Source organism: Leucoraja erinacea, chromosome 2, assembly GCF_028641065.1.
Source record: "Leucoraja erinacea ecotype New England chromosome 2, Leri_hhj_1, whole genome shotgun sequence".
Taxonomy (NCBI): Eukaryota; Metazoa; Chordata; class Chondrichthyes; order Rajiformes; family Rajidae; genus Leucoraja; species Leucoraja erinaceus.
Genome location: NC_073378.1, coordinates 45,862,673 through 46,006,851, shown reverse-complemented (window position 1 = coordinate 46,006,851; position 144,179 = coordinate 45,862,673). Strand labels below are relative to the sequence as shown.

The 144,179-nt window shown below is 43.3% G+C and overlaps 2 protein-coding genes across 2 annotated transcripts; both read right to left on the bottom strand.

Annotated features, from left to right (window-relative positions):
- Nucleotides 1–33,683: 33,683 nt before the first annotated feature.
- Nucleotides 33,684–60,055, bottom strand: cmtm7 (CKLF-like MARVEL transmembrane domain containing 7). The gene is made up of 5 exons (XM_055656209.1): nt 59,803–60,055; nt 46,645–46,818; nt 42,603–42,701; nt 39,122–39,203; nt 33,684–34,853 (listed from the first exon to the last, which is right to left on the bottom strand). The coding sequence occupies exons 1-5, from the start codon at nt 59,899–59,901 to the stop codon at nt 34,840–34,842; spliced, it is 468 nt and encodes a 155-aa protein (XP_055512184.1). The 5' UTR covers nt 59,902–60,055; the 3' UTR covers nt 33,684–34,839.
- An 11,461-nt stretch (nt 60,056–71,516) lies between these two features.
- LOC129709684 (CKLF-like MARVEL transmembrane domain-containing protein 8) lies at nt 71,517–138,481 on the bottom strand. The gene is made up of 4 exons (XM_055656204.1): nt 138,165–138,481; nt 82,577–82,750; nt 73,904–74,020; nt 71,517–72,874 (listed from the first exon to the last, which is right to left on the bottom strand). The coding sequence occupies exons 1-4, from the start codon at nt 138,291–138,293 to the stop codon at nt 72,788–72,790; spliced, it is 507 nt and encodes a 168-aa protein (XP_055512179.1). The 5' UTR covers nt 138,294–138,481; the 3' UTR covers nt 71,517–72,787.
- Nucleotides 138,482–144,179: the final 5,698 nt, after the last annotated feature.

Here is a 144,179-nt window from a genome sequence, read left to right as displayed (position 1 = left end):
TCCTAGACTCTCCCACCAATGGAAACATCCTTTCCACATCAACTCTATGCCTTTTATTATTCTGTAAGTTTCAATGAGGTCTCCCCTCAACCTTCTACACTCCAGTGAGTAGAGGCCCAGTGCTGTCAAACTCTCATCATATGCTAACCCGCTCATTCCTCGAATCATTCTTGTAAACCTCCTCTGGACCCTCTCCATAGCCAGCACATCCTTCCTCGGGTATACGGCCCAAAGTTGCTCACAGTACTCCAAATGTGGCCTGACCAGCGCCTTAAGAGCCTCACCATTACATCTCTGTTTTTGTATTCCAGTCCTCTTGATATAAATGCTAGCATTGAATTTGCCTTCCCTTCTACTGATTTGACTTGAAAATTAACTTTTCGGGAGTCCTGCACCAGCATTCCCAAGACCCTTTGTACCTCCGATTTCTGGATTCTCTCTCCATTTAGAAAATAATCTACGGCTTTCTTCTTATTACCAAAATGCATGACTAAGCATTGTGCTATACTAAATTTTATCTGCCACTTATCTACCTATTTTCCTAACCTGTCCAAATTCTTCTGCAGAGTCCCCATTTCCTCCACACTGCCTGCCCCTCCACCTATCCTAGCATCATCTGCAGACTTGGCCACTATGCCTTCAATCCCCTTATCTAGATCATTAATATACAACGTGAAGAGGAGCGGCCGCAGCTCTCTTCATGAATTTCAGCCTGTCAGAACACATGGACAATTCCTTGCTTCCCCCCCACCACCTCGCTGATTATTCTGGTTGAAACACTGGGTCCACGAACAGTTTGTTTTTTGCTCTAGACTACAGCATCTGCTGTCTCTCGTGTCGCCAGTTAATTTTGTGCTGTTCGTGCATTTAAAGTGTGGGCTTGGCTGCATGAGCATCAACATTGTTTGTCTGCTGCATACTGGAGTTTCCTGTATATGTCACTGACATTATGTGTGGTATTTCCCATCTCTTCTTCCTGGACTACACTCATCAAAAGTGGTCATGACTCATTTTTCACTTCGAGTGGAATTATTTAATCATGCCTCTAAAAGTTAAAATAAACCATGAGTTGAAATTACCATGCGGCAGTGCCAGCCTTTGGAAGGGCAGTAACAATGTGTCCTCATTATGCATCTCTGATCCACCTCATTCAATAATTGGTTCTGTTCAACAAAACCACTTTCGTTATTTGGTACCATACCATGACATCTCACAATTAAGTCAATTCTGAATGTTCTGATAGAGAATAGGGTGGCACAGTGGTGCAGCTCTAGAGTTAGTGCCTTAGCATCAGCCTGGTTAGATCCTGGCTACGGGTGCTGTCTGTACAGAGTTTGTACGTTTCCCCTGTGACCCGTGTGGGTTTTCTCCGGGATCTCATGTTTATTCCCACTCTCCAAATGTGTACAGGTTTGTAGGTTAATTGGCGTGGTATATTTATAAATTGTCCCTAGTGTGTGTAGGATAGTGTTAGTGTGCGGGGATCACTGTGAGCGAGGACTTGGTGGACCAAAGGGCCTGCTTCAACGCTGTATCTCTAAATTAAACTAAACTAAAGAAGTCAAGAATTTCTTCACAGATGGTGCTATCCAAATCCTTGGACACCGTGCCTTCTGTTGTTTAGGTGTGGCTGACGTCAACACATTGTAGTCAGTGGCAATATGTAAGCTTTGTCCTGCCCTTGCCTCTCTTCCGTTTTTTTTTCCCTTCACCAGCCCCCCCCCCCCCACCCCCTTCCCCCCCCCCCCCCCCCCCCCCCCCCCCCCCCCCCCCCCCCCCCCCCCCCCCCCCCATTCAGTCTCAAGAAGGGTCCTGACCCAAACTGTCACACATCCATGTTCTCCAGAGATGCTGCCTGACCTGCTGAGATACTCAAGCACTTTGTGTCCTTAGATAGTAGTCTCTAAGTGCTCAGTCAAGCAATGCTTTGATGCATTTAGTTACAACTATGGCCACCTTTAAGTCCATGGTGGCTAACCTAATGTTATGCTTATGCAAACAACGTTTAGATTTTTGACCTGATGGTCCAGTAAAGAGGTAAAAAAAATGAACATGGAACAGTACAGCACCGGAAAAGGCCCTTCGGCCCCACAATATTTAATGCCTACTTAAACTAATCCTACCTGCCCATATATGATCCATTTCCCTTCATTCACTGCATATTCATATGTCTATCTTAGTTTTCATTTTTTTGTTTAGTTTTAGACATACAGTGTGAAAACAGGCTCTTCAACTCACCACGTTCACGCCAACCAGCAATCCCTGTGCACTAGTTCTATCCGACACTTTGGGGTCAATTTACAAAACCCAATTAACCTACAAACCTGCATGTGTTTGGATTGTGAAAGGAAATCCACGCAGTCACATGGAGAATGTGCAAACTCCATACAGACAGCACCCATAGTCAGGATCAACCCGGGTCTCTGGCGCTGTAATAGAGCAACTCTCCCGATATGCCATTGTGCCGTTCTATCTAAATGCCTCTTAAACACTATTCATATTTCTGCTTCCACCATCCTAGCTGACAGCACATTCAAGGCATCCAAAGCTATTACGTTGACGACTTGAAGTTGAAGTTGTCAATAATCTATGTAAATGCACTAGGTGGTGCTGTGTGCCATAAAGTATCATGATTGCTTTCTTTAAGTAAAATTACCATAACGTGCACAAAATAACTTCCATAAATAAGTGCATGCCCTGTTTTTTTGTACTTTCCCTCAAACATACTTGTTTTATGATTAATGTTTTGTTTTGCAGCTGTTGGTTCACCTATTCTAGTTTTCTCCAACTTTAAAAGCTTGTATCAAGTTATACACCTGCCACAACATTGAAATTGCACTAACCGTATCACAAACACCATTCACTGAGATTATGTTCTATTGTCTTTTTCCACCCCTCTATAGCCTTTCACATGATATGAGCACACCAATGTATTTCTTTTGTACCCACACGGGTGCCCATGTGCCCAGAACCAGGGGCCACAGTTTAAGAATAGGGGGTAAGCCATTTAGAACGGAGACGAAGAAACACTTTTTACTCACAGAGAGTTGTGAGTCTGTGGAATTCTCTGCCTCGGAGGGCGGTGGAGGCCGGTTCTCTGGATGCTTTCAGGAGAGAGCTAGATAGGGCTCTTAAAGATAGCAGAGTCGGGGGATATGGGGAGAAGGCAGGAATGGGGTACTGATTGGGGATGATCAGCCATGATCACATTGAATGGCGGTGCTGGCTCGAAGGGCCGAGTGGCCTACTCCTGCACCTATTGTCTATTGTCATATGACTGATTGATGCCATATGCCCACATGCCACCTTAACCACTGATTGTACTGCTAATTTCATAAATCCTTGGACTGCTACACTAAGTCCTTTAATATTCCCTCAGTCATTGTGCATGTCCTACACTTTTTAGTCCTCCCAAGGTCCATCTTTCACGTCCTACTTATCAGGATGAAATTCAATTTACCAATGTTCAGTTAATTCTATCAATTGATCCAGATCATTCTGCATTCTACCAATATTCTCCTCACTAAAAAAACAATATTCTGCTGTTGCAGACTAAATAATCTTATTTTCTGCATCCATTCCCAAATCATTAATGTATATAACACACAGCAAGGATCCAAGTATGGAACCTTGTACACCAAGAGCCTCAGACTTTTCATCTCAAAAGCTACCCTCCTCAACTATTGCCTTTTGTTTCCTATTATCAAGCCTATTTTAGACCTAATTTGCTATCTTAGCTTGCAAGAATTGACCTTAATTCCTCAGCGCTTCACTAGGGAGCCATGAACTCACTAACAGTGCTTCACACCATTTTGAGTAACTGATCACTTGAGTAACTGGACATTTGAATTGGATAATGCTTTAATCCCAAGTTGAAAAAGGTAGACGTGCCCTCTCTGGCAACATCCAATCTGACCATTCCATGATAAATCAAGCATGCTTTGACCAGAGCCTCTCTATTGTGGTCAAAACCCTTTGAAAGCATCAGAAACTACAGCGTCAATGTGGGCCGTGCCTTAGTGATGAGCACAAATAGTCTGGATATCCCATTGCAATGTTCATATTCAGTAATAACCGCCAAATGGTCGTTCTTAAAACAGTCCTGGCTTGTGGGTTAGTTTGCGCTAATAACTTGTCAAAAAAACGCATTTCCCTGCTGATGACCACTTCCCCATCAACCCAACTGATCACTAGGTGTGGTTACCGACTTAAATACATCAGGTCATTGGGTGGCTCTGGCAATCTTTACAGATGGAGCAGAAAAATCATCAGCGTTATGAATATTTATCAATCCAGATTTCCTTGCATGGCTACTATGATAGAGATTAGGAATTGCATGCTGATGATCAACAGCAGTAATAAACGGGTTCTATTTTCAAACACGTCCATGTTAACGTTGTGCATAAGTCAGAAAATGCACATAATCTGGTAACCACAAAAGTGCAAAACTAATAAAGGAACAATTACTAAAGATAGCGATAGAAAGAAACTAGGTCTGCCATTTGTAGACACAAACTTGTATAAATACATTAGATTCTTGCATCTAATGTGGGGGCTCACTCATTTGCAGGGGCGTCATTAAGTTGGATCTTTGTAACCTGTGGGTGGCCTGTATTTACATCACAGCATAACTTGCAGGTTGTATATTTGTCTTAATTTCTCTTTTGCTTTGTGCCCTGAATAGGTCTTTTCGTTTTTGGCCTTTGTTTTGGAGGAGGTGGTGGCATCCTGCGAGAACTGTCATGCACTTTACTTCTTCGAGTTTGTCAGCTGCAGTGCCTTCTTCCTGACTTTGCTCTTGTTAATTATATTGACCACGTCTCTGAGAGAAAAAGTGAGCAGAGTCAACTGGCCAAAAGTGGTAAGTATAACGATTGAACAAAGTTTTTGTTTAGCGTGGTAAAGTTGTGGTGATGGTGATGTGATTCTCTTACTCTTTCTATCTATGATGCTGCTTTAACGTACTTGCTCAGTCCTAATCAAATGAACATGGATCACAATCACACGCATAAGCAAACTTCAGACTACATCATGAAATTTGTTTCAAGAAGCAATTGAGTGCATGGGATATATAAGGGGACGGGCCCCAGTAACATCCCAAGAGTGGCATTAATCATAAGGTTATAAAGAATAGGAGTGGAATTAGGCCATTCGGCCCATCAAGTCTACTCCGCCATTCGATCACGACTGATCTACAGTGCATTCAGAAAGTATTCAGACACCTTCACTTTTACCACATTACGTTACTGCCTTATTCTAAAATGAATTAAAATATTTTTTTACCCCATAATAAAAAATCGAAAAAAGGTGTTTAGAAATTTTTGCAAAGTAACAAAAATAAATAACTGAAATATCACATTTACATAAGTATTCAGACCCTTTATTCAGTACTTTGTTGAGGCATCTCTGGCAGTGATTACAGCCTCAAGTCTTCTTGGGTATGATGCTACAAACTTGGCACACCTGTATTTGGGTAATTTCTCTAATTCTTCTCTGCAGATGCTCTCAAGCTCTGTCAGGTTGGATGGGGAGCGTCGATGCACAGCTATTTTCAGATCCCTCCAGAGATGTTCAATTGAATTCAAGTCTGGGCTCTGGCTGGGCAACTCAAGGACATTCACAGACTTGTCACAAAGCCACTTCTGCATTGTCTTGGCTGTGCGCTTAGGATTGTTGTTCTGTTGGAAGGTGATCCTCCACCCCAGTCTGAGGTCCTGAACGCTCTGGAGCAGGTTTTCATCAAGGATCTCTCTGTACTTTGCTCTGTTCATCTTTCCCTCGATCCTGGCTAGTCTCCCAGTTCCTGCCGCTGAAAACATCCCCACAGCATGATGCTGCCACCACCATGCTTCACCATAGGAATGGTATTGGCCAGATGATGAGCGATATCTGGTTTCCTCCAGATGTGATGCTTGGCATCAGGCCAAAGAGTTCAATCTTGGTTTCATCAGACCAGAGAATCTTGTTTCTCGTGGTCTGAAAGCTCTTTAGGTGCCTTTGGCAAACTCCAAGCGGGCTGTCATGTGCCTTTTACTGAGGAGTGGCTTCTGTCTGGCCACTCTACCATAAAGGCCTAATTGGTGGAGTGCTGCAGATATAGTTGTCCTTCTGGAAGGTACTCCCATCTCCACAGAGGAACTCTGGAGCTGTGTCAGAGTGACCATTGGGTTCTTGGTCACCTCCCTGACCGTCTCTTCTCCCCCGATTGCTCAGTTTGGCCAGGCGGCCAGCTCTATGAAGAGTCCTGGTGGTTCCAAAGTTCTTCCATTTAAGAATGCAATGCTGCAGAAATTGTTTTATACCCTTCCCCAGATCTGTGTCTCGACACAATCCTCAGAGGTCTACGGACAATTTTGAGTGTCATAGCAAAGGGTCTGAATACTTATGTAAATGTGATATTTCAGTTATTTCATTAATTACTTTGCAAAATTTCTAAACACCTGTTTTCGCTTCATTCTGGTGTATTGTGTGTAGATTGATGATAAAAAAAAAAGAATTTAATCCATTTTAAAATAAGGCTGTAACGTAACGTACATGTAGATAAAGTGAAGTGGTCTGAATACTTTCTGAATGCACTGTATCTCTCCTTCCTAACCCCACTCTCCTGCCTTTTCCCCATAACCTCTGACACCTGTACTAATCAAGAATCTATCTATCTCAACCTTAAAAATATCCACTGACGGCCTCCACAGCCTTCTGTGGCAGAGAATTCCACAGATTCACCACTCTCTGAATAAAGATATTTCTCATCATCTCTTTCCTAGTCCTTTAATACTGAGGCAATGACCTCTAGTCCTAGACTCTCCCACTAGTGGAAACTAATATTAGGCACTGTCCACAAATGTTTCAATGCATCTACATTTATTCAATTAGAGATGGTGAAGAATATTTCTTAAACATATTGATTAGGAGCAGAACAAATCCACGATATTTATTGCTGTGTCAGCCTACTTTTTCAAATGTCATGAAAATGTTGAAAGATGATCTGTCTTTTTCACCAGTAAGCTACAGTATGTTTTCCCCAGTCTTGGACCACTTACTTGTGGGCCAAATCTGACAACAGTTTTCTTTAGGCTTTGGTCAATAGTGGTGCCATCAAGCTACTCTGTATAATAGCTATTTAATTCTCTCAACTATATTACATACTCCTCTCTTGCTGTACTTAATATTTCACATATTTGTTGTTCACCATGGAGGAATATAATACATCTGAGGGAGAATAGTACTAATCTGTCAGAAGCCAAAGGTTTCATTGACCACGTTGTAGCGGCACAAAACATGGTGAATAAGGCCAGACGTCAGGCAGGTTCAAACAGTAGTTTTATTCAGGTGTTACATGTTAAGTTAGTCCGCTAACGTAATTGTCATTGCTGCTGTAGCTGAGCGAGGTTGTTCTCTCGGGCTCAGCTACCTGTTGACTCCCTCGGTCTCAAGGTGAGATAAGCTTAAGTAACATAGAAACATAGAAATTAGGTGCAGGAGTAGGCCATTCGGCCCTTCGAGCCTGCACCGCCATTCAATATGATCATGGCTGATCATCCAACTCAGTATCCCGTACCTGCCTTCTCTCCATACCCCCTGATCCCCTTAGCCACAAGGGCCACATCTAACTCCCTCTTAAATATAGCCAATGAACTGGTCTCAACTACCCTCTGTGGCAGAGAGTTCCAGAGATTCACCACTCTCTGTGTGAAAAAAGTCCTTCTCATCTCGGTTTTAAAGGATTTCCCCCTTATCCTTAAGCTGTGACCCCTTGTCCTGGACTTCCCCAACATCGGGAACAATCTTCCTGCATCTAGCCTGTCCAACCCCTTAAGAATTTTGTAAGTTTCTATAAGATCCCCTCTCAATCTTCTAAATTCTAGAGAGTCCCCCTAGGTTGTGACGTCACGTGCCAGCCCTCGTAGCTACTAACGAGGGTTCGACCACAAGTGGTCTGTGTATCAGCTGACGCCACAACATTATATATGCTATAAGACCTAAGGGGCTGTCCCACTGCGGTGACCTAATCTGCAAGTTCAGAAGAGTTTGCCCTCGACTCAAACTCGCAGCATGGTCGACACGAGGTCCTATGAGGTCACTGGAACTCTCCTTCATGTTCGAGGGAAGTTCCTGAATACTTGTGGCCTCAGCTAGGTCGTGGAAAATTTTTCAGCATGTTGAAAAATTTTCCGTGAGTAAAATTTGGTTCTTTTTAGCTCGTAGTGCAGTGGAGTGGGGTCGCTATTTAGTTACAGGCAGTCGATATTTAGTTACAGGCAGTCGAGGGCAGCCGTAGGCAATCTCCTTCGCTGACCAGGCATTTTAATTGGCTCATTGGCGTTTCAGGACCAAGTAAAACCTACCAGTAGGCAAAATGCCCGCTAAACTTTATTAAACTTCTTAAAAGTGTCTCCCCTTCTTCCCACCCCCTCTCCCCCCTGCGCTCTCTAAAGGACTTACCGTTACTGTGCAGCCGTTTTATCTTCCTCTTCATCGCGGGTGTGAATTTCAGACAGCGCTCCCCCACTTTCCCTGGCCCCCGCCTTTGTGATGTGTTTGTGTGTGTTTGTGGTCGGTTGATCCAGCTCGCAGTTTCAACATGGATGGTCGATCCAGCTCGAGGTTTTCCAGGCGAGTGCCCTCGAGCTTGAAGGTCTTAACTCGCAGATTAGGTCGCCGCAGTGGGACAGCACCTTCAGTGCAACCCAGAGTCACCAAAGCTCCCAAGGCCCACTAAAGTCATGCTTCTCTGCTCTCACCTTTGGGTCTGAACTCTCATTGGATCAAATAAACTCAAGATGCTAGTTTTGTGTATAGGATGTTGGCTGAACAGCATGTTTCTAGAATAGCATGCTGCTTTGCTCATTGTGGGCAGCCCTACCAATTTTGTTATATCTTTGTCATGTCAGGTGCCATACAGTTGATGCCTGGCAGTTTATCTGATATTGAATATAGCACCTTCATAAAAATAAAAAAATCACTCATTACTGTTGGAATAAGACATTGGTCAAGAAAAATACCCAGCATCATTGGATATTTGTTTCTTTGTGAAGATTTGCCATAAACTCATTTGCTGACGTGTGCCCACTGGAGGATTTACAATATCATGTATTGTACACATCTCAACATGTGCACAAGCTCGCTTTGCTATCTGGTAACCATTCTATCTGGTTCAGCTACATTTGTGCAGTGGTAGAGGTGTCAGAGTTCCTCTGAAGTAGGGTAAAATGCTAAATCATCAATCTTAAGCCCCCTTGAGTACATTAATCACTAGCCCAAATCCCAAGAATAAAATTTGTTGAAAATTGTCAAGATTGGCTTCACCATGTCTCCTCTTGAAGATGAGTAGAATTTACTGATTGAAAGCATTCTTCTGCATTCTTTATAGTTTGCTCTTTGAATGTTTAGGCACAGTTCAATGTTCTAACGTCTTGTTTAAAAAAACAAAACAAATTGCCAGAAGTGGAGCAGATAATAGAGAAAGTTAACAAATTTCTAGAAATCCTGACAAGAGTGGGTTGCAGCTCCGGACCTCTTCTAAGGAAACGAGGTAGAACAAGTGACTGAAGTGTCAGTGATGGAGTACTTTAGGAAAATACCCCATGGATCGTCCAATGAAATAATATATTTCCTACATCGGAAACTCATAATTATTCACAGTACAATTGGTCATAGTTATACCACACAAAAATAGGATCATTATTCCAACATGTCCATGCCTACAAAATGCAGGTCTCATTTGGCTACACTTGGCCCTAGCCCTCTAACCCTTTCCTATCCATGTATCTTCCTAAATGCTTTTTAAAACTTAATAATTGCACTGGCTTCTACCACCACCTCTGGCAGCATGTTTCATGCACCTACCATCCTCTATGTTGGAAAAACCTGCCCCCTCGAGTCCCCTTTTAAGTCTTCTCCCTCTCACTTTCAAGCTATGCCCTTAGTTTTAGACTCCCCTACCCTGGGGAAAAAGACCAACTATCCACTTTATCTTCACACCTCAGGTTTTATAAACCTCCATATGGATGCCCTTCAGTCTCCTTCAATGCAGGGCAAGCAGTCCCAGCCTATCCAGTCTCTTTGACCGCAATTATTTGTATACTACATTATTAAACTTGGAGAATGTGACGATGTGTGTGGTATAAGGTTTGCCGATGTCATGAAAATAGATGGGAGGACAGAATGCAATGAGCCCATGTGGACTCTGCAACAGGATGTAGACAGTTGAGTGTTTGGTTGAGACTGAGCCCATGCAGTTTGAGGTAAGAAAGTGTGAGGTCATACACTTTGGTACGATTAATCAAATGCAGACTATTGTCTAAATGGAGAAGCAGTGCATTTAAGTGGAGTACAAGGCGTTTGGGGTGTTCTTGTGCTGTAGTAAGTCTTCCCCAATTTTATACTCCATTCCCAATGAAATAAGAGCCAGCCTTTTGTTAGTCCTCCCTATTACCTCCTCCACTTCTATGCCAGCTGTCTACGTTTTATGCACAAATATTTCCTAATTCTCATTGTGCTGCAGGTTTTCTCCAATTAAACAATATTTTTCTCTTGTTGTTCTCAAAATGAGCAACCTCACATTTTTCCTGACCATGGTCCATTTGCTGATTTATTGCAATATCTTATTTTAAAACATTATATATTACTTGCATTCGCCTTTCCACCTATTTTTAACATCCACAAATTTGACTATCATATATTTGTTCTCTCCCTCCATCTTTTACACATCTCGTAAACTGTTGTCTTCAATAACTCATCCTTCTCCAATGCTATTAGTATTATTAAGGAGAAAGGTTAATTTTACAAATACTTACTGGCTCAAGAGCTAAGAGCCCATAGAATCCAGGATAGTTTCATAATTACGTTGGCAATAGGAGGCCCAAGATGATGGTTCAGAGGTTTTTAGGATTATAAGCTCCCAATCAGTGGTGTATTGCAGGTATTGGTAATGAACCAAGTGTAAACCATCTTTTTAAAAAGGCACAGGTTAATACATTAAGGATTGATTTGTTCAGATAAATCATGTTTGACTAATCATTGAGTTTTTCCCAAGGAGAGAGATCGTCAATGAGTGCAGCATATTTGACACAACGCAAAGAAGAAGTTGACAGGAAACATAATTGATGTGTATAATGCCCTAGATAAGTTCCAAATAGGGAAAACTTATTTTCTATAGCAGGAGAGCCAGAGCAATGGGGCATAGATTTAAAGTTAATTGGTATAAATATGAGAGGTGAGATTGTGGATTGTATTATTTTCCTAGAGTGCAGTAGAGGTCATGCAGAGGTAGGCAAAGTCATAGTCATAGAATCATACAGCATAGAACCAGGCCCTTTGGCTCAACTTGCTAACACCAGCCAACGTGTCCCATCTACACGTGTCACACCTTCCCCCATAGTTTGGCCCATATCCCTTTAAACCTGCCTTATCCATGAACCTGTCTAAATGTTTCTTAAATGGTGTGATAGTACTTGTCTCAACCACGTCCTCCGGCAGCTCGTTCCATACACCCACCACCCTTTGAGTGAAAAAGTTACCCCTCAGGTTCCCATTAAATCTGATTTATTCCTCTCATGATTTTGCACACCTCAATAAGATCACCCCTCATCCTCCTGTGCTACAATGAATAGAGTCCTAGCCTGCTCAACCTTTCCCGATAGCTCAGAGTCTCGAGTCCTAGCAACATCCTCATAAATCTTCTCTGCACCTTTTCCAGCTTGACAACATCTTTCCTATAACATGGTGAACACGATACTCTAAATGCGGCTTCACCAACGTCTTATGCAATTGCACATGACCTCCCAACCTCTAGACCGATGAAGGTCAATGTGCAAAAACCCTTTTTGACCACCCTATCGACCTGAGATGTCACTTTCAATGAACTATGTGCCAATACTCCTAGATCCCTCTGTTCTACAACTCTCCCCAGAGCCCTACTGTTCACTGTGTAGGTCCTGTCCATGTTAGACTTCCCAAAATTCCACAGCTCGCATTTCTCTGTATTAAATTCCATCACCCATTCCTCAGCCCACCTGCCCAACCGATCAAGATTAAGATGTTATGCCATTTTCTTTTGCCTGTCCAGTAGCTGAATACTTTGGGCTTTGTAAAGGCATAAGATGCTGTTGAAGCTGGAATCTGGAGTTTAAAAAAAAAAGAAAGTGGAGGAACTCAGTTGGTCAAGCAGCATCTATGAAGGCAAAGGAATGGTCAACGTTTCAAGCCGAGACCATGCATTAGGACTGGGAGTGCAGTGGAAAGATAGCTAGATGAAACTGGACATAGGGTGGTGGCGGAGGGGCCGAAGGAATGATAGAACTGAGTGGCGGAGAGGAAGGAAACATGAACCAAGAGATATCACCTTGGCTTTACTGCCAATTACAATACTAACAGGGGATGTGTATAACTTAAGGGCAGAAAACTTGTGGTTTTTGATAAAGGTTTTGGTTCTCAGGAAGCTGTAGCAGGAAGTGCACCTGTTCATTTGAGCATGTGGGTTGCTTACAAAAAAAAATAAAGAGGAACTATGCTTTGAACTGGTCTATTTTTGAAATGATTATTTCCTGGGGGCGTGTGTTTCGTATTTTTATCCTCCTACTGTCATAATGCCTTTTTGCTCTTTCTGAGTGATTCTGAGGGGATGTGCAACAAGACCAGGGTGTGCTTATACATCAGTCACTGAAAGTAAGCATGCAGGTACAGCAGGCAGTGAAGAAAGCTAGTGGCATGTTGGCCTTCATTGGAGATGATTTGAGTTTAGGAGCAAGGACTGTACCTACAAGGACCTACAAGTACAGGGCCCTGGTGAGACCGCACCTGGAGTATTGTGTGCAGTTTTGGTCTCCTAGTTTGAGGAAGGATATTCGTGCTATTGAGGGAGTGCAGCGTAGGTTCACCAGGTTAATTCCCGGGATGTTGAGACTGACATATGAGGAAAGAGTGGGTTGACTGGACTTGTATTCACTGGAATTTAGAAGGATGAGAGGGTATCTTATAGAAACATATAACATTCTTATGGGATTGGACAGGCTAGATGCAGGAAAAATGTTTGCCCTGTTGGGGGAGTCCAGAACCAGGGATCACCGTTTAAGAATATGGGGTAGGTCATTTAGGACCGAGATGAGGAAACACTTTTTTACCCAGAGAGTTGTGAATCTGTGGAATTCTCTGCCACAGAAGGTAGTGGAGGCCAATACACTGGGCGTTTTCAAGAGAAAGTTAGATTTAGCTCTTGGGACTAAAGGAATCAAGAAATACGGGGGAAAAGCAGGAATGGGATACTGACTTTAGATGATCAGCCATGGTGCTGTTTCTATTGTATACTACCACTTGCAATGGCAGTAACTAATTTCTTTGAACTATCACCTTCAACAACATTTATGTATTTTTAAATTCATTTATTTTTGTAAATCAGAACTATCTAATGGTCATGACCCTTCATTCTCTAGTAATTGGCAAAGTTCAGTTTCATACTGAATACAATGAAATAATCACAATTTTTTAAAAATCAATTCAGATCCTACCTTTTTTAAAATTACCCTATTTCTTTTTCTCCTGCTTAGTATAAATTCATAGTGTGGCCATTCAATTTCCTGTTTGATCATATCTATTGATTTTAATGTATAGGACGGAACTGCAGGTGCTGGTTTACACTGAAGATAGGCACACAGTACTTAGCAATGTTACAAAATTTTGAGATTTAAAAAATCAAGTCTGCAATTTATCCCATCAGATAAAGCATAACAATAAGTTTAATTTGACACCAAATTCACTTTCATATCTCAAGTATAAAAAAAGCTATGACCATTTTCATACTCGGAAATTAGCATCTTGTTCCCTATTGATTTTCAATGGACATTACAAAAAAGCTGTGATCTTGGATAGTCAAACGCCCATTTCTTAAGGAAAGATTAACATTTTTAAATAGCCTAAGTGTCCAAAGATTATTCACAAATAATTCACAATATAACATGATTTTTATATCTAATTTACATTAATTTATAGGCCAAATGGAAGGAATTTGGTGTTCAATTGCTGTAAATAAATGCCCATTTAAATCGGCTTTCTAGTGGGTTCATGTGGAACGTGCTGGTTTAGAACGTTGACATAGTGCTGGATTCGTGCCCTCAAATGCCGAGAAAAATACTGCGGGATATAAAAAGCCCAAAATGAACCACTCGCTATAGATAACTTGATATATAGGGTTATATATATGCCCCATTTAATGTAAAAATAAGGTACATACCTTTAATTGTTTGCTTTATAAAACCCTGGGGCTGCGAGAGGTTGCGGAATCAGAGAGTAATTTAAAAACTATTAGAACTATATTATCGAGGCCTATAAAACTAATAATACCTTTTGCGACCGGGTCTTGCAGCGATTTTTCGTTAATGATTTACTAGGCTGAACATGTGCGATTAGTACAGCCTAGTAAAAATCGCGTTTTAAACCCGCCCCCTCCAAACAGCGCCAAAATCGCCGACATGGCTGAGGGCAGATTCCTAATGACGATTCAGGTAGGTTTTGTAACATACCTACAGTACTGTAGTAACTCAGCGGGAAAGGCAGTATCTCTGGAGAGAAGGCATGGATGGTGTTTGGGGGGGGGGGGGGGCGAATATATGTCCAGAGAGTTACAGAAGTCGCACTATAATGTAATGGTAGCTATGGTCTGCAGGACAGCATCACAACATTTTGAGGATTTTTCACTTTGAAGGTTTAAAGGTGCAAAATGCTTCCTTTGAATTCCATGTTTTTCCCTCCCCCACCTGTCCCCTCTCTCGCCTGGTTATAATGCTTATTGAGCTTATTAAACTGAGTGGATCTGAATGGTTAGTCATTTCATGATGGATTGCTCTGAACATTGATCATCGTGCAGCGTTTTCTCCCATATTATTTCAGAAGCAAGCCTCCAGAAATCTTAGTGTTAAAGAGGGAACTGCAGATGCTGGAGAATCGAAGGTTACACAGAAAAGCTGGAGAAACTCAGCGGATGCAGCAGCATCTATGGAGCGAAGGAAATAGGCAACGTTTCGGGCCGAAACCCTTCTTCAGACTGATCAGGGGTGGGGGCCGAAACCCTTCTTCAGACTGATCAGGGGTGGGGGCCGAAACCCTTCTTCAGACTGATCAGGGGTGGGGGCCGAAACCCTTCTTCAGACTGATCAGGGGTGGGACCCACCCCTGATCAGTCTAAAGAAGGGTTTCGGCCCGAAACGTTGCCTATTTCCTTCGCTCCATAGATGCTGCTGCACCCGCTGAGTTTCTCCAGCTTTTCTGTGTAACCTCCAGAAATCTTAGTTATTTTGAAGAAAGGAAAATGAAAGAAAACATTTCCTTTAGTCAATTAGTTTAATGGTTTTTCTTCTTGCCAAAAGAATGAAAGGCGAATAGATGCTTTTTTTAAAAAGATGGAATATTGGATGTGATATGGTTCTCAAAACTGCATGTTGAAGTAAAATATACTTGAGAGAATGAATATAATATTTGAAAAAATTAAGTTATGAGAATAAGTAGGAAAATCTGACGAAAAACATAAAGATGTTTAACTGATGATTAAATACTACTTAATAAGGAAAAACACGTGAAATAATTGGTTCAGCTTTTTAGCATAACTTGATGTGAAAATAGCTATTTTTAAAATGGGAAATTATTAAATTGTCTGCTTCTAAAGGTGGTTTCTAATTTGGATATTTAGTTAAACCAACCATGGCCAATAGGACCATGCAAGCTGACAAACTGATAGTTGCATTGAGCTATTTCATGGATAGCCTCTTAAAATAATGGGTTTCTTGGATTATAGATCATCATTGGTTATTGGAACAGAATTAGGCCATTCAGCCCATCACATGTACTCTGCCATTCAATCATGGCTGATCTATCTTTCCCTCTCAATCCAATTCTCCTGCCTTCTCCCAGTAACCTTTGACGCATTTATTAACCAAGACCGTATCAATCTCTGCTTTAAAAATACCCAAAGACTTGTCCTTCACAGCCTTCAGTGCAATGAATTCCACAGATTCACCACCCTCTGGCTAAAGAAATTCCTCCTCATCACCTTTCTAAGGTACATCCTTTTATTCTGAGGCTGTGCCCGCTGGTTCTAGGCTCTACCACTAGTGGAAACATCCTCGCCACATTCATTCTATCCAGGCCTTTCATTATTTGGTAAGGTCCAATGTGATCTTCGCATATCTTTCTAAACTCCAATGAGTACAGTCCGAGAGCCATCAAACAGTCATCATACATTAACCCAATGATCCCCAGGATCATTCTTCCCCATCAGCGGGGAAGCATATAATCCTCCAACATTTTTACTACCTCCAATGGGATCCCACACCTAGCCACATCTTCCCATCCCCACCCCTTTCTGTTTTCCGCAGAGACTATTCCCATCGCAACTCCCTGGTTAACTCATCTCTTCCCACCCAAGCCACACCCTCCCCAGGTACCTTCCCCTGCAAACGCAGAAGATGCAACGCTTGTCCCGATACCTCCACTCTCGACTCTGTCCAGAGGCCCCAACACTCCTTTCAGGTGAGACAGAGGTTCACCACCTCCTCCAACCTCATCTTCTGTATCTGCTGTTCCAGATGTGGACTCCTATATATCGGCGAGGTGAAGCACGGACTCGGCAATCGTTTCGCTGATCACCTTTCCTCAGTCTACGTGATCTCCCAGTTGCCAAACTCCCATTTTAACTCCCATTCCCATACTGACCTTTCTGTCCTGGGCCTCCTCCATTGTCAGCGAGGTCAAACATAAATGGGAGGAACAGCACCTCATATTTCTCTTGGGCAGCTTACAACCCAGCAGAATGAATATTGATTTCTCTGGCTTTAAGTAATCCTTGCATCCCCTCTATGAGTAATCCTTGCATCCCCTCCCCATCCACCTCTCCCAAACCCTAGTTGTTGTGCAAGTTTGACTGTCATCCCGTTGAGTTCCACTCTCTGTATAAACCATTATCACCTATCCCTCAGCCAACAGTGGACCATTGTGGACTGCACATTTACTTGATTATCGTTGCTTTTTGCATATCTTCCATTCATTTCTCCTAAGTACCGTCTATATATTACAAGTTCCCCTTTCCCATGACTCTCAGTGAAGAAGGCTCGAAACATCACCTATTCCTTTTCTCCAGAGATGCTGCCTGACCCGCTGAGTTGCTCCAGTTTTCTGTGTCTGTCTTCAGTGTAAATCAGCATTTGTAGTTCCTCCCTACACATCATTCTTGTAAACCTCCTCTGGACCCTCTCCAACGCCAGCACATCCCTCCTAGGATTAGAGGTCCAAAACTGCTCACAATACCAAATGTGATCTGACGAGTGCCTTATAAAGCCTCAGCATTACATCCCTGCTTTTATATTCTAGTCCTCTCAAAATGAATGCCAACATTGTATTTGCCTTCCTTATTCAACCTGCAAGTTACCTTTCCGCAAACTTTGCTTCGCTGTATTTCACCTGCCACTTCTTTGCCCGCTCTCCCAACCTGACTATGTCTTTCTGCAAATTTCTTGCTTTCTCTACACTACCTGCCCCTCCACCTATCTTCGTATCATCTGCAAACTTGGCTGCAAAGCCATGGATTCCATCATCCAAATCATTGATGTACAACATGAAGAGTTGTGGACACAGTACAGACCCCTGCGGAACACCAGTGACCTCCAGCAGCCAACCAGAAAAAGCCCCCTTTATTTCCACTCTTTGCCTTCAGACATGCAGTCTATCATGTCCATGCTAGTATCTCCCCTCTAATACCATGGGCACTAATCTTGTTTAGCAGCTTCATGTGCTGCACTTTAATAAAGGCCTTCTGAAAATCCAAGTATAAAATAAGGCACCCTGCTTGTTGTTTGAGTACCTGATTCATCTGACTCGAGAAGTCTCTAAAGAAGGGTTCTGATCTGAAATATCCTCCTTCCATTCCCTCCACATCTGCTACCTGACCTATTGAGTTACTCAAGTACTGTGTGAGATACTCAGGAGCTAGACTTGCATTGTTTGGGATTATTTGATGCTGTAATTTCCTAATGAGCCAGAAGGAACTGGAGGGCACCTCAACTCCATAAATCCTGGAACATAGACAAGTACAGCACAGGAACAGGCCCTTCAGACCACAATTTCCCCGCCGAACAAGATGCCAAGCTAAACTAATCTCTTCTGCCTGCACATACCCATATCTCTCCATTGCCTGCATATCCATATACTTATCCAAAAGTCTCTTAAATGCCACTATTGTATCTTCCTCCGCCACCACCCCTGGGAGCGAGTTTCAGGCACCCACCACTCTGCAAAAACCTTGTTGCTGTTCCAAAACTTAACTTTGATGTGCTACATATGAAGAGAACACATATAAGCTAACTGTTCTGTCCAGAAGAACAAAGTTGGAGATGAGGGAGAGGAATGAGATTCTTGGCAGCACAGCAGGCAGAAACTGTGGTCATTCTGACTTTAGTTGAAGGGAATTTCTCTTCCTTCATTACAGGATATTAAATATATAGTCTGATAATGTGGAAACTGTGCAGTTCTGGCTTGGTATGGATGATGGAGGTGTAATTGTGTTGATATGCATGTGAAAACTACCTGAGTATTTTCTGATGATTTTAGCTGAGAGTCAAAATGCTGGTAAGGAAGAGGAGGATGCTAAGTATGGCCATTGTAGGGATCCAAAAGATAAAATGTGTTAGCAAAAAAGTGGTTTGTTATAAGTGGGTGGAAAATTTTGGAAACTTCTAAACCTGAATATTCTTTCAAAGTTTTACAGAATAGCATAACATGATTCATATATGTTTTTTACTCATAGTTCCTTCAATTTACAATAGTAAGCATAATTGTAAAGAAACACAATTGAAAGAATTGTTACAATGCAGGTAGTTCTGCTATAATGGATTTCTATAAAGCAAATTGACTATAATGAGGTTGGATTTTGGACACTGCACGCATTTGCATAGGTTGCATTTGTTATAACAAGGTCAAGACCAGGAAAACCTGTTTACATCTGTGTTTTGAAGGTAACTATAGCCTGCTCTACCAAAATTTGATTTTTATATAATGCATGCTTTCTCAGGAGTATACCAATCTCGTTATAGCAGAACTAACCTGTAGCTAATTATTTTTCTTTAAAAAAATAGCAGCAGGTAAGTGGACATTGAAGGATTAGATGTAGAAGAGGTTAAGAAAAACCTATTATAATATTTGTAATAATTACCAAATATTGTAATGAGATTGTCAGTGTTGTATCGTCCAAAGATTTGTATGATTGGACTTGCAGCAAACAATTTATTTACAGAGATGATGGGCACTAAGGCATTTTCTTTAGAAAATACAATAAGGTTTTACAGTAAGAGGGTAGTTGCATATAAATTATATGCATAAACTCAATCTTGGTTGCCTCAATTGGTGCAATCCCAAATTGAGTGATTGTGAATCACTTTCACTCCAGCTTGGAATAATGCTTACTTATTTAAATAGCCCAAATAAAACTGATGATGAGCAGGACAGTAGTGAGAGGGAAGAGGTTTATAATGCATAAGCTTTGATTTACAGTCTTGTCTAATTTTCACCGTCCCTTGATAGAACACTAGTTGATTAAGACACCTGAAATTCACGTGATGTCATTTTTTTTCATGCCACAGGACTTTTGTTACACTGCTGTGATAGCATCATTTTTCCTCATTGCCTCTTCGGTATTTGCAGCCAAGAATGAGAGATCTCATGTCGAGAAAGCAGCTGTTGTAAGTTTTGCCATTATTTTCAATTCTCCTTGTGTTGTCATGAACACCACTGAATGGTAATTGGGAAACAAACACATGAGAATCAGTGGTCCTCAACTGATTAGTCTCCACATTAGACAAAAAATGCTGGAGTAACTCAGTGGGATAGGCAGCATCTCTGGAGAGAAGGAATGGGTGATATTTCGGGTCGAGACCCTTCTTCAGTCTAGTCAGGGGAAAGGGAAATGAGAGATATAGACAGTGATGTAGAGAGATATAGACAGTGATGTAGAGAGATATAGAACAAATGAATGAAAGATATGCAAAAAAATAACGATGATAAAGGAAACAGGCCATTTATTAGCTGTTTGCTAGGTGAGAACGGGAACCAGATGCGACTTGGGCGGGGGTCGGGTTGGAGGGAGTGGGAGTGCAGGGGTTACTTGAAGTTGGGTAAATCAATATTCATACCACTGGGTTGTAAATGCCCAAGCGAAATATGAGATGCTGTTACTCCAATTTGCGATTAGCCTCACTCTGACAATGGAGGAGGGCAGAAAGGTCAGCGTGGGAATGGGAAGGGAAATTTAAAGTGTTTAGTAACCGGGAGATCTGGTAGGTTCAGGCTGACTGAGCGAAGGTGACATTAGTTCAGTTCGCAAATGTGTCTCCCAGGAAGTTGTTGGTCCAAGACCCACTCCAGATTCTTGAGCTCAAAAATCTAGGCACCACTGCAGCCATTAAAATATAGCACTGTCTGCCATCTTTAATAGATGTAAACACAGCTCTATTTTGAAAAGTTAATGTTGTGCTTTGTTTCCCTGCCGATATTTATTCCTTAATCAGCATCAAAAAATCTAATTAGTTACTTATTACATTTTTATTAAGGAGAATTTGCTGTGCAAATTGGCTGTGGTGTTTTCTACTGTACCAAAGGGAGTTTAAAGCCAATTAAATGTTTCTTGAAGTGATGCATGTTGGAATATCTAGTCTGTAAAAGACTGATTCCCCAAATTACTATCTGCTAAATTAAATTCAAGAAAGAGATAAATGAGCCTCACTGTGAGGATCAGTTTCCGGAGTTGACTGTGTCAAGGTTTTTTTATTTGGTCGGGCCCTGCAACCCCAAAAGGCCAAGGATAGACTGTGATTGGTGCTCAGTCAGCCTCTGAACAATTAGATCAAGTTGCTTCCACTGTTCATTTCACCACAGGTAGCTTATTATATTTCAAATTGGCTAGTTTATGGATTGGCAGAAAGAGGTTTGAGGTGAGATTCCCATTTTGTTTGTTTTTACTTTTCTAGGTATTTGGATTCCTGGCTACTCTTGCCTTCGTGATGGATATTCTGCTGTGTTGGAAAGAAAAGGAATGGCCCTTTAGCAAAAATGAAACGGTACAAGCTGAGACCCCAAGAGACCCCAAAACTGTGAAAGGAGAGACAGAACCACTGAATGAGCCCGGAACTATACCTGTCTGAGCTACAAAGGCAAAAATCTTTTTTTTTACAACTTTACCTATTTTGTGTACATTTGTATTTTGAATACTCAGACTTGATCCAACAGAGTAGCAAACAAACTGTTCAGAGATGTATTATTCTCTTTGGCCTTATTGGCAAATGTTTCTTTTACTAGTTGGGGGACTCCGTGACATGATCCAAAGTCCTTTCCCTCATTTACCCATGTTTCCTTTATATACATGTTTTAATAGGCTGCACTGTATGCAGATGGGATAAAATTAATGATCTTTGTTTTCTGTGGTAATATGTGTTGATGGCCCCTTGGACTGAAGCTTCTTCCTATTGTGAAGCATACCTTTTTTTGGGGGAGCTCAAATTTAAGCTACTTCTTAAATCATATCTTTGCGCCTTTTTAAATCAAACGTTATATAAAATACACAATCCAATTTGTTTTTACATGATCTTTAAAGTACATGACAGAGCTAGTATACTAATTTTCACTGTATTCATGCCCAAATTATTCAGTTTGCTTGAAGCAATAATATTTAAGTATCAATAATTAAGTATTGTCTTCCAGATCAGAAATAGACAGTGCTTATTATTCAGCTGAAGTGTATGAAAGGACATTTGATAATTTGTAAGATTCATAGAGCATTGCAGCAATATGAAGAACCAAACTTTTTGAACTTAAGAATATGGCTGTCCTGGTTAATGGCTGAATTGATTAGTTGCCATTCAGCAAGATTTTAATCATTCGGTAAAATAAACTTTAATATTTTGATATATTTTACCCTCTGCAAAACACACTCAGGAATGTTATCCTACTAAAGTATCACAATTAATCTAATGGTCAAACCTTTTGGTTCTGATTACCTAACTAGAGAATTGAGGTGTCATTTAGGGCTGACCCTATATCTGAATTGGTTTTGTTAGCTTCATTTTATTGAGCACATCAGCCAGCTTGGTTTAACATATATAACTTTAAAATTCCATCATTTACTGGGTGTAATGCTGCTGTGCATTCAAATTTCATGCAGCAAAAAACTACATTGAAATTCTTTAAGTGGAAAGATCGTTGGCAGTTAGACACTAATTTTTATGAAGTAACCTGAGCCAATAGTAAAAGTTGTCTTTATTCAAGAACTACCACAATTAAACATATTGCAGAATATTTGGCCGCCTCACTGGCGGGTGAATATATTTCTTGTAATGTCCTCATGGGCTGATCTAGACAGAATTGAGATGGACCAACCAACATAACAATACTCCATAGCTAATGTATAACTTTTTTAACTAATATATTTACTCGTATGTTACTGAGAGTTTGTGGGTGCAGAGGTACCCTGCTACTGGCTAATATAGGGAATGTAGTTTGTAAAAGCAGTGGACCGGCATAAAAATCATGGATACCAGGTATGCTTTAAAATATGTTCAAAAGCAACAAGTCCACATGTGTCAATATGTTCTTCAATACATCAACACTGCATAAGACTTGATTAGAAAGTGTGATGTGTAAAAGCAGAAATGCAATGAAATGAGCAGCTCTTTATACGATGTGTGTTAACAAAGAGACTTCAGGATTTGATTATTTACAGGTAAATTAGTTTATAATCTGACTGATAATTAAATATTTACCATGTATTTTTAAATCTAATAAATTGTTGCTTTGAAAACCGACTTTGTAGATTTGCACTGGGGAAAGGCAGAAAATCCTGTTCACAAATATAGGTGTTCCTCTGTGTTTCTAATTATTCTACATCAAACAAAATTTGTTTTTCCATAGAGTAACCTGCTTTCAGCATTCCAAAAGGAATTGAATACATTGCCATTTTTTTCTGATATTTTAGAAAACTAAATGCTGTTCTTTTCTGTAGGTAAACCTCCACCATAAAAGTCTATTGCAGTATAATATTCTCAGACCTGCAGTGTAATAGAAAAACGACCAATTATTTTAAATATAATTCCCCCCCTCCCCATTCTCCTGTTGTTGTAATTAACAACCAATCAGCTGTCCTGGGTTAAATATAAAGAAAAACAATGTGGGTGCCCCCTACTTGTCTATCCGCTTGTTATTGAGCGATGCTTTAAACCGAGGTAGGATAAACATGGTTATTGAATGTTGTTGGATTTAACATATTCTCAATCTGGCATAACAGATTCTGATGTGGCTTTATACATTGTATGCACGTGTATGCATTTTGTATGTTACATGTCTCAAAGCAATCTGAAGAAACACTATTGAATATTCTATATGATTAACAATGTTTTGTTAGAATTTTCACGGATATGGTGAAAGCAAATTTCTAGTGAAGGGGCTTTCTTTGTCTTTTAGCAAAATATAACTTGTAACAAATGTGCATGTTCCAAAATTCATGAGGATTAGTTTGCAGCATTGTGGTGTAGCAGTTAGTGCTGTTGCCTCAATTCCAGAGACCCAAGCTTAACCTTAACATCAGGTGTTGTCTGTGCAGAATTTGTGCATTTAGTGACAATGTGGGTTTCCTCTGGTTGCTTCAGTTTCCTTTCGCATTGCACGATCAAGTGGCCTCTGTTAATTATCCCTTGGTGTACATCAACAGCAAAAACAATCAAAAGGGGGTTGGGGTGAGAAATGTGATGGAAGGGTATGGGGCATGTTGGTTTTCTTCCCCAGATGCCAGCACAAACTAAATGGCTACATTTTCACTATTGGTAAAAATAAGTTTTTTGTCATGTCTATGACTAATCTCATGACACTGATGTTGATCATATTGATTTATTAATTAGTTTAATGTTGTTGTAACTAGTAATTGGTTGTTGAAGGACCATAATGTTTCTGTGAGTGAGGATTGGTGCTGTTGTCTATCAAATCACTTTGCAAGTATCACTGTTCAGTCATAAAAAAATATTTTGTGGGACCTGAGGAAGGAATCTGACTGCTATTGGGGCGAGATGATCGGTAGCCCGGTGTAGATTGTCTCTGGTTTGAGGTCTCAGTCAGCTTCAGTCTAAATTGAGCTCCAAGGAGCGGGGATAAAGTGCCTTTAAAAACATGTCATTAGCAGGAAGAGCAACCAGTCTTTGGCTTCATGGTGAATATCAATGGATTATAATGCTGCTATGTTGCAGGTGGGAAAAGTCAAGTGTTGTTATTTCATGTTGGCTGTCAAGGTTATGCTGTGACTGTTAATTGCACTGTTGCATTGCTAGTTTTTATTGTGAATCGCAGTTTCTTCCAACTTTAAGATTAAATACAGAATTGGTACATAGCTTTGGTTGGTCAACAGGTAAATCAGGAAATAAAGATTTTGATAATAATGGAGAATGATTGGAAGCTATATCTAATATTAATTAATTTTAGATTTTGATGAATTTCTATCGTAAGTAGCTGTAGAACTAAATGGCAATGATATTTAGATCCACATCTGGATAATTGATCTTGGATTTGGTTAATTTGATTTTTGGATTGAATATGAAGAATTGCTGTTGAAATGATAATTGGCTAAATCATTTGCTATTAGAAAATACTACGTGCCAATTGTTTTTAACAAAAAATTGTTGCTTATATATCAAACAAGATTAAATAATATTGCAATGGAAAATATTTAGTGAAGCATTTTGGTTCCATGAAGGTTCTAAGATTTACATGGCTCTCATTGCCAATAATGTACATCTATTGATGAATCAAAGGTTTACTGTATTCCCGTGTTATCCTTCAGTTTATAATTGTATATTCATAATTTTTTTTTTAATTGTGTTGGGGGAAAATTAGTTTTTAGATGTCAATACTTTTATTTGCTCACTTTGTACTGAAGCAATTTTATTGATATTAATTCCTTTAAATCACACTACTATGTTATCAGAAAATATGTTTGCAATGGTAACACATTCAGTACGTGGACATACAAGCGCATTGTAAAATGTAGTAGGCACATTGCCGGGCAGGCAGATGCAAAGGTTTATTGGGTCCTTATAAATTCCAATAATACATATTTGGGATCATTTACTAAGATTGTGCTTCAACTATGATTATGTATAATTTGTTTTACATGCTCGTGTTTCTTTGTACCTCTGTAATTCAAATGAATAAAACCCCTTAAAATCATGTGACTTCTGTGTGCTGTTTGTCAGGTCACTGGGAAACAAGGCAGATAGCTCATAAAAAAGAACCGTATTTTTTAATCCATCTCTGAAATCAGTACAGAAATTCATCCAGGAAATATAGCTGGTACCAGTTTGATTCTGTGTTAGTAAGAGCAACAGAATAGTCACTTGCATCCCCAAGAAGGAAGTGCCACTCCTCAGGAATCTGTAGACTGCAAAGTGAAACAGACCAGCCTTGATAGAGATTATGTTTGGCCAGCTGCCAACCAGACTCCAGAGGTGTATCTGAGGGCAATAAAAGCCCAGTAGACTTGACGGGCAGAGATCCTAAATTGTGAAACGGCAATTCTGCCATTCAGCCCATCATGTTTGTACCACCATGATGCCAAACTAAGGTAATCCCATCTTCCTGCATGCCGTTCGTATCCCTCCAATTATGTCCTCTACTAATTGACATTTCCACTCTGGGATAAAGACTCTGACTGTCGATCATATCCATGCCTCTCATTTTATATATTTCAGCTTACCCCTTGACACCCCTCCCCCAAAAACATGTGGCATATCTAAAGTTGTGTGCAGCTGCAACACGTCCTGAATATCATGTCTGAAGGAAGGTCTCAACCCGAAACGTCACCCGTTCCTTCTGTCCAGAGATGCTGCCTGCCCCGCTGAGATACTCCAGCTTTTTGTGTTCATCTTTGGTTTAAACCAACATCTGTATTTCCTTCTTACAAATTTTGCCTGCAACATGACCTGCTAACTTTTATTTACCCAATGCCCTGACCATTGAAATCAAGCATGCTGTATGCCATTTTTACCACCCTATTCAAGAGATTCCTCTACATCAGTGTTCCTCAGGGTCCTGCAATGTTCCACATTACCTAGTGCCCCGAGTGCTTTTCTATGTGAAGGATAGATAAAGGAAATCCAGTTCATGTGGACTTTCAGAAGTTGCCACAAAAAAAATCAAATTAGAGTTTTATACAGCAAGTAATGTACTGCCATGGATTGATTAAGGGGCAGTAAACAACATGAATAAATGGATATTTTTGTGCTGGGGAGGCTGTTACTATTATCATATCTTGAATAAGTGTTGACGTCCATGCTAATCTCAATGAAAAGACGAGTGATGTATTGAAGTTTATCCTATGCTTCGATATACAACTTTATTCCCAGGAGGGAAATTGGTCTGCCAACAGTCATAAAACTGAACAAGATCCATGAAACATGAAATTATAGTGACGAGTGGAAGGTCCAGGATTCCAGGGGGGGGGGGGGGGGGGGTGATTTTTTAAAAATAGAAATGCAAGGTTGTGAACTTTGTAGAAAGAAAGTGCAAAATTTTGCAAATGGCGAGAGATTGAAAGATGTTTATATTTAGAGGCACCATGGAATTTTGGACACATTCTAATTTAAGGCAGTGAAATTAAATGCACTGGAATTTGAGTTCAAGAGTAAAGATGTCTTGTTAATTGTACAGGGCTGCCCACTCTCGCGGTTTGAGCGTGAGAATCACGCATTTGGCCAAATTTTCACACTCTCATGCTGATCTCAAATTTCTCACACTCTGCCGTGAGAAATTCTGTGATCAACGAAATTTTCAAACTGCATGGACCGAGGGTGTTGGAGAGGCGGGGCTGAGGGAGGGATGGAAGCAGAAGCAGCGGCGGGGACAGATGCGGACGGGGAGCCGGAGCTGGCGAGTGTTTGCCGGACTGGCGAGTCGCTCGCTGCAGCTCTGGCCATGGAGCAGCCTCTGTTCAAGAGTTCCGGGCCGTCGGAAGCGTTGCGCCACTGCCGTGAGAATCTCTGTATCGAATTCGCCCAAGTGACCGGCATGGATCAGGCTGAGGCTCGGTGCATCCTGGAGGACAACCAGAAGTAAGTACCAAGCACTGGGTAGACACAGTGGAAGATAGTGGCCTTCAAATGGGGGTGGTTGGAGAAAGCATCCTGCTTGCCTGCTAGATTTTCACTTAATGGAACTGCAGGAAAAATGTTCCCGATGTTGGGGGAGTTCAGAACCAGGGGTCAGTTTAAGAATAAAGGGTAGGCCAGTTAGGACTGAGATGAGGCCAACTTTTTTCATACAGAAAGTTGTGAATCTGTGGAATTCTCTGCCACAGAAGGCAGTGGAGGCCAATTCACTGGATGTTTTCAAGAGAGTTACATTTAGTTCTTGGGGCTAACGAAATCAAGGGATATGGGGAAGAAACAGGAAAGAGGTGTTTAAGAGGGAACTGCAGATGCTGGAGAATCGAAGGTTACACAGAAAAGCTGGAGAAACTCAGCGGGTGCAGCAGCATCTATGGAGCGAAGGAAATAGGCAACGTTTCGGGCCGAAACCCTTCTTCAGACTGATCAGGGGTGGGGGTGGGTGGGGACAAGAAAGGGAAAAGGAGGAGTAGCCGGAAGGCTGGAGGGTGGGAGGAGACAGCAGGGGAGCTGAGGAAGGGGAGGAGACAGCAAGGACTAACAGAATTGGGAGAAGTCGATGTTCATGCCCCCGGGGGGTGCAGACTCCCCAAACGGAATATGAGGTGCTGTTCCTCCAATTTCCGGTGCTGCTCGCTGTGGCCATGGAGGAGACCCAGGACAGAGAGGTCGGAGGCGGAGTGGGAGGGGGAGTTGAAGTGCTGAGCCACCGGGAGGTCAGCTTGGTTATTGCGGACCGAGCGGAGGTGTTCGGCGAAACGATCGCCCAACCTCCGCTTGGTCTCACCGATATAGATCTGCTGACATCTAGAGCAGCGGACGCAATAGATGAGGTTGGAAGAGATGCAGGGTAAACCTCTGTCGCACCTGGAACGATTGCTTGGGTCCTTGAACGGAGTCGAGGGGGGAGGTAAAGGGACAAGTGTTGCATCTCTTGCGGGTGCAAGGGAAAGTGCCCGGGGAGGGGGTGGACCGAGAGGGAAGGGAAGAATTGACAAGGGAGTTATGGAGGGAGCGGTCTTTGCGGAAGGCAGATATGGGGGGAGATGGGAAGATGTGGCGAGTGGTGGGGTCACGTTGGAGGTGGCGAAACTGACGGAGGATTATTTTTTGTATGTGATGGCTGGTGGGGTGAAAGGTGAGGACTAGGGGGACTCGGCCCTTGTTGCGAGTGCGGGGATGGGGAGAGAGAGCAGTGTTGCGGGGTATGGAAGAGACCCTGGTGCGAGCCTCATTTATGGTGGAGGAGGGGAACCCCCGTTCCCTGAATAGTGAGGACATTTCAGATGTCCTGGTGTGGAACGCCTCATCCGTGGAGCAGATGCGGCGTAGACGGAGGAATTGGGAGTAGGGGATGGAGTCCTTACAGGAAGCAGGGTGGGAAGAAGTGTAGTCCAGATAGCCATGGGAGTCAGTGGGTTTATAGTGTATGTCGGTTAGAAGTCTATCACCTGCAATGGAGATAGTGAGGTCAAGGAATGGTAGGGAAGTGTCGGAAATGGTCCAGGTGTATTTCAGTGCCGGGTGGAAATTAGTGGTGAAGTGGATGAAGTCAGTCAGTTGTGTGCGGGTGCAGGAGGTGGCACCAAAGCAGTCGTCGATGTAGCGGAGGTAGAGGTTGGGGATGGGGCCCTGGTATGTATTGAACAAGGATTGCTCGACGTAACCTACAAATAGGCAGACATAGCTGGGGCCCATGCGTGTGCCCATAGCTACGCCTTGTATTTGGAGGAAGTGGGAGGAGTCGAACGCAAAGTTATTGAGGGTGAGGACCAGCTCCGCTAGGCGGAGGAGAGTGTCAGTGGCTGGGTATGGGTTGCTTCTCTGGTCGAAGAAGAACCGGAGGGCTGTGAGACCATCGTGGTGGGGGATGGAGGTGTATAGTGATTGGACGTCCATGGTGAAGATGAGGGGGTGAGGGCCTAGAGGTACTGATTTTAGATGAACAGCCATGATCATATTGAATGGCAGTGCTGGCTCAAAGGGCCGAATGGCCTATACCTGCACCTATTTTCAATGTTTCTATGTTTAAGTATATGGCAATAAAACTCGACCTCTTGATTTTGAAGCATTCATGCATGGTGGAGGTATAATGTAGTCACAGAGTGATACAGTGTGAAAACAGGCCCTTCAGCGCAACTTGCCCACACCCGCCAACATGTCCCAGCTCCACTACCTGCTTTTGGTCCATATCCCTCCAAACCTGTCCTATCCATGTATCAGTCTAACTGTTACTTAAATGTTGGGATGGTCCCCGCCTCAACTACCTCCTCTGGCAGCTTGTTCCATATACCCACCATCCTTTGTGTGAAAAAAGTTACCCCTTAAAAAGTTACCTCTTAAAAATACTTGAAACAAAATTAATTGAAATCATACTTCTACAATGCACTAAAACATGATTTTAATACATTGTTTCAAAAAGTCTGTACCGTGGGAGGGGGGTGGGGCCTCCCTCCCACACCCTCCCCCCACTCAGTTGCTACACTACCTCGCCCCCAAGGTCAGTGATCGCTCAGCCTCCCCGCTTTCAAAACACACTCTCTGGCCCCTCTAGTTCAGACAGAGATCACAGTCAGGTGTGTGCAGGGATCTTCAATGTAAATGTAATTGGGAGTGGGGAGCATTGGAACAAAAATTTGCCCTCTGTACATATTAACTGTAATATAATGTATGCATGTTGGTAGGTGCAATCAAAACAACGTTTTTTGTGATTATTGTTGTGTTATGAATACCATAGAAAATATTATGTACTCTCAAGATCACATAAAATAGAATAATATTGCTTAAATATATAGTTATTGGGCTTTGCATTTCGGAAAAGTCCCAGCTGAGAGGAAGACGGCAAAATACTGAAAATATTTGGAGTGAAAATGGCTTCAGGACAGTTCGCTAGGAAAATGAAGGAAATGGTAACTGAATACATACATCTGAGTGAGTATAATTTTATGGATGAGAAATTATGTTCAACCAATTGATGACTTCTTTGACAAAGTAACTAGCATGTTAGATAACAAGGAAGCCAATGGATGTGGCAGATTTTGTTATACAAAATTTAGTGAAGTGCCCCATAAAAGATTACCGCATTAGATAGGCACCTGCGGACTTGAACATAATAGGTTAAGTCCCGGGGGTCAGATATGGGGTTTTATGTGTGGGCCAGATATATTGTCAGTGCAGAGGGGCAAGTCCAAGTGTGCATCCAGAGTCATGGTCTGGAATAGTACAAGGTGTGCCGTCAAAGCTGAGACAATGGTAGTGTTCAGCACTAGGAACCTAAGCAGGTAAGCAGCTATGATCAGGGTAGTATAGGGGGCCAGGTGTAAGGCTGGACTCAGGGTCAGGGATGCCGGGGTCAGGAGTAGTACCCGGTGTGCCGTGAGACCCAGGTTGGTCAACATGGGCCAAGTGTTTGAATATAATCTGATTTTCATACATGGATATATTAAGATCATTCATGTGCTGCACCTGTTGATCAGAGCCTGGCTCTACTGTGGAATGTAATTAGTAATGTAATTTAGCCAAACCTTATTCATAGATAATCCAATTTAAAGCATAAATATTGCATTCAAGTGTAAGTTAAAATACTTGCTTCAGTATGCACCAGATTGCACAATTTCAAGCTGAAAAATGCAAAAGCTCTGTACCAATGGGAGGAGATCCCCCCCTCCCCCCTCCTCGGTTGCTACACTCCCTCAGGCTTGGTCTCTTGCAATTTCTCACTCCCAACTCTCACCCAATGTTGGCAGCTCTGATTATATATGGTCCTGGTGAAACATCATCTGAAATAATATGTACAATTCTGGGGGCTGCTCCTGGAAAAAAAAGATACTGCAGTAGAGGTTCTCTAAATTCCTGGAATCGTGACTTCATCGGGTCAAGAGAAATTGAGTGGACTCGATCTTTGCTCTCTACATGTCTCAGTGAACCCATTTTTAAAAAATTGGGCTCATCACAGTAGATGCGATGTTGATGTTTTTGAATTCCCTACCACAAATGGCTGAAAGCATGGTCAGCAATCGCTTTGGTTACCTTAATATCCAAGACAGTGGTAGAATTTGGTATATGAAGGTGTGTGGCATGTATATCTTACCAAGATGAAAGCCAATATAAAAGGAGCCAGTATGAATGGACTGATTTAGGTCTTGACAAACTGAAACACTAACTCTCTCTGCAGATGGAGCAGCTGCTTTCAGAAACATCCCCTCTGTTACGGGCGCAAACAGTCCTTCTATTAGATTAGGTACTGTCTGTTTCATTTCCCCAATTGTGGTCATTGGACCTTGTCTATGGAACTGATGTGATACAATGCTGAGAATTCCTTCTCACCATAGATGCTGCCTCACCTGCTGTGTTACTCCAGCATTTTGTGTCTACCTCCGATTTACCAGCATTTGCAGTTCTTTCTTAAATCGCATTCTATATCTTTCCCTTTGGTTACACTTGACTTTGACTTCATTGTATTTATGTAGGGTATATCTGATCTGTGTGTATAGCATGCAAAACAAAGCTTTATTACATTTTTGGAGCATTATAGGTACATGTGATGATAATAAACCAAAATCTAAAAGATGCTCCTGGACCTGAATGTTCCCATAATTTTCTGTTCACTATTTGATTGACCTCTTTTTATTTGTTTTGTTATGGTATTGCTATCAATTTAGGTTGCTGTTCATAATGTGAATTCCCCCCCCCCCCCCCCCCCCCCCTCACATCACAACAGCTACATGCAGGCAGGAGAATGAGGTTGAGAGGGAAAACATAGATCAACCTTGAATGGATGGCAGAGTAGATTCAATGGGCTGAATGGCCTAATTCTGCAATGGTCAACTCTAATGAAAGATTGCAGAATTGTAATTGCATTGAAGATTACATTTGGACATTCAAACTACTAGCCCAAGTAAAATAATGCATTATTATGTTTAATGTTTTATGTGTCATTCCTAACTGTCACTGTATGTCATGTTGTCACTTGCGGGTGGAGCACCAAGGCAAATTCCTTGCATGTGAATACTTGGCTAATAAACTTATTCATTCATTCAGTCAGTGCCCATTTCCACTGAATTTCTAAGCTTACCAAGTTACAAATAAACCCCTCAAATGACTATTGGACAGGCATGGTGTTGACTAGTGATACTAATATGGCAACGGATAAACCAGTGGATAAAAGCCTCAAAAGCACTCTTTGTCAACACACCAACATTTTTTAATTAATTTTTCACACCTCGGATGCTAAGTCTGTCCAGTATCTACAGCTTTTGTTTTGTATTCAATTGATCATTTTCAGATGGGACGGTAATTTTATTGTATTCGCAAGAGTCTGTTTTCAGAACATTCCCACTATTGATATTAAGCCTTGTGCTTATGTATATCTAACCTCAGTTTGCAGATGATGCAAAACTAAGATATGTAGTACAATCAGAATAGCAACAGATTACAGACATCTGGTGAAATGGGCAAAAGCAGGGAAGGGTGGATTTGAAGGGTAATATGGCATGCTTTAAAAGGAACAGACAGCTGTAGACACACACACCTTTGAAGTTATACTACAACTTGAGACTTTAAACCATGAAACTGGCAAGCTTTTTAAATAGAGGAACAAATCACAAACAGTGGCAAATGATACTAAGATTGAAATGGACAGATGTCCACAACCCAAAAGAACATTCACTCAGGACAACACATTTGATATGAGTATAGCAGCAGCTACTAAGGGTCTCACTGATCTGAGGAGACAGGAAAATACATGATTAGTCTCCTGAGAGCAGATGAAATTTAAGCAGGGATTCTATAGAAATTCTCTAACAGTTCTTTAAAATTAAATTAAATGATAAACCATTTCCAGTACCAGATGAAAAATAGCAAAAGATGCTGAAAAGCTGAACATCCAAAAATGTTGGAAATATTTACCAGGTCAGACAGTAAGAAAATAAAACAGTTTCAGGTCAAAGACTCTTTTCAATTCTAATTCTGGCCCAGTAACCAGAGGGTGCAGATTTGTGATTAGCAAAAGAATATGGAGCAACACAAGGGAACACTGTTACACATTTGTGATCTGGCAGAAAGAAAGATGGAAGTAGGTTCTATAATAATGTTTTAAGAGAAGAAATACTTGAAATCAATAACGTGCACAGATGTGTGGGAAAAGACTACAAAATAAAACACCAAAAAAGTGCCAGAAATGCACAGATCAGGTACCACTTGATAAAAGAGCATCTACCCAAAGCATTACTTGTTTCTCCCACTGCAGATGCTACCTGGCCTGACTAATATTTACAGCACTTTCCATTTTATTTCAGATTACTAGCTTCCGCATTTTTCTTTGTTCTGACAGTGAATGGTTGGCTTTTGGACAAGAGGAAAACACAATTATGATTCCAGGTTCCCACTCACTGACAAGGAACTACAAACTGTAATTATAGGTATATTACTGGCAGGATCAGGCTTGCAAACAGCTTGGCATCTTTTGTTTCAATGCCATTGAATGAAGAAGTGGTGATAAATAGGTTGGAAAGGATACAGAAAAAACAGTTTATTTTATTTACAAGGCATCTTTCCATACAATATGTCATCAAGCACAAGAACATATATTGAAACTAAAGTCAGTCAGGCAGGTTTCCTGTCTGGCACAAAATATCAAAACCTTATGTCAGCATGTCAAAAATAAAATGGTACTTTCAAACCACGGAGGATTTTTATTGGTAATTTTAAAGGTGTGAACACTAAAGCATTATAAAGGTTGGTTAACTTTTACATATTTAATGAACAAATTGCACTTGCAACAAAAATGCTATGTGGTAATGGACACAAGCAACTGCTGGGATCTGGAGCAAAAGCAAAATGATGGAGGGACTCAGGAAGTCAAGCAGCATCTGTAGACTTTAAATTCATCACTGCATCACGAATGAAGGAGATAGGTAGGAATGGGGCACTATTAGGTTGAAAACAGTAGAGGGAAGATCTGTGATGGTATGGGAAACCATGGTGTTCGTGGGGGCATGTTCCTGGGAGAGGTGTCCGAGTGTTGCCATCCAGCTTCTACACCATAGAGGACATTCCACCAGACCTCAATGGCACTGTGCTCGCTTGTGCGTTTGGGATTGGTTCCAAGCGTGTAGAGAGTTGCGTGTTTGGAGGGGTTAAGGTTCGAGTGGATGAGAGAATGGACAAGTCAAGGTGGTTGATATTACCTTAGGGAGGGAGGTAAATGTGGTGGGAGAAGAGAGGCTCAGAGTAGAGGGGGAAGGGAGAAGATTTGAAGGTAGCGTTGGAGACTCAAGTGACTACAGATGCTGGGATCTGGAGCAACAAACAACCTGCTGGAAGAACTTAGCAGGTCAGGACGCATCTGTGACATCTCATGAAAGGGATATTGAGCGCTTTGGTTTTGGACTCTGCCTCAGTACCATGGTATAACACTAGTGAACCAGAATGAAATCATGTATCTTTTAAGCTTTTATATAAAATATTTTGTTCATCTTGTCTTTGGTACAATTTTACATTAGCTAATTTATAAAATATAAAAATAATTAACTTCTTAAGTCGAATGACAATATTATCAAGCACAGTTAATATAAATTGAATCTTCAGATCTCAAGGGTGAACACAACTGAGTCTCTGGATATATGAATCCGATGAAACTGCTGCCAATTTCTGACACTGAGATCAGTTATACAGTAACAGCTGTAAAGAAACAAAAAAGTTCATAAATGTATATCCATCCACAGAATCCAAATCATTTACAGAATACTTGTACATTTATAAAAAGGCTAAGAAGTTGCACTACCCTAAGGAATATGTACAAACCATAGATCCTAGCATATTTTGTAATTAATGGAGCAAAGAGAACAGACCAGTTATAATCAGATTGACACCAATAATTTTCCCAAATAGACTGCTTAAGAGGTGGAGAATTCTCCAGATGATGAAATTAGAGAAACATAATTATAGAAGCAGGCCCGTTTGCCTACCTCGGTCATGCCAAACCATAAAGCCTATGTAAACAAATTCCATCTGCATACATTAGACCTCTGTCCAACTGCCTTTTTTTGTTGTTGCTCATCTTAAGACTGAGCCCTCTAGTTTTAGAGTCCTGTCCTGGGAACAAGATTGACTATATCCCTGCTAATGTTCTCAACCTCTGTCGTACCAGTGAAAATAAACCCAGTCTATCCTCATAACTGCATTCTTCCATTCCAGGTAACCTCCTAGTGACCAGTTTCTGCACGCTCTATGGTTACCACATCCTGTAGAGCAGCAACAAGAACTGCACAATATTCTCAGTGAGGTCCAACTAATTTTTTTCTGCATTTGCAACATGACAAATTCTGGCTCATGAAGGCAAGCCTACCAAATGCCGCCTTCACTACTCTATCAATCTGAATCACCACTTTCAGGCAGCTGTAGAATTGCACCCAAAGTTCTGCCCATACATCAATGCATCCAAGATACCGGCCATTTCATTTAAATCGAGAATCTGACCCCCCAGAGTGAATTCTCTCACACTTGTCTGGATTACATTCCAACTGCTACTGTTACACCCAAATTTCTAACTGATCTGTGTCCCACTTGTCTCCTTCAACAAACTTTTAGTAATCTACTATCCCACTAATTATGTGCCGTCTGAAAACTAATTATACCACTTACATTCCTATCCAAGTCATTTATACTTATATTTACAAACAAAAGTTATAAGGTCATAAGGAATAGGAGTAGAATTAACCATTCGGCCCATCAAGTCTACTCTACCATTTAATCATAGCTGATCTATCTCTTGCGCCTAACCCCATTCCCCGCCTTCTCCCCATAACCTCTGACACCTGTATTAATCAAATCTATCCCTGCCTTAAAAAATCCACTAACTTGGCCTCTACAGTCTTCTGTGGCAAAGAATTTCACAGATTCACCACCCTCTGACTAAAGAAATTTCTCCTCATCACCCTCCTAAAAGAATGTCCTTTAATTCTGAGGCTGACCTCTAGTTCTAGACTCTCCCACTAATGGAAACATCCGCCACACATCCACTCTATCCAAGCCTTTCACTATTCTGTATGTTTCAATGAGGTCCCGCCTCATTCTTCTAAACTGCAGTGAGTACAGGCCCAGTGCCAACAAACGCTCATCAAAGGTTAACCTACTCATTCCTGGGATTATTCTTATAAACCTCCTCTGGGCCCTCTCCAGAGCCAGCACATCCTTCCTCAGATATGGTGCTCAAAATTGCTCATAATAGTCTAAATGCAGTCTAACCAGCGCCTTAGTCATTGCATTAATCCCGGCAGTACACCACTTCTTACTGATTTTCAGTCAGAAAAACACCCATTCACTACTATTTTCACAGAGCAATTTTGCATCCACTTTGCTAAAATCCCTTGAATTCCATCTGCCTTAATCTTATGGAAGAGCCTCACATGTTTCCTCCCCCCACCCCTTCTCCTCCCCAACACCCCAAAGAAAATATTTAAACAATAATTAAATTCTAAAATTCGGGTTGTACAAATCTCTGCCACTTGTTAAGAGTTTAGTTTCTGCAAAGTCACATTGAAGTAAATTGGGCAAGTGAGATAACCAATTTCTGAAAGGAAAAACCTGGTTTAGGCAAATGGTGTTGTGCCGCAGTAAAAGGAATTTCTAGCTTGCATTATCCAAAATGGGATTGGCCTATATTTAGCCTGAAGAGTGTCACGTGATGTATAACCACTCAGTTTAATATTTAAATGATTCAGCTCAACAATTAGTACAAAAGGCAAGGTGTGTGTGATAACGTGTTGACTGTGGTGAAGCCTAGCTCCTTCATCCCCTGCACCCAGCCAGCTGATCATTCTGGTCGGCGTTGATTGGTCGGCCCAGATCACGCCTGGTGCTCGGGGTCGACAATTCGAGACAAAAGTGGTTCAACCCCCAACAAGCCAATATTAAAATTCATTACTTTAAACATTACATTAAATTGCCCAATCTTATATATCTGATATATTCGAGAACACTGTGGGAAGCTAGAGAAGAAATTGTAGGCACCCTGGCGGAGATGCATGAATCATCATTAGATACAGGTGAGGTGGAAGAAGACTGGAGGGTGACAAATATTGCGCCTCTGTTTAATAAGGGCTGCAAGGAAAAGCCTGGGAACTATAGGCCAGTGTGCCTAACATCTGTTATAGGCTTGTTACCAGAGAGTATTCTGAGGAATAAGATGTAGATGCATTTAGATAGACAGGGATTGATTAGGGATAGACAGTATGGCTTTGTACAGGGGAAAATCGGCTCTCACGATTCTGATTGGGTTTTTTTTGAAGATGTGACCAAAAAGGTTGACGAGGGCAGAGCCATATACATTGTATATATGGATTTCAGCAAAACATTTAGTAAGGTTTTGCAATGTATGCTGCTCTGGAAAGTTAGATTGCATGGGAGCCAGGGAGAGCTAGCTCACTGGATAGAAAGCTGGCTTCATGGAAAGAAGCAGAGGGTGATGGTGGAAAGTTACTGGAGGCCTGTGACTAGTGGTGTGCCTCAGGGATCGGTGTTGGGCCCATTGCTGTCTGTGGTTTATGTCAATGATTTGGATGAGAATGTACAAGACATGATTAGTAAGTTTGCAGATGACATCAAAGTGGGTGCTATCGTAGATAGTGAAGATGGTTTTCAAAAGTTATAGCAGGATTTTGGTCAGCTGGGCATGTGGGCCAAGGAATGGTTAATGAAGTTTATTGCAGATAGGTGTGAGGTGTTATGTATTGGGAAGCCAAACCAGGGCAGGACCTTCACAGTGAATGTCAGGGCTCTGTTGTGGAGCAAAGGGATCTCGGAGCGCAGGTACATCACAGGTAGGTAGACAGGGTGGCCAAGAAGGCTTACGGCACATTGGGCTTCATCAGTCAGGGTATTGAGCACAAAAGTTGGGATGTTGTGTGACAGTTGTACAATACATTGGTGAGGCCACATTTGGAGTATTGTAGAAACAAGGAACTGCAGATGCCGGTTTACATAAAATGGCACAAAATGTTGGAGTTTCTTTGGAGTATCGTGTTCAGTTTTAGTCACCGTTATAGGAAAGATGGTGTTAAGCTGGAAAAAGTGCAGGATGTTGCCTGGACTTGGGGGCCTAATGTATAGGGAGAGGTTGGGCAGGCTGTAACTTTATTCCTTGGAGTGTAGGAGGATGAAGGGTGATCTTATGGAGGTGTATAAGATAATGGGGGAATAGATAAGGTAGATATAGAGAGTCTTTTACAGAGTAGGGAAATATAGAACCACAGGACAGGTTTAAGGTGAGAGGGGAAAGATTTAATAGGAACCCAAGGGGCAACATTTTCCACATGAAGGGTGGTGGGTACACAGAACTAGCTACCAGAGGGGCAGTTGAGGCAGATACTATTAACAACATTGGAAAATACATTTGGACAGGTACATGGATAGGAAAGATTGTGGGATGTGGGACTAATGTAGATGAGGTATCTTGATTGGCACAGGCAAGTTATATCAAAGGACCTATTTCTATGCTGTATGACTGTTGGAAAACTATTTTCCAAGAATTCCCACTGCAGTATTAATAATTATTAACAATTTTAAAGTCCATGCGTGATATATGGATACTTACGAGAGGAACATAAATGATGAGACTGCTGCTTGTCTATAGAATACCATGTTTCTGTCAACTAGTGTCCAGTAGGAAGGAATGTGGTATAAATGTTAAGTTGGGAATAGCTGAGATGGTGGCAGTCATCATGTTTAAGCCTGCCAGAATATGTTATCCAGATCACATCAGAGTGATCACTTGAACAAGATAGTACATCACAAGACAGTCGTCACCTACAATGTGGTGTGTTTGAGGACCAGGGTGAAATTGGTAGAAGTATGGTGCAGGTTTGGGAATGGTGGGAAGGAGAATTTGAAGCAACAGAATTATGAAGGAAAAATTGCTTTTATGTTTCCTCATCTGAAAGCTTCCTTACTTGATGGTTGAGGAACACGCCACATCTTGTAGGACTGCCAGGCCCCAACGCCGTATAGAATTGTTGATGCGAAGCCGAAGAACTACAAAATGGAAGAAAGATCAGGAATCGTTATTCTTAATTATATGCCCTCATCTTCCAATCAAGTCTGCTCGGAGTTGATTGAACTCAGAACCTTTTTTAGGGACCCGACAATTGGTCTCAACAGTCAGGTCTGGAAGGAGTAGGAAATTCAGTCTCCTCCTCTATCCGACCATCATCTAACAGCAGTGTAATAATGGAAGCAGTATGGACCATATCAAATCAAAAAAGAGAGACTGCCAATGCTGGAACCCAGAATAGAAACAGAATGCTGTTAAGCAACAGTAAATACCAGTTAACTCAACAGGTGTAAGCAGATGTGGCAGAGATGAAGGGCAGAAGGAACCAGGAGGAGGTACAGGTGTTACAACTTCAGTTGCGGAGAAAAACTGCTACAGATAGTGGGTAGGAGGGATGAACGGTTCCTGTGGAAAGCAAAAAAGAGGGGCGACAGGTGATGGGATATTAATAGAGCTGGTGGAAATGGTGGAGCATGGTGTTTAATGTGGGGGCTAGCTAAGTGAAAGGCAAAGCCAAGGGAATATTGCTGTTCTGTCTGCAGAGGAGGGCATCATAACATGGAAAATACACGAGGGTTCTGTCATCAAAGGCAGAAGTGAAGCCATGCTCCTGGAAGGAGGACGATCCAGAAGACAGATGTGACAGAGACAGAGAAATTGACAAAAAGGGATGGCATTCTACACCCGCCTCACCCTCAACCAGAGACCTAATTAGCTCTTCTGGCTGAGGCAGAGGTTCACCTGCACATACTCCAAACCGAAAGCCGGCTAACATCAACTAGCAAGTTTCAGGCTGAGGCATAGGTCCAACACAGTTGAAATATATAGCAGCTAGGAAATTATCCCATTATAGGAGAGAAAAGTAGGTTGGCTGAGTGGGGGTGGGGGTGCAAAAACGGTGTAGGGTAAAAAAAAATTAAAAATGAAGAAACGTTGCAGATTTTTGAGTTGCTCATGATATCTATAGTGACGTTTGAAATACTGGTCATTCCTGTCATCTGGATGGGTTGATCAAACTTAAGTGCAGAGTCTGCAGAACAACTGTTCAACATCCAAGATAGACACAAAGTGCTGGAGTGACTCAACGAGTCAGGCAACATCTCTGGAGAAAAGGAACAAGTGACGTTTTGGGTCAAGACCCTCCTTCAACATCCATTTAATTTGATGAAGCTCATAATGCTACTCTTTGGTATCTCTTAATTAACTACAAGTTGCTTTGAAATATATCAACTCATGTGGGTAGTTCCAACAAGCAGTTTTGCAAATCAGTGTCCTACATTCTCCAACATGAGGGAACACTAATTCATGATATTTGTATGATATTTCAAGGTTCCACCGGGTGGCGCCATACATGCAGCCTTGCCAACAGCCTGTCTTGTCTTTTTCTTCTTTTGCTGTTTTGGTCTGTGTTTACTTGCATGTTTTTAGTGTGCTTTTAGTTTTTGTATTATGTGGGGGAGGGGGGTTGGGGGAAAACTTTTTTTATCGCTTTCCTCGACGGAGATGCAACTTTTTCATTGTATCTTGTCTGCACTGCGGCTTTAACATCGTGGAGCTGGCATTCCCTTTGTTAGGAATCTCCTGCGGTTAGAGTTCATGCAGTTGCTTTGAACGCCCTGATCACAGGAGCTATGTTCGCCCTGATGCGGGAGATTCGATTGCTCCGATCGTGGGAGAAAAGGAGGAAAGAAGGTGCAAGTTATTTGCCTTCAAAAGTGGGGAATGTGAGAGAGAGGGGAAATCATGCTTGAATAATCTTCTGGAATTTTTTTAAGATGTAACTAGGAAAATGGACAGGGGAGAGCCAGTGGATGTAGTGTACCTGGACTTTCAGAAAGCATTTGATAAGGTTCCACATAGGAGATTAGTGGGCAAAATTAGGGCACATGGTATAAGGGGTAGGGTACTGCATAATGATTGGCAGAGGAAACAAAGAGTAGGGATTAACAAGTCATTTTCAGAATGGCAGACAGTGACTAGTGGGGTACCACAAGGCTCAGTGCTGGGACCGCAGTTATTTGCAATATACATTAATGATTTAGATGAAGGAATTAAAAGTAAAAGTAACATTAGCAAATTTGCAGATGACTCAAAGCTGGGTGACAGTGTGAACTGTGAAGAGGATACTACGAGGATGCAGGGTGACTTGGACAGGTTGGGAGAATGGGCAGATGCATGGCAGATGCAGTTTAATGTGGATATATGTGAGGTTATCCACTTTGGTGGTAAGAACAGGAAGGCAGATTATTATCTCTAAAGTTAGGAAAAGGGAAAGTACAACAAGATCTGGGTGTCCTTGTACATCAGTCACTGAAAGTAAGCATGCAGGTAGAGCAGGCAGTGAAGAAAGCTAATGGCATGTTGGCCTTCATAACAAAAGGAGTTGAGTATTGGAGCAAAGAGGTACTTCTGCAGTTGTACAGGGCCCTGGTGAGACCACACCTGGGGTTTTGTGTGCAGGTTTGGTCTCCAAATTTGAGCAAGGAAATTCTTGCTATTGATTGCAGGGTAGGTTCACGAGGATGGCTGGGCTGTCATATCTTGAAAGAATGGAGCGACTGGGCTTGTATACACTGGAATTTAGAAGGATGAGAGGGTATCTTATTGAAACAAAAAGATTATTAAGGGACTGGACGCACTAGACGCAGGAAACATGTTCCCGATGTTGGGGGAGTACAGAACCAGGGGCAACAGTTTAAGAATAATGGGTAGGTCATTTAGAACAGAGATGAAAAACTTTTTCACCCAGAGTTGTGAATCTGGAATTCTCTGCCTCAGAAGGCAGTGGAGGCCGATTCTCTGGATAGAGCTCTTAAAGATAGTGGAGTCAAGGGATATGGGGCGAAGGCAGGAATGGGGTATCGATTGTGGATGATCAACCATGATCATAGTGAATGGCGTTGATGGCTCGAAGGGCCAAATGGTCTACTCCTGCACCTATTGTCTATTGACATGCTGCCTGCACTGTTGAGGACTCTGGGGGAGTGCTGTGAGTGCAGTGATCTCGGTGTTTTGCGGAGACATGGCTCCATAAGGACATCACGTTGTCTAGTGCAGGTGTGGACGGCTTTCTGACTATTCGGGTGGACAGGGACTATTCGAGTGGAGATTGACAGCGGTCGGTGCAACTCTGGTCATATCATGGTGAAAGAGTGTGTGTGTGGCCTGGTCATTGAACTGATGACTATGGGTCTCCGCTTAAGCTGTGTGCCCTGGGGATTCTCACACGCTGTTGTGGTGGCTGTTTAAGTTTATGTTTAATTTTTATGTGGTTATGTATCTTGTTGCTTTTTTGTATGACTGTTGGCAAATCAAATTCCTTGTATGTTCACATACTTGGCTAATAAATTAATTACAAACAGATCAAAAATATTTCTTACCACTCCAGCTGCTAATCCAGCATAGCCAAATGCCTTGGATGCTCCAATAATCGACGCAACCAATATCAGGACGGTCGCAATGACATAGTGCAGGAACTCCTTCATAAAAATCAGAATATTTTGAGTACACAGAACTAAAATGATTATGAAATTATATTGCATTAAGAGAACATAGATAAAATGATTATGAAAATTATTCAGACCTTATTGCATTAACGAAATTTCGTGCCTGCATCATACATACAAGATACAGTACAATAAACACTTGATCCAACAGTGGTCCTCCAATACACCTCCTCCTGTGGTGGAGGCAAAAATCTTAGGGCTGCAGTCTCTTCCCTCTTCTCCCTCTGCGCTGAGGCAATTCCCCACCGGGCGATCAGTACAACACTTGAAAAGGCCCTTCAATAATGCCTGCACCAAACATGATGCCAAGTTAAACTAGTTTAGTTTTATTGTCACGTGTACCGAGGTACAGTGAAAAGCTTTTGTTGCCTGCTACCCAATCAGCAGAAGAATCATGCATGATTACAATCAAGCTGCTCACAGTGTACAGATAAACTGGTCTCCATTGCCAGCGTGTGATCTATATCCCTCCATTTCTTGTACATTCATGTACCTATCCAAGCACCTTAATGTCACTACTTGATGCCACCACTACTTCTGGCACAGAGTTACAGGCACCCATCACTCTGTATAAAAATGCTTGCTCAGCACATCTCTTTTAAACTTTCCCCCTTGGTTCTTAAATCTATGCCCTCTAGTCTTTGACATTTCCACCCTGGGGAAATTGTTACGATTGTCTACCCTTCCTATACCTCTCATAACTTCATATTGTACTATCTCCCCTCAACCTCTATTGACAATAGACAATAGGTGCAGGAGTAGGCCATTCCGCCCTTCGAGCCAGCACCGCCATTCAATGTGATCATGGCTGATCATCCCCAATCAGTACCCCGTTCCTACCTTCTCCCCATATCCCCTGACTCCGCCATTTTTAAGAGACCTATCTAGCTCTCTCTTGAAAGCATCCAGAGAACTGGCCTCCACCACCCTATGAAGCGGAGAATACCACAGACTGACCACTCTCTGTGAGAAAAAATGTTTCCTTGTCTCCTTTCTAAATGGCTTACTCCTTATTCTTAAACTGTGGCCCCTGGTCCTGGACTCCCCCAACATCCCGAACATGTTTCCTGCCTCTAGCGTGTCCTAACCCTTAACAATCTTATATGTTTCAATGAGATCCCCTCTCATCATAGAAACATAGAAAATAGGTGCAGGAGGAGGCCATTCGGCCCTTCGAGCCAGCACCGCCATTCATTGGGATCATGGCTGATCATCCCCAATCAATAACCCGTTCCTGCCTTCTCCCCATATCCCTTGACTCCACTAGCCCCTAGAGCTCTATCTAACTCTTTCTTAAATCCATCCAGTGACTTGGCCTCCACTGCCCTCTGTGGCAGGGAATTCCATAAATTCACAACTCTCTGGGTGAAAACGTTTTTTCTCACCTCAGGCTTAAATGACCTCCCCTTTATTCTAAGACTGTGGCCCCTGGTTCTGGGCTCACCCAACATTGGGAACATTTTTCCTGCATCTAGCTTGGCCAGTCCTTTTATAATTTTATATGTTTCTATAAGATCCCCCTCATCCTTCTAAACTCCAGTGAATACAAGCCTAGTCTTTTCAATATTTCCTCATATGACAGTCCCGCCTTCCCTGGGATCAATCTCGTGAACCTACTACGCTGCACTGCTTCAATGACAAGGTTGTACTTCCTCAAATTAGGAGACCAAAACTGTACATAATACTCCAGATGTGGTCTCACCAGAGCCCTATATAACTGCAGAAGAACCTCTTTACTCTAATACTGAAATCCTCTTGTTATCCCTCGAAAGGATCCTTCAGACTATTGCTGCTGAAAAAGTAATTCATGTTTGTCACAACCTCTCATTACATCTGATATTCTCTAATCCTGGCGGCATTCTGGTAAACCATCACACATCACAGACAGAGGTCCCGACACATGATCGCTGTAGAACACCGCTGGTCATAGAACTCCAGCCAGAGTAACATCCTTCCACAAATACACTTGGTCCTTTATGATTTTTGAATCCAAACAATTTACCATTGATCACATGCATCTTAATACTCTGGGTAAGCCTACCTGGATAAGCCTACATACTGCAATAAAAGTAAATAGTTGAAGAAACAAGGAATTGCAGATAGACAAAAGTGCTGGAGAAACTCAGCGGGTGCAGCAGCATCTATGGAGCGAAGGAAATAGGCAACGTTTTGGACTGAAACCCTTCTTCAGACTGATGTAGAGTGGGGGGGGGAGATGGGGAGAAGAAAGGAAAAAGGAAGAGGAGGAGCCCGAGGGCTGAGGGAGAGCTGAGAAGACAGCAAGGGCTACCGGAAATTTGTGAATTCTATGTTTATGCCACTAGGGTGCAGACTGCCCAAGCAAAATATGAGGTGCTGCTCCACCAATTTCCACCTCACTCTGACCATGGAGGAGGCCCAGGACAGAGAGGTCGGATTTGGCCCGAAACGTTGCCTATTTCCTACGCTCCATAGATGCTGCTGCACTGTGAGGCGCTCCCCCCCCCCCTGGTGAATGCTATGTACTTACCTTTCTCTGTTTCTCTCCCGAGTACAGGCCTCGTGGCTGTAAGTCTGGAATCAAGGGGTTAAAAGGCTCCTGTACCCGATTGGCCAAGCTGCGTCAGGTGACGGGTGACTCATCTGAAGCTTAAATACCAGAGACTCCCAGGATTCTCTCTCTTCTTCGTAGACCCTGACTGATGAGCAGCCTGCTGGTGTGAACTGCGGAAGGCCTGGCCACATGTCATAGAACTTTGTGTACTTTCACCATTACTTGTTAACAAATATTGAATTCGGACGGATAAGGGCTGACCTTAGTGTTTTCGTGTATTATGTTTCAGGGTTATATCTCTTTAGGCAGGTTTTAGAGTCTCCGGTTCGACGGTCCATCACATGGCTGGCTGGAGCATTGTTAAATTGTTTGTCAGTTCATCCATATCCCTGACTGGGATGTTTGAATCAGGTTTGGGTTTTTGTGTTCCATTGAATAATTTAAACTATTTTTGATCTTGAACCTGGTTTTTGACTATGTTACGCAGCTCTGAAGGACCTGCATTCGGGAGTCGTAACAGCACCCACTGAGTTTCTCCAGGACTTTTGTCTACCTTCGATTTTCCAGCATCTGCAGTTCCTTCTTAAAGGAATTACAGATGCTGATTTACAAAAAAAGACAAATTGCTGGAGTAACTCAGCAGGTTACACAGCATCTCTTGAGAACGCGGATAGGTGATCTTTCAAGTTGGGAACCTTTTTCAGGCCGATTGTAGTGGTAGAGAGGCATAAGCTGGAAAAGAAGTGAGGCAACTGATAGATGGATACAGGTGAGCGGATTTTTGACAGGCAGATGGTTGCACAAAGACTACAGATGATGAAAAGATAAAAAAGGTGTGAGATAAGGATAGCAGAGGCAAAAATTGTGAAGCCAGGCGAAGTAAAATAGGTTGAAGGGAGGGGGCAGGGGAGAAATGGGTGCAAGTCCAGGTGAAGCACAGGGAAGAAAAAGGAAAAAAAAAAAGATTTATTATTAATTATCACCTCTCCATGTTCTCCAGAGATGCTGACAGACGTGCCGAGTTACTCCGGCACTGTTTTTGTGTGTTTTTTTTTTTTGCTTTAATTTTGATAAGTACAATCCTGTTGTATAATGCCCTACATTAAAACATGCTGCTGAAGTTTGGGACAAACTGGCTTATGAAAGATAATTTAAAATATGTAAATTATCCTTAATCTCCCAAACATTTTTTCTTGTAAAAATTAGATAACATTTTATGCCAGCTTCGCAGATTTATTTTCAGGCTAGCGTTTCCAATAGAACAGTCAATGTTAATCAAATTAACGGAAGGAACCCAATGTACATGGGAATATACCCACAATAAACATTATTATAGTTTTACAACAATAAATTCACTTGTGAATTATTAGAATTTAAACTTACTGTTAGTGGCCAGTTTATGCAAGTCATCTTTTGGTGAAGTCTTGTTAGGTAAATTATGTAAAATACCAAAACCATAATAAAAAACCAGATGGTGACAACTTCAAAATAGCGGAATGTTGCGTAGTGAGTCCAGTCCGAACATGTTATACACAGGAATGCTATGAATATCACAATCTGAAAAAAATATATATATATCAATATATTAAACCAAATAAACATCCTTGAAACACACATGCAACATTGAAAACTGAATAAAATGATGGAATTTCACAATATTTTCAATCTATAAAGCTTGTTTTTTTTTTGCTGGTTGCAACCCAGAGTTTTGCTGGTCAACACATTCTGTGGAAATGGAAGTGGTTACTTGGTGGTAGTTTCACTAATCTTAAACAGTATATTTTCACACCAAGGCCACACAGTAGTTAGTGGCACTGCCTCACAGTTCCAGGTTCCATTCAGATCTTAGATACTATCTACATGGAGTGTCCACATTCTCTTCTTGACCACATGCATTTACTCCCACATCCCAAAGGTTTCCTGGAAAGAGGAAAGGGCTACTGAAAATAACCATATGTGTAGGCAAGTGGAAAAGGAATCAAAAGTGAGTTGACTGGCATGTGCGAGAAATCTGGGAGAGAGGAGAGGCAGGACAAAATATGGCAGATAATAATCTCTCATTCCACTCTCTTGATCTCATTGGCTCCATTACAGGGAACAAACTATCGGTTGGCGTCTACTATAAACCTACCGACTCCCTGAGTTATCTGGACTACACTTCCTCCCATCCTGCCTCTTGCACAGACGTCATTCCCGATTTTCAATTCCTCCATCTCCACCACATCTGCTACCATGATGAGGCTTTCCATTCTTGGACATCCGATATATCCTTGTTTAATAAACGTGGTTTCCCCTCTTCTGTCATAGATGGATCCATCACACACGCCGTCTCAGTGTTCCATGGTTCTGCTCACCCTCCCCCTCCCATCAGTCAAAACAAGGATAGAGTTTCCCTGGTCCTCACCTTCACCCCCACCAGCCTTCACATCCAACATTTCCACCACCTCCAAAATGATCCCACCACATCTTCCCATCGCCACCACTTTCCACCTTCTGCAGAGATCACTCCCTCCACAGCTCCTTGGTTCACTCATACCCTCCCACCCAAACCACTCATTCCCGAGGTACTTACTCCTGCAACAGCAGGAGATGCAAGACCTGCCCTTATACCTCCACCTTCACCTCTATCCAGCGACCCCAGCAGTCATTCCAGATTTCCCCCCCCCCAATTGTGAGATGTCACACTTCGGGAGGTCAAATGTAAGGGGAACATATACAGATAATGGCAAGACATTTTTTAACATTAATGTACAGGGCATTTTTTGGATTCTAAGTCTACAGCTCCCTGGCAGTGGCACCAAAGGTAGATAAGATTGGTCAAGAATATGTTTGATATGTTTACCTCCATAGGTCAGGGCATTGAGTATAAAAGTCAGGTAGTCACAATACAGCTTTGTAAGACTTTGGTTAGGCTGCATTTGTAGTATTGCATGCAAGTCTAATCACCCTATTGCAGGAAAGATGTGGAGAATTGAGAGGCTGGTATAACCAGGGACTTGATATCAAGTTTCCCGGCAGGCTTTGCGAGTATGCTGCTGGAGAGAGAGAAAGAAATGCTGGGGCCAGGATAACAAAGAAGCACTGTGAGAATAGTCACGTGATTTGCATCTGGTGAGAGCGGAACTGAAGGTAACTCTATGGCTACGTAGTGTGGCCTTGAGAAGATAAGTTGTCTTGGAATGGCCACTTTGCAAAGGGACTGTATGATGAGAATGAAAATATGATCAGGCACATATTTCTCTAGTCTGATAAGGAACAAAGAGGTGTTTTGTTTAATCAGCCCTTTGGGGAAATGACAACAAAATGATTGACTTCAAAGTCGTGAGAGCCTTTGGCTAGAACAAAGGATTCTATTAGACGATGGAAAGAAAAATAGTATTAAAGAATGGCATTCCGAGACTTCGGCTATGACAACCCGAAACAACCATCACAAGGAAGAGGGACCCAAGTTCGAAGCTCAGAGAAGCCTACCCCATACCAACAAAGTGAATCTGGCCAATTCATTCATACAGGTAATATCCGAGTCCAAGTCATGAGTTTTGTGATAAGTTGGATAGTAAAACAAATTAGAAGTTATTAGAAGTCAATGATTTTCATGTAGGCTTAAGTAACTTGTGTGTTAATAAAGATTAAGTTGTACTAAACCTTGGTTTACGGTCTTTTGTTCAACACATCAGTCGATATACTATAGAGTTTATAGGGTCAACACTGGAAAGGTATTTACCAGAATGTGGCCTGGATTAGAAGGTATCAGCTATAAGGGGAGGTTGAACAAACAGACTGTTTTCTCTGGAGGTTTGAGGACTGACGGGAGACCTGATAGAAGTATATAAAATTATGAGAAACATAGATAGGGTAGACAGTCAGAACCATTTTTCACCAGGGTGGAAATGTCAAAGTGTAAAGGGCATAGCTTCAAGTTGAGAGGGACATAGTTTAAAGGAAATATGCGGGGCCAGATTTTATTTTTGCACAGAGTGGTTGTGGCTGGAATGTGCAACCTGGGAGGCTTTTGGACAGACACATGGATTCACAAGAAATGGAGGCATATGGATTACTTTGATGTAGAGGTTAGTTTAATTAGGCAGAATGTCCGGCATGGACATTGAGGGTCACGGGGCCTGTTCCTATGTTGTACTGTTCTATGTTCTATGTTCTAAGCAGCTGAAGTGTTGTTCATAAAACTTCTTTCTGGCCTCACAATCAAAAAATGATAGGCCCATCCTCTTCTTGGATAATCAGGAAAGGTCTTGAAAACATTTTCTATACCCAGAGAACAAATCTGTTCAAAATGTCTACATTTTACATTTAATTTTGCTGTACCATGTTATCAGTCCAGGCATTTGCTGTCACTTAAACAGACCCCAATGGCTTGTGCTACTGGCAAAGACATAATTATAAGCAGTTATAATTTGTTCCTACTAATCCTATTTTATTATACCTCGCAAATCTAGATTTTATATTATTTACACATAATTAATTTGGGTATCTATTCAAAGTGGATCCTGACACAAGTTATCCACCTCTAATGAATACAAATAGACACAAAACTAAATCAAAACTGAATACAAAGTTTCGAATTCTGTAAATAAATATCTCCAGAAGTCTGATGAAACTGGAAGAAAGAAAGACTGCTGTTTTCTGCACCATGCTCATTAAGACCACAGAGTAAACTCTATGGTAGAGCATTCCTTGCAACTGAAACAGCTATATATAGTGCCTCACACATCATGACAAATTATTTTAGAAATTTGAACTATGCCGATTTTAAAATACAGCGACAGAACATTTTCTTATAAATACAGATTCTGCTCTCCAGAACATAAAAAATTGACAAAAACTAAATGCGCAAGGGTCACAGTTTAAGGATAAGGGGGAAATCTTTTAGGACCAAGATGAGAAAAACATTTTTCACACAGAGAGTGGTGAATCTCTGGAATTCTCTGCCACAGAAGGCAGTTGAGGCCAGTTCATTGGCTATTTTTAAGAGTAAGTTAGATGTGGCCCTTGTGGCTAAAGGGATCAGGGGGTATGGAGAGAAGGCAGGTACAGGATACCGAGTTGGATGATCAGCCATGATCATGTTGAATGGAGGTGCAGGCTCGAAGGACCCAAATGGCCTACTCCTGCACCTATTTTTTATGTTTCTATGCAAGTAAAACCCACTTTGATTAAAAATAGAACATCTAAAAGTCAGACAGGTGCACGCATATCTTATTCAACAAGATGCAAAGGAAGTTGAATAAACCTAAACCTAGATAATCTGTATCACGTTAAACAGCCTTGGCTCAAACCACAAACCAGATATAAAAACTAGATAAATTAATAATAGAAACTTGATGAAAGTGAATAAGAAAAAAAAACTAATACAGTCCGTGCCGAACAATTTTTTTTTCCCCTTAGTCCCTTTTTTGTACAATGATTAAGTTTTGTAAGCAAGGTAAAATTGTTAATGCTGGCAGAGTGATCTTCTTCAGAAATGAAGCACAAAGAAATGCAGATACTGGAATCTTGACCAAAACAAAGTGCTGGAGAAACTCAGCAGGTTAGCCAGCATCTGTGGGGGTAATAGACAGGGGTGGTATGGTGGTGCAGCGGTAGAGTTGCTGCCTTACAGCACCAGTGACCCGGGTTCAATCCTGACTGTGGGTGCTTGTCTGTATGGAGTTTGTACGTTCTCCTCGTGACCTACGTGGATTGTCTCCGGGATCTCCGGTTTCCTCCCACGCTCCAAAGATGTACATGTTTGTAGGTTAATTGGCTTGGTGAAATTGTAAATTGTCCCTAGAATGTGTATAGGATAGTGTTAGCGTGTGGGGACCACTGGTCAGTGCGGACTCGGCGGGGCTGTTCCCATGCTGTATCTCAAAACTAAACTAAGATGACATTTCCATTCCGAAACATCACCTATCCATTCCCTCCACAGATGCTTCCTGACCCACCGAGTCCTTTCAGCACTTTGTGCTTTGCTCCATCAGAAATGAATCAAATTAAATGTCATTTGATGAAAACTTGAGACATTTGACCTCAGATCTAACTAAGCCACCAAATTGCTAAAAAAAAATAAACTTACTAGGCATAAACTAGTGCAATTTAACCAAGTAGCTTAGCACAATATAAACAGGGCCACTGACCACCCAAAGTGCCGCCGGGCAATCTAAACGGCGAGTCATTTTGCCAGGCTTGGCAATTTGGTTTATACCGAAGACAGACACAAAAAACTGGAGTAACTCCGCGGGTCTGGCAGCATCTATGGAGAAAAGGAACGTGACATTTTGTGTCGGCAACGGTTGTGGGAAAGATGCTAAGTGTGGCGTGACGGAGGGTCGGAGCGAATGACGGGCCCCGCACAGCAGCAGCAGCGACGGCAGCTCCATCTCCTCCTCCTCCCGCACCCGGCCCGGCCTGATAACGGCCGCTGCTGCCACTCCGCCAACGGTGCTTTCAAACAAACCATTGGAGGAGGGAGGTGTCGGTCAGAGGCGGAAGTGGGGGTGGGGGGGACTGAGGAGCGGTGATTGGAGGAGGGAGACGTGCCAAAACTCTCTCGGCAGATCTGCACCGCAGCCAGGATCGATCCCGGTCTCCAGCGCTGCAATCGCTGCCGCTGGACCATCCCCGTCCCCACCCAAGAGCCCCCCCCACCCCACCCGGGGATGGCCAGAGAAGTTAGGAATCAGATGGGTGCGGTGCCCCCAGGCCCACAGCCAGCGCAGAGAAGCAGCGCTAAACCCAGATCAACTCTGCCTGTCCCGCCAGGTTAATCTACAGGCCGGTCTGGATTGAGACAGGGCTGTAGGCGAGGCAGGCAGAGTTGAGCTGCATTTAGCGCTGGATTGAGCTGAAATTACCGTTCACAGGGCCTCCGAAGCCTCGCGCGTGTGTGAGTGTGCTCCATATTTTGATAACAATTTCCGTCCCTGTCAGGGATGGCCAAGGCAACGATGATGCCGGTGTTGTCCGAGGAGCGCTGGCCTTCCTTCCCACCTCCTTCCCTCTCTCTCTCGCTCTCTCTCTCGTACGCCCTCCTCCACATCCCTTATCCTGAGCCCTCCTCTCCATCCCGCACTGATCCCCATTCCTGCCTCTATTCAGTCCTCACTGACATCCCGTGTGCTCCCCCCCCCACCCATCGATTCATCCTGCACTGATCTCCCTATCCACCTCGCATTGATTCTACTGCCACTCCCCATCAATCCTACACTGGTCCCCCAATTCATCCTGTACTGACCCCCCTTCCCATCCATCCTGCACTGCTCCACCCCTTCATCCTGCACTTGTTCCCCCCATCCATCCTGCACAGATCCACTCCAACCCCACTGTCATCCCCCGCGCTCTCCCCTCACAATTTTACCTACTCCAACCAACACACACTAATTCCCCTGCCTCAATCCATCCAATCCACACCGATTGCCTTCTCAAGCCCCCACCCACCATCTATCCATCCTGCACTGATTCACACCCACCCCTCCCCCACCCCTCCTGTGATGGAAATGTCTTCAGAGCTAACATTGACTATGTTTGATAATGGAATGCAATCAAATATGTTTCATTTCCCAATGTTATTATTTGTTTTAATCCATAAAGATGGATTCATTAAATTATGAACACGTGAAACATTAAAACCGCAGTGTTCAATTGTCACTGCTACCGTTGACACGTTATTACAGAATTTATTTTAATGGCAAATCAATGCTGTTAATATGGAGTATCAGTACTGTAGTTATTTAATGAGCAACATTCATAACCATACGTTGGATTTATCCAGGTTTTACTTCTGCAGTCAGTCATATACATCAAAAATTTGGTCAGGGGATATTTCATTTGAAATTTTAACGTTAATTCTGAAGTGGGAATGATGGAACAAGCGTTTATCAACAATTTTCTTTTTTAATAGTTGCTTGCAAACTGGGTATCTTCATTGCTGTTCACAACACGTACATCTAATCTGAATGTCCGGTCACGTGGCGTCTTGACACCTTTAAATATATTACCAAAAGAACATTTGCTGCATTTGTGTTCTTTGGCCATCTCTTGTCAGTTAGTGTAATGTTTAACCTGTCAGATGGGTATAGTCAGTTTTAACAGCTATTATCATAAAATGCCTTTAGAAAATTCCTTGCAACCTGTATGTTTTGTTGTGGATAAATGATGTGGGAAGCGAGAGTGTTTCTGTACCAATAGCAATAACGACCCATGCTATGGCCATGTCATGGTAATTTTCGGTCCTTCGCAGAAAACATGCTTGCGTCAATCTGTAGTGTGCATGCTTAAGCATATATATTATCAAGGTCCAGGATTTATTGACACAGGTTGATCATACGCTGAATAATCCAACCACATTTTTGTTTGGAAGTAGAAAGAAATAATAAAAATTGCATTAATTGTAATGTGTAAAAAGAGTTGAGATACCATATTATAATTTTAATGCATGTCATTGTAGTATATATCATGTCTTGACTGGTGAATATGTTAGTTTGTGACTTTATTTGAAGCTTCATTGAGCATAATTCCGACTGGTAACTACGCACTTCTTCCAAACACGCATCATGCCAGCCATCTTAAATGACCACCTAAACTGTCATTTGGCAACCTAAAAAGCTGCCACTGTTGCCCGGCTGGCAACAGGGAAAAAAATTAAGCGAAACACCTGATAAATATATATTTTTAATGTTTTATCATCAATTCTATCAAACAGACCATAATATTGCAAGCGGAGATACATAGCTCACCTGGATACAAATTCCATTGTACTTTGATGCTAAGTTAATGGTTGTGGTTTGGGTTATGCAGGTTACTTCAAGAGCCTGATGGTTGCTGGAAGGAAGCTGTTCTTGAACCTGCAGACAATGGTTCCCAGACTCTTGTATCTTCTTCCCAATAGTAGTGGCGAGATGACAGCACCAGGATTGTGTGGGTCTTAGATGTTATTAGCTGCCTTCTTGAGGTAACACGACCTGTAAATCCTTAAGATGATGGTCAATACCCTGGAGCGACCAGGCATTGCCCACCACTTGCTGCAGCTGCTTTCAATTTTGTGAGTTTGTTTGAGTTACCAAACCAGGCCATGATGAAATCAGTCAGTACGCTCTCTAGAGTACACCTGTATTAGTTCAATGGAGTATTTAACAATGTGCCATACTTCCGAGGAACTAGAAACGTTGATGAGTTTTCTTGTGGTTGCATCAATGTACTTGGCCCATCAGCGATCCATCCACTGAAGGCAGGTGAATGGGCCCTCAGCTTCCCTTCCTGAAGTCAATAATTAGCTTCTTGATCTTGCTAGTATGGAGCAAGGTTATTGTTCCAGCACCACTCAACTAAATTAGCAATCTTCATCCTGTACTCTGAACTCATTATTACCCGTTATTCAACAATGGTGTCATCAGCAAATTTGTTCATGATATATGTATTTTTACTTCTATTTATTTTTACTGCACACTGAAGGGACACTGGTTGAGCAACGTTTTTTTTGTTTCCTCTGGGTATGTGAGTACTCAGGAAATGACAATAAAGATATACAATACAATACAATCAGCAAATTTAAAGATGGTGTTGGAGATGTGTCTGGCTGCAGTCATGGGGTTAAAGATAGTAGAGCAAGCAGATGTAGGGGATCCAGATATACACGGCCAAACAGAGAATCAGTTCCCCGAATTTCACAATAACTTTTGGAGGTTGTTTTGAACAATAAACAACATAGACCCAAAATGCTGGAGTAAATCAGTGGAACAGGCAGCATCTCTGAGTTACTCCAGCATTTTGTGTTTATCTTCGATTAAAATCAGCATCTGCTGTTCCTTCCTACACATTTTGTCAATAAACAACACCCTGACTTATGCCTTCTTGTTGTCCAAGTAGTCCAGCGCACAGGGGTGAGCCAGCACGATCACCTCTGCTGGCATTCATTTATGGCAGTAGGCAAATTGGAGTGGGTTCATATCCTCACTAAAGCACGAGTTGATGTGTCATAACCAAACTCTGGAAGGATTGCATCACAACAGACATGAGTGCCGCCAGTCTCGAGGCATATCACTTTGTCCTTCTTGGGCATTGACTTTATTGATATCCTGACAGGCCTCGCTCATTGCCACGGTAACGGGAACTAGCCCGGAGAGGTTGCCGGTGTGCCTGGCCTCTGCTCACCCCATGGTGAGGGAGGAAGTCAGAAAAGGGCTGGTAAGCAAACCGGCATAACTTAACTGCAGGCCCGCCTCGCCCAGAGAAGGAAGGCCGCCAAGCCAATAGGGAATTGGAGAGGTGGAAGGAGATGGCGACGGACACTGGACAAAGGGCCCAGTGAAAAGAATCAGGGAGTCTTACCTTCCGCACCCTTGAGGTCAGCTGTGGGAGGCGCCCTCCAGGAACGAGGGGTGGAGAGGCCTAGGCATGGAGAGGGACATCAGATCGCAGGACGACCGAAATGGAGGTGACAGCTGCAATGGGCTTTGTGGCCAGCTGCAGCTGGGACTGTAAAATTGCACCAAAAGGTCATACCGTAACCCTGTATTGCCAGATCTGAATGCAGTAGATCTGGTCCTCAGTAGATTGCAAACCTCTTGGTTCATCCAAGCCTTGACCAACAGTATTAATGCTCCCCCAGCATCGAGAGCACCCATACTGAATATAATGCCCGCATATGGTTAAAAAAAGATATTGGATAACATTAAACTGGAACATTTGAGACTATTGCGCTACAGGGAACTAGAACCTCTACAGAATATTGCAACAATTGAACAAAGGAAAGTTAAGCTGAATTTCTGAATTATTATCCTGCCTAAAGTACCCATTGTTCTTGGGTTCTTTTCACAACAAAGTTCCCTCATGAATATGTGCCTTTGTTGGTGTTCATGCTAGATCCTGAACAACAGATGAGTAACTAGATGAGGTGACAGAGATAGACAGCAGCAAGCCATACAAGCATTGAGAGCACAAGGTTGAGACTGCCAGATTTGAACTGCCATTCTTTTATCGCTGCATTCTTACTAACCAAATTAGCTGCCCCCAAAGTAAAATTCTCATTAAACATACAGTGGGGCCCATTGGTCCTACTTGCCCACAACGACAAACATGTCCTATCTACACTAGTCCCACCTGCCTATGATTGGCCCATATCCCTCTAAACCTATCCTATCCATGTACCCATCTACATGTTTCTTCAAGTTGCGATAGTACCCGCCTCAGCTACCTCCTCAGGCAGCTTGTTCCATATACCCACCATCAAAAAGTTACCCCTCGGTATCACCTCCCTCACTTTAATCCAATGTGCTCTGGTTCTCGATTCCCCTACTCTGGGCACAAGACTCTGTGCGTATGCCCAATCTATTCCTCTCACTATTTTGTACACTTCTATAAGATCTCCCCTTTTCCTCCTGTGCTCCAAGGGACACTGTCCTAGCCTGCTCAACCACTCCCTAGAGCTCAGGCCCTTGAGTCCTGGCAACATCCTTATAAATCTTCTCTGCACCCTTTCCAGCTTGACATCTTTCCGAAGGTTGTGCCCAAAACAGAATATAATACTTTAAATGTGGTCTCACCAACGTCTTATACAACTACAACATGACCTCCCAATTTCTATACTCAATGCTCTAACTGATGGCCAACATGCCAAAAGCATCTTTGATCACCCCATCTACCTGCAACGCCACTTTCAATTTTTGACAACAATTTTCTCTATCTACAATACCACCCACTTTAGTGTCATCTGCAAACTTGCTAATCATGCCATGTACATTCTCATCCAAATCATCGATAGTAGATGACAAACACCAATGGGCCCAGCACCGAACCCTGAGGTACACCATTAGTTACAGGCCTCCAGTCCGAAAAGCAACCTTCCACTATCACCCTCTGCTTCCTTCCACGGAGCCAATTTTCTATCCAATCAGCTATCTAGCCTTGGATCCTATGCGCTCTAATCTTCCAGAGCAGCCTTCCATGTGGAACCTTGTAGAATGCCGTATACACAATGTCTACAGCTCTACCCTCATTAAGCTTTTAGGTGACATCATAAAAAAACTCAAAGTTGTGAGACGTGACCTCCCACGTATAAAGCAATGTTGAATATCCCTAGTCAGCCCTTGTCCCCATATCTACCACTATATATAAACCGGTTCAGGATTCGGGTCCTCTTCAATCCAGCAATGATTCACTTTCAGAACTTTATATTTGCCCTTTGGTGCACCTCGTCTTCCCTTCATCACATTATTTGAAATGGAAAATTTGGAATTTTCTTCAGAAGCACATCTGCCTTAGCTCTTTCGAATCCTTATTAAAAGCCCATTACTTATCTTTCCTCTGGCTAAGTATCCAATTTCATCCAATCATACCACCGACAGCCATGGAATTGCATTTTCTGACGAGAGACATTCTCTTCATTTGCTGTTCTCCAATAATTGCCTGTAATAAATGTTGTTGAGCCCTATTCAACCCAAAACATTTGCTGATGTGATTTTACAATTTCAGGAGCAATTTTATCCAATTCCACTGCCTCTATGCTTTTCTGATATGATTGCAACTCTGACTAATTTCCTTCAAGTTGCAAAGCTACTCTGGAAGATCCCACTACATATCCTCATGTCTCTACTTTGAGTGTTTCTCCATTAAAATCCTCCTCACTGTCTTCCCTCCATCCAAGCTTCAGGTCTACGTTTCACTGTTCATTTTTCTTCACTCTTGCCAACGTTAACTCCCTCTAACCCCTTTTCATCCTGTTTATTATTCGTTCCATGCGTTAATTTCCAATTTTCACTAATGCTCACTATTCTGATATATTTCAGTCCTGGGAAGTATCCTGAACTGGTGAGTATCAAGGACGACAAAGACAATTTCATTAATTACAGATAATTTAGGAGCCAAGAGAATTTATTTGCCATATGCATTGGATATGAACCGGAACAATGTAATCCTGCTTGCTGCAGTTTTACAGGCTCATAGAAACTTAGAAAATAGTTGCAGGAGTATGAAGCCTAGTGGTAAATCCGGCTCTGCGAGGCCCCCCTACATCTTGAGGCCCTAAGCTTAAGCTTGTCAAGCTTACACGTAAATCCGACCCTGCGTGTCTGTGTTCTGTGTGGCTCAGTACAGAGTAGAGAGCTAGAGAAACTGCAAGATCATAGAGCATTGTAGTGGTGGGCAAATGGAAGTGGGTCCAGGTCATGCCGAAGGTAGGAGTTGATTTGCATCATAACCAACCACAGGAAGCACTTCTTTACAACCATGAGAGTGGCAGTCAGTAGTCATTGAAGCACGTTGCTTTACTTGGGCACTGGTACCACGAATGTAATTTTAAGTACGAATGTAATAAGATGGGTGGGACCTCGGCCAGTAGGTTGAAGAGATCTGTAAAAACTCCAGCCTGTCGGTTTGAAGAACATGTTCCAGCCAAACCATCAATCTGTGCGAGATGCTCACCACTGCTTCACCCTCATGAAGGATCTTCTGATATTAGCGTACAAACTCGTTGGGTTGAAATACTCCAATATGCAAGTAACATGGGATAAATAAAATGAAATTGGCTAGAAACAGCTCTCGCTGCAGTTGCCATTATAAACAATGGATGAATCAAAAGAACCATTTCCGGATCTACACCTTAACCAACATATTTTCTATAAACAAGTTTCGAACGAATTGGCCACATCCGAAAGAAGGCGCGGCCAAAGGGTCTTCGATCGGAAACTTTTATTACTTTCGACTGCGAGTGCTGCCCAACTCGTTGAGTGTTTGCAGATCTTGTTTATCGTGCTGCTTGCTGCAGGTTGCGGCTTCTGGTGGAGCGGGGGCGGCCACGCACTGAGAGCCATCTCTCTCGGTTCCCGTTACTCGGCGCTGCACCGGGCGCTGCGAGCAACAGGATGCCGTGGGAGAGACCCACGTGAAGCCACAAGTGGCGATTGCCGTGCCGTGCCCTCCCTGCTCCACTATGCACCACGTGTACATTCACTAAATCACCATTGAGCCTAACTCGGAAATAAAGAGCCGCTTAAATAGTAACAGTCTTGACGAAGGATCTCGACTCGAAACGTCACCCATTTCTTCTCTCCGGTGCCACTGTCTGTCTGACCCGCTGAGTTACGCCAGCTTTTTGTGCAGTTCCTTGTTACATAAATAATAACGGGCTTGTTCTCGAGATTTGCACGGAAACTTCGCGCAATGCAACAAGATTAAATCATGAACCACGAATCACTATTCCAGCATACGCGAACAAAAATCACTTTAACAAACCAAAGTTTGGTTAACAAGGCAAGAGTGCCTTGGCTTCGATGATGAAGCTAAACATAGAGCATTTTATTAGAATTTTAGACTTTAAATCACATTTTGAAAACTTATACAAAGTTTTATGGTCGGGTCCGATTTCGTGCGGCGCTAAGTCTTTAAGTAATAGTTGGGTAAATTAAAGTGAAACATTTCACCCTCGGTGGGTGCAGGAGGGAATTCGCATCAACCATTTGTTGGCATCAATGCCAAGTTTGCAAACACATGCGAGGAGACGACATTAGGTGCGGAAATAGGGCGGGGACCCAGAGAAAGGACGGTGCTTACCGCTTGCACAGCCTTCAAGATGCCCGCGAACGACCTTCCATAGTTCAAATCCAAGAAGCCGCCACCGTCCCTGGACCCTGTAGTCATCTTGTCCGCCATCCTCTTTCCGAGCCTTAAACTCAAGGGAACCTCTTCACTGCGAGCGGGTTGGACCGCCCTCGCCCTCTGCTCGCCAACCACCGTCTGCTAATAGGCGCGCAGACACCAGTTGATCGGCAGCTGCAAGCGGCAGGGCTTCCGCTAGCTAACCCGCAGCGGCTTGGGCAGACCCACCACTTCACAGGGGGCTGCAGGGACACTGACTGCAGTGTTTCAGCTGAGATCGTGGATAGACAGCCGCGAACCTGGTATCATACGTAATCCGTATTCCTCACTGGGCGAAATAACGTGGGGAGTGGGAAATAGGGGCAGTTCCAAAAGGCGCGACTGATTTTTCGCAAGGGCTTCTCAAATTGACGACTTATAATACACACACAGGGGCCAAATATATTGCACGGATCAGTTATTTATGGGAGCTATGATGTGAAAACTTAAGACTGCTTCACACGTGTGTGTGGAAAATATCTCTAATTTCTCAAGAACAAGTTGTGGAATTTCTCAAGAGCCCGCTCATTGCGGGGAGTAGCCTCCTCGCCCGGAGGAGAGTCGAAAGTAGCACGTAGGTGCCTGTTCAAAAAGGCAAGAAGTTCCACTCTCAAATTAATACTCAATTACATACATCCTGAAGGAATGCTATCCAGAAATGGCATCGCGGGACAAACGGTGGGTAGGCCAAAATATTTATGTGATGTAGTCATGGGGATTTCTTCGGGAAGAGTGATTTCACAGAGAGGGTGGTGACTGGAACGAACTGACAGATGAGGTAGTTGAAGGAAGTACAATAACAACATGTAACACGACACTTGAAAGGGTACATGGATAGGAAAGGTTTAGAGAATATGGGCCAAACGTGGGCGTGAGACTAGTGTGGATGGGGCATCTTGGTCGGCATAGATACGTTGGACCGAATGGCCTGTTTTCATACTGTCTGAATCTGTGACTCTTTGATTTCGGTAACTGTCAAGATGAGTCCGAATTGGGTGTGGCCACCCTGATCGCATTGGACACTTATTATTGGACACTTATTATTATTTATTCAAATCGTTTGCTATGTCGCTCTTCCAGGGAGATGCTAAATGCATTTCGTTGTCTCTGTACTGTACACTGACAATGACAATTAAAATTGAATCTGAATCTGATCTGGATCTGCTAAGAGGGTGCAGAATATCCTGCAGGAAGAAAGGAGTGACAGGATGGACAGACAAGTGATAATGCAATTCAACACAGATAAGCACGAAGTGAAACACTTTGTCAGAAAATTTTGGAGAAAGGACTAAGTGGAGATTTGGGAGATGTTTAGACAGGTTAAAACGAGAGAAGCCGAATGGTACATCGAACATGGGGCAAACAATACCAGAGGGCAGATTGACAAAAAGCTGGAGTAACTCAGCGGGACAGGGAGCATCTCTGGAGAGAAGGAATGGGTGACGTTTCGGATTGAGACCCTTCTTCAGACTGGTTAGGAATAAGGGAAACGAGAGATATACTGTAGAAGGTGATGTGGAGAGATAAAGAACAATGAATGAAAGATATGCAAAAAAGTAACGATGATAAACGAAACAGGCCATTGTAAGCTGTTTTGTACGGTGAAAATGATAGGCTAGTGCGACTTTGGTGGGGGAGGGTTAGAGAGAGAGAGAATGCTGGGGCTACCTGAAGTGAGAGAAATCAATATTCATACCACTGGGCTGTAAGCTGCCCAAGCGAAATATGAGATGCTGTTCCTCCATTTTGGGTTTAGCCTCACTCTGACAATGGAGGGGACCAAGGACAGAAGGTTCTGTGTGGGAATGGGAAGGAGAATTAAAGTGTCCGGCAACTGGGAGATCAGGTTGGTTCACGAGCGCTGAGTGAAGGTGTTCCGCGAAACGATCGCCCAGTCTACGTTTGGTGTCACCGATGTATAAGTATCCACATCTTGAACAACGGATACAGAAGATGAGGTTGGAGGAGGTGCAAGTGAACCTCGGCCTAAACTGAAAGGACTGTCGGGGTCCCTGGACAGAGTCGATGGAGGAGGTATAGCGACACGTGTTGCATCTTCTGCGGGTGTAGGTGAAGGTACCTGGAGAGGGCGTGGTTTGGATGGGAAGTGATGAGTTAACCAGGGAGTTGTAGAGGGAACGGTCTCTGCAGAAGGCGGAAAGGGGTGGAGATTGGAAAATGTAGCTCGTGGTGGGATCCCATTGGAGGTGGCGGAAATTTTGAAGGATTATGAGTTGTATGCAATGGCTGATGGGATGGAAGGTAAGGACTAAGGAGTCTCTGTTGCGACTAGGGGGGTGGGGAGCAAGTGCGGAGTGCCGAGGAGACATGAGTGAGGGCCTCATCTATGGGAGAGGGGAACCCCGTTCCCTAAAGAATGAGGATATCTCAGATGTTCTAGTATGGAACCCCTCATCTTTGGCTAAAAGCAGCATAGGTGGAATAATTGGGAGTAGGGGATAGTCTTTGCAGGAAGCAGGGTGGGAGGAAGTGTAGTCGAGATAGTTGTGGGAGTCGGTGTGTTTGTAATAGACGTCAGTTAATAGTCTATTTCTTTTGATGGAGACTGTGAGATCAAGAAAGGGGAGGGAGGTGTCAGAAATGGTTCAGTAAATTTGAGTGCAGGATGAAAATTGGTGATGAAGTTGATGCATGGGTGCAGGAGGTAGCACTGCGGCAGCTGAGACGCGACGAAAACGGTCGGGTCGCTAGCCAGTGCAGGAGAGATTCAAAAGTTTCCCCCCCCCCCTCCCAGCATCCCCCAACCCACCCCCCAGCAGACAAAAAATAATAAACGCTGACAGGCCGCCCTGGCCAAGCCGCGCCGCCGTTAGCACCTGTGCAGTCATCAATGTAACGGAGATAGAGTTCATAGATAGGGCTAGCGTACGCCTGGAACAGGGATTGTTCAACGTACCGTACTAAGAGGCAGGCATAGCTGGGGCCTATGGCTATGCCTTGGACTTGGAGGAAGTGGGAGAAGTCAGAGAAGTTGTTGAGGGTGAGGACCAGCTCTGCTAGGCAGAGTAGAGTGAAATTGGATGGTTCTGCGGTCAAATGCTAGAAGGACACAGGGAAATACTTTTTAACTCGGGCAGAAGTCAGGGTTTGGTATTCGCTGCTTCTAAGGTTAAGACAATTAGTGCTTTCAAGAGGGAATTGCATAAACACGTGAAAGTAATTTGCAAGCCTCTGGGGAAAGATCAGGGGAACATGACTAATGGATTTTTTTCCAGTAACAGCTGATACAAACACAATTGGGCTGAATATCATTGTGCCATGTAACTGCTTGATTCTGAACATGTGAGGATTAGTAGTTAAATAAACGGTCATTGTGTCTATATCATAATCCTTTTTCCCTTGATAACCTCTGCAACTGTATCCACACAACATCTTACGCACCTTCATTGTTTCTTTCAAGTACGCTTTAAAAGCAAAATATTGAAATATGTGTTCACTGATGATGATGGAACAATGTTCAATTACATTCATGGGTCATCGAGCACAGGAACACACATTCAACCCAACTTGCCGTGCCAACCAAGATGTCCGATTTAAGCTAGTCCTATTTTCCCACATTTGGCCCATATCTCTCTAAAACTTTCCTATGCATCTACCTGTCCAAATGTTTTTAATGTTTCATATTGCACCTGCCACAACTACTTCCTCCGACAGTTTGTTCCATATACTTAGGACCCTGTGTCAAAAACAAGTTGCTTCTCGGGTTCCTATTAAATCTTGCCCCTCCCACCTTAAGCTGAAGGCTGAAGGGTGATCTTAGAGATAAAATCCTGAGTGGAATATATAGGGTAAATGTACCATCTTGTACTCGAGTCCCTGACCCTGGGCAAAAGATGGTACATTTACCCTATATATTCCACTCATGATTTTATCTCTAAGATCACCCTTCAGCCCCCTGCATTCTGAGGAATAAAGTCCTAGCCTGCCTAATCTCTCAATATACCTAAGGCCCTATGATTCCCGGCAACATCCTCGTAAATCTTTTCTGCACTCTTCTCAACTTAATTGCACAACATCAGCCACCCACCCACCATACTTCTGGCCCCTCACACATGTCCAATGCCACAGTGCCCTCCATAATGTTTGGGGCAAAGACCCATCATTTATTTATTTGCCTCTGTACTCCACAAATTAAGATTTGTAATAGAAAAAATCACATGTGGTTGAAGTGCACATTGTCAGATTTTAATAAAGGCCATTTTTACACATTTTCGTTTCACCATGTAGAAATTACAGCAGTGTTTATTCATAGTACCCCCACTTCAGGGCATCATAATGTTTGGGACACTGCAATGTCATGCAAATGAAAGTAGTCATGCTTAGTATTTTGTTGCATATCCTTTGCATGCAATGACTGCTTGAAGTCTGCGATTCATGGACATCACCAGTTGCTGGGTGTCTTCTCTGACGATGGTCTGCCAGGCCTCTATTACAGCCATCTTTAGCTTATGCTTGTTTGGGGGCTAGTCATCTTCAGTTTTCTCTTCAGCATATAAAATGCGTGCTTAATTGGGTTCAGATCGGGTGATTGACTTGGCCACTCAAGAATTGACAATTTTTAAGCTTTGACAAACTTTGTTGCTTTAGCAGTATTGTTGGGATCTTGCTGTAAAATGAAATGCCGGACAGAGTTTTGAGGCATTTGACAATAGACAATAGGTGCAGGAGTATGCCATTCGGCCCTTCGAGCCAGCAATGCCATTCACTGTGATCATGGCTGATCATCCCGAATCAGTACCCCGATCCTGCCTTCTCCCCATATCCCCTGACTCTGCTATCTTTAAGAGCCCCATCTAGCTCTCTCTTGAAAGTATCCAGATAACCGGCCTCCACCACCCTCTGAGGCAGAGAATTCCACAGACTCACAACTCTCTGTGAGACAAAGTGTTTCCTCGTCTCTGTTCTAAATGGCTTACCCCTTATTCGTAAAATGTGGCCCCTGGTTCTGGACTCCCCCAACATCGGGGACATGTTTCCTGCCTCTAGCGTGTCCAAACCCTTAATAATCTTATATGGTTCAATAAGATCCCCTCTCATCCTTCTAAACTCCAGAGTGTACAAGCCCAGCCGTTCCATTCTCTCAGCATATGCCAGTCCCGCCATCCCGGGAATTAATCTTGTAAACCTACGCAGCACTCCCTCAATAGCAAGAATGTCCTTCCTCAAATTAGGGGACCAAAACAGCACACAGTACTCCAGGTGTGGTTTCACTAGGGCCCTGTACAACTGCAGAAGGAGTTTGAACTTGAATTTGTTTGAAATTGAGCTGATAGGATGTGTCTACCACTTCAGAATTAATTAAGCTACTACCATCAGCAGTGGTATCATCAATGAAGATAAGTGAGCCAGTACCTGCAGCAGCCATACATGCCCAGGCCACAGCACCCCCACCACTGTGTTGGGACAAAGACACATATTTTATTTGCCTCTGTACTCCACAAATTGAGATTTGTAATAGAAAAAAAATCACATTTGGTTAAATTGCACATTGTCAGATTTAACTAAAGCCATTTTTACACATTTTGGTTTCACCATGTAGAAATTACAGCTGTATTTATACATATTCCCCCAATTTCTGGGCACCTTAATGTTTGGGACAGCAATGCCATGTAAATGAAAGTAGTCATGTTTAGTATTTTGTTTCCTATCCTTTGCATGCAATGACTGCTTGAAGTCTGTGATTCATGGACATCACCAGTTGCTGGGTGTCTTCTCTGGTGATGCTCTGCCAGGCCTGTATTGCAGCCATCTTTAGCTTATGCTTCTTTTGGGGGCTAGTCCCCTTCAGTTTTCTCTTCAGCATATAAAAGGCATGCTCAATTGGGTTCAGATCAGGTGGTTGACCTGGCCACTCAAGAATTGACCATTTTTGAAAAACTCCTTTGTTGCTTTAGCAGTATGTTTGGGATCATTGTCTTGCTGTAGAACCGCCGGCTAATGCGTTTTGAGGCATTTGTTTGAACTTGAGCAGATAGGATGTGTCTATAAACTTCAGAATTCATTATGCTGCTACCATCAGCAGTTGTATGATAAATGAAGATAAGCAAGCCAGTTTCTACAGCAGCCATACATGCACAGGCCATAACACCCCCACCACCATGTTTCACAGGTGAAGTGGTATGCTTTGGATCTTGGGCAGTTCCTTCTCTCCTCCATACTTTGCTCTTGCCATTACTCTGATACAAGTTAATCTTCATCTCATCTGTCCACAAGTCCTTTTTCCAGAAACATTATGGAGGGCATTGTATGTTACACCCAGGGCTCCTGCAATTTTATCTATCATCCCAGTGTTCTTCGATATATTTGATCAGGCGCAGGAGATCTACACTCCTTGGACACCCAGCAAACTGTGGTCGCTGGTCCCAAAAGGCTCACTCAATGACATGATAGTCGCTTGCCCTTCCCAATTCCCTTAGAGTGGGTCAGGTTTTGCCATTGTTCTTGTAGAACCCCCTATATATTGCATGATGAAACTTTCCTGAACAAACTCGACAACTTCCACTCCATCTAAACCCTTGCAACTTTCACAATCCCTCTCTATATTGTGACATTGGAAATTTCCTATGGCAACCTTATTATCTTGCAGCTGTCTGTAATATCCTTGAATATTTGTTCTTTCATATCCCATAGACTATTTTGTAGGCCTAGTATAGAACAATCCTCTTTATTTTTTCAGCTCCACCCATATAGCCTCTCTACACAAACCTTCCTCGACACAAACACTAACTCCATCCCTATCTGATAACCATCTAAGATTGAACCAGAATATACTAATCTTCATTACACTTTAGGCTCCAAACTGAATTTTCAATCATCTATTTGCACCGTCACCCAACCAGCTATTTAAATCGATCTAACTTCACATCCTCAGCTCTTCAAAGGAGTAACAACCTTTAACTACCAGTCACAAAGCAATCCGTTCATTTATGTCAATCTACATATAGTATATGGGCTCTTTATTAATAAAGTAATCTAAATCTATAGTATAGTATGATATAGATTTGTAAACAGTTGACAGGATTTTTGGTCTGCCGAGTACGAGTTGTTTTCTTGGTAACATTAGAGGCGATGCAACTGGGGACAGCAAGCGTAAGAGATGATGGAGAGGGTAATGGGAAACCAAATCATGATTGTTATTATTTCATCCTCCCATCTCATTGCTGGCTGGTTAGCATTTATTGCTCATCTTCAAATGCTCCCAGGCCGAGTGGCTTGTAAAGCTGGTTCAGGGGCATTTAAGGGTTATTACGTTATTGAGAGTCCAGTGTCGCAACTAGGTCAAGGATGGCAGATTTTGCTCCCTGAAGAACAATTGTGAATAAGACTGATGTTTAAACTCGTTCTATTAGTTTCATAATTACATTAATAGGAATTCACTCCCCACCCTTCCTCCCAGGTTTTATTTAATTCAATTGATCTTTCTAATGGCTAGTTTTCACGGGGCGACTTGACGCAAGATGTAGCCAGAGTGGAGTGGTCGTGGTCTAGCACGATATCACACGATATAACGGGGGTAGAGTAAAGAGTTCCCACGGTACTCGGCAATTCTGTCATTTGTGCGAGTGATTTGTCCGTCTCCCGATCTTTCCCGTTAATCGTGAATGAACATCGTGGACTGTAGTGTAATTAATCACGTGGCACAAATGATGTTACTTTGTTGTCACACATTATATTGATTTTTTTTCACCCGAGCTCTTTAATGAGCTGAAGAATAATCTGTGTTTTTTTAGACAAATGTTGTTTGGTGTGATGCACCTTCTCTCAATATGTGCAAGAAGTCGTCTTTTTATTTTGTCAAATATGAATAAAGACTGTGTCTCACATTGACCGTGATGATTGTGTTATTTTATGATCTACTGAGAGGTGAAACTTTCAGTCTGAAGAAGGCTCTCGACCCGAAACGCCACCCGTTCCTTCTCTCCAGAGATGCTGCCTGTCCCGCTGAGTTGCTCCAAGCAACTGGTGTCTATCTTCAAAGGACTGACCAGGACTGCTCTCTCTCTCTCTCTCTCTCTCTCCCTCCCTCCCTCTCACACAGGCATGACTGGAGGAACTCCGCGGGCCAGGCAGCATTTACGGAGGGAAATGGACAGGCGACCCATTCTTCAGGCTGCCTTATGTCTCTCTCCCCCCCCCTCCCCCCCACACACATGAATGCCCACCCAAACTCACGAATGGTGCAGCGGGGCCGAAACATTGTCTATTTCCTTCGTTCCATAGATGCTGCTGTACCCGCGGAGTTTCTCCAGCATTCGCGTGTGTGGGTGGGAGTTGGGGGGGGGGAGAGAGACATAAGGCAGCCTGAAGAATGGGTCGCCTGTCCATTTCCCTCCGTAAATGCTGCCTGGCCCGCGGAGTTCCTCCATTCATGCCTGTGTGAGAGGGAGGGAGGGAGAGAGAGAGAGAGAGAGGGGGAGAGGGGCACACACAAGGTGGATGCGAAATCTCACCTGCCTGTTTCAGTGACAGACACCCACCGCCAGTAAATGAAGACACCCCCATCTGTCTCCCCCTCCTCTCCCTCGACTCCCCCACCTTTCCCTCCCAACTCCAGTCCCGTCCCGACCCCCTGGGAAACTGAGGGTTTCCCTCTGTAATTAAAGAGTTCCCACGGTAGACTGTAAAACTGGGACCCTGGTTCTGACCTCCCCCAACATCGGGAACATTCTTCCTCCATCTAGCCTGTACAATCCTGTAGATACGATTAGACAGGTATCTAGTTATTTAATTCAATTAATGATTTCTATCGCCCAGCCTCTCATCTTTCAATCGGGTTCGGCCAGGAAGGAACTGCAGATGCTGGATTAAAACGAAGATAGACACAACATGTAGCTCAGCGGGACAAGCAGCATATCAGAAGGGTCTCGACCCGAAATGTCACCCATTCCTTCTCCCCAAAGATGCTGCCTGCCGTCGAACTCATTCTCTTTAAACCGGCATCTGCTGTTCCTTCCGACACATACACAAGAAATAAGCAACTTTTCGGGCCGAAACGTTGCCTATTTCCTTCGTTCCATAGATGCTGCTGCACCCGCTGAGTTTCTCCAGCATTTGTGTGTGTGGGTGGGAGTTGGGGGGGTGGGGGGTGTAGAGAGATAAGGCAGCCTGAGGAAAGGCTCGCCTGTCAATTTCCCTCCGTAGATGCTGCCTGGCCCGCGGAGTTCCTCCAGTTAGAAACTGCTTTCAGACAAAAAGAGACACACTGACATTAATGAAATGCTTGTTAGCTAGTTTTATTAGATTTGTATGTAAATAGCAAACTGGCTGGATTCACTCTATCCAACTTCCGGGTTCACCGTTCGCAGGAGTTCCCACGGTGACCGCAAGAGTTACTACGGATATCGCACTGGCCACAACGTTCATAAAATGTTGCAATGCTCAACCACAAGTGTACAAGTCACTCTTGGACAAATTCAAACATGTTTGAATTTTCTCCCGAGTACACGATTACCTGCCGTTAGCGCCACGGTGATCCACGAATGCCGTACTGTTACCGCACGAGGTTCCCACGATGTTAAACTCTGGTTACCTCTTGCGTCAAGTCGCCCCGTGAAAAGGGGGTTTAACTGCTGTAGTGTATTTTGATTCATGACTCCAAAATTAATGGATTCTTATCCGATAACAATTTTTCCAGCATACCCCCTTATGCATCATTGCCTCATCATTCACAAGCCTTCACTGTCTATACTCCATCTGCATCCATGATGTTGAAGTGGAGATAAGATAATGATCATGTGATAGGAGCAGAATTAGGCCTTTTAGCCCATCGAGCCTACTCCACCATTCAACCATGGCTGATTTATCTCTCCCTCCTAAACCCATTCTCCTGCCTTCTCCCCATAACCTCTGACACCTGAGGTTCACCTGAATGAGAGCTTCAGGTTTCCAGGTGCAAATATCACCAGCATTTTTTTCCTAAACCAACCACACTGAAGCTACGGCCAAGAAAGCATACCAACACCTCTACTTCCTCAGAATACTAAATAAATTTTGCATGGCTCCAATGACTCTTACCAATTTCTACAGATGCACAATAAAAAGCATCATATCTGGATGCATCAGTTTGGTCTGCAACTGCCCTACCCAATACCACAAGAAATTGCAGAGAGCTGTTGACGTGGCCCAGTACATCACTCAAACAAACCACCAGCCCTTCATTCTCCATCAACCAAATCTACACTTCACGTTGCCATGGGAAAGCAACAAACATAATCAAGAACCATTCCCACCCCAGTCATTCTTTTCCATCTCCAGTCAGGCAGATGATACAAAAGTTTAAATAGCACATCCCACCAGATTCAACTGTTTCCTTGCTATTATCAAACTATTGAAAGGATCTCTCATATGTTAAGGATGTAGTCCAGGTTTGCCATTCTTCATCATTGGCACCCTTCCACATTTTCTAATCCGCACTTTCTCTATTACTTTAACACTATATATTATGCACTGTTTCCTTCTTTTTGCACTACCTGTTGTACTCAAGTATGGTTTGATTGTACTCATGTATGCTATGATTTGCCTTGATAGCACCCAAAATAAAGTGTTTCACTGTAATTCAGTGCACGTGACAATATTAAACATAAATAAAGTGTGTGTGTGTGTACACACACACACACACACACACAGATTTACATACATATTATATATACATATACACATGCAGATACATATACACAATGCTCGATAACAGTTAATGCAAGGATTGACAAGGGCCTTAATTTGTGGAAGACATAGCAATGCAAAACACAGGTGGAGATAAATAAAATGATGCATTGTTAACTGAAAATCAATAGATTGTGCAATTATGAACGAACTACCAACGAGCAAGAACATTGATTAGGTTATGACATTCAATGTTTTTACTTTAGTTTAGAGATACAGCACGGAAACAGGCCGTTCGGCCCCTCAAGTCCGCGCCAACCACAATCACCAGTACACAAGTTTTATCCTACACATTAGGAAGTGGAGTCTTTGTAATGCAGGAGGAAAGTGGAGCACCCGTAGAAAACCCACTTAGTTACAGAGAGAATGCACAAACTCTGCAACCGTAGTCAGGACTGAACCCAGCTCTCTGGTGCTGTAACTCTATCGCAACTACCACTGCGCCACTCTGCCACCCAAATGGAGAAGCAGTTGATTAAACCAAGGTAGACATAAAACAAGTGACTAAAGTTTTGCTCACAGAAAATACGTATGCATGGAATTGGGAAGATAGATGCAGGAAACAATCAACAAAAATTCTGGGGAAATATTTAATAAGGAGAGCAATTTAAAATTAATGTGCGATTATTTCAAGAGGTGCACCAAGATGACACAAGTGTTTTCAGATTTTCTTGACTTTGGGAGGTTTGTTGCTTAAGTTTATTTAAATCTTTAACAATTTGAAATAACCATACACATTCAGTTTGCATCCAATATATGACTAAAAGTATTTAATATTACTTGATGCAAGTACCTCATTTGCAATCACCATTTGAGCATGAATTAAATATTGAAGCACGTAATTTGGAAATATTTATTTAATGTCCACACAGGAAAAACAGTATATTATACGGTAAATAACGCAGCAACATGATATTGCCTATTGAAAGACTACCTTCCTCTTTTAAAAAAAACTTGCAACAATCAAGATCAATGTACAATGTGACATTTAGTATTGTTTCAAAAAGAAATATACAAAGTAAATTTTTGGACCTTTGAGGACCATTAAAGGCATTAGGAAAGGATTGCTTTGGTTGTTATAATTTCAAAGAGGGGCATCTTATGAAATCAGTACTATCAAGTACTAATTGTTACATTTTATTTTAAAAGCAATTCAATAAACATTTGATCAAAAGTGACTTCCATTTATAATAACATTCAAATCAACTAAGTAATTTCAATTGAAATGCAACACTTTGTATTATTTGTTTGTTAAAATGTGGACAACTTTATTTTTCTGCTACATCAATTGTGTCCTTTAAAGCCTTGGGTTGTAAAGTCCCTCCCTATTATAGAATCACAAGGCAGGAAACAGGATCACTACCCAATAATCTCAGTTTAGGTAAATTTAAAAGGGATGGTGGTAACAATCTTACAATTGACCCCTTTCAGTACCACAATATCTAAATATGCAATGTAAATCTCTAAAAGGAACAATGAGAGCCTTTGTTTTAATCCTGACCTTTCTTTCAAGATTAGAGAAAATACCATTGAGGGCATTATCATGCCTTTACAACAGAAGGCTAGATAAGGATGTTATTTATGACCATATTCATTTAAATCACAGACGGATGGAATTTTTCATATTTTGCAAAAACATGGCAATATAACAGTCAAAGCAACAAGCAGTGTGCCACAATATATCATAAAACATTCTAAATATTAATCAAGCAGCACATCAGAATAAAATTAATCAATAACAGATTTACAAAATCATAAATTCAGAATGCAAAATGTTTATCGTTTCATCCATTTAAAAGGTCATAACCAATTCCTTTAACTCAATGGTAACTTTCTGGCTATAATTAAGATGTCACTTTTGTTGTGAGTTTGCTGATCTTGGTGGGACAGAAGTGGATAACTACTGCAGCTCTATGGAATTATAACTCAAGAAAAACATAGGAGCCCCTAGAAGGGAACAGGAGGTGAAAAGTGAAGAGAAATAAACCCAAATGTTTATCTTTACAACCCGCACAAAACTAAAATTAAATATTCCATTCAGTATCATAAATAAATCTTTTCACAGACACAATTATAATGGACACTGAACCAAGTAAGCACATTAACATATCTTCACATTTCTTAGTTCACACCACATTTCCTTGGTTCACACTACATTTCCTTGGTTCACACTACATTTCCTCTATTTACCAACATGTTCCCTTGGAATATTAGCCATTCAAGGCCCTTGGTCCCTTGACCTCCAGGTCTGGAAGCTAAAATATGCATTGCCAGAGTAACAGAGAGTGACCATGAAAGCAAAAACCTGTGAAGAGGAAAATGAAACATACTTTAATTCACTTCATCCTATTAAAATCCACTGGTTTTGGCTTATAATTAGATATTTTGAATGAATGTAAATGTGCTGAAATATTACGAATGGTAATGAATTTCACATAAATACTCCCACTCACTCACACTCTCATGTTGTGAAGGCAAACGTTTAAGGCTAAAGAACTCAATTCTGTTAACCTTGTTTCATTCCTTCAACCTATCACATTGTAAATTATCCCTCCTTTAATGCAAGTGGTAAAATAATCAACAAGGGGTTGCTTGACATGATTGATTAAAAAGGACTGTTACAGGATTGCTGGAGGAGATGGCGAACAAGGCTGGTAGGATTGCTTTGCTGAGCAATAACACGGACCCATTAGGCCAAAAGGGTCAAGATGTAGGTCAGAAGTATCAAGATCCATGGCACCTATTTCACTTTGTTTCTCTTCTTTTTGGTGCTAACATAGGATGTGTTAAAGGGACAGGTACAATTTAACTTAACAAGAGCAGAATTGTTATGCAGAAACAGAAACCATTAAAAAGTATCTGATTTGCATTTGACTGGTTGACATACACCTGAAAAGGCAACCAAAGGTGACAAAACAATTGTTCATTTTGACATTTGTTTCAGCATTACATGTGCTAATTCACATGTGATTTTAATTCCGTTTGGGGAGTCTGCATCCCGGGGGAATGAACATCGAATTCTCCCAATTTTGTTAGTCCTTGCTGTCTCCTCCCCTTCCTCAGCCCCCCTGCTGTCTCCTCCCATCCCCCAGCCTTCGGGCTCCTCCTCCTTTTCCCTTTCTTGTCCCCACCCACCCCCACCCCCGATCAGTCTGAAGAAGGGTTTCGGCCCGAAACGTTGCCTATTTCCTTCGATCCATAGATGCTGCTGCACCCGCTGAGTTTCTCCAGCTTTTTTGTGTAACCTGTGATTTTAACTGTTTGGCTCTTGTTTATTCCTAAAACAGTGTATTAGTCCTGTGGGAGAAAGGATAAAGTTAAGGGATGCACTTACTGTGGAGGCTATCCAGCAGTTGTTGTCCGTAGCTTTTTTAGCTTGGTTTATAGAAACCACATCCACAATTGAGGCTAAGAGGTACAACAAAGCAGCACTGGCATTAAAACTCAAACCCTGCAGTTGAAACACACAATATTACCATTCTTAACAACTAGATTAACACTATTATATAATCCTATGCAGAAATGGGAAGCGAAAACATTGTATAAAAGTCATAGATTCAAAAGGGGATTGTGAGCGTAACTGCAGATAGATACATAACATACTCAACAGAAAGGAGAACAAGTAAGAACAATGATATGCAAATAGAAACCCCATTCGCCAGGACAGGTATTTATAAGAACTTATTCTTTTTAAGAACCTTAAAGGGCCTGTCACACCTGGGCGTCATTTGCATGTCACGCAGGTGGAGCGCGAAGATTTTGAGAATCACAAAATCCTGGGGCGCCGTGCGCTACCGCGCGTCACTACCTACACCATCACGTCTCACCACGCAGCGCAATGCACGCCATGCGCGTGTCGTGACGCATAAATGACGCGCAAATAATGCCCAAATGGGACAGGCCCTTATGGTAATGGAATAAACTAGAAAACAATACAGTAAAATCACCTTCACTGGACAGTTTTAAGGGGGCACTAACAGCACGTTAGTATGCACAACACATCCAAGTTGGCGATATGCCCTGTACTGCCCAGCCGACTACAAATTCAGACGGTTCAGAGGTGTTGGTTCAGAAGGTTCATAGATTCAGAATTGTACAGCCCAGAAACGGAGCCTCTAGCCAACCACATCGGCGCAGACTGGCGATCGTTTCACTGAACACCTTCACTCAGTCTGTCTGGGCCTACGCAATCTCCCGGTTGCCAAACACTTTAACTCCCCTTTCCAATTGTATAGGGGGGTTGCACATAAGGTCATCGGGTCAAAGGCTTGACACACAGAGAAGCTCAATCCATGTGGAGGACATGGCAGCCTACGGCATACACTGTAATACACAAAACGCGTACTTTCTTACCTGTTAAATCCCGCCGATAAGGTCATTTTTTGTGGTGTAAATAATTGTGGAAATCGGGGTAATAGTGAGGAACATTTATCCTACTTCAGAATTCCAAAAGTGAGGAGAAATTATGATAGAGAGAAGCGAGAGCTGAAAGGACAACAACAGCTAAAGTGCTTGGCGAACATTGGCCGTGCAAATATCAAGATTGAAAATGTTGGGAATGATCACGTTTGCTTACTGCATTTCATCAACAGTGAGCATTATTTGTGTTTTTTCTTGATTCCTTTGGTATCTAAAGTTTCAGAAGTGATAAATCTGGCTGTAAAATTTAAAAATCGCCCATGGTTCTCAAGTAGATTTTTACATGCAAAAAGAAAACGCTTCTGAAGCTCAATTTATCATTAAAAATAAATTGCAAACCATATGTGGGTTTTGAATTACATTTTACTCAGATGCAAGCCAAGGAATGGCATAATTGTTAGCTGGTAATTGGACATAATCAGCCTCAGAAAATTGACAATATCTTTGAAACATTCTATTATTTGCCAAAATATACATCTCAATAGCATAATGATAGAAAACTTACTTTCCCACACATCACTCGTAAGTCTGGAGATTGTTTTAAATGATAAATTTAGTTTCAGAAGCATTTTCTTTTTGCAACTGCCATGTCCTCCACATGGATTGAGCTGCTCCGCGCATCATGCCTTTTGACCCGATTACCTTACGTGCAACCCCCCTATACTGACCTTTCTGTTCTGGGCCTCCTCCACTGTCAGTGGGGCCAAATGCAAATTGGCAGAACAGCACTTCATATTTTGGGCAGCTTACAACCCAGCTGTATGAATATCGATTTCTCCAATTTCAAGTAACACTTGTTTTTCTCTCTCTGTCCACCCCCCACCCTAGTTCTCCTACTAGTTTCACTTTCCTGATTAATTTTACTGCTTGTATGCCTCATCCAACAATGAACGATTCATCATCTATTTTGAGCTTCCTTTTCACAAATTACATTTTCTTTGTACTCTTCCATATCTCGGTTCCCTCGTCCCTGACCCTCACTCTGAAGAAGGGCCTCGACCCAAAACATCACCCATTCCTTCATTCTCAAATATGCTGCCTATCCCACTCCAGTTACTCCAGCATTTTTTTGTCTATCTTCAGTGTAAACCGGCATCTGCAGTTCCTTCCTACACATCCATAATAACCTTTGTGCCCATCTATACTAATCCTATTTGCCCACATTAGATCTGTATCCTTCTGTGCCTTGCCTATTCAACTGCCTGTCATAATATCTCCTAAATACAGAGATTGTTTTTGATTCCACCACCTTCTCTGGCAGCATTTTCCTGATATCAAGCACTCAGTACATAAACACTCCACTAGTCCCTTTTAAAAGTCATTACTCTCACCTTAAACCTATGTCCCCTTGTTTATGCCAGCCCTGCAATGAGAAAATACTCTGACAATCAAAGATTTCTAAACCTCCTACTTATCAAGTAACCCCTCAGTCTCCTTCATTTCTGAAGGAAAAATAAGCCCAGCCTAGCCAATCTCTCCCGATAACTAATGTTCTCCTGTCCAGGCAACATCCTGATGAATCTCCTCTGTACTATCTCTAGAGCATCTAAATGTTTCCTATAGTGTCACAATCAGAACGGCAGGCAATATTCCATGTACAGTCGAACCAGTGTTTTGTAAGATTACAACATAGCCTCTCAATTTTATATTCAACTCCTTGACCTACGAAGGCATGCATGTCATATGCCTTCACCACCCTATTGACCTATGTTGGCATTTTCAGAGAACTACAAATTTGGAACCCGAGGTCCATCTGTTCAACAACATTATTTAGTGCTTTACTAATTACTGTTTCTCCTACCCCTCTCTGATTTATAAAAGTACATCAACTTGGATATGTAGGAATAAAATACCATCCACCATCATTCTGCCCAGCTGTGCTTCTGATCTATAGCTTAATGTAGCCTTTGATAATCTTGCTTCCTCAACATCCACAACATCACCCTCATCTTCATACATACAAATTATACCTCCTACATTCTTAACCAAGTTCTTAACATATACACTACAAACAAACTATAAGCACTAAACCCTGAAGTACACCAGGGCTCAAAATTAGCGGTTGCCTGGGTGCCATTGACCACCCAAAGTGCCGCCGGGCAACCTAAACGGCAACTCATTTTGCCCGGCTTGGCAAGCAAATACTGGTTTATAGGGAGAGGGAGAGGGAGAGGGGGAGGGGGAGGGGGAGGGGGAGGGAGAGGGAGAGGGAGGGGGAGGGGGAGGGGGAGGGGTAGGGTGGGGGGGGGAGTGGGGTCAGGGGGAGGGGGAGGGAGAGGGGGAGGGAGATAGGGGGGGGCCATCTCTGTATATTTTGTCGCAAGAGGTATATTTTGTTAGGGATATAGAGGTGGGAGGCGAGAGTGTTTCTGTACCAATAGCAATAACGACCCATGCTGTGGCCATGTCATGATAATTTTAGATCCTTCACAGAAAACATGCTTGCATCAAATCTGTAGCATATATGTTACCATGGTCCAGGATTTATTGACACAGGTTGATCATACGCTGAATAATCCAACCACATTTTTGTTTGGAAGTGGAAAGACCTAGTGTAAATTGCATTAATTGCAATGTGTAAAAAGAGCTGGGAAATTGTATTATAATTTTGCTGCATGTCATTGTGGTATATATCATGTCTTGATTGGTGAATATGTTTAATTTGTGAGTTATTTGAAGCAGAAATAATATGTGAATGTAGACAAAAGTGATGGAGAAACTCAGCGGATGCGGCAGCATCTATGGAGCGAAGGAAATAGGCAACGTTTCGGGCTAAAACCCTTCTTCAGACTGATGGGTTTCGGCACTTTTGTCTACCTTCGATTTTCCACCATCTGCAGTTTCTTCTTAAACATAATATGTGAATGGTTCATTGAGCATAATTGCGACTGGTAACTACGCACTTCGTCCGAGCACATTATCGCACGCGTCATGCAAACAGTCTTAAATGACCTCCTAAACTGTCATTCGGCAACCTAAAAAGCTGTCAAGGTTGCCCGGCTGGCACCAGGGAAAAAAAGTTAAGCGAGAGCCCTGTAAACTGCTGGTCAGATTCCAATAAAAAAAAGCATATTTCCATTGCTACCCTCTGCCTCTTTTCACCAAGCCAATTTTTGAGTGAATTAGCTAGCTCGTCTTGGATCCCACATGCCTTGGGCTTATTGATCAGCCTACCATATGAGACCATGTTGAATATCTTGCTAATGTCTGCCACCCCGCCCCCAATCTTCTTAGATACCTCCTCAAAAATAAACTCAAACTAATATCATCACTGTTATATATTCAGTTTAATTTAATGGATTGTGCATCCTAAATAACTATGGTATAAGCATTGTAACTTAATTTGGCAAATAGAACATTTATTATCCACATGACAAGGTCCCCAGATAACAACTGAGAAAACCTGACCATTTAAATCTGTTTTTACATTTTTGGTTGACGGGAAAAGAAGTTGTCCATGACACTGGAGCACATGGCTTACACTGGGGCAGGCAGAAAACATCTTCATACCAACGTATTAGCTTAGATATCTCTCAGGTGGAGTTTTAATTCCACAATCTTCTGACATGCGTTTAAAGTGACTTCAGCAAATGTGGAACACAGAATGAAAAAAAATCAATAACAGAATAATCTTTGACATTAACTCAAATGTTATACCGAAATGAAACAAATGTTTTATTTATTGTTGCTACTTCTATTCTATGAATTGTAGATGCACTGTAATGCAAGTGATTTTGAGATGGCATGGTGGCACAACTAGTAAAGAAAGGTTGTGATGCTACATCACAATTCCTGTTTGGAATGTACATCTTCCCGTGACCATGTGGGTTTCCTCCAGGGGATCTGGTTTATTTTATATTCCAAGGATATGTGGGATGATACTGGCTACTGTAAATTGTCCCTTGTGTGTAAATGAGTGGCAGAATCAGTGAGGAGTTGATGTGAACAAAGGAAGAATAAGAAAACTGGATTAGTGTAGGTCTAGTATAAATGGCTGTATGCCAAAGATAGACACAGAAAGCTGGAGTAATTCAGCGGGTGCAGCAGCATCTATGGAGCGAAGGAGGTAGGCAACGTTTCAGCCCGAAACGTTGCCTACTTCCTTCGCTCCATAGAAGCTGCTGCACCCGCTGAGTTTCTCCAGCATTTTTGTATACCTTCGATTTTCCAGCATCTACAGTTCCTTCTTAAACAATCTGGAGTAACTCATCGGGTCAGACAGCATCTCCAGAAAAATGAAATTGGTGACATCTCGGGTCGAGACCGTTCTTCAGACAGTCAGGGGAAAGGGAAACAAGATATATAGATGGTGAAGTAGAGAGATACAGAACAAATGAATGAAAGATATGCAAAAAATGAATGATGATAAAGGAAACAGGCCATTGTTCGCTGTTCGTTAGGCGAGAACGAGTAAAGACAATGAGACTCAACAAAGATGACTGAAGCTGTACGACTTGGGTGGGGGAGGGTTGGAGAGAGGGAATGCAGAGAACATTATGTGAGAGAAATCAATATTCATACCACTGGGATTTAAGCTATCCAAGCGAAATATGAGATGCTAATCCTCCAATTTGCATTTTGCCTTACTCTGACAATGGCTGTGTGCCATCTTTATTATCAATGAATACTTTTATATGCAATGAATAAACATGATATTGTATTCTGCTTACATTACAAAACTTCTTGCCCAATCCCTGTAGGCTTCCTACCATTGTTTTTAAATTAATCTCAGTTAAAATTAAAATAACACAAAAGCAGATTGGAGCCTTCGAACTAGAGGAACTAAAATTTAACCCGTGATCCTCTTTCTGACAGATGTACGTCTGCGTCATGAGAAGGCAGAATCCGGTTTAGCAGTAGGGATCCAATACAGCACCTGCTGTCCTAGGCCTCCTCCATTGTCAGAGTGAGGCAAAGTGCAAATTAGGGGAACAGCAACTGATATTTCGCTTGTGCAGCTTACAACTCAGTGGCATGAATATTGATTTCTCCAGCTTCAAGTAACCCCTGCATTCCCTCTCTCTCTCAGGGCTCTCGCTTAACTTTTTTTCCCTGGTGCCAGCCGGGCAACCTTGGCAGCTTTTTAGGTTGCCAAATGACTGTTTAGGTGGTCATTTAAGACGGTTTGCATGACACGTGCGATAATGTGCTCGGACGAAGTGCGTAGTTACCAGTCAGAATTATGGTCAATGAAGCATTCACATATTATTTCTGCTTCAAATAAAGTCACAAACTAAACACAGCGGTATGAAAATTGACCTCCAATTTCAGGTAGTCCCTGCTTTCTCCTCCACTTCCCAGCTCTCCCTCAGCTCACTGTCTCCGCCTCTTCCTTTCTTCTTCCCGCTCCCCCCACCCTCACATCAGTCTGAAGAAGGGTCTCGACCCAAAATGTCGCCTATTTCCTTCGCTCCATAGATGCTGCCTCACCTGCTGAGTTTCTCCAGCATTTTTGTCTACCCATTCACACAAGTTCTGTTATCCCACTTTCCTCACCCACTCCCTACACATTAGGGGCAATTTTACAGAGACAAGTTAACCTACAAAGCCAATGCGTCTTTGCGATGTGGGAGGAAACCTCCATGCTTGCAGGGAGAATGTGCAAATTCAACACAGACAGTGCCCGAGGGCAGGATCGAACACAGATCTCTGGCGTGTGAGGCAGCAAGTCCACCAGCTGTGCCACTATATTTTATTTTCCAACACACAAAAAATTATACATTGATAACTTTGGTTACTAAAAATAAAAAATCCATTTTCAGTCTTAAATCTCTAAGTGACGCTATGTCCCCCTTTATAGCTACTGTATGTTTTAATTCAGTTCAAGACTATGGGGCAGTACATTGGCCATAAAGTTGCTGCCTAAAAGTGCAAGAGAACCAGAATTGATCCTGAATATGGGTGCTGTCTGTATGGAGTTTGCTTCTTTTCCCTTTGATCGCATGGGTTTTCTCCGGGTGCTCTTGTTTCCTTCCACATTCCAAAGGTGTGCAGGAAGTTTTTTCAGACCCAAGCCAAAACATTTTTTCCTTTTGTCCAGAGATTCTGTCTGACCTGTTGAGTTACTCCAGCTTTTTGTGTCTATCTTCAGTTTAAACCAGGATCTGCAGTTCTTTCCTACACACACGATAATGTACGATAGAATTTTATTAATCCCAGGAGGGAAATTGTGTGTGTGTGTGTGTATAGTAATATATTCATATATAAATATACACTTTGTTTTCTCTTTATAACATTGTTTACAGAGTACTATGTTTACATATTCTGTTGTGCTGCTGCAAGTAAGGATTTCATTGGGACGTGAGAGAATAAAACACTCTTGACTCTTGACTTACGTCGCTAATGTGTGGGATAGAACTAGTGTACGGGTGATCGGTGGTCGGTGTGGACTCGGTGGGCCGAAGGGCCTGTTTTCACGCTCTATGTTTAAATTAAACTAAAACACTAAAACCAGAGGAAATCTAAAGAAAGGTCTCTACCCAAAACGTCACCCAATTTCTTCTATCCAGAGATGCTTGCTGCTCCATGGAGTTCCGCCGCACATGGAATAGTCTACACCCTACTATAGGTACCCAACCAGCAGCAATTAAATTTAAGGTAGCTCTTTTTTCCCCCTTTTTTGTTTAAGTCCAAGTTAATAGTCAAGAGAGTTTTATTGTCATGTGTCCCAGATAGGACAATGAAATTCTTGCTTGCTGCAGCACAACAGAATATGTAAACATAATACAGAACAGGAGATAAAAGTTCAGTGTGTCTATATACCATAGACCATATATATATATATATATACACAATAAATAAACAGATAAAATGCAGTAGGCTGTTATTTTTCAGAGTTTGGTGGTGGTGTTTAAATTCAGTTTAAATTCCATTTCGAATATTTTTGGAGGACCAGAAAACAAAGAAGCAAGAGTTACTCCAGGGATTAACTCCAGCTCCAGCGAGTGATTCTGCGTTGGTTTTCAGCGGTCGCGACGAGTGGACAGCAATGGCAGCCAGATCTCCCACCATGCAAAGGGAAGGAGAAAGTGGCCGACGCCGACCAGTTGCAGTGGCAGTGCACATGTGCACAACCACGGCCGATGACGTACTGGCCAAAGGTCCTCGCTATAGGATTTTTGGTGCTAGCTGTGGTTGTGCGCATGTGTAAGGCGGCCCGCTCAGAATTAAATGATAGATGTCTCAGGTGTTGCCAAGCCAGGCAAAATGGCACGGCTTTTAGGTTGGCCAGCGGGACTGTGGGTTGCCATTGGCAACCGGGCAACCGCTAATTTCGAGCCCTGTCTCTCCATTCCTCCTCCACCCAAGTCGCACCAGCTTCTCATTCTCGCCTAGCAAACTGCCAACAATGGCCTATTTCATTTATCATTGTTACTTTTTTGCATACCTTTCATTCATTTGTTCTACATCTCTCTGTGAATCACAAAATCCTGGGGCGCCGCGCGCATGCGTGACACATAAATGATGTTGCGTCGTGACGCGTAAATGATGTCGCGTAAATGACGCGCAAATAACGCCCGTGGGACAGGCCCTTAAGGTATAAAGTTGAATTTAGGAATAAGTAAGTCCAAGTCAACAGGCCACTCACCACCGTTGTCCACGGTATCTGAGGAATCTTCGTATACACCATGGTGATGTAGAAGATTAAAAAGAAGACTGTGAGCACCCAATAAAAGACAGCCACAAACATCACCCAACCAAAGGCAGAGACGGAGAAGTACTCTGTACTGGCTATTAGTATCCACACCAGCAGTCCAAATACCTGAGGGGAAAGAAAAGAAATTCATTGAAAAAACAAATCAGTTACATATAAGACTTCTGGCTCATTATTTCCCTGCCCCTGTTTGGATTTGAGCTGGGTTTAGTTTATTGTTTTTAAATTTACTCAGTTACCCAATTTTATATTATAATTCATTTGATAAATACAAGAGTCAGAGTTCACATTCCTTCCCAAGAAATAACTATCTTTGATGACCATTTCATGAAATTACTCTTTACTCTTTACTCTTTTACCCTTACCCTTTATATTCCAGGTATAAATAGAGATCGATAATTGTGCTACATTTCCTCATGTAATTTATTTATACCAAGCTCCCTATTACCTAATAAGGAAGAATAAAAAGTAACTGAAAAATATATTTAAAGTAATGAATAGCTGACTTTTAGCATTTAGACCAAGTGCAGACCCGTTGGGCTGCTCCCCAGCGCAAGATTCCACCACTCACCCATCCCAACGCAAGCCGTTCCCCCGACGCAATTCTCATTTCGCCTCATCCCCAGCACTCCCTCCTCCTCCTCCTCTTCAATCCCTTGAGAGGAAGGGGGGGGGGGTGTAGAGAGGAGAAGAGATGTAGAAAAGGGGGGGGGGGGGGGGGGGTAGAAGAGGGAGGGGGGGGGGTGGGTAGAGAGGGAGGGGGGTTAGAGAGGGAGGGGGGGGGTAGAGAGGGAAGGGGTAGAGAGGGAAGGGGTAGAGAGGGGGGGGGGGGAGTAGGGGGGGGTAGAGAGTGCGGGGGTGAAGGTAGATAGGGAGGGGGCATCTCCCTCCTCCCCCCCCCCCCCCCCATTTCCCACCTCCACCCCCCCCCCCCTCCCACCTCCCTCTACCCCCCACCTCCCTCTCCCTCATTTCCTCATTTCCCTCATCCACCTCCCCTCACTCCCATTCCCTGCCCCAGGATCTACCCAGGTCGTAGAGCGGCGCCAGGGCCTGGAACTCAGCCCGGTTCTCGTACTCGGCCCAGCCATGGCTGCAAACTCCAGCCGTCAGCTCGGCCACCGCCTGGGCTATAGTGCAGGCTACGACTTCATCTCCAGGCTCGTCCCTGACCCCGGACCCAAGCTTGTCCTTGGTTCCAGCGGCGGCTTCTTATTTGGCCCCAGTCACGGCCCCAACCCAAGCCCCAGGCTCAGCCCTCACTCCAGCTCCAGCACCACCCTCCCTACCGGGTGTCGGCTGCCTCCGCCACGCGAGCGCTGGCGTGTCCCTCCCTCCCGGAGTGTCACTTCCTGCCTTGCGAGTGCATTGTGACATCACTCAGGTTTTTATTTACGATATGGGTGAGTTTTCGGATGGTTTTTAAAACTTTAAATGATTGAAAAGTTCCGAAATATAGGTGGAAATGCGACGGGAAGATGTTTATCGCCTCGATGGGAAAAATGTGAATAGAATGTGAAAATGTGAAGGCTGTGGCCTAGCGTTTGGAAGAAAATAGGAAAATTAACCACACACACACACAAATAGTTTTAGTATAGAGATGACAGTAAAGCATTGGAAAAGTTAGGTTGGGAATTCTGTTGTTTATTCAAGAGCCTTTGTTTTACTTTTCTTCCAGTTGTAATTTAAAATGTTAGATATCTTGGAACCAATACAAGCAAAATTATATAATGAGCTATTTGATGTTATAAGTAGCAATGTGACAACATTTTTAGATTTAAAAATCAAGTCTGCGATTTATCCCATCAGATAAAGCATAAAAAGAAGTTTAATTGGACACCTAATTCACTTTCATATCTTCAGTATTAAAAAAGTTATGACCATTTTCATTCTTGTTCCCTATTGCTTTTCCATTGACTCAACACAAAAGCTGTGATCAAGGACAGTCAAAAGCCCATAACTTTATTAAAATTTAAGAGAACTGAAAGAAATTTTCAGTTATTATAGATTGAAGCATTCTGAAACAAATATGAAACAATCTTACTTGGATGACCTGAAATTAAAGCATATCATTAGTTAGTTACCCAATTGTAACTAATTACAAAATTCAATTACTAGATCTAAACATCTATCCATTTCTTAAGAAGAGATTAACATTTTTAAATAGCCAAGTGTCCAAATAACATTAACACAAGAATTCACAATATAACATGATTTTTAAATCTCATTGTCATGGATTTATAGGCCAAATGGAAGGCATTTAGTGTTTAAATCCTGTAAATTAACGGCCATTTAAATCATCTTACGAGTGGGTTTTTGTGGAACGTGATCATTTGGAACGTTGCGGTTGCAGTGAATTTAAACCCCATATCGGCAGGAAAAATACTGCCGGTTCGTATGGGTCCTAAATCACCGTTTTGCAATGTAAAATGTGGATTGAAGGCATCCTAAGAAGCAAGTTTATACATAAAATAAACGGCTTTCCTTTACCTGTCCCGTACGTGAAATCCTTCCCTGTTGTCGGCATTGACGGCTTTAGAAGCTGATTTTTAAATTACTCCAGTGTTGAAATTGTCGGGCGATTAAAAAAAAAAAAAATTCACAGAACGGCCGTCGGAACAATTCTTCAGCAAAAGCTTGCACTCCAAGAAAATATATTCAGGACAGGTAGGAGAAAAAACGCATTTTAACCCCCCTCAAAGGTGCCAAAGTCTCGCACACGGCCAGTGGAAGAACTGCAGCGCCGCTGAACGTGGGTTTTGTAACATATCTATTGTAAGTTGATTAATAAGTCCCAGATTTCTGTGCTGACAGCACATAAACACAGAAGTCCAGAGCTGACCGTTATGGGCCTGCCCCACTTTGGCGACTTTTTAGGCAACTGCAGGAGACTGCGTTTGCCACACGCCACGGTAGTTGCCGGGAAGTCGCCTTTATGGTCACGAGGAGTTCCCGCATTCTGGGAACTAGTCGCGGCCTCATTATGGTTGCCGCAAATCTTTCAATGTTGAAAAATTAGCGGCAACTAGAATGAAGCCGCCATGGAGAGCAGTCAAGTCAGAATCAGAATCAATTTATTTGTCATTTGTCACATACACATACAAGATGTGCAGTGAAATGAAAGTGGCAATGCCTGCGGATTGTGCAAAAACAACAGTACAGCAGAACAGAATAGAACAGAACCAGTATTTACATTTTAGAAAAAACATTTAAAAAGACACAACACAACAGTAAATTAGTCCCTGGTGAGATAAGAGCTTACAGTCCAGAAGGCCTGTGGGAAGAAACTATGTCTCATCCTCTCTGTTTTCACAGTGTGACAGTGGAGGAGCTTGCCTGACCGTAGCAGCTAGAACAGTCCGTTGCTGGGGTGGTGGGGGTCCTTCATTATGTTGCTGGCTCTGGATCTGCACCTCCTGCTGTATAGGTCAAGTCACATTTATTATCACATACACCAATTGGTGCAGTGAAATTAGAGTTACCATGCAGCCAAACAAATAAAATAAACACAAAACTATAGAATTTAACATAAACATCCCCCACAGTGGAATCAACGTTTCCCACTGTAAGGGAAGGCAACAAAGTTCGGTCAGCTTCCTCTTCCTCGGGGCCTTTGAGCCCTCCGCAGTCGCCGCAACGACGGCCCGATGTTTCAGGCCCTCTCGCCGGGATGATGGAACTCCGACGTCGGAACGGAAGAACACTCAGCAGCCTGGAGTTCCGAATCGGCCGCTTCCTACCGGAGACCGCGGCACCCAAAGTCCACAGGCTGAGCTGGGCGGAGCTCCAACACTGGCGATCCTTGGCGAAAGATCCCAGGCCTCCTCGATGTTAAAGTCAGCGCCGCTGGAAGCTCCGCAGACCACAGCTCCACGGTGTTAAAGTCGGCAGGCCCACTGGAGCTCCAACACGGCGATCCCCGGTAAGGCATGGCCCATTCCACGATGGTAATTCAGTGCTGCACCGCTGCTGAAGCTCTGGCCGGTCTCCAGCAGGAAAGGTCGCGCCAATCCGGATGGTAGGCCGCGACGGGGGTGGGGGCGAAGATGCAGCTCAGAGAAGATGCATCCTCGATCAGGAAGTGACTGAGAAGACGGCCCCCCCCCACCCCACCCCGCTCCGTCTCTGTTGCTGGCTCTGGATCTGCATCTCCTGGTGTATAGTTCCTGCAGGGGGGGGGGCGAGTGTAGTTCCCATAGTGCATTTGGCCGAACACACTACTCTCTGCAGAGCCTTCCTGTCCTGGGCAAAGCTGTTCCCAAACCAGATTGAGATTTTGCTGGACAAGATGCTTTCTACAGCCCCAGACTAGAAGCACTGAAGGATCCTCAGAGAGACGGAATTTCCTCAGCTGCCTGAGGTGGTAAAGGTGCTGCCTTGCCTTACTCACCAGTGTGGTAGTGTGTGTTGTCCATGTCAGATGCTCTGTGGTGGTATTTAAAGCTGCTCACCCTATCCACAATAGTCCCATTTATCTCCAGTGGCATGTACGTCCTCAGATGTTGAGCCCTTCTAAAGTCCACAACCAGCTACTGAGTTTTGTGACATTCAAGAGGAGGCTGTTTTCCTGACACCAGAGTGCCAGATCATCCACCTCCTCCCGGTAGGCTTTCTCATCGTTATCGGAGATCAGGCCCACCACCACAGTGTCATCAGCAAACTTGATGGAGTTGGAGCTGAACCTGGCCACAGTCATGTGCGTACAGGGAGTACAGTATGGGGCTAAGGACAAAACCCTGGGGGGATCCTGTGTTCAGGGTGAGGGGGTTGGAGGTATGTCTCCCCATCTTGACCTCCTGGGGCCTGGCGGTGAGAAAGTCCAGGACCCAGGCACACAGGGTAGTGTTCAGCCCCAGTTCCAGCAGCTTCTCAGCAAGTCTAGCAGGGACTATGTTATTGAAAGCTGAACTGAAATCAATGAACAGCATCCTCACATAGCCCGCACTTCTGGCTGTCAAAGTGAGAGAGAGTGGTGTGCAGAACCTGGGAGACCGCATCATCGCGGATCTGTTCGGACGATATGCGAACTGCAGCGGGTCCATGGTGCGAGGGAGGGAGGAAGGCGCAGATGTAGTACTTGATCAGCCTCTCGAAGCATTTCATGACCACTGAGGTGAGGGCCACCGGTTGGTAGCAATTCAAGCAAGTTGGAGAGGCATTCTTTGGCACTAGTACAATGGTGGATCTTTTGAATTATCGTGCCATAGGTGGGTCGCCAGGAGGTTCTAATGGGTTGCCAGGAAGTCGAAGGTTCTCAGAGGTTCTCGTAGGTTGCAGCCGGTGCTGACCGATGAATTTCATTGACTCATTGGGAAAAAAAAAGTGAGCAGTAGTTTTCAGAACCAAGGATAACCGACCGGTAATGTTAAATGTCCGCCGAACTTCACAGCCATGCTGTCCAGTCAAATCATACTATACATGATTACAGTCATACGCAAGTGCAACAAACAGTGTAAAACAAAATAAGCGTGCAGACTATCATGTTATAGCTACAGAGAAAGTAGAGAATTAAAAAAAGATTGCAGGGGCCTCAATGATGTAGGGTGGAAGATCAAAACTATATCCTCAGCTTATGAGAGGGAGGGGGAGGAAAGAGGGAGGGAGAGGGGCTGTCATGGCAGGTGATGCTCAACCTCTATGTTCGTCCCTGACTAATGAAGATCAAAGTGTCAAAATCTTTCTTCACAACCCTATCTAGCTGTGAAGCCACTTGCAGAGAACTATGTACTTGTACTCCTCTGCTCGACAACACTTCACTGGGTCCTACCATTAACTGTGCCCTGGTTTAACTTCCCAAAATGTAATGGCTAGTTTTCATGGGGCGACTTGACGCAAGATGTAGCCAGAGTGGAGTGGTCGTGGTCTAGCACGATATCACACGATATAACGGGGGTAGAGTAAAGAGTTCCCACGGTACTCGGCAATTCTGTCATTTGTGCGAGTGACTTGTCCGTCTCCCGATCTTTCCCGTTAATCGTGAATGAACATCGTGGACTGTAGTGTAGTTAATCACGTGGCACAAATGATGTTACTTTGTTGTCACACACTATATTGGTTTTTTTCACCCGAGCTCTTTAATGAGCTGAAGAATAATCTGTGTTTTTTTAGACAAATGTTGTTTGGTGTGATGCACCTTCTCTCAATATGTGCAAGAAGTCGTCTTTTTATTTTGTCAAATATGAATAAAGACTGTGTCTCACATTGTCCGTGATGATTGTGTTATTTTATGATCTACTGAGAGGTGAAACTTTCAGTCTGAAGAAGGCTCTCGACCCTTTCAATCGGGTTCGGCCAGGAAGGAACTGCAGATGCTGGATTAAAAAAAAGATAGACACAACATGTAGCTCAGCGGGACAAGCAGCATATCAAAAGGGTCTCGACCCGAAATGTCACCCATTCCTTCTCCCCAAAGATGCTGCCTGCCGTCGAACTCATTCTCTTTAAACCGGCATCTGCTGTTCCTTCCGACACATACACAAGAAATAAGCAACTTTTCGGGCCGAAACGTTGCCCATTTCCTTCATTCCATAGATGCTGCTGCACCCGCTGAGTTTCTCCAGCATTTGTGTGTGTGTGTGTGTGTGGGAGTTGGTGGGGGGGGGGGGGGTAGAGAGATAAGGCAGCCTGAGGAAAGGCTCGCCTGTCAATTTCCCTCCATAGATGCTGCCTGGCCCGCGGAGTTCCTCCAGTTAGAAACTGCTTTCAGACAAAAAGAGACACACTGACATTAATGAAATGCTTGTTAGCTAGTTTTATTAGATTTGTATGTAAATAGCAAACTGGCTGGATTCACTCTATCCAACTTCCGGGTTCACCGTTCGCAGGAGTTCCCACGCTAACCACAAGAGTTACTACGGATATCGCACTGGCCACAACGTTCATAAAATGTTGCAATGCTCAACCACAAGTGTACAAGTCACTCTTGGACAAATTCAAACATGTTGGATGTTTGAATTTTCTCCCGAGTACCCAAGTTACACGATTACCTGCCGTTAGCGCCACATGTTTGAATTTTCTCCTGAGTACCCAAGTTACACGATTACCTGCCGTTAGCGCCACGGTGGTCCACGAATGCCGTACTGTTATCGCACGAGGTTCCCACGATGTTAAACTCTGGTTACCTCTTGCGTCAAGTCGCCCCGTGAAAAGGGGGTTTAACACCTCAGGTTTATCTGAATAAGCGAGTTTGGTATTACAACTGCGCATGCCCAGGTCATGGGTCATTCAGGATAAGCATTCTCGCCAGCTGACCTACTGTGTGTGTATGGACCTGCGTATTCCTTTCAATGCGATTTATAAATAAATGTATCTGTCAATTATATGTCAGCAGTGGGCACAGCGTACTGCAGGCTGCACAAATCCACAAATGTATCTATTTAAATTATTGACTCAATACAGCACCAGCCTTGAAAACACAAGAAAACCTGTCAAATCCCTGGCATTAGCCTGAGTCACAGCCATTCAAATTCGATATTGATTTACATGAATTACAAGTTGTGTGGTCAACCAATTTGAGACAGTCCTTACTATCTAAACAACCTTTCCGGATTGAAGGAAACAAGGAGAATGTGCTGTGGGGGGGGGGGGTTGGAAAGTTCAGATTGGATTTGAACAGGCTGATTAAACCTTCGAGGTGGGTTGGCCTGAATAAAGATGCTGTCCCTTTAACCTCTGGGGTTGGTTCCGGTCTGTCAGGGCATACAGTTGTGAGCCGGGTCCAGTTAATCGGACGGTGATAATTATGAGAATTTGCAGCCATTTGAAACACAGCCAAACTCAGAAGTGGGTCGCAGCTCCCCTGTTCTCGCTCTCTTTGAAGGAGGCGCCGCCCGCCCCAGCGAGCGGACAAACGCAGAACCAACCCGTAATATGAGTGGGAGTATTTTCTCAGTCAGAATTTGTCAACAGTTGGGGTGGGGGATCTGGGAGAGAGCGGACTGGCGATGCCGCACAGACGGAACAGTTTAACAACGACCCATTAAAATCCGCCCTTCGGCCACTCGGCAACCTGGGCCGATCTGATACGACAGCCCTCTTGCTAACTCACTGCGTGCCCGATCCCAACGCAGAACCTCCACAAAACCTTTGGGCTTCGAGTAACACCTGCACAAAGAGCCTCTGCTAACAAGGGCTGGTGAACTGTGCTGGTCAACGTGCACTAGGAAACGCACCGCAACCGCTGCAAACTTGGAACAGCACAGACCCTCCACACAATATATCCAATACTAAAGGGCAAGCATTTCACAGTTAAATGTCTTATATCGGATTGGCAGCTCCTTCACAGGGCCAACCCTGTACTCAGTTTTCCTCGGAGATGAATCTTTGCCTTAACGGTACATTCACACCACCTGTAGGTAAAGCATCAGCCCACATCACAGTGATAGTTGCTGCCTGCCTCAGATTAAATATATTTTTACACATAAATTATGAATAAAGATAAGAAAATGTTTCAAACATAAGTAATATTTTCTTATTTCAGTAGCAAACACATTAAGGATTAAATGAAAATAATAAATTCTTTAACTTCTTTGAACATCTCATGATTGCAGATTAATGAACTGAATTAGAGCTGGGACTGTGTAAGTAGTATATGAACAGCAGAACAAGAAAGGAAGCTATTGAGTTAACAGAATTCTAGATTAATTCCTTGGTCGAATAGTTAATAATTTATACAGTTTATAGTGCTGCGTTCGCTTTAAAAAAAAATCCTGAATGACCTTTGATAAATCCCACGATTCCTTGCATTTATCGAGATACCGAACTCGCTTATTAAACTCAATTTTTCATCCAGAGGGGAGACCCTATCTGGAACAAGCTGCTAGATGAAGTTATAGAACCATATACAATTACAACTTTCAAAAGATATCTGCACATATATGGAAGGTGTTTTGTGGAATATGGCAGGCAAACAGGATTAGCCCAAAATGACAACTTGATCAGCATGGACAAGTTGGGACAAAGTCATATCCTATGTAACTTTGGCTAAGAAGCTTAACAGAATTGCTGTAGTGTTTTATGTGGATGGCACATAATTGCAGCCACAATACACTGATGGTAGAGGGAATGAATGTTCAGGGTATTGAGTGGAGTGCTTACAAGCTACTTTACGCCAGACATGTTGAGCATTGTGAATAACTTAACAGCTGCACTCATCCAGACATGCAGCTTAGTCCATCACATTCCAGTCTGGCATTCTGCTCGTAATTTTAATCCTAGTTCAATAAGGAGCATACATGAGCACAGCAGGGATAGGATTTCCCATCAACTGCTTCAGCAGCAAATGTTTGCTCACACTGCAACCATGTCAAAACAGTTAACTGTTCTACAATTGGAAGGAATGTCGGAGAACAGAAATCTTAAAACTTATAATCAACAATTGAATAATTAGGGAGATAACATGAACTGCCAGGCCGAGTAGAGTCTCTGGGTAAGATTGTAGTAAGCCAAGTATTATTCATTGCATAGAGACATAAGAGACTGGAATGGTTCCAGAAGAACGGTCACAACCCGAAACGTTAACTGTCCATTTCCCACCATATGTTGCCCAACCTGGCGAGTTCCTCCCTCAGCTTATTATTTGGTGCGTGGGCGTTTAAATTCTGTCATTTTTACTTATTTTGGGAATTTAAAAAATTCCCCTGAATATTGCAAACAGAAGGGTCTTTTATAGCAATTCTGTGAAATTTCAAGATTGTTTTCTTCCTACTGTAGTACCTTATTCTCCACACTATGCGTCACTGTAACACATTTTATGAAAAATTCTCTGATATAGCATTCCACCTTCATCCACACTTCATATAGTGAAATAGTGAAACCTCACTAATCTCACCCTGCAGAAATTGCACAATTACAATATAATTGCAAGTATATGTAATTCAAGATATTTTGTATCAATTTTGTCCATCAACGTCTCTCCTCTCCATACCAAGACGGCATTGCTGAATTTTGATCCTGGCTGTGTAACTGTGCATAATCAGTGGATAAACAGAAGTAGATATGCTGGTGTGCTTTCTTGACCACCACACCCATGAAGGGTAAGGATGGCAGGATAGGTTGCTGATGATATGGGTGCCTAGGAACCTGAAGCTGTCGACCATCTATCTCTACAACAGTTCTGTTGATGAGGAACAGGGTTGTGCTCACCTCATTGCTTCCTCAAGTCAACAATCAACCAGTTCAACTTGGGGCTAGATTGTTGTCCTGATACCATGACACAAGGTTCTCAGTAATCACCGACAACAGTAATATAAATCGGTGAATTTAAACATCAGAAAAATGTTGATAAAAGTAATTGCAGATACAGCTTCACAAAAAATCTCAAAGTGCTGGAGTAACGCATCAGATCTAGCAGCATCTCTGAAGAATATGGTTATGTGACATTTTGGGTCGAATCATTCTGCAGACTCTTCAGGGATGCTGAGTTACACCAGCATTCTTTTATAAAACCAACATCTGTAGTTCCGTGTTTCTTCAGGGTTCACTGGCATAGAAGGAACCCGACCCAAGACATCACCTATCCTTGCTCTCCAGAAATGCTGCCTGACCCGTTGAGATACTCCACCACAATGTTTTTTTTTAATTTAAAGGCTAAATATTTTGGCCACTCAGCACCAGTGACCATATTCTTGTGTATTGGAGTCAAAGGCAATCTACAATTAGCATTTAAAGCACTGGTGAAGTACTATTATTGCTGACCCCGCAAAATATTCCGAATCAATTGGCCAGACAAGCAGCCCCCATCTTCTCATGCTCCCATCTAGGTGAAAGTTCACAATATAATAGTAAGATTAAACGAGAACTTACCAGTTTGAATTTTGATCTTTATTTTATGAGGAGTTATGATGAGGGACTACGTGAAGAAGACCCTGTCCAGCCACACACGCGTCAATCTTCACAGCAGCGGTGTGAAATCACAGATAATAATTACTGAAGTATGATAGTAAGAAGTGAAGATTAGAACTACCAGATTACCTTTATGAGGTGTGGGAGTGGTGGGCACGTAGTCCCTCATCGTAACTCCTCATTTACGTGACCTTGTGTCTGCAACTATGTTGAATCTACCTGGTAGGTAGATTGCCGAAAACCAAATGTTTCTGGTAATACACCAGCTCCAGATCACGCTTGCCAATCTATCACAAGATTCTGACTTGATACCATACGTATGATTAACATACGCTACTGCCATAGTGTTGTCAATCTGTACCTGAACATGCAAGTTTTGCATATTAGAGCAATAAGCTTTAAGCCCATAAAATGTTCCTAAAAGATCCAGGTAATTGATCCCATGTGCTTGGAGCAAAGGTACTTCTTCCACATTCCATCTACCTCCACAGCTGGAAATAGTATTAGTAGTGCCCCCAACCTAGAGCACTTACATCAGTCTGTAGAATAATGGAAGGTGGTTCAAGCAGAATTTTTCTGGAAGCATTTGAGACACTCCTGATCCACCATTGTATTTCAGTAATAGCTGCAACTGGCAATTGCATGGGCCTGTCAAAATGCCCTGAATGTATCCTCAATGCCTGTATCTTTGCTCGCTGTAATTGCTGATAATGCAGTGGACCAAACTGTACAGCCAAAATGAAGCGATTAGTTTGCCAAACAAGCTTGCCACCCGCCTAATAGAGGGTTGGTGCTGTGTAATGAAGCTTGATACAACCTTCAATTAACTGCAGCCATTTATCCTTGGGCAGAGTCACTGCCATGTGCTCTGAATTAATAGTGAAACCCAAGTAATTAATTACTGTGCTTGGTGATAATTTGGACTTATCTGGATGGATAATAAACCCCAGCCTCTCGAAAGTGAGCTTGATTCATGACACCGATGTTTCCGCTGTAGCCCGAGTGTCTCCCACAGTCAAAATATCATCCAAATAGGCCATTCCCTGAGCTCTTAGTAGTGCTAAGACTGTTTTTTTAACAATTTTGTAAATAGTCTAGGAGTTGGGGTTAAACCATTAGACAATGCTTTAATTTGCCACCATTGACTCATTCCAGCTAAATTTTAAGTATCTCCGATCATTACCATGCACAGCCACAGAGTAATATGCCTTGAAGATCTATGCTAGCCATATAGCATTTTCTTGAAATTTGCTGTATAGCATTGGCAAATGTCTCCATTTTTAAATGTTTAGACTGTACAAAAGGGTCAAGACTTTTCAGATCTAGAATAATTCTACAACCACCATCCTTTTTTGCTCTAGGAAAAATACTTGACACAAATTGGTGGTGTTGGTGAACTGACTTCTCAATTACCCCTTTTTTACACAATATTTCAAGTTCTGCCTGAATCTCCATATTCTTTTCTTTTGAGAAAATACGTGCCCGGCTTGAAATATGCTGAGTAGGAGGATCCAAATATGGGTAGAATTCAATTCTAAACCCCACAATACTGCACAGTATAAATGCATCAGATGTAATTTTTTGCCATTCTTTAAGGAAGAATTGAAATCTTCCTCCAATTTGTAAGTGCAAAACATTTAATATGTCTCTTACAGGACCAAACCCACATACCTCGGGGTTTGCCTGTGGCAATTGTTATCCCCTGCTCTTAGTGGGAACAGTGTAACCTCCACGTGCCCCAGGAGCAGTGCACCAATAACGCATATATAGGAAGGACCGACTTGTTCCTTCACCGGCCCCAGTCACCGTACGTCAGTAGGAAAACTGCCTTCGAACTGATCTGCCAAGCACCGGTGGTTTCATCATCCCCACGGTTTCCGCTTCTTCATTCAGGTCTTTTCCCCTTTTGGCTAGATTCTCTCCAAAAAGCAGATTAGGCAATTGAATATTAGATGGTTTATAGAGCCCTGCAAACTTAGGATGTATCTTAGGTCTTATAGCACTTTTACCAGTACAGTTTATTTCAAAGTGCGCATTACACATGAGTGCTAAGGCATCCTGTTGTGATGCAGACACTTGCTCCTCCTCCAAGCCTCTGGCGAAAGCTGCATTGCTTGACCCCAGCAACTTCAACACCCGCTGTAATTTCATTTCTTGTGCACGTATTGCAATGCCCAAATAGCCCCATATTACATTATTCACTGCTGGGACTACTGTCAGTGCGCAATTCTGCGGGGTTTCATATTTTTTGACAGTCTCATCCATGGTCAGTTCCTGGAGCTGATGGAGAGCAAGTAATTTATTGTCATTGCTAATTCATCTCCCAATGGTTCCCCTGTTAGTCTGGGAACGGCAAATTGTTGTGCCAGAACTGGTATACTGGGCTCTAGTCCCCATATGATTCGTCATCCGAATCTTGCTGCCCCGTAAAATAGTCCTCCTCATGGTGGGGGCGATCTGGTGTCCCCGCTTCAGGCGTTTCTAGCGCTGGCTCTCCCATAGGCCCACGCATAGGCAGCCCTCTTTCAGGTGCTGCTGGCGCTAGCTCTCCTGTAGCCCAACGCTGACCCGGACCTTTCCCAGGCACTCCCTGCGTTGGCTCTCCCGTAGGACAACACGGGCTGTATTCCTCCTGGAGTGGGTCTTGATAAATCATTTTCCCCGCGAGGAATTCTAAATTAGCGACCCGAGTAGACATAATGTCTGTCTGAGGCGGGGGAACCTCCGGGTCTGACTCCTCAGAGTCTACTGGCCGAACAGACTTTTGCCTGGCCTTGCGCCCTAATGGCGCTGCAAAGGTACTTTCTGTAACCGCTTCTGTAGTCGATGGCCTCGCTGCCACCGACTCCTCAAACGGGCGCCCGCTACTCGCAGACCCTCGGTCTTCTCGAGTTTTACCTGCGGTACGCCTCCTCCCTTTACTCCCTTTCTCCATTCTAACGTATATGTTGTTTTACAACTACAAGTCTCTCCGAAGAAGGCGACCTGAAAGCAAAAGTGAAACCACTTACCTTCAGGCTTTTTAAAACTTACCGCTTGGAGGAGCCCTGCCCCTCTACAACCGGTCGCTGCGCTATGCGTCCGACGATATGACGCGTGTGCGGCTGGACGGCGTCTTCTTCACGTAGTCACTCACGTGACTCCGAAGTAAGATCAGACAATCCACCCACCCATCCCAATCAGTTCCTGTCCCACCTGTAATCTCACCTAGATTACATTCGCCACTTCAGACTTGACCTCAAGGAACTCGGAGGAGAAAATGAATTTTCGGAGAGTTTTAGTAGCTTTCAGTATTTACTCATTCGATTCTGTGATGATCACTACTTCGTCTCCAACAATTCACTGCATTTTCAATAAATAGAGTGATCAACACTAGAACGTGGAAGAATCTAGCTTCACAAAAGACAGCACAAACATAGAAAGGATGTGAAATACGTGCAAAGAATCAGTGACAAACGGAAAAGCAGGAGCAATAGTGGGCTGAATAAAAACTGCCATGGTTCAAGGTTAATGCGTACAGTTGCGTACAGTTTTGGTCTCCAAATCGGAGGAAGGACATTATTGCCATAGAGGGAGTGCAGAGAAGGTTCACCAGACTGATTCCTGGGATGTCAGGACTTTCTTATGAAGAAAGACTGGATAGACTCGGGATTGTACTCGCTAGAATTTAGGAGATTGAGTGGGGATCTTATAGAAACTTACAAAATTCTTAAGGGATTGGACCGGCTAGATGCAGGAAGATTGTTCCCGATGTTAGGGAAGTCTAGGACAAGGGGTCACAGCTTAAGGATAGAGGGGAAATCCTTTAGAACCGAGATGAGAAAAACATTTTTCACGCAGAGAGTGGTGAATCTCTGGAACTCTCTGCCACAGAAGGTAGTTGAGGTCAGTTCATTGGCTATATTTAAGAGGGAGTTAGATGTGGCCCTTGTGGCTAAAGGGATCAGGGGGGTATGGAGAGAAGGCAGGTACAGAATACTGAGTTGGATGATCAGCCATGATCATATTGAATGGCGGTGCAGGCTCGAATTGAGACAATGACAATAAATTTGAATACAATACAATACAATACGAAGGGCCAAATAACCTACTCCTGCACCTATTTTCTATGTTTCTATGCACCATTGGGTTTTTTCCTCCCCTATTGGAGAAGCAGATGAATTAAGGAACTGCTTACAAGAACAACTTCACCATTTATCATCCAACCAATTTTGCCTTTTAACTACATTTAATTTATTTAAATACAGAAATGCAAGTCTGTGATGCTTGAAAAAGCCAAGTAAATTTCCACTGGACTAAAACTAATTGAAGTAAATTTTACAGATCACTAACCGTGAAGAATCACATTTACGACAACATTCTGGCCGCAAAAGAACATTGTGTTCAGAAGCTGTACGCAAACTCTAAGCTTTGGACAATGGTCAGCATTTCAGGTCAATGAACAGAATGATCAATCATCAGAGCTGTTGAAGCTTTATTTGTTTTAAGGTGATTTGATTGCAGAGATCTGAAAGGCTCTTTGTACTGTGAATTCTCAGAATGAAGCGAGGAATTTATTGTGTGGTTAGTGGAACAGCTGTAAGAATTAATTGTAGTAAAGAAGGGTCTTGACCCAAAACGTCACCTATTCCTTTTCTCCAGAGATGCTGCCTGACCCGTTGAGTTACTCCAGCTTTTTGTGTCTATCTCTGGTTTAAATGTTGGGTGGTCAATACAAGTTTCAGGACAGGTTTATTTCTATTTTTTAAATAAAAGCAACACAATACGAAGTCGCAAAATACTTAATCATTAAATTATTTGGGGGTGGGGTTTGGGTTTAGCTCCTAATCTGTGGATGTTGCAAGGACACCAAAATCAGTGACAAACTTTGCGATTTAATTAATCTTTTGCGAGTCTGAGGTCCATAGAGGGAGATGATCTCAGGAACAGCCTATACATTACATTTTCCCCAGATGTTTATTAAACCCAGCAGAGTGCTTATGTGAACTGGCAACATGAACATGCGTGTATGGAGGGCATTTTAGTATGGTTAATATTCACTTGGCTCAATTGACACTGACTCTCACATGAATCAACAGGTCAAGGCTTCCAGCCCCATTTCTAAAAAAACATTCTGGGTTAACAGTTCCCACAGTACTGCAGCCAATAATCAATGCTGATAAATAGGATCACGATCATTAGAAATTGGGTGATATTTATGCCCTGAAAGCAAAAGATAAGTGTATTTACAAAATCATGAACTTGAAATAAATTATAATATTCGTCAACCATTTTTTCCTCTCACAAGGCATTAGCCAGTACTTAACTGCTGTTTCACTAACAGTGAATTGGCATCTAATCATTCCTCTCTGGTTATTTCTTGTGTTTCAGACATACCCTGGCAGTGCCAATGAAAAAAAAAGCACTGGTGTCAAAGAGGCGTATGGTGGAATAGTCGTAGCAGCATGGTAAGGAAGGGGTGTGTTAATGCCAGGACCAGAAGATAAATTCCTCTCAGCATTGAGAATTCATCTCAAGAAACATCTTCAGATCCCTTCAAGAAAAACTGCCTTAAGACAAAGTTTTAACAGCTCTGATCATTGATTGGTGTTTTAAGTTTCTCTTTCACAGATAGTAAATGCCAAATTTCAGAGAAACACACAAGGCATCTTCATCTGCAGACGGGTCGATTGTAATCATGTATTATATTGTCTTTCCACTGACTGATTAGCACACTAAAGCTTTTCACTGTACATCAGTACACGTGACAATAAACTAAACATCCTTGGACTGAACTTACAGAAATATTTAGTGCCCATTACTACCCAGTAAGGCTAGAACCTGGGAAACAGAGGCTACCACTGCCTTTACTCACACTAGTGTGTTGTCCACTCACATCAGTTGAGCAAATTCAAAATAAGAGCCATCTGGTTTAATAGTGAAGAACTCTGCTGGCCTCCTACAGAAGATTATGCTGCCGTTGTTATGGCAATGGTCTGCAGTATAAACTCAGCAGGTATGGAGACTGTGTAGGCAGGAACTGCAGAAGATGGACACAAAAAGCTGGAGTAACTCAGCGGATCAGACAACATCTCTGGAGAAAAGGAAACGTTTCGGGTCGAGACTCTTCTTCAGACCTCGTGCTTATTTAAGGGTCCCGACCGTAGTCAATCCATTCTCTCCACAAATGCTGCTTGATCTTCCAGTTCCTCCAGCAGTTTGTTTTCCAGCATCTGTGGCTCCTTGTGTCCCCATTTTACTGCTCACTGCAAAATCTCTTCCAAGTGTGTCCACTTTGAACTAGCTTACTCACTTACTGATGTCTACTGATGATTCAAGCTCACCCTTCTCCAGACAAGGACACCTAGTGACTCTACAGGACCCACCACACTTCCATTCACTCCAGACCTGAGGCTCAACCACCAGATCGCACCACGTATCAAGCAGGGCCCCCAACTCACTCGACTTTATTCCCCCCCTGAATATGGGTCCTAATCTGAAACATTACTTTTCCACTCCCTCCGCAGATGCTGCCTGACCCAATAACTTCCTCCAGCTTTGTGTTTTACAACAGAACAAGGCAGCAAATGGCACCAGTAGCACACAAACACCTAGCCTGAAGGACACGGAGATGCAGGCTGTGAAAGTATGCAGGATAAAGAGTAGGAATGCACTATAAGCTACTGGAGAAAGTCCTTGCAGTCCAAACCAGCAGCTCATTTTCCAGTAAAGCAGAAGGAAGTGCTTATTGCACCGGCAACATGTGACTCTATTGAGCAAAGTTATTTGTAAGGACGTACTAAATCAGACTCCAATGCAGACAATATGGACCCTCTCTACACTCCAATCCTCAACAAATTTACCAGTTGAGAGAGCCAGGAAGATATAATAAACTTTACCTGCTCATAGCAGATCAAGGGATGAAGCCCTGATCCAGTTACAGAAATGGTTCACAAACTGTCGTGAACCACAGGCATCCTTGTGAGCTTATTGAATTTATTTATCTTTTGCTTGCAGGAGTGTGGATTCTCTCATCTGGAGGAGATCACTCAAACCACCTCCTGTCAAGCTTACCCCATCATGGATGGTCTCCTAGCTTCCTTCATACATAGCACATCTCGTTTGAAATACACTTCTCTAATGAGGACTTGCCCATCCCTTTTGAGGAATCTGACAGCTCTCTCATCCACAGCAGCCACAATGGAAATTGCTGTTCCACTGGCTACTGTGAGGAGTATGGCCAGATCATGGACAGATATCCTTCTCGTATTGTGGGAAGCTGCATACATCAGAATGCAGTCTCAAGGGAAAGTGTCCAAATCCTGCTTCAGTCACAATATTGATGTGATGCTAGGGCAGCAGTGTCACAGCTGGTAGAGCTGCTTCCTCACAGCGTCAGAGGCCCAGGATCAATCCTGACCTCAAGGGCAATCTGTGGGGAGTTTACCCCTTCTGCCCATGACCACATGGGTTTCCTCCGAGTGCTCTGGTTTCCTACCACATCCCAAAGATGTGTGTGTTTGTAGGTTAAATGGCCTCTGTAAATTTCCCCTAGTGTGTAGGGAGTGGATGAGAAAGTGGGATAACATAGAACTAGTGTCAATGGGTGGTGAATGGTCCGCATTGACTTCATGCATTGAAGGTAGACAAAAGTGCTGGAGAAATTCAGCGGGTGCAGCAGCATCTATGGAGCGAAGGAAATAGGCAACGTTTTGGGCCGAAACCTACTGAAGGGCCTGTTGCCATGCTGTTTATCTAAAAGTAAAACACTAAAAAAAAAATGCAGGAAGGTTGCTGATGTGGGATCCTAGTTAAAAAAGAAAAAAAGGATAGAACAAGTATCTACAGACGAGCCAATCTGATATCAAAGCAATCTGTTCCTGAGTTATGAACACCCAATTTTTGGACTTGATAAGGTCCCATATAGGAGATTAGTGGGCAAAATTAGGGCACAATGTATTGGGGGTAGAGTGCTGACATGGATAGAGAAGTGGTTGGCTGACAGGAAACAAAGAGTAGGGATTAACGGGTCCGTTTCAGAATGGCAGGCAGTGACTAGTGGGGTACCGCAAGGCTCAGTGCTGGGACCGCAGCTATTTACAATATACATCAATGATTTGGATGAAGCAAATTTCTAGATGACACAAAGCTGGGTGGCAGTGTGAACTGTGAGGAGGCTGCTACGAGAATGCAGGGTGACTTGGACAGGTTGGGGGAGTGGGAAGATGCATGGCAGATGAAGTTTAATGTGGATAAATGTGAGGTTATCCACTTTGGTATCAAAAACAGGAAGGCAGATTACTATCTAAATGGCGTCAAGTTGGGAAAAGGGGAAGTATAACGGGATCTGGGGGGTCGTTGTTCATCAATCTATGAAAGTAAGCATGCAGGTACAGCAGGCAGTGAAGAAATCGAATGGGGCATGTTGGCCTTTATAACAAGAGGAGTCGAGTACAGGAGCAAAGAGGTCCTTCTGCAGTTGTACAGGGTCCTAGTGAGACCACACCTGGAGTATTGTTGGAGGTTTGGTCCCCTAATTTGAGGAAAGACATTCTTGCTATGGAGGGAGTGCAGCGTGGGTTTACAAGGTTAATTCCTGGGATGGCGGGACTGTCATATGCTGAGAAAATGGAGAGGCTGGGCTTGCATACTCTAGAATTTAGAAGGATGAGAGGGAATCTTATTGAAACATATAAGATTATTAAGGGTTTGGACATGCAAGAGGCAGGAAACATATTCCCGATGTTGGGGGGAGTCCAGAACCAGGGGCCACAGTTTAAGAATAAGGGTTGAGCCACTTAGAACGGAGATGAGGAAACACTTTTTCCCACAAAGATTTGAGACTGTGAAATTCTCTGCCTCAGAGGACAGTGGAGGTCGGTTCTCTGGATACTTTCAAGAGAGAGCTAGATAGGGCTCTTAAAGATAGCGGAGTCAGGGGATATGGAGAGAAGGCAGGAACTGGGTACTGATTGGGAATGATCAGCCATGATCACATTGAATGGCGGTGCTGGCTCGAAGGGCCAAATGACCTACTCCTGCACCTATTGTCTATTGACACTTCGACATGCGAATGAGATCCCAGGCTTAAATTCAAGCACATCAATTGATTCTTATGAACGGCAGAACAAGTTTCCTCACCCTCACCACTTTTAGCAATTGTTCCTTCTTTTGCTTTCGATATCATTCATCACAATTATGGTTTGAGATCAAGAATGTAGCATTGGGTCTCTTTAGACTTTAAAGACACAGCACAGAAACAGGCCCTGTGGCCCACCGAGTCCACGCCGACCAGTGACCACCCCATACACCAACACTATCCTACACACTAGGAATAATTTACAATTTTACCGAAGCCCGTTAACCTTCAAACCTGTACATCTTTAGAGTGTGGGAGGAAACGGACGTACATGGAGAAAACCCACACATTCACAGGGAGAACGTACAAACTCCATACAGACAGCACCCATAGTCAGGATCCAACCTGGGTCTCTGGCGCTGTAAAGCAACAACTCTATCACTGGGTTGCCTCTGTGAAACATCGAGGTGGATATATCCCCAGAGATGGATGGGATTGCAAGATACAGCATGGAAATAGGTCCTTTGGCTCACCAGGTCCACGGCAACCATTGTCGCCCATTCACACTAGTTCTGTGTTATCCCACTTTAGCATCCATTCCTGCACACAAACGGAAATTTACAGAGGTCAATTAACCTTCACACCCACATGCCTTTGGGAAACTGGAGAATCCGGAGGAAACCTGTGCAGTCACATGGAGGACATACAATCTTCACATAACCAGCATCCAAGGCCAGAATCAAACCTGGGTGTCTGGCGCTGTGAGGCAGCAGCTCTACCACCTGCACCACTGTGCCACTCCACAGGCCTATCCCAGGTTAAGAGAAGATTGTAGGGGTCTTAATAAGAATCATTGTATCCTCTCTATCCATAGGAGAGATCCCAGAGTATTAGAGGGTAGCCAATGTTGTTCCTTTGTTTACGGAGGTAACATAGGAAATTAGAAACTAGCGAGTCTCCTGTCAATGGTAAGGAAGCTACTAGAAAGGATTCTTTGGGACAGGATTTACTTGCATTCGGAAGAGAATGTGATAATTATGGACAAAGCTTGGCTTTGTTCACAGTAAGTCATATCATACTAACTTGATTGTTTTTTTCTTTAAGTGACAAGGGTGATTGATAAGGATAAGGCAATGGATGTTGTCTACGTGTATTTTAATAAAGCGCTTGATAAATCCCCTCATGGTAGGCTGATCATGAAGATTAACAATCATGGAATCCAAGATAACTTGCTCATTCGGATTCAGAAATGGCTGACTTAGAAGGGGGCTGTGGTGGATGGGTGTTATTCTGGCTGGCGGTCTGCGACCAATGGTATTCCGCAGTGATCTGTGCTGGGACCTCTGCTGTTTGTGATACCTATAAACTACTTCAAAGCAAATGTTGATGGTTTGATTAGTAAAGGGCCTGTCCCACTTGCATGCGATTGCATGCGTTTGGCGCGACCAAACATGGTCGCTTGAGGCCTACGGGCACCATATGGCCGCGCGGGGCCGGTCCCACTTAGAAGCGCAGAGTTGTGCGGGGCTGGTCCCAACATCGCGCGTGGCTCCAAAATCTTTGCGCTCCAACGGCCAGTCGGCACGCAGGTGCATTGCGGTCGTATGCAGCATCTTGACGGCGTACGCCTAGCGTGTGGCGTTGCGTGATGACATCACCGCCTGGTGTGGCATTGAGTGATGACGTCACTGCCCGACGCCCAAATTCAGTCGGCCCGCCTCCTGCCCAGCTGATTGGTAAGTATAATGCAAATGACATCACGCGCGTACTTAGCGTGAACTCCGCTTCCATTTGGTCGCTCCAAACACATGTAATCGCATGCAAGTGGGACAGGCCCTTTAGTTCACAAACACCACCAAAATTCCTCGCCACAGTGAGGAAGACCATCAAATGATGAAGCAGGATATAGATCTGTTACAAAAATGGACGTACAAATGAGATGGAGTTTAGTCTGAGTAAACATGAGGTGTTATACTCCGGGAGGTCGAATGTAAGTGGAATATAACTGTTAATAGCATCCCTTCAGAGCACTAATGTACAGAGGGATCTTGGGGTCCAAGTTCATAGCACCCTGAAAGTGGTAACACAAGTAGATGGAGTGGTAAAGAAGGCTTGCCTTCATCAGTTATGGCATCAAGTATAGAGTCGGGATATAATGGTACAGTTTTATAAAGGTTTAGTTGGAGTATTGTGTGTAGCTCTGGATATCTCATTACATAAAGGATGAGGAAGCTTTGGAAGGTTTACCAGAATGCTGAAACGAGGAACTGCAGATGCTAGTTACTTTACAAAAGGACACAAACTGCTGGTGTAACTCAGCAGGTCTCTCTGGAGAACATGGATGGGTGACCCTTCGAGACCCTTCTTCAGACTGTCAGAACAGAACACATTTCCTAGGTTCTACCTGTAGATGGAAAAGCATTCAAAGGAACAAAAAATAAATTTAAAAAAATCACATTTATAAAGGCAAAGAGTAATCAAGGACAGCCAGGAATTTTTTTTGTTGATGAATGGGCTTTGCCAGACTGAATCTTTTGAGAGAATACCTTTGGCCTGAAATGTAAACTTTGTTTCTCTATTCACAGCAGTTGTCTGACTGGCTGCGTGTTTCTAGTACATTCTGTTTTTATAACAAGGACTACCAATGAGGGCAGGGATTTGATATAGTTGGTCTACATGGATTTTAGTAGGGCACCTGACAAAATTTCACATGACAGATTGATAAAAAAGTGAAAGCATACATGAATCAATAGCACGATGGTTTATAAAAAAAAAAACACACACACACTTTTAACAAGCCATAGATACATGGCTGTGAAGCTTGGCAGATATTAACACTACCGGTCGGTTATCCATGATTCTGAAAACTACTGCTTACCTTTTTTTCCCCCCCCAATGAGCCAATAAAATTGACCGGCCAGCATCAGCTTCAACCCACGAGAATCTCCAAGAACCTTCGACCCCTTGGCAACCCATGAGGACCTCCTAGCAACCCACCTACAGCTCGAGAATTCTCGCTACTCTCCATGGCAGCTTTATTCTAGTCGCCGCTAATTTTTCAATATGTTGAAAAATTCACGGCGACTATAATGAGGCAGTGACTAGTTCCCAGAAAAAAGATAAATCAAAACATAAAAACGGCAATCTGAACCTGCATAGCTTAGTTTATTGTTTTGAGGCAATTATAACGCTGGAGGAAATTGTATTCAATGTGATTTTGTGTTAAAGAATGGATTACTGAATAGGGCCCTCTTCATAGGCCAGAGGTCATCTGCTCTTTCTCTATGGCACATTTTTGATGTGACATAAAGATGAAGAGTTATGGCCGGTTATGCTGAGTTCGAGACAGAATTCAAGGCTGAGAGATAATATACTCTGTTGTTAGCTTTGGCTATGTTCAATTATAATGAGGTTGAGATAAGGCTTGGATGCTTGGAAAGGAAAATAGTCAGATTGATGGATTTGTGACCTTCCTCCTGTTTATAGAAAGTCGAAGAAGTAGATGTACTTCTGATGTAATGGTCTGAAGTTGTGAATCTACCTTTGTTCCATAATATATGTAAAAGGCCTTGCAGAGAGATTGGAATTCCAGCTCCCAGATAGCAGGAAAAGGGGCTGCAAATTAGAATTAAGCTGTATCCCGACACAAAACACATATCGTCAATTGTTGACAGATTTACGACCCATGTATGCTTGGAGTTTGGAGGTGTGTGGGTTTGAATTTAACTTAGAAACTGTGTAATTCGGCGAACTCATATAATTGTAGTGTAAAATTGTAGTGAAACCATTTATGAAATGTATTGTGTCTTAGCAGGACTGTAAACATTAGACTTTGTTTAGATTTATAGAAATATCTTTCTTCTTGGTATGGAAAGTGTGTATGACTTGTGTGATCATTGTATTACATATGTATCTTATATTTTGAGGAGTGGTCTTTGATAATTGAGCCTACTGGGGTTTTGCTGTGTTGAAATAAAATAATTCTAAACAAAGTTAAATCACAGGCAAACAAAGGTTGTAAAATGAGGCCAGAGAAGAGGGGATCATGTGACTGCTGTTGTAAATTACCAGAAGGACTCCCATGATTGGTTACTAGCTTGTCTTACCCTCTGTATCTGAAACGTCTAATACCTATATAAATGCCATGAGTTTCTATCAAAGTTACTATTCTCTCTGGACCCGCCCCAGAGCATCAGCTCTGCATTGGAAGGTTCAGAGTCTAGTCTCAGCTGAATAAAGAATCGATTTCAACAGCCACAAGCATTTGAGTCGTTGACTTTAGATTGACAAAATAACTCAGTTTAACACCATTCTGTAAGAATTGAATTTATGCTGATACAAATGCAAATCTTGCATGCAAATAGAATATGTCTTCTCTGTGAACATACCATTGTATTTGATAAATTTATGAATATTTTAAAAACTTATACATTTATTTGTATTATTACAACTTTAAGGAAATAAATGCAAAGCAACCAACATATTGTGCCATGCATAGACTCTCATAGACCTCTTTCACAGTTATGAAAGGTGTTGGGACATATAATCTGTTGAATGCATCTTTTTTCAATATTTGTCATGATGTATTGGATTGCATTTAGGAATGACACAATTATTTACTCATTTATTCAAATTAAACCCTTTTCCGTGGACTGTTGGCACAACAGTCCACGCAAACAGTAGGAGTAAACGGGTCCTTTTCACAATGGCAGGCAGTGACTAGTGGGGTACCGCAAGGCTCAGTGCTGGGACCCCAGCTATTTACAATATATATTAATGATCTGGATGAGGGAATTGAAGGCAATATCTCCAAGTTTGCGGATGACACTAAGCTGGGGGGCAGTGTTAGGTGTGAGGAGGATGCTAGGAGACTGCAAGGTGACTTGGATAGGCTGGGTGAGTGGGCAAATGTTTGGCAGATGCAGTATAATGTGGATAAATGTGAGGTTATCCATTTTGGTGGCAAAAACGGGAAAGCAGACTATTATCTAAATGGTGGCCGATTGGGAAAGGGGGAGATGCAGCGAGACCTGGGTGTCATGGTACATCAGTCATTGAAGGTAGGCATGCAGGTGCAACAGGCAGTAAAGAAAGCGAATGGTATGTTAGCTTTTATTGCAAAAGGATTTGAGTATAGGAGCAGGGAGGTTCTACTGCAGTTGTTCAGGGTCTTGGTGAGACCACATCTGGAGTATTGCGTACAGTTTTGGTCTCCAAATCTGAGGAAGGACATTATTGCCATAGAGGGAGTGCAGAGACGGTTCACCAGACTGATTCCTGGGATGTCAGGACTGTCTTATGAAGAAAGACTGGATAGACTTGGTTTATACTCTCTAGAATTTAGGAGATTGAGAGGGGATCTTATGGAAACTTACAAAATGCTTAAGGGGTTGGACAGGCTAGATGCAGGAAGATTGTTCCCGATGTTAGGGAAGTCCAGGACAAGGGGTCACAGCTTAAGAATAAGGGGGAAATCCTTTAAAACCGAGATGAGAAGAACTTTTTTCACACAGAGTGGTGAATCTCTGGAACTCTCTGTCACAGAGGGTAGTTGAGGCCAGTTCATTGGCTATATTTAAGAGGGAGTTAGATGTGGCCCTTGTGGCTGAGGGGATCAGGGGGTATGGAGAGAAGGCAGATACAGGATACTGAGTTGGATGATCAGCCATGATCATATTGAATGGCGGTGCAGGCTCGAAGGGCCGAATGGCCTACTCCTGCACCTAATTTCTATGTTTCTATGTTTCTAACAGCTACATACAATGCCCTCCATAATGTTTGGGACAAAAGCACATAATTTATTTATTTGCCTCTGTACTCCACAGTTTGAGATTTGTAATCAAAGAAAATCACATGTGGTTAAAGTGCACATTGTCAGATTTTAATAAAGGCCATTTTTATACATTTTGGTTTCACCATGTAGAAATGACAGCAGTGTTTATACATAGTTCCCCAATTTCAGGGCACCATTATGTTTGGGATACAGCAATGTCATGTAAATGAAAGTAGTAATGTTTAGTATTTTGTTGCATATCCTTTGCATGCGTTGACTGCTTGAAGTCTGTGATTCATGAACATCATCAATTGCTGGGTGTCTTTTCTGACGATGCTTTGCCAGACCTGTATTGCAGCCATCTTTAGCTTAGAAACATAGAAATTAGGTGCAGGAGTAGGCCATTCAGCCCTTCGAGCCTGCACCGCCATTCAATATGATCATGGCTGATCATCCAACTCAGTATCCTGTGCCTGCTTTCTCTCCATACCCCCCGATCCCTTTAGCCACATCTAACTCCCTCTTAAATATATCCAATTAACTGGCCTCAACTACCTTCTGTGGCAGAGAATGCCACAGATTCACCACTCTCTGTGTGAAAAATGTTTTTCTCATCTCTGTCCTAAAAGATTTCCCCCTTATCCTTAAACTGTGACCCCTTGTTCTGGACTTCCCCAGCATCGGGAACAATCTTCCTGCATCTAGCCTGTCCAACCCCTTAAGAATTTTGTAAGTTTCTATAAGATCCCCCCTCAATCTTCTAAATTCTAGCGAGTACATGCAGAGTCTATCCAGTCTTTCTCCATATGAAAGTCCTGACATCCCAGGAATCAGTCTGGTGAACGTTCTCTGTACTCCCTCTATGGCAAGAATGCCTTTTTCAGATTAGGAGACCAAAACTGTACGCAATACTCCAGGTGTGGTCTCACCAAGATCCTGTACAACTGCAGTAGAACCTCCCTGCTCCTTTTCTCAAATCCTTTTGCTATGAATGTTTATAGCTTATGCTAGTTTGAGGTTAGTCCCCCTTTCTCTTCAGCATATAAAAGGCATGCTCAATTGGGTTCAGATCGAGTGATTGACTTGGCCACTCAAGAATTGACCATTTTTGAAAAACTCCTTCGTTGCTTCAGCAGTGTGTTTGGGATCATTGTCTTGCTGTAGAATGAACCACCGGCCAATGAGTTTTGAGGCATTTGTTTGAACTTGAGCAAATACGATGTGTCTATAAACTTCAGAATTCATTATGCTATTACCATCAGCAGTTGTATCATCAATGAAGACAAGTGAGCCAGTTTCTTCAGCAGCCATACATGCCCAGGCCATAAAACCCATACCACCATGTTTCACAGATGAGGTGGTTATGCTTTGGATCTTGGGTTGTTCTCTCCTCCATACTTTGCTCTGATATAAGTTAATCTTTGTCTCATTTGTCCACAAGACCCTTTCCAGAACTGTGGTTGCTCTTTCAAGTACTTCTTGACAAACTGTAACCTGGTCATCCTATTTTTTCCAGCTAACCAGTGGTTTGTATTTTGCAGTGTAGCCTCTGTATTTCTGTTCATGACGTCTTCTGCGGACAATAGTCATTGACAAATCCACACCTGACTCCTCACTAGTGCTCTATTTCTTCTTAATGATGTTCCTAACAGTTGATTTTGGCAAGCCTAGGGTTTGGCTGATGTCTCTAACAGTTTTATTGTTTCTCATTCTCATAATGGCTTCTTTGACTTTCACTGGCACAACTTTGGTCCTCGTATTGATAAACTGCAATAAAAGTTTCCAAAGGTGATGGAAAGACAAGGTGCTGAGAGCTCTCTTATACCTGCATTAAGGAGGCAATTAAACACACCTGAGCAATTACAGACACCATGAAGCCCTGTGCCCCAAACATTATGGTGCCCTGAAATGGGGGGGGGACTATGTATAAACACTGCTGTAATTTCTACATGGTGAAACCAAATTGTATAAAAGTGACCTTGATTAAAAACTGACAATGTGCACTTTAACCACATGTGATTTTTCATATGAAATCTCAAATTGTGGAGTGCAGAGGCAAATAAATAAATGATGGGTCTTTGTCCCAAACATTATGGAGAGCACTGTAAATGATCAGGTTTCACAATAATAATGTTGAAGTAAAATTCTGCACATCTTTCCTACTAATTTGGGTTAATGATTAATAGATTGTAAAAGTTACACAGCTGTGATGGAAAAAATACTGCTTAGCAACTGAATATTAATGGACCATCTATAGTTCAGTTCAGTGCAGAATTCAGTTCATGCCAGCTAATTGCAAAGTTCAAACACCATTTCCATGTTTTAACGTGGCAGTGTCTCCTCCGGTACTCTCAATTGTTCCTCATTAAAGACAATTACTGGGAATTGTTAATATCGTTTCTGTACCTTGTGCATTAGGCATGCTGACAGCGAATATGTACACAATACACAACATCTCAATAAAACTGCATGCTAAGGTGCTCAGATAACTTGGTTAACAGTATTAATAACAAGTTAACTCTTCCAGGCACTGTATTCACCAAGTTAACTGACATTAACAATTTATTTTACTTCCACAGCTAGGTAAGGGAGTACAGGGAAAGGACTCGGTTGATAAACTTGGTGAGATTAATCAGCCTGATACACTTAATGGGGAGAGGATTCCAAGAGCAGCCAAAGCACTGTATGCCAGCAAATAGTCTGACACTTCAGGGAAGATGAACTAAGCAAGAAAAATTAGAACACAAAAAATAGAAACAAGAGTAGGTCACCCAGCCTTCAAGGTTGCCCTGCCGTTCAATATAACCATGGACGATGGACCCCAGACCACACACGTCTTCTGTACCAGTTCCCCAAAATCCTTAATCTTTCAAATATCCTCTTTAAATAAATCTATCTATCTTGAGCAGAAACAAGGATAGGCAAGTTGTTTAAGTAAATACAAAGTGCGGGAGGAACTCAGTGGGTCAGGGAGCATCTGTAGAGGGAATGGACAGGCGATGTTTTGGGTCGGGACCCTTAACGTCACTTATCCAATCCTCTATAGATGCTGCCTGACCCGCTGAGTTCCTCCAGCACTTTATGTTATGTTCAATATTCCATCATCTTGAACAAGACATCATTTTGGGTATGTGAATGACATGGCTAGCCCAGAGAGCTGACTGAGGAAAAACTACAGATGTTGGACAAGAATTGACTTTGGTTCACTTATCGTTCCATTGAATTTAGAGGGTTTGCAGAGACCTGCCCTGTGCTATTTCAGTGTGCCTTGAAGTTTCTGCAAGAGATAGTCCAAGTCTCAGAAGCACACAGGAGGAAGGGATCATACCTGCTCCATTGGACATAGGTTGTGATCAACAAATATCCTCTGTAATAATATTGGGCTGGATTGCCAATGGCGGCACAGTGGCACAGCGGTAGAGTTGCTGCCTTACAGCGCTTTCAGCCGGAGATCCGGGTTCGATCCAGACAGCGGGTGCTGTCTGTACAGAGTTTGCCCTTTCTCCCCATGACCATGTGGGTTTTCTCCGAGATCTTAGATTTCCCCTCACACTCCAAAGACGTACAGGTTTGTAGGCCATTTAAAATGCAGATGAGGAAAAACATTTTCACCCAGAGAGTTGTGAATCTGTGGAATTCTCTGCCTCTGAAGGCGGTGGAGGCCGATTCTCTAGCTGCATTCAAGAGAGAGTTAGATAGAGCTCTTAAAAATAGCAGAGTCAAGGGATATGGGGAGAAGGCAGGAGCAGGCTACTGATTGTGGATGATCAACCATGATCACAATGAATGGCGGTGCTGGTTAAAAGAGCCTAATGGCCTACTAATGCACTTATTGTCTATTATCTATTAATTGGCTTTCTATATTTAAATGTTTTTAATTGTCCCTAGTGTGTGGGGCAGTGTCAATGTGCGGGGATCACACATCAGTCCGGACTCAGCGGGCCGAAGGGCCTTTTTTTGTGCTGTATTTCTAAACTAAACTACCCAACGCACTGACAAAGTAATTTCTGGCGTTTATCTCATCGGGTAGGGAAAAGGTTGAACTGAGGAAGTCACGCAACCACCTGGTGCCTTCCACTCACAACATCACCAAGTGAGGAGCGATCTTCTTTCTGGTGGTTCCCATCATGGGAGAAATACACTGGCAGTGATATTGGTTCCACTGAGATTTTTTTTGCGCATTTAAATTGCACTGGATGCCGAGAGGTCCTGCTTCAAGCCTGCAAATTGAAGATAATTCATATCATTTTGTAATGATGTCCTGTAAACCTGTATTCCTATCACTGTCTATTTTACTGCATACAATGTGGTGACTGCACATCTCACCAGACAAAGTCATCAATTGACGATCACAGGGACACAAAAAAAAAAAAATTGCTTCAATGCCTTTGAGACAACTGCAGTGTACAGCTGGCCAGGATTATGAAGGCCTTTTGGTTACTGCCAGTCCATTAATCATCACTGCATAGAACCTCCACTGCTGCCTGAAAAATGTTTTTTATTAATGAAGCACATTTGGCAAAGTTATTGTTTAGTTTTATTATAACTTTGAACACAAGTTTTAAAAGTGCACTTTTTGTTGTTCACATTGAACAGATGTCCGCTGCTGCAACTACCTTACATTATATTGTTATCAAATGGTTGGCCAAGTTACAACCCCACCCCAGTCTTTACCTATGTTGCTAACATACATTAAATGAAGAAATTGTACCTTCAGCATTATTTTGGAGATTTCAGAGGAATATTGAAAATCCTGCTGTTTGTAGGTTTATGGCGATAAGGAGAGGCACGACCAAGAGTCAGCTCCAATGGCACCAGATTGATGAAAATATGTCCAATAAGAAGAAAAAGGATGAAAAATAGGCCATTTGGCCCTTCAAACCAGTGCTGTTAATCATCAGGATCATGGCTGAACATCAACTGCCATTCCCCTTGACTCTGCCCGTAGCCCCCAATATGCAGAAATGTATCAGTTTTAAATTAAATCAATTAATGAGCAACCACAGGGTAGAAAATTGAGGATTCATTACTCTCTCTGTGAAGAAATCTCTTCTCATCTCAGCACAAACTATCCCACAACTTATTCTGAGACTGTGACCTCTAATCTCAACTCAGCAAGGGGACGTATATTCCCTTTTTCCAGCTCTGTAAAATTTCTGCAAGTTTGAAAATTACATCCCTCATTCTCAATCCAGAGAAAGGAGGCCTGGTCTACTCAGCTTCTCCTTGCAGGACAAACCTGCTATCTCTGGAACCAGTCCAGTGAACATCACTCCTGGATTTTACTTCGGAGTCACGTGAGTGACTACGTGAAGAACCCACCCAGCGCGCAGGCGCGGCATTACGTCAGCAGTGCAACAGCGGCAGCAGCTGGAGCCAGGCTCTCCAGCTGCAGCATAAAGACAAGACCTCAGGTAAGTGCCTTTTTTGTGTTACAGAGTCGCTCAAGGGAGAATTATGGCCTCTCGAAAGCGACCAGCCAGAAGGACTGCCTGCCCAACTCCACCCGAGGAGGGGTCCATAGCTGGGCGGCAGCCACTCGTAGCGGAGGAGCCATTTCAACGCTCCCGCTCACCCGACACCGAGCCGCCCCCTGTGCTGCCGATATCGACGCCCCGCACAGGGAGGAAGGCTACTCACAAAACCGACCGGCCGGTGTCCTCCGATTCGTCGGAGGAACGGGAACGCTCTCCACCACCGAAACGGGGAGACGCCCGCATCAGCTGCATGAGGCAGCTCCTGGAACAGATGATCGATGAGGAGATGCAGGCTAGGCATCTCCCAGGAGGACGGGCTTTGGCCTCCTCCTTACCATCACCACACCCTTCTGTACCCTCTCTGTTCGAGGGCAGTAAGGGAGGCCAGGACTGGGCTGGCCTATCCCAAGGGCAGGCGGAGGACAACATCAGTATGCCGGGCGTGCTAGAAGAAGAGCTACTGGGTGTAGTGGGCCGGTACGCAGCGCCCCCAACGACTGGGATGGTATTACCACCCAGAATGGCGGCCAGCATTAATAGGCTGTCCAACAAGCCGCTGCAGGACAAGGTCGTCCAGCAGGCCCTTGATACGTACACAGCGCCAGAGAATTGCGAGGCGCTGCGGGTGAAAACGGTCAACGGGCAGATATGGAACCAGCTGGGGCAGCAGATCAGGGCTCAGGAAGTAAAGATGCAGCGGGTCCTGAAACTCCACTCAGCAGCCATCACCGCCTTTGCTCGGTCCGTCGGGAACGAAGAGCTAACCATACCCCAGCAGGATGCACTCGCATTGATGTGCAACACCACTTATGAGCTCAATAGCCTACGGCGGGACAACATCAGGCCTGCCCTCAATCCGAAATATGCAGGCCTCTGCAAAGCTCCAGCGCCCGAACGAGAGGCGCTGCTATTTGGTGCAGATTTGGCCAAAAAACTGAAGGAGTTGGAAGAGGCGGCCAAACCAGTAGGCCTCATGAGGGCAGGTCCAGGACCGAGCAGGGTGAAGACACCCAGTTGGCAGCACGCCTCGGCATCCACCAGCAGGTACCGAGCTGGTGAAAGCCTGGTGACCGCCTCCCACTACCCCCAGAGCTCTTTTTTAGAGCGGGGCCCAGGGCGGAGCCGTGGGAAGATGCGCCGCCCCACCGCAGCGCCAACACAGACAACCTTGGGCCAAACCTACCGAAAACGGCCCCACAAATAAACATGGAGGTAGGTGGGTCTGGTTCCTGCCAACATACACAGACAACGGGTGCTGTATTAACAGGAGGACGTTTGAGGTTCTTCAAGCATGTTTGGTGCTCCTTAACTAACAATAAGTTTATACTCAACAGTATCAGTGGATACAAAATTGAATTCAAACCAGGCTTAGAACCTCCAGTTCAGCACATGCCCCAAAGGGTATTCCTTCCCTCAGCATTTGAGAAGGTAGAAGGACAAGCTGAACTAGATAGGCTCGTGGCTAAAGGCATCATAGAAATGACCACACACGAGCCGCACGAATTTGTATCAAATATTTTTCTTAAATCCAAGAAAGATGGTGGGTGTCGCATTATTATTGATTTGACGTCACTTAATCAGTCTGTTGAGTATCAACATTTCAAAATGGAGACATTTGTCACTGCCAGACAACTGATCTCCAAGGGATACTACATGGCAAGCATAGATATCAAGGATGCTTACTATTTAGTACCCATTCATAAGGATTATTACAAATATCTGAAATTTATCTGGATGGGCCAGCTGTGGCAGTACAGAGCCTTGCCCAATGGTTTAACGACAGCTCCCAGATTATTTACAAAAATTCTCAAAGTGGCCATGAAAAAATTGAGAGAACAAAAGCATTTAGTCGTGGCCTATCTAGACGATGTTCTCATATTAGGGAGAACAAGGGAACTAGCTGTCGCAGGAGTTTTAGCCACTAAACAACTCCTTGAAACTTTGGGATTCATCCTACACCCAGATAAATCAATATTGGAGCCTACTACTAACATGGATTACCTAGGCTTCACTATTGACACTATCCATATGACTGTCACTCTGCCCAGAGACAAAAAAGTTTCACTCATCGAAGCTTGTAACAATTTAATTGCTACACCGCAACCAAGGATACGGCACGTAGCCAGAGTTATTGGCTCTATAGTAGCAGCATTCCCGGCTGCCCAACATGGGCCCTTGCATTATCAAAATTTGCAAAGGGCAAGGACTCATGCATTACGTCTTAATAGAGGGCATTATGACCGCAAAATGGAGTTACCCACTGAAGCCAGATCAGAACTTCAGTGGTGGGTCGATAATATTTGGCACAGTCACAGTCCTATCGCCGTCACCAATCCTAACATAACCATTACAACGGATGCCAGTGCTTTAGGCTGGGGAGCTACTAACTCCATAGACAGCACAGGTGGCAGATGGACTAACTCAGAGGCATCGCTACTACAATCACTGGGCATTAACTTCTTGGAAATGCTCGCCGCCTTTTATGGGCTAAAAGCATATACATCTGATATGCGGCATGTGCATGTTAGGATTATGATTGACAACACTACGGCGGTATCTTATATCCAGCACATGGGTGGCATAAAATCAGTATCATGCGACAAATTAACTACTATAATCTGGCAATGGTGTGTCGAGAGACATATTTGGCTATCAGCTGCCTATTTACCAGGCAAGCTAAATTTAGTGGCGGACACCAGGTCACGAAAATTCAATGACAACATCGAATGGATGTTGGACCCAAAACTATTTGCTAGAATTGTCAAGCAATATGGTACGCCAGATATAGATTTGTTTGCGTCTAGACTAAATCACCAACTACCCATGTATGTGGCTTGGGAACCAGACCCAGAGGCAGCAGCGGTAGATGCCTTCACGCTGGATTGGGGAAATTTCTTTTTCTATGCTTTCCCTCCCTTCTGCCTCATCAGTCGGGTACTCCAGAAAATTCAGGCAGACTCAGCCTCCGGCATTCAAATCGTGCCCGACTGGCCTACCCAACCATGGTTCCCAATGTTCCACGACATGGTGGTAGAGACACCTATGGTCCTTCACAACCACCCCCAATTATTGACTCACCCGGTAACTGGCATTAGTCATCCATGCCACCAAAAATTGAACCTCCTGGTTTCCAGATTCTGAACAGACCTTACCGGGGATTGGGGTTATCAGAGAGAACAATCACCACCATGTCGGCATCCCTGTGAGTTTCCACCAAGAAACAGTACCTGACCTACATCAGGAAATGGGAACAGTACTGTCTGGAAGCAGGGACATCCTACAAGACGGCTTCGATCTCGGATGTGCTGGAGTTCCTGGCCCACCTGCACCATGAACTAAAGATGAGCTACAGTGCCATCAATACAGCTCGGAGCGCCCTGTCCGCATACCTCATGCCCATAGGACAGCATAGTGTTGGATCCCACCCTCTGGTTATCAAACTCCTTAAAGGGATTTATAACACCAAACCCCCTACACCTAGATACACCCAAGTGTGGGATGTTAGTGTAGTATTGACACACCTTCGAGGTTGGCCTCCGGTGGGATCCCTGAGCCTGGAACAGTCCACTTACAAGACCCTTATGCTCATGGCGCTTGTCTCTGCTCAGAGGGTTCAGTCGCTGCATCAGTTAAGTCTGGACCACATGCTGACCACCCCAGATACCTTTACTTTCACCATGCTGGGGTTGGTAAAACAGAGCAGACCAGGTACATCCAACTCCCCGTTGATCTTCCGGGCATACCCTCCAGAACCTAGGCTGTGTGTGGTGACCCACCTTCATCATTATTTAGACACTACCCAAACTCTTAGAGGGAGAGAAAAAGCCTTATGGGTCAGCCATAAAAAGCCTTTTGGACGGGTTACCAGCCAGACTATATCCAGATGGTTGAAACAGGTCCTTAACATGGCAGGGATTAACACAGATGTTTTTAAATCCCATTCAACCAGGGCAGCGTCCACCTCAGCGGCGGATAGGATGCAGGTTCCCCTAGACCACATCCTCAGAGCAGCGGGATGGTCAAGGGAATCGACATTCCAAAAATTCTACAGGAAACCGCTGATGGAAGAGGACGTCTTTGCGGAAAGAATTTTAGAAACCGCAAATTTATAATTTAAAGCCCAGGGGAGCTATTTTTTGTTGTAGTTAATAAACATTTGTTTTTTAAAACTAACAAACTTGTTGGTCTTTAGATACCACTTCCTCCCTCGATGATCTTTCGGCAGTGAGTGATATAACTGTTACACGGTTTGAAATCACAGACCTTTGAAGTCTTCACGTAGTCACTCACGTGACTCCGAAGTAAAATAGTAAGATTAAACGAGTACTTACCAGTGCGAAGTTTGATCTGTATTTTATGAGGAGTTACGATGAGGGATTACGTGCCCTCCGCTCCCACCCTCATTGTATAGATCAAACTCGGACTGATGTCTCATTGGTCTTTACTATCTTTACTTCAATTTGTGTCTATCTGTGATTCCACACCGCTGCTTGGAAGTATGCCGCGCCTGCGCGCTGGGTGGGTTCTTCACGTAATCCCTCATCGTAACTCCTCATAAAATACAGATCAAACTTCGCACTGGTAAGTACTCGTTTAATCTTACTATTAGATGTTCAAAATCAAAATGTGTAGGAAGGAACTGCAGACGCTGGTTTACATCGAAGATCGACACAAAATGCTGGAGTAACGCCACCCATTCCTTCTCTCCAGAGATGCTGCCAGTCCCGCTGAGTTACTCCAGCATTTTGTGTCCAACTTTGGTGCAAAATCAAGATGATCATGTTACCCCTATGCACAGCTAAATTGGGTAAGCAAATATTTCAGCTTCCACAATTCCGCAGGTACACGGAGGAATTTGTGCTCCTGGAACAAACTGTTTATTGGCACAAATAAAGAGCTAGAGATTGGGCAGGACTTAGTTATTTAAAACAGCATATAACAGCAAACAACTTTTATTTGAATAAGGAACCGCAAGCTATATAAACAGAACTTAGTATGACTAAAAGCAATAAAAATACTGCGTCTGATAAAAGCACGGTGAATTTTCCAACAGTATGTTCATCATTTCCATTCTGTAAAGGGATATTACTGTATGCAACCTACCACAGCTTACATCATGGGGTCAGGGTAACTGTGACTTGGAACATACATTCTGCACAACCCATAGATTTTTCTATCACCCACCCATCCTCACTATCACATTTAGCCCCTACGCTGGCAAGGAACCAGAAGAATCATTATAGTGAAATTAACAAGTTTGTTGTGGAACAAACTAGAGTAAAGATGCCACCAGCCCACTCGTAAATTTGGCATAACTAAGTACTGGTTGTCTTTGCTCTTCGCTCTCAATCCCGATGCATGGTTTTGACCCAAAACCCCAACAATTCCTATTTGCCCAGCAGATACTGTTGGATCAGCTGAGTTTCCCCAGCACATTGTTTTCTTACTCCAGATCCCAGCTTCTGCACTCTGTGGCAACAATATTTACACGTCCTGTTCCTTGCTGTAAGCAATAAGGCTACAGCTAGGCTGGAATATACTGATTTTCTTAATAAAATGATGTTTGGCTCCTTTCAATGCTGCCAAGCTGGTGCTAGAACAAAAAATGATGCAATTTGCAATCACCTGACTGCACCTACCACCTCAATGCAAATCCACACGGAAAAGAAAATTACCCAAGCAGTAATTCATACTGGAATACGTCTAAAGATATTGGAAACTAAATTCAGCAGAAACAGAACATACTTGTCATTAGCTAACCAGGTGTCTATGCAGAGGGAAGTATGGCGAGTACTACAGCACCTGCAACATTGCCCATACAGATGTACTATGCATTTCAGGATTTCAGCTGGCACCCCATTGCCACTTAACCCACAGCAAACAATGGCCTGTTGTGCGCCCCATATTTCCTTGATTACCGTTACTTTTTGCATATCTTCCATTCTTTTCTCCCAAGTACCGTCTATATCTCTCGTCCCCCCCCCCCCCCCCCCCCGCCCCACCCCCACTCTCAGTCCGAAGAAGGGTCTCGACCTATTCCTTTTCTCCAGAGAAGCATGCTATATTTGTTTTGCCCAATGTGATGATGTTGACTGTGCCTACAGATACATTTATGGCTCTGATGCATCAAAGAAGTGCAGACTGTTTGCTTTTGCTGCCGATGTGACCAGTTCAGAACTTTAGTTCCTCTGAATCAAGGTGACACGTTTGGATCAATAAGCGATTACCAATTGTCACACCACTACAGGTGCTATCTTTTCAGTGCCCCTAGTTGAAATGGAGGGATTATCAAACACGGATTTTGTTCAATACATTCAATCCCTCCAGCAATCTTTGCTTTTCATTTATATTTCCACCATCGGCAGATTTATGGGGCTTTTGGAACAGTTATGACATCTTAGAACTGGGAATCCACTAATCACTGTGGGCCATCAACAAAAATGTATCAACCACAATCTGTCAGCCAGTGGCCCAGCACATTTTTCACTCTACCATTAGAATCCAGCCGGGGGGGGGGGGGGGGATCAACACTAGTTTAATGAGAGGTTCCAAAGGTGGGAGCAGCACCAGGTATCCTAACAAAAAGAGTCAACTTTTTGAAGCTGCAACCTTCACAAGTTATAGAAACATAGAAAATAGGCGCAGGAGTAGGCCATTTGGTCCTTCTAGCCAGCACCATCATTCAATATGATCATGGCTGATCATCCTAAATTAGTACCCCGTCCTACTTTCTCCCCATATCCCTTGATTCTGTGTGCCCTAACAGCTATATCAAACAACATGGGAGTAGAATTAGGCCATTCGGCCCAACGAGTCTACTCCGCCATTCAATCATGGCTGATCTCTGCCTCTTAATCCCATTTTCCTGCCTTATCCCCATAACTCTTGACACCCGTTCTAATCAAGAATTTGTCTATTTCTGCCTTAAAAATATTCACTGACTTTGCCTCCACAGCCTTCTGTGGGCAATGAGTTCCACAGATTAACTACCCTCTGACTAAAGAAGTTCCTCCTCGCCTCCTTTCTAAAACAGCACCGTTTAATACAGAATCTATGACCCAGACTCTCCCACCAGTGGAAAAATCCTTTTAACAACCTGCATGTTATTCAGTAAAACCTCACAATAGACTGAGCTAACCAATTTTCCAAATAATAGATCGTCAAAGCTCTAGTGATTGGAACTGGGCAATTAAAGAGTTAACAGGATGAGGTGGTTATAAGAACACACCTTCCGTAAACAATGATAGGTCCCAGCATGTGCTTAGTTACAAATATCTTGCTCACTATGGTAGATTTCATGATGAACACTTGGCTCCAGATCTCATTCTAGACTTGTAGCTGCAAGAGTTGGATTTCAGAGAACACAATGAAGTGGAAGCAGGAGTTGGACATAAGATGTTGTGAATTTTCTCTGCTATTCCCCAAGTTCATGATCACCCTTCCATCTCAGCACCATTTTCCAGCACTATCCCGATATCCCTCGATTCCTTAATGCCCAGAAACCTATCAAAGTTGTGAATGAATATTACCAAATATCATTCAAACTTCACCAAATATCATATCACCAAACTTCAACAGCCCTCTGGGTTAGAAAATTATAAAGCCTCACCTCCCTTTTATGTAAAAGGTTTCACCTAATTTAATTCCCAAATACGCTCTCCCCAAATCTCAAACCATTCTGCCTTGCACATTAAGACAACTCAACCAGAAGCAACATCTTCCCTGCATCTAGCCTGGTATTTATTATTTTGAACACCTCAATGAGATCTCCCCTTCATTCAATTTCTCCTCATTAAACAAATCTGCCATGCATGGAATCTATTGAATTTTCAATATATCTCTCGTTGGCTCCTCAGAGAGAGTAGGGAGGCTGCTTTAAAAAAATATAAAGTAGGAATGGCATAGAGGGTCCACAAAATATCACTGGCAGATAAGAATGAGAAAAATCCCGGCATTATATAAGAGCAGAGAAAGAGTGAGCCCCTCGCGGACTAAAGGGGCAATCCTTCAATGGAACCAGAGCATGTGGGCGAGGTCTTTCATGAATAGTTCTCATATTCACCAAGGAAAAGGGACACTTATAGACTGGAATATGTCTGTCAGGGCCCCAACAAACTCTTAATTGGGATACCTCTTATGTATTCCAATTAAGAGATTGTTGGGGCCCTGACAGACATATTCCAGTCTATGCTGGCCATAAGTATCATATTTCAGAAGACAGCAAATACAATATCTATATTCAGAACAACAGTAGAGGTAAGCCAGGTAATTATAAACAAGGCAATCTAATATCAGCAGCTGGGAAATTATGGGAAACAAATATGAAGAACAGTATTAATTCACATTAAGAAAGGTCGGGATTATTCAGAGATGGCTTGCATTTGTCAGTGGGAAACTGAGTTTTCTTTGAGGAGATAACATAGCATACTCATGTTGGCAGGGCTTTACTTTGACTTCAGTAAAGCCTTTGACAAGGTCTTGCATGGGAAGCTAGTCCAAGAGGTTAGAACCCATGAGATTCAAGGCAAGTTGGCAAATTGGATCCAAAAATGGCATAGTAATAGGTGTCAGTGATGGTGGATGGTTTATTTTGTGAATGGATGCCTGCGACTACTGGTGTAGCACAGGGGCTGGTACTGGGGCCATTACAATTTAGGAGGTCGCTAGATTACATAGAAATTGGTGGTGTTAATAGTGAAGAGGCTAGTCTAAGTCAACAGAATTATATTGAACAGCTGGTGAATTGGGCAGGACAACAGCAGATGGAATACAAGTTTGATAAGTGAGAGGTGGTACAGTTTAGAAGATCAAATAAGAGTAGCACAAATATTAGGCCCTAGAGAATATTGCAGATCAAACAGATATTGTATACAAGCTCAAAGATCAGCAAATGTATTAGCACAGGCAGATAGGGTGATAAAGAAGGCATGCAGGACACTTGCCTTCATTTCCTGGGCATGGAGTACAAGAACAGAAGGCCTTGGTACTACTTATTACAAATTTATAAAACATTGGTTAACCGCAACTGAAATATTATATGCAGTGCTAGTCATCACACTACAGGAAGGCCATGATTATGCTGGAGAGGGCACAGAGGAGGTATCATGCGCTGGAGTGCTTCAGTTATTGTAAGAGATTGGACTTTTTCCTCTTTGGAGCAAAGTATGCTGGTGCAGGCCCGTACGAAGCTTTTCAAAAAGGGGAGTGGCATGACAGGATTACAAAAAACTTAATGTGAAATAGTGTGTGCGCTGCATACATCACGAGCGCGAAGCGTGAAGTCCCTCGATGCCGGGGTCCAGGGCCCGCTTAAGGGCCCCGGAAGCTCAGGGGTTTTAGATGCTCTCTGATCCATTCTGAGCCTTGTTTTGGAGCATTTTTGCACCAAATTTATGACCAATATTTCAGAAATTAACAGGAATCTTTAGCTTTTTCACACAAAGGGTGCTGGGTGTATGTAACAAGCTGCCAGAGGACTACCCTAATGTTTAAGAGACATTTGGACACATACATGGATAGGACAGATATAGATGGATATGGGCCAAACGCGTGTGAGTGGGACTAGTGTAGATGGGACATGTCGGTCGGTGTGGGCAAGTTGGGCTGAAGGGCCTGTTTCCACACTGCATCATTCTATGACTAAAAAGTGAAGAAGAAAAATGCATGTAGATAAGTAGAGCAGATTTGAAAGAGGAGTGAAATGTAAAGGCAGAGAGAGGTTTATGGGTGGAAAGGAACATAGGAAAGGAGAGGGGGAGAGTGGGCTTGGGCAGATGGGTGAAGGGAAAATAGTCACAAAGTGCTGGAGTAACTCAGCGGGTCAGGCAGCATCTGCGGAGAATATGAATAGGCGACGTTTCACAGAATGCTGGAGTAACTCAGCGAGTCAGGCAGCATCTGTGGAGAACATGGATAGGTGACATGTCACAGAGTGCTGGAGTAACTCAGTGGGTCAGGCAGCATCTCTGGAGAAAAGGTATAGATTATAGTTCGGGTCAAGACCGTTCTTCAGTAATATTCATGATGTGCCATGCATAGACATTCCTGAATGTTACCCAAACCATCGTGAGCTACTTTGTTACGGTGCTTGCCCTCTCCTATAACATCTCTGCTGCCTTGGGTGATGCAGGACAGGACACAAGCTTTGGGACATGGTGTGAAGCTGTTGCCGTCTGTCCCAGCCTGGTAAAAACCTGGATGGAGTGGATTTGGAGAGGATGTTTCCACTAGTGGGAGAGTCTAGGACCAGTGGCCACAGCCTCAGAATTAAAAGACATTCCTTTAGGAAGGAGATGAGCAGGAATTTCGTAAGTTAGAGGGTGGTGAACTGTGGAATTCATTGCCACAGACAGCTGTGGAGGTCAAGTCAATGGACATTTTTCAGGAGGAGATTGATAGATTCTTGATTGATACGGGTGTCAGAGGTAATGGAGAGAAGGCGGGGAGAATGGGTTTGAGAGGGAAAGATAGACATAGAGTGATACAGTGTGGAAACAGGCCCTTCGGCCCAGCATGTCCCATCTGCACTAGTCCCACCTGCCCACGTTTGATCCATATCCCTCCGAACCTGTCCTATCCATGCACCTGTCTAACTGTTTCTTAAATGTTGCGATAGTCCCTGCCACAACTACCTCCTCTGGCAGCTTGTTCCATACACCTACCACCCTTTGTGTGCAAAACATACCCCTCTTCCTATTAAATCTTCTGCCCATCACCTTAAACTTATGTCCTCTGCTCCTCGATTCCCCTACTCTGGGCAAAAGACAACCATATCTATTCAAATCATGGTTTTATACACCTCTATTAGATCATCCCTCAGCCTCCTGTGCTCCATGAAATAGAGTCCCAGCCTACTCAACCTCTCCTATAGCTCTGGCCCTCTAGTCCTGGCAGCATCCTCATAAATCTTCACTGTACCCTTTCCAGTTTGATGACATCTTTCCTATAACATGATGCCCAGAACTGAACACAATATTCTGAATGCGGCCTCACCAACTTCTTATGCAACTGCAACATGACCTCCCAGCTTCTATACTCAGCCTGAACCGCTGGGTTACTCCAGCACTCTGTGAAATGTCACAGAACAGGGCAAGATTAGCAAGTTTGCTGAAGATACAGAAGCGAGTGGTTTTGCACATAGTGAAGATGGTTGTGAAAGATTGCAGCAGGATCTGGATCAATTAGCCAGGTGGGCAGAGGAATGGTTGATGGTTGCATGGTTCCTTGAAGGTCGTGTTGCAGGTATATCAGGTGGTCAAAAAAGTATTTTGGCACTTTGGCCCTCATCAGCCAGAGTATTGGGTATAGAAGTTGTGAGGTCATGTTGCAGTTGTACAAGACGTTGGTGAGACCGCATTTAGAATATTGTGTTCAGTTCTGGGCACCATGTTATAGGAAAGATGTCAAACCGAAAAGAGAACAGAGATCCCCATCCTGGATCAGTCAAATCAGGGTTTTGTCATTCACAAACTTGAGAAGCTTGACAGAGGTGTCTGTGGAGGTGCAGTCATTAGGTGTGAAGTGGTGATTGGAGTGGGGTGGTGATTGGAGTGGGGTGGGTGTAGAAGGGCCCAGTCTTTGCAGACTGAGGTCAGGCTGTGAGTGGGTGTGAAGTATTAACCATATGATTATAACAATTACAGCACGGAAACAGGCCATCTGGGGTGGTGACACATTGGAGTGGGGTGCGGTAACCCTCCAGAAGGGCCCAATAATCTTTGCAGACTGACTGGAAGTCAGGCTGTGAGTAAAGAAGTTCCCCCTGGGTTACCCCTAAACTTCAGTCCCTTAATTCTCATGTCATGTCCCCTTGTTTGAATCTTCCCTACTCTCAGTTGGGTGGGGTGGGAAAGGTTCCACTCTTTTCATACTGGAGTCTTGCCTTAAGTAGGTGTGAAGTGGTGAATGGGAAGGAGAAGGTGCAGGGGGTGCAGGGTCCATTCTTTGCAGACTGGGGTCTGGCTGTGTTTGTTGGGGAGGGGGTTTCAGGGTTACGTTTCTGATTTTCAAGCCTGCAGTAATACTCATTCAGGTTGTTCGTCAGCTGACGATTGACCAAAGAGTGGGGGCTTTCCTCTTATAGCTGGTGATTTCTTGCATGCCCTTCCAAACTAAAGAAGCATCACTAGCTGAGAACTTGCTCCTCAACTACTCAGAGTATTTTTCCTTGGCAGCTCTGATTCCTCTTCTCAGCGCTTTATCGATTAGGCTATCTTTTAACTCTTTAACGATTAGGCTATCGGCTTGACGCATATTTGCCCCCAGCCCCCTCCCCCCGATCTCAAAATGGAAACGTTACATCTGTATATAATGATCCCATTAAAATGTGTATTTAAGTCACTAACTATGGAATTCATATTTTTCAATATTGTTATTGAAAAGAAAGCAGTTCATATTGTTTGATATTATTTGATATTGTTCATATGGAGGAGAAAATATAATAGCTCGAAAACCTACCTTAATTTTGTAATCTCACTCAAGATAATCCCCCTTTCCCTCTCCCCTCCCCATCTCGCTCTCATCTCCCTTCCCCCTCCCCCATCACATCTTGCGGGGGGGCGAAGATGAAGGTGGCGCGGGCCCAGCGGGTGGAGGGGATGAAGGTGGCGTGGGCCCCGTGGGGGTGGTGTGGGAAAAGATGGCTTGGGCCCCAGGGGAGGCTAGGGGAGCGGGCTCCGCCGCAGCGGTGACTGGTGTTGGGGTTACAGCTGTTGGGTTCAGATTCAGCCACTCCCGCCTGGGGACGAGAGAACAGAGTACTGGCTGTTTCCAAAGTGGAAACGTTGATTTAAATAAAAATATATATATTTTTTTTTTCTTAAGGGAAAAAGGGGGGTGCGGTCGCACCCAACGCACCACCCCTTCAGATGGCCATGTGGTGAAGGGGGTGGGGAAAATCACTTTATAGACATATCTAAAATAATAGACATATAGGCAGGTAGCAAGGAATGTTTTCCCTTGGCAGTGGGCACAGTTTGACAAGGCATGGAGGAAATTGTTTACAGAGAGTCCGAGGAAGAATTTCTCAACCAAGTGAGTGGCTGTAATCTGCAATGCACTGCCTATGAACCCGATGACAGTACGTGGTCTCACAACATTTAAGAATGATCCGAATGGGCACATGGATTCATAAGGCATTGGAGGATATGGAACTGGTGCTGGTAAAATTGGATTAGTATAGATACCTACTTGATGTTCGTCCTGGACATGTTGGGCAGAAGTACCTGGATTTGTGCTGTGTGATTATGATGCTAATTCTCAGGACTCTGAACAAGATATTCATTCTGTGACAAATACACATCAAAATTTGCTTCATTTATAACTCTCATCTATTAAATTGTGGTTGACATTTATACCTCATTTCTGTAATTGACTTCATGAATATTACTAAGATAATTATACACAGTGTCAGTCATCTTTCCCACCTCCGTGACAAAGAGAACTCCATTACCTTTGTTCCAAAAATAAACACCCTCCCACTCAAGGCATCCCCAGTTCATCCACACTGCATGCCTGTTGCCGATATTTCAATATAGCTGCACAGTTGCAGTGTTCTTTTCAAACAATTGACGCACTTCTTATGATTCATTGTAAATATAATAATTAATACACTATAAATAAGTCAGCTGCCTGGAGATGCATTTTCTGATATGGGGTTTTGTCAAACCCCAATACAAGAAATAAAAGTGAGGACATTTGCTTCATTACTTTGTGCCTATTCGTACAAGAAATGTCTAGTCAGAAACAAACCAGGTGCTCAGAAAATCAACAATTAGGATTTTAATGAGCTAATTTTCAGAAGCAGATACTTAAGTATTATTTTACTAAGAAAGGGAAAGGTTTGGAAGCTTGTAAAGGCGAAAACACTTAAAGGTTTTGGAATGGGTGACATTTCGGGTCTGACAAAGTGTCTCGACCCGAAAGATCACCCATTCCTCCTCTCCAGAGATGCTGCCTGTCCAGCTGAGTTACTCCAGTATTTTGTGTCCATCTTTGGTTTAATCCAGCATCAGCAATTCCTTCCTACACATAAAGTTTTTGGAACCCATATATGTCCTTTTAAGCAGATTTGAGGTATTTTTTTAAATTTCATTTTGCCTTCTCCAGCCTGTTATGTTATTCCGCTTCACACAAAATCAGCACATTCTGGTAGATTAAGGATATAGTAGCATTGTAAAATTAGTATTCGAGGACTTGGACCATGCTTTGGATCCAAATACAGCAGCTGGTGAACTTAAATAGAATTAGTAATTTAAAGGTGTCACAATATCAGCAATGGTGACTATAAAATCCCAGGATTGTTGCTAAAACCCATCTGCTTCACTAATGCCATTCATCTGTGATGGAAAATGCCATTCTTACAGGATCTGCATTAGTGGACAAACAGTATAGATTGTCATAACTGCCCTCTTAAACAGCTAATCGACCTAAGGTACAAAGGAAATTGCTGACCAATGATGCCCACAACTGCAAAGTGACTCCATTCCACTGATATCAGCAGGCCTAAAGCACATCTAAGGGCTCTTCATGTGAACTGTTGGTAAGTGAGATTTGATTAATATTTGTTGGAATCTATTTCTTGGAAATATTGCTGCCCTAGCCAATCTTTTATAAGCATTCTTATTGCACATCAGAAGGTGGTGCTAGCTACCTGTGCGATCACAGCAGAAGTTTATAGAACAACTAAACTAAGTGCAGACCCATTGGGTCTGCTCCCCCAACGCAATATTCCACCACTCATCCGTTCCTCCAACACAACCCATTCCCCCAACGCAATATTCCACCACTCATCCGTTCCTCCAACACAACCCATTCCCCCAACGCAATATTCCACCACTCATACATAGAAACATAGAAATTAGGTGCAGGAGTAGGCCATTCGGCCCTTCAAGCCTGCACCGCCATTTAATATGATCATGGCTGATCATCCAACTCAGTATCCCGTCCCTGCCTTCTCTCCATACCCTCTGATCCCCTTGGCCACAAGGGCCACATCTAACTCCCTCTTAAATATAGCCAATGAACTGGCCTCAACTACCCTCTGTGGCAGAGAGTTCCAGAGATTCACCACTCTCTGTGTGAAAAAAGTTCTCCTCATCTCGGTTTTAAAGGATTTCCCCCTTATCCTTAAGCTGTGACCCCTTGTCCTGGACTTCCCCTACATAGCCCCCAACTGCGCAGGCTCATTTCCCCTCATCATCCAGCACTCCCCCTCCTCTTCAGCCTCCCTCTCCTCCTCCCTTACTCCAATCCCCCACGTCATTCACTCCTTCCACAACTCCTCTCCCCATCCCTACCCCCCTCCTATCCCTCTATCCCCCACTCCTCACCTCCCCTTATCCATCCCTCCTGACCTAACCTACTGCCTCTCCTCCCGCGGCCGATAGTGGGGGAGACCATATAACCATATAACATATAACAATTACAGCACGGTAGACAAGTTACTGTGAGGACGAGAGAGAGGAGTTTGTGAGTGAGGCGGGAGGGGTAGCGGTGCAGGAAGGGGCATCGCCGTCCTGGCCGTGGCATTGACTGACAGGAGAGGAGACCAATCTGCGCATGCGCGATTTTTAAGATTTTTAAACCTTAATAACATAAAATATACCATCGATCAGAACAAAACTTATTGCACTTGCAGCACAGGGGAATGATGAGTTGTGTGGCGAAAAATCGTATCGCTATCATTTACCGTTTTTACGCAAATAGAAAAACCACGCAAACCGGAAAAGCCCAAGATCAGAGTTTTAGTCATATATATAGATGATAACCCATTCCTAATCCCTTTCTTGAAAAGTTGGTGAGGATGCTGCCTTGTTGAACCACTGCAATACTTCTGATCAAGGCTGTTCAGGGAGTGTCACAATTTAGACCTGGTGACCAATTTTACCAGCACTAGATCCAATTAGAGTAATAGAGTGAAACAGTGTAGAAACAGGCCTTTCGGCCCAAGTTGCCCACACCGGCCAACAAGTCCCAGCTACAATAGTCCCACCTACCCGCATGTGGTCCATATCCCTCCAAACCGGTCCAAGCCATGTACCCGTCTAACTGTTTCTTAAATGTTGGGATGGGCCCTGCCTCTACTACCTCCTCTGGCAGCTTGTTCCATGTACCCACCACCCTTTGTGTGAAAAAGTTGCTCCTCAGATTTGTATTAAATCTTTTCCCCTTCACCTTAAACCTATGTCCTCAATTCACCTACTCTGGGCAAGAGACTGTGTGCATCTAACCATATAACAATTACAGCACGGAAACAGGCCATCTCGGCCCTACAAGTCCATGCCGAACAAATTTTTTTCCCCTTAGTCCCACCTGCCCGCACTCATACCATAACCCTCCATTCCCTTCTCATCCATATGCCTATCCAATTTATTTTTAAATGATACCAATGAACCTGCCTCCACCACTTCCACTGGGAGCTCATTCCACACCGCTACCACTCTCTGCGTAAAGAAGTTCCCCCTCATATTACCCCTAAACTTCTGTCCCTTAATTCTGAAGTCATGTCCTCTTGTTTTATTGCTACTTATTCTTGTAGCTTATTCAGGTATTAAGCTACCTGATCTATTCCTCTCATGATTTTATACACCTCTACAAGATCACCCCTCAGCCAGAGTCCCAACCCACTCAACCTCTCCCTATAGCTCAGACCCTCTAGCCCTGGCAACATCCTCGTAAATCCTCAAATTGGAGAGGATCTTGCAGATGGTGACATTCTACTAGCTTTGATGAAAAACCTTCAGCAAGTGCATTTTTGTAGCCATCACACATACTAGCCACCTGAAGTGGAAAGCGGAAAATGTGGATTGGGTGGGCTGCTTTACCCTTGATGGTATCAAGCTTGTTGATTATTGTTGGAACTGCATTAGTGTGGACAGGTGGAGAGCTCTGTATTGTAGATTATGGAAAGCCTTTGGGGAGTCTTGAAATTATTTCAACAAAAAAGGATTTCTCTTGAGTTCCCATTGGCTTCAGTAGGGCAGCTGGACTAGGCTGATGAGCCTAAGAGAGTGCAGGGGAGAAAGACAACAATGAGTACATGCACTGAAGATGCTTCCATGATATTCTCCCAGAAGGGGATGCAACTTGTCTGTGGTGCTTTCCTCTAAATTGCACAGATTAGTCAACAAGTGTAGAAACATAGAAACATAGAAAATAGGTGCAGGAGTAGGCCATTCGGCCCTTCGAGCCTGCACCGCCATTCATGGCTGATCATCCAACTCAGTATCCCGTACCTGCCTTCTCTCCATACCCCCTGATCTCTTTAGCCACAAGGGCTACATCTAACTCCCTCTTAAATATAGCCACTGAATTGGCCTCAACTACCTTCTGTGGCAGAGAGTTCCAGAGATTCGCCACTCTCTGTGTGAAAAAAGTTTTTCTCATCTCGGTCCTAAAGGATTTCCCCTCTATCCTTAAGCTGTGACCCCTTGTCCTGGACTTCCCCAACATCGGGAACAATCTTCCTGCATCTAGCCTGCCCAACCCCTTCAGAATTTTGTAAGTTTCTATAAGATCCCCCCTCAATCTCCTAAATTCTAGAGAGTACAAGCCGAGTCTATCCCGTCTTTCTTCATATGAAAGTCCTGACATCCCAGGAATAGGTCTGGTGAACCTTCTCTGCACTCCCTCTATGGCAATAATGTTGTTCCTCAGATTTGGTGACCGAAACTGTACGCAATACTCCAGGTGTGGTCTCACCAAGACCCTGCACAACTGCAATAAAACTTCCCAGCTCCTATACTCAAATCCTTTTGCTATGAATGCTAACATACCATTTGCTTTCTTCACTGCCTGCTGCACCTGCATGCCTACTTTCAATGACTGGTGTACCATGACACCCAGGTCTCGTTGACTTGTGTACTTTGAAAAAAACACAACCCAATTTCTCCCAGTGATACCCTAAATGATCATTACTCAGTAAAGAACGCAACTATGTGCATATCCAAAGTGGAAAATTGTGATCCACATAAGCTCCATTCTTGCCAGTGAGAGCTGTGTTGAATTTCCATAAGGGTGCTTTTCAACCCATCAAACAGAATAATTACATTCCTGGATTCATCATTTTTCATAGACATGGTGCTGAAAACGACATGATTTCTTGGCACTTTTTCAAACTGAGGAGCAGTTTCAATGGCTTTCCCCTTATCTAATGACACAGCTGTTTTTTTCCCTTCACATTCAACAGCAAAAACAGCTTTGAATGGGATACAATAACAATTGTGCCCATTCACAATGGAGGATCAAAATCCATGCCCGATCCAATTGTTGACGGCATTGTCAAATGCAGATTATGTAAAGACACTGGGGAGAATGAAGTAACGTTGCTCTGAGCAACCAATCTTAAAACAAAGGTAGAAAAAATTGCTGGAGAAACTTATCGGGTGCAGCAGCATCTATGGAGCGGAGGAAATAGGCAGCGTTTCGGGCCGAAACCCTTCTTCAGACTGATGTCGGGTCGGGTGGGGGGGGGCGGGAAGAAGAAAGGAAAAAGGAAGAGGAGGAGCCCGAGGGCTGAGGGAGAGCTGAGAAGGGGAGGAGACAGCAAGGGTTACCTCCCCTTCTCAGCTGTCTCCTCCCCTTCTCAGCTCTCCCTCAGTCCTCAGGCTCCTCCTCTTCCTTTTTCCTTTCTTCTCCACCCCACCCCACCCGACATCAGTCTGAAACAGGGTTTTGGCCCAAAACGTTGCCTATTTCCTTAGCTCCAGATGCTGCTGCACACGCTGAGTTTCTCCAGCACTTTTGTTTACCTTCAATTTTCCAGCATCTGCAGTTCCTTCTTAAACAATCTTACAACAAAACTGCCTGTTAGCACCCAATATCGTGGAGAGAGAACCAGACATCAAGTGGTAGAAATAATGAACTGCGGATGCTGGTTAATACACAAAAGGACACAAAGTGCAGAAGTAACAGCAGGTCAGGCAGCAATATCTGGAGAACATGGATAGGTGACGTTTTGGGTCAAAACCCTTCTTCAGTCATCAGTCCTAGGCAAGATTAGCCAATGTCAGCACAAGGTTGTATATGGGCTGCCAAAGGTTAAAGCAAAATCACCACAATTATAACAACAACATCAATATAATTCAGAGTTGCAGAGTAGTGTTTTCTTTGGGTTCCAGCAGCTCCTGACCAAATATTTATTTTTAATTATTGGCAAATATACTGTAGACAAAAGATATTCAAAGGTTTATTAAAATTCACATTTCATATAAACATTTAATAAAGCTGTCTTGGCAAGAGGAAAAACATCTGATCAAATGCCAGTTGTGCTATTTTTGTCCCAACGATCCTGATGCAAATCCTACAACCTCCCTCCCACCTGCAAAATGTAGAGTTTCAAACCGGCAAATTATGAGCTGTACTTTCAGAAAAGAAAATGGCAAATCATGTTTTTTGAAAGTATAGCATCAGTTTTGAATCTCTCACATTTATGAGTAAGCAAAAGAAAGGTATTGGTTTATTATTGTTTTGTGAACTGACATACATTGAAAGACTTTTGTTTTCCATGCTATCCATACAAATCATATCATACGAGTACTATCATACCATACATCAGTACTATCATACCGTGTACAAGTACAACAGGTAGTTTAAAAAGAGATAGAAAGCAGACTGCAGAATATAGTGTTACACCTAGAGAAAAGTGCAGATAAAAATGTGCAAGTGCTGCAACAAGGTAGAGTGGGAGATCGGGAATAAACCCTTAGCATATGATAAGTCCATTCAAGTCTGATAACAATGGGGAGGAAGCTGTTCTTGAATCTAGTAAAGTTTTCTTGCTTTTTTATGTCTCTGCCTCATGGGAGAGGGGAGCAGAGAGAATGATGTGGGTCTGAGTAGTCCTTGATTATATAGGCTGATTTTCCCAGGCAGCCTGAAGTTTAGACATAAAATAACACAGCATGAAAACAGGCTCATGGGCACAACTCAGCTATGCCAACCAAGATGCCCATCTAAGTTAAAATTGTCTAATCTTCCTTATTTGGTCCATATCCCTCTGAACCTTTCCTATCCATGTCCAAGTATCTTTTAAATGATGTTATAGTGCCTACTTTAAATGCATTAGCAAATTTGCAGATGACACAAAGCTGGGTGGCAGTGTGGACTGTGAGGAGGATGCTATGAGAATGTAGGGTGACTTCGACAGGTTGGGTGAGTGGGCAGATGCATGGCAGATACAGTTTAATGTGGATAAATGTGAGGTTATCCACTTTGGTAGCAAAAACGGGAAGGCAGATTATTATCTAAATGGTGGCAAGTTGGGAAAAGGCAAAGTACAACGGGATCTGGGGGTCCTTGTTCTTCAGTCAGTAAAAGTAAGCATGCAAGTACAGCAGGCAGTGAAGAAAGCGAACGGCATGTTGGCCTTCATTACAAGAGAAGTTGAGTATAGGAGCAAAGAGGTGCTTCTGCAGTTGTACAGGGCCCTAGTGAGACCACACCTGGAGCATTGTGTGCAGTTTTGGTCTCCAAATTTGAGGAAGGACATTCATGCTATTGAGGGAGTGCAGCGTTGGTTCACAAGTTTAATTCCTGGGATGGCGGGACTATCATATGCTGAGAGAATGGAGCAGCTGGGCTTGTACACTTCGGAGCTTAGAGGGATGAGAGGGGATCTTAATGAAGTATAAGATTATTAAGGGTTTGGACACGCTAGAGGCAGGAAACATCTTCCCGATGTTGGGGGAGTCCAAAACCAGGGGCCATTTTAAGAATAAGTGGTAAGCCGTTTAGAACAGAGATGAGGAAACACTTTTTCACACAAAGAGTTGCGAGTCTGTGGAATTCTGAGAGCCATGGAGGCCTGTTCTCTGGATACTTTCAAGAGAGAGTTAGATAGCGGAGCCAGGGGATATGGGGAGAAGGCAGGAACGGGGTACTGAGTGTTGGTGATCAGCCATGATCACATTGAATGACGGTGTTGACTCGAAGGGCCGAATGGCCTACTCCTGCACCTATTGTCTATTGTCCTCCTTGGGCAGCTCATTCCATATACCCATATGTCCTTCAGGTTGTGATCATATTTTGCCCTTCTCACCTTAAACTACTGTCTTCTGGTTTATGGTGGGAAAAAGATTTTGTACTCACTCTATTTATTCCCCTCATGATTTTATACATTGTAAGGTCACCCTCAGTCTCCTGTGCTCCAAGGAACAGAGTCCTAGTCTGCTCAGCCTCTCCCTGTAGCTCAGGCCCTCAAGCCCGACAACATCCTATAAAATGTCCCTTCATTCTTTCCAGCTTAATTACATTCCTCCTATAACTGGGTGACCAAAACTGAACATAGATCTCCAAATGTGGCCTCACCAACATAATTTACAACTGTAACATAACATACCAACTTCTGGACTACAATTTTTTCTCCACCCTGCCTCCTGCCATATCCCCTATTCCTCCGTCTACACCGCATCTGTGCCCAAGATGAGGTATTCCATCGCATACAACAAAGGACAGTCTCCCTCGTCCTCACCTTCCACCCCATCAGCCATCGCATACAACATATAATCCTCCAACATTGCCATCTCCAACGGGATCCTACCACTGGCCACATCTTCCCATCTCCTTCCCCTTCTGCTTTCCGCAGAGACCGTTCCCTCCGTAACTCCCTGGTCAATTCGTCCCTTCCCACCCAAACCACCCCTTCCCCGGGTACTTTCCCTTGCTACTACAGGAAATGCTACACTTGGTGCTTTACCTCCCCCCTCGACTCCATCCAAGGACTCATTAATCTTTCCAGGTGAGGCAGAGATTCACCTGCACCTCCTCAAACCTCATCTACTGCATCCGCTGTTCTAGGTGTCAACTTCTCTACATCGGCGAGACCAAGCGCAGGCTTGGCGATCGCTTTGCCTAATACCTCCGCTCAGTTCATACTAACCAACTTGATCTCCCGGTTGCTCAGCACTTTAACTCCCCCTCTGACCTCTCTGACCCGAGCCTCCTCCATTGCCAGAGTGAGGCCCAGCGCATATTGGAGGAACAGCACCTCATATTTCACTTAAGTGGTTTACACCCCAACGGGACGGAGGTGGAACGTGTTTCCAGCTTCAGGTTCCTGGGGGGTCAACATCTTCAATGACCTCTCTTGGACCCACAATACCTCAACTCTGGTCAAGAAGGCTCACCAGCGTGTCTTCTTCCTGAGGAGACTGAAGAAGGTCCATCTGCCTCCTCAGATCCTGGTGAACTTCTACCGCTGCACCACCCAGAGCATCCTTACCAACTGTATCACCATATGGTATGGCAACTGCTCTGTCTCTGACCGGAGGGCACTGCAGAGGGTGGTGAAAATTGCCCAACGCATCACCGGTTCCTCGCTCCCCTCCATTGAGTCTGTCCAAAGCAAGCGTTGTCTGCGAAGGGCGCTCAGCATCGCCAAGGACTGCTCTCACACCAACCATGGACTGTTTACCCTCCTACCATCCGGGAGGCGCTACAGGTCTCTCCGTTGCTGGACCAGCAGGTCCAGGAACAGCTTCTTCCCTGCAGCTGTCACACTGCTCAACAATGTACCTCGGTGACTGCCAATCACCCCCTCACCCCCCCCAGGACACTCCTCCCACAGGAAAAACACTATGGCTGTATGCATGTAAATAGATTTATTTATTGAAATCATATTCTATGTCGCTCTTCCAGGGAGATGCTAACTGCATTTCGTTGTCTCTGTACTGTACACTGACAATGACAATTAAAGTTGAATCTGAATCTGGAGTATGAACATTGACCTCTAATTTTAGATACCTCTCCCACAAAGCCTACTGTCTCCGCCTTCCTTTCTTTCTCCCGCCAACATCAGTCTGAAGAAGGGTCTCGACCTGAAATATCGCCTATTCCTTCTGCCATAGATGCTGCCTCACGTGCCGAGTTTCGGCAGCATTCTTTGCCTACCATACCAGGATATCCTCATTCTTTAGGGAACAGGTGTTCCCCTCTTCCATCATAGATTAGGCTCTTACATGGGTCTATACGGTATCCCGTAGCTCCGCTCTTGCTCCCTCTCCCCCCAGTTGCAACAGGGACAGAGTTCCACTAGTCCTTACCTTTCGCCCCCTTCAGCCAATACATACAGCACATAATCCTCTGACATTTTCGCCACCTCCAACGGGAGCCCACCACTGGCCACATCTTTCCATCTCAGATAGATAGATAGATCCATCTTTCCATCTCCACCCCTTTCTGCAGAGACCATTCCCTCAGCAACTTCCCAGTTAACTCATCCCAGCCAAACCGACCCCTCCCCAGGTAGTTTCTCCTGCAACCGCAGGGGAACCGGAGATGTAATGACTGATTGAGGAAGGTGATGGAGAGGAAGTTATTGTCGGCCGTTTACCTTCCACAATTCCCATCTACAATATAGCCCTTATTCGTAGATGGTGTTAGACCTACTGCCTCAACTTCAGATGCCATCTGTGTGGAATTTACATATTTTTCGTGATGATATGGATTTTTTCCTGGTGTTTCGATTTCCTTCCATGTCACAGACATGCAGGTTAGTAGGTTAATTGGCCACTATAATTCACACCCAGTGTAAAAAAGTGTGGCAAATTCTTGGGAGAGTTGATAGGATTATGAGGAAATAAACTGGGATTAGTGTAAATGGGTGAAATCAGCATGGGTTTAGTGAATTGAAGAGCCTAATTCCACGCTGTGTAACTTCTTCCCTTGTTACAATAGGACAGACCTAAAGTAAAGTAAATTACAAAACAGAGAATTACAGAGAGAGGCAAAGAGAAAGACTATGGTACAAAGTAGGGAATCCGTTTTTTAAAAAATAAAAAGCAACACTGGGACATTAGAACAAATAATAAAATGTCCCAATTCTCTGCCCTGATGCGTGAAAGACCAATCGGCAATATAGTTCTTGGAAATAATTTTCATTACAAATGAGGAAGCTCTCGTTTTATTGGTCTCTCGCGTCAAGTGTGATCGTGGCAGAAGCTGTCAGCATTCGGGATTAGATTGGACAAATGAATGAAGGAAAGTCGCACCAAAACTGGGCGAGCAACCGTCGATTAGAACAAGGTGACAATTTACATAAGAAGGACTGTGCGGCTGATGTGCTTGTTGTAACACAGCAGCATGCTCACTAAACCCATCTCAATTGGGAAGGGAGAAAAATAAAATTATAACAGAAATATCCCTAAATTGCGAATTAAATGTAACTAAACTGGGGATTTATTTATGTCCACAGGGCTGATTCAGTTACCCCAAACCCAGTTCAACCCGTTTCCACTCGCCAATATGGTGCATCGCAGGATATCGAAGACCACCAAATATAAAGCTCTATAGATTAGCCCCGGCAAGTTGTGCCCAGCTCCTCGCTGTTTACAACGGGACCACAAGTAAACACTTTGCCTTCCCGCCGACACTTACAATCTCGGCGACCATCAGGAGCCCGGGAATGGTCCTGAGGAAAGCCCGGTCGCAGCTCCTGGCCGACGAGCCGAAGGACGCGGTGTAGGTGCTGCTCGCCGTGCTGATGGTCCGCGGCCGGTCTTCCATCTTCGAAAAAGCACAAGCCGTTAAACTTTGGAAACTTGCGCCGGCGTGTTGTCTTGGGAAGGAGCCGGATGCCGGCAGCTGAAGTTCAGGGCTCCGGCAAATCCATGCTATCCGACTGGGAGGCGGCGGCGGCGGCGGACTGCGCTTCCCCAGGTGGCCGTGTGCGCACCAGGTAACCTCTACAGAGCGCCCTCCCTCCGCTCGCCCAGTGCCTGCACACACCCCGCCCAGTGCCTGCACACTCCCCGCCCAGTGCCCAGTGCCTGCACACACCCCGCCCAGTGCCTGCACACACCCCGCCCAGTGCCTGCACACACCCCGCCAAGGCGACACATGGCAACATCGCTCATCGCCTCTTAAAGGCACAGTCCACTTAATAGCTGAAGAAGGGTTTCGGCCCGAAACGTTGCCTATTTCCTTCGCTCCATAGATACTGCTGCACCTGCTGAGTTTCTCCAGCTTTTTTGTGTAACCCACTTAATAGCTGATTGGAACTGCAGATGTTGGAATCTTGCGTGGAGCACAAAGGTGCTGGAGTAACTCAGCAGGTGAGGTAAAGGCAGCATCCGTGCAGGACATGGATAGGCGACGTTTCGGGTCGCTTTAGGTGTATTATTATCGCATGTGCCGTGGTACAGTGAAAAGCTTTATTTTAGACAATAGACAATAGGTAGCAATGTTACAAAATTTTGAGATTTTAAAAATCAAGCCTGCAATTTAACTCATCAGATAAAGCATAAAAAGAAGTTTAATTTGACACCTAATTCACTTTCATATCTACAGTATTAAAAAAAGTTATGGTCATTTTCATACTCGGAAATTAGCATCTTGTTCCCGATTGCTTTTCCATTGACTTATCACAAAAGCTGTGATTGAGGGCAGTCAAAAGCCTATAACTTTATTAAAAATTAAGACAACTGAAAGAAATTTGCAGTTATTATAGATTGAAGCGTTCTGAAACAAATATGAAACAATCTTACTTGGATGACCTGAAATTAAAGCATATAATTAGTTAGTTACCCAATTGTAGCTAATTACATAATTCAATCTAAACATCAATCCATTTCTTATGAAAAGATCAACATTTTTAAATAGCCAAGTGTCCAAATAACATACACACAAGAATTCACAATATAACATGATTTGTAAATCTCATTGTCATGGATTTAGAGGCCAAATGGAAAGAATTTAGTGTTTAATACCTGCAAATTAATGGCCATTTAAATCATCTTGCGAGTGGGTTTTTCTGGAACGCGATCATTTGGAGCGTTGCAGTTGCAGTGATTTTGAGCCCCATATTGGCAGGAAAAATACTGCCGGTTCGGAGGGGCTCCAAGTCACCTTCTCGCAACTTAACATTTTGATTAAAGGGAACTTAAGAAGCACTTTTTAATGAAAAAATAAGCCTACCTTGCCTTGTCCCCTACGTGAGATCCGTCCCGTTGTCGGCATTCACGGCTTTAGAAGATGATTTTTAATTTACTATAACAATTCAATTATCTAACTTAGCTTAAAAATAAGTGCAGAGAACGGCAGTCACAGCGATTTTTCTTGAGCAATTAAACAGGCTGATGAACATCGATTTAAACAGCCTGGAGGAAAAGGCATTTTAAACCCGCCCCCCTCTCAAAGGCGCCAAAGTCGCGCATACGGGCAGTGACAGAACTGCAGCGCCGCTGAAGGTAAGTTTTGCAACATACCTACAATAGGTGCAGGAGTAGGCCATTTGGCCCTTCGAGCCAGCACCACCATTTAATGTGATCATGGCTGATCATCCCCAATCAGTACCCCGTTCCCGTCTTCTCCCCATATCCCCTGACCCCGCTATTTTTAAGAGCTCTATCCAGTTCTCTCTTGAAAGCATCCAGAGAACCACTGAATTCTGAGGCAGAGAATTCCACAGACTCACCACTCTCTGTGAGAAACAGTGTTTCCTCGTCTCGGTTTACTCCTTATTCTTAAACTGTGGCCCCTGGTTCTATACCCCCCAACAGCGGGAACATGTTTCCTGCCTCTAGCGTGTCCAAGCCCTTAACAATCTTATATTTTTCAATAAGATCACCTCTCATCCTTCTAAACTCCAGAGTGTAGAAGCCCAGCTGCTCCATTCTCTCAGCAAATAACAGTCCCGCCATCCCGGGAATTAACCTTGTAAACCTACGCTGCACTCCCTCAATAGCAATAATGTCCTTCCTCAAATTAGGGGACCAAAATTGCACACAATACTCCAGGTGTGGTCTCACTAGGGCTCTGTACAACTACAGAGGACCTCTTTGCTCCTATATTCGATTCCTCTTGTTATAAAGGCCAATATGACATTCGCTTTCTTCACTGCCTGCTGTACCTGCATGCTTACTTTCATAGACTGGTGTACAAGGACCCCCAGATCCCATTGTACTTCTCCTTTTCCCAACATGACGCCATTTAGATAGTAATCTGCCTTCCTTGCTACCAAAGTGGATAACTTCACATTTATCCGCATTAAACTTCATTTTGCATGCTATCCAATCAGATATCATATACTATACCTAAATACAACCTCTTCAAATTCAGATACAATAGGTAGAACAAAGGGGGAGGAACAGAGTGCAGAATATATTTCCCAGTGTGGTGCAACAGCTCCAAACACAATGTCCAATGTCTGCAATGGAGTAGGGGTGAATTAGACAGTACCCTGGTGTACAGAAGCCTGATGACAGAGGGGAAGAAATTATTCCCAAGCCTGGTGGTGTGCACTTTCAAGCTTCTGTACCATAGGGGCACTTCTTCTCAGATATCAATTGGAAGGGATTGGATAAGGGGTGTGTGGGGGGGACAACAAGATAAACAATATAAATAGTTTTGATCTGTCAGGGCAGTCCACTGCATGTCTCATTAACACTAATTTTCTGTGTTATTACCCACTATAAATCACAGTTGTGATACTGTTTAATGTGATTCTGCATAGAGTTTACAAATTCCTACAGCGTGACCTAAACGCTCTGTTTTCTCAGTACATTTGGATGCAAAAATCAAAATTATGGTAAGGTCAGGCATTTGAATTTTATGAAGATGAACTTTGCAGTTTATGTCATTCCTTGAAGAGATATTTTTCTGTTAGTTGAGTCTCGGGTGCATAAATGGCCTCAACATGGAGGTCGGGCAGCATCTGAGCAAGAAATGGACAGGTGACCCCTTTTCAGACCTGAAACATCATCTATCTATTCCCTCCACAGATGCTGCCTGACTCACTGAGTTCCTGCAGCATTTTTGTGTTTTGCTTAAGATTCCAGCATCTGCAGTTCCTTGTGTCAACATAGTGGTCTGGTAAAAAAAAACTCCCATTGTCTCCTCTTGGGCGTAGAGTGCTGACATGGATAGAAAATTGGTTGGCAGACAGGAAACAAAGAGTAGGGATTAACGGGTCCCTTTCAGAATGGCAGGCAGTGACTAGTGATGTACCGCAAGGCTCGGTGCTGGGACCGCAGCTATTTACAATATACATCAATGATTTAGATGAAGTAAAATTAGCACATTTGCAGATGACCCAAAGCCTGGTGGCAGTGTGAATTGTAAGGAGGATGCTATGAGAATGCAGGGTGCCTTGGACAGGTTGGGTGAGTGGGCAGATGCATTGCAGATGCAGTTTAATGCGGATAAATGTGAGGTTATCCATTTTGGTAGCAAAAACGGGAAGGCAGATTATTATATATATGGTGTCAAGTTGGTTAAAGGGGAAGTACAACGGGATCTGGGGGTCCTTATTCATCAGTCAATGAAAGTAAGCATGCAGGTACAGCAGGCATTGAAGAAAGCGAATGGCATGTTGGCCTTCATAACAAGAGGAGTTGAATATAGGAGCAAAGAGGTCCTTCTGCAGTTGTTTAGGGCCCTAGTGAGACCACACCTGGAGTATTGTGTGCAGTTTTGGTCCTCTAATTTGAGGAAGGACATTCTTGCTATTGAGGGATTCCAGCGTAGGTTCACAATGTTAATTGCCGGGATGGCGGGACTGTCATGGAGCAGTTGGGCTTGTATACTCCGGAATTTAGAAGGATGAGAGGTAAGCATTGAAACATATAAGATTATTAAGGGTTTGGACACGCTAGAAGCAGGAAACATGTTCCTGATGTTGGGGGAGTCCAGACCAGGGGCCACAGTTTAAGAATAAGGGGTAAGTCATTTAGAACGGAGATGAGGAAACACTTTTTCCACACAGAGTTGTGAGTCTGTGGAATCCTCTGCCTCAGAGGGTGGTGGAGGCTGGTTCTTTGGATACTTTCAAGAGAGAGCTTGATAGGGCTCTGAAAGATAGTGGAGTCAGGGGATATGGAGAGAAGGCAGGAATGGGGTATAGATTGGGGATGATCAGCCATGATCACATTGAATGGCGGTGCTGGCTCGAAGGGCTGAATGGCCTACTCCTGCACCTATTGTCTATTGGAGGTGTTACCCAGAACACGCAGCAAGTGGAACCGTAGATGACCCTAAATGTTCATCAGGATACCACAACAGCACAGCAGTAGAGAATCAGTACAATACTAGCAGAATTTAATTAAAACCACACAGTTCCTTTACTTCCTCAGAATCACTGGGTTATTCTCCCAGAGCAATAAACAATACCGAGAGGGGGGAATTTGAAATGAAAACCATTGATTCATTCTGTGAACGCAAAACATGTCAAGGAACTAAATTGTAAGTGCAGAAGTGTTACATTTTCAGCTGTTTTGTTTTCAAATAATGTAGGTGAATTGTAATATCTCCAGGCTACTATTTTATTCAGCCAGTGCCTGAAGGAGAATAGGTAGATCATAATCATACTCGTATTTTATCTGCCAAGTATGTTTTGCAACATATAGGAGGAATTTGATTTGCCATACAGTCATACCAATAAAAAGCAACAAACACACAAAATACATTTTAATATAAACATCCACCACAGTGACTCCTACACATTCCTCACTGTGATGGAAGGTGAAAAAATAGTTAAATCTCTCCCTTCTTTGTCCGCCAGAGGTCAGGGGCCTCTAACCTTCCATTGATGAGATGATCTTACTCCTGTAGCCAGCAGCGGGCCTCCTCGTCAGGGTGGTCAAGCTCCTGCATCGGGGGGGAATCTCAGCTCTCCCGTGCCATACCATCTACCCGGGTCGGGGCTAGTCGAATGTCGTGAGGCTTTTGGAGCTTCCCGACGTCGGTCTGTTACCCGAGACTGCGAGCTCCTAGATGTTAAAGTCCACAGGCCACGGTTGGAGTGTCGATCCCAGGCAAGGGATCGGCTCCAATTGTAAGTCCACAGCCCCGCTGTGGGGCTCAAAGTCAGTCCTGAGCAAGGCCTCCAGCTCCACGATGACCGGAGATACGGTTCAAAAAACAATCAGATCTACGGCAAGGTAAGAGATTGATTAAAAAAAAATCCCCTGACCCCCTCCCCCGCATAAAACAAACCAGAGAACATTAACACAAATATTTAAAACACACTTAAAATGACAACAAAAAAAGACGAAAAGGACAGACTGTAGGCGAGGCTGTTATCGAAGCACCACCTTTAGAAGGATCTTCTTGGAATTAAATGAACCTGTTGATGCTTCTGTCACGAGGAATCTAAATCCAATAGATTCCCTGAGGCAGATTCAATCACCTGTATTCAGTTTAGTTTATTGTCACGTGTATCGAGGTACAGTGAAAAGCTTTTGTTGTGTATTTGACTGGGCAGTTCTGTTATAACTCCAGAATACTGTTAAAGATGGGCGTGTTGCCAGTTTATTGATGGCAGTGAGAACAGTAGTCAATGCACTGAAGATCTTCCATTCACACATCGCCTTAATGTTCATTTTTAATCAAAACACAATGGTCCTAGGGATAGTGATGGATGAGTTTGAAATGTTATTTAAAAAAAGGATCCCT

Excerpts from the sequence above, each read along its gene's own strand:
- cmtm7 (XM_055656209.1), bottom strand. The coding sequence starts at position 59,901 with ATGGCGGACAAGATGACTACAGGGTCCAGGGACGGTGGCGGCTTCTTG. Across the intron at positions 46,819-59,802 it reads TCTTGAAGGCTGTGCAAGCG|ATTGTGATATTCATAGCATT; the intron begins GTAAGCACCGTC and ends TATTTTTTTCAG. Across the intron at positions 42,702-46,644 it reads GCATAAACTGGCCACTAACA|GAGTTCCTGCACTATGTCAT; the intron begins GTAAGTTTAAAT and ends ATTTTTATGAAG.
- LOC129709684 (XM_055656204.1), bottom strand. The coding sequence starts at position 138,293 with ATGGAAGACCGGCCGCGGACCATCAGCACGGCGAGCAGCACCTACACC. Across the intron at positions 74,021-82,576 it reads AGATACCGTGGACAACGGTG|GGTTTGAGTTTTAATGCCAG; the intron begins GTGAGTGGCCTG and ends TTTCAACTGCAG. Across the intron at positions 72,875-73,903 it reads ACTGCTGGATAGCCTCCACA|GTTTTTGCTTTCATGGTCAC; the intron begins GTAAGTGCATCC and ends TCCTCTTCACAG.